The 142,485-nt window shown below is 53.3% G+C and overlaps 1 protein-coding gene and 1 pseudogene across 1 annotated transcript; both read right to left on the minus strand.

Moving 5' to 3' along the window:
- Positions 1-12,601: 12,601 nt before the first annotated feature.
- Positions 12,602-13,049, minus strand: LOC138069679 (protein mago nashi homolog 2 pseudogene; annotated as a pseudogene).
- A 14,170-nt stretch (positions 13,050-27,219) lies between these two features.
- On the minus strand, positions 27,220-85,289 carry RREB1 (ras responsive element binding protein 1). The gene is made up of 14 exons (XM_068960474.1): positions 85,173-85,289; positions 81,435-81,557; positions 80,652-80,864; positions 76,311-76,400; positions 75,003-75,166; positions 56,727-56,871; positions 56,128-56,264; positions 43,449-43,638; positions 39,765-42,624; positions 34,135-34,296; positions 29,414-29,538; positions 28,726-29,377; positions 27,443-27,731; positions 27,220-27,382 (listed from the first exon to the last, which is right to left on the minus strand). The coding sequence occupies exons 3-14, from the start codon at positions 80,820-80,822 to the stop codon at positions 27,220-27,222; spliced, it is 5,148 nt and encodes a 1,715-aa protein (XP_068816575.1). The 5' UTR covers positions 80,823-80,864; positions 81,435-81,557; positions 85,173-85,289.
- Between the last annotated feature and the right edge of the window lie 57,196 nt (positions 85,290-142,485).

Here is a 142,485-nt window from a genome sequence, read left to right on the forward strand (position 1 = left end):
AGGCAGAAGTAACAAAACTTGGGGCCTGACTTGCCAGCATCTGAATAATGTCTTCGGGATTCCTATGATTTTATTCTTTGACACAAAAGGCTGGACTTTAACAGTAGTTAATTACATAATCTGAAGTTTCAGACTTTGGAATCATGTAGGAATATGACTTCCCTGGTGGCTCAGCTGGTAAAGAATCTGCCTGCAATGTGGGAGACCTGGGTTCCATCCCGGGGTTGGGAAGATCTCCTGGAGGAGGGAAAGGCTACCCACTCCGGTATTCTGGCCGGGAGAATTCAATGGACTATGTAGTCCATGGGGTCACAAAGAGTCGGACACGACTGAGCGACTTTCACTTTCGCACAGGAATATGACTAGGGTTTGTGTTCCTTTAAGGCATCAGGGAAAGAACTTACTAAACGTCAGCCACGTGCTGTGTTCTGTTGGGCCTTTCCGTTTATCTCCTAAACCGAAAGAAGAACGGTGTTCCTAGTGAGCGGGAACGCCTTCAGGTGGACGCGGCGGGCGGCCAGCTCTGGGTGTAGTCGTGCAGGGCCAGCCCGGGAGCTCTGGTGGTTGGCCCGGGTGGGTCCACACCACGCGCCCTGCTGAGCAGGGGCGCCCTGAGTGCCGTCGCCGCCCCCAAACGCTCCTGAAGGCCCCTCAGAACGCCCTGCGGCCTCGGGCGCCCGGGACGGCTTCCCCGCCTCCGAGGGCCTCTTGGAGGCAGTGTGAGCGGCGGCAGGGCGCCCGCCTCGCGCCTCCGCACGCGCCCCCTGACCGCCCGTCAAGGCCGCCGGCTGGCGCTTCCCCCGAGCGGGTCCCGTCGGCGCTCCCGGGCCCGCGAGTCAGGTGCCCGGGGCGCCCCTCGCCGCCCGGCGGGCCGTCCTCGGAGCCCTGAGCGCCGCACCCTGCGCGGCTGGGCTCCCGCTGCTGTGATTTGAGGGCGCGCCCCTCCCCAGCGCTGGCTGCGTCCCGCGAGCGGAGGTGCGAGCTGGCGAGGCCGGGGCCTGCCGTCCCTGCGCCCCGGCCGGCGGGCTGGGGGCCTCTCCGGACGGGGCGCCAGGGCAGCCGGGTGAGCTGTGGCCGGACCGGCGGCCTGCTGGGTGGACGTGGCTGCCCCCCAGGGCGCCCCGGATGGAGACTCTCCCGGCCTCAGCTGCGCCAGCTGGTTCCGGCTCCAGGTCCCCTTCTTCACTGGGCCGTCAGCTCGGCTTCCGCCGCGGAGACCTCTCGGGGGGTCTCAGCTCCCCACTTACCCGCGTGTGTGGTCCGTCCCTGGCCTTGACCCATGAGTCTGCCCCCTGGCCCTCAGATCCCCTGCCGTTCTAACCGCCTGTGGCTCACCTTCGTGGCAACGTTTTAAGTATTCAACACGTTCTTACTAATCCTACCTCTGCTGTGAATTAACTTGGGCTTGCCTGGTGACACCGTGGTAACGAATCCACCTGCCAGTGCAGGAGACACAAGAGACGCAGTTCCATCCCTCGGTCGGGAAGATCCCCTGGAGGAAGGCATGGTAACCCGCTTCATCTGGAGAATCCCAGGGACAGAGGAGCCTGGTGGGCTACAGTCCATGGGGTCGCAGAGAGGCGGACACAACTCAGCACATAGCACACATGAGTTAAATTAGATCTCAGTTTTCTCCATTTCAAAATTATAGAGATTTAAGGGCTTGTAAAGAACTCTGAATCCACTCAGCACAGGCGGAATGCCTCTGGTTCAGAATGCCGCTTTCTCCGCTTCCTGCTTCTGCGCAGGAGGACTCGGGTGCTCCCTGTCCAATTCCTGCAGCCCTGGCTGTTAGGCTGTTCAGGACAGTGTTCTGCAGGGTGCATTTCATCGGGGACTGTGTCTGAGAATGGTACCCGGCCACCTTTCAGAACTGACTGGTTCATGAGATGTTTGAGCTAGTCCCTGCTCCTTGAGCATCTGGAAGTCGAAGTTTCCCCAGCTTGGTAAACCCAAGAACACCATTTTTTCCTTGGTTATTTCCCTTTGTCCATTCTGCCCCCTGCACTAGTCTTATAGGCTGTCAAAACACATCCTTTTATTATTTGCATAGCCCTAATTCAAGCTGATTGTGAAAGGATTTTCACGCAATACAAAATGTTTCGTAAAGTGCCAGTGAGTTCTACTGCTGGGCTTCAGGAGCTTTGAGAAGCACAAAGTGCATCTAAAATATTGAGCAAAGGGAGAACTAGGATCATGAGCTTCACTTCCCTCTGGAATTCGTAAAGAGCTTCACATATTTTCAGCTTATAAAACTTAGACCTTTCAAGTTACAAAGTCTCACTTGAGATTGAAGATGGTTGAAGATGAGCTTCACATGTGCTGCGTGACTTTTCAAGTAAGGCCATGAGACACCTTCCCCCACACACATACACACACCTGCACGTATTTGTGTATTAAGTTTTGGTTCCCGGATTAGAGACTGTGTACCCTGACTGTTTAAATGTTTTTAAGCAAGCTGAGGTATATCTCTGGTTTCACTAAGTCACCAGAGTCAGTACTGACTCACTATCACTGAGTCAGTACCTAAAATTTCTTTCAGGATTTGTTGAATTAATGGTATTCTTCATAGAAAAAATAACCTTGGATAAGAAGCTGTGCATATTTAGGGGATTTAGTCTTTGTAACTATGTAATATTTTCAGTCTTGTCTGCTAAAAGGAAATGAATTAAAAAGTACTAGGGCAGTAAGAACCAGCATTTTAATTTTTCCTCTACGGCACCTGAAATACTCAGTATTAAAGAAACGTCAGGTTACTCCAAAGTCTGAAAATAAATATGCAGAACTGTGAAAGCAGTTTCTGTGGCAGGGTGGTGGTGATTTTTTCCTTTTCAAAGTGTTTGTAATGTGCTTAATATTTTATAATAGAAAAAATAAATATATGTGTTAAATTTATGTGAGCCTCCTATGATGAGTGTAAAAGTCCCAGTAGCTGCGGGCAGCTTTACTGTAGCCCGTAAAGAAAGTTAGCTCATTTGAAACTTAGATGTTTCTGTCGTTTTTACACATTCAGAGAAAATTAAGGTAGATGGGCAGAAAATCCATAAAAGCATCTTTCCTCGGAAGGAACCCAGGCCTGCTTCTCAGTTGTTAATAGACCACCTGCATGGCCTTCTGGGCACGAGCCAGGCTCTATGCCGGACCCTCCAGTGCCCACAGGCAGACTGGTGAGGGGACAGGGAGGTGGCTGGCACCCACAGATGATGTGGGCCTCACCTGCTCCCCCCACGCCCTGCTCCCCTGCAGCCCCGGCAGTGACCACCTTTGCCCAGGGCTCGCCCCGCGCCAGGGTGCCCTGTCCAGGCCATCCCTTCCCTGACAGCTCGCTGCGTCCAAGGCGCGCCCCCCTCCCGACCCCTGCACCACCTCACAGTCCCCCTCTGGGTCACCCTCGTCCCCACTTGGGTTTGAAGCTGCAGGTCTTTCCACCGCCCGCCACCCCTTTTTGAATTGTAAGCTTCATGAATGACAGCAGGAATTCCCACTTAACCACGTCACTGAGTCTTGAAAATGGTACCTGGGCTGTGGTTCAGTTCAGTTCAGTTGCTCAGTTGTGTCCAACTCTTTGCAACCCCATGAATCGCAGCACGCCAGGCATCCCTGTTCATCACCAACTCCCAGAGTTCGCTCAAACTCCCGTCCATCGAGTTGGTGATGCCATCCAGCCATCTCATCCTCTGTCGTCCCCTTCTCCTCCTGCCCCCAATCCCTCCCAGCATCAGTCTTTTCCAATGAGTCAACTCTTCGCATGAGGTGGCCAAAGTACTGAGGTTTCAGCTTCAGCATCATTCCTTCCAAAGAACACCCAGGACCAATCTCCTTTAGAATGGACTGGTTGGATCTCCTTGCAGTCCCAGGGACTCTCAAGAGAGTCTTCTCCAATACCACAGTTCAAAAGTATCAATTCTTTGGTGCTCAGCCTTCTTCACAGTCCAACTCACATCCATACATGACCACAGGAAAAACCATAGCCTTGACTAGACAGACCTTTGTTGGCAAAGTAATGTCTCTGCTTTTGAGTGGGTGTTTATAAATAGGAGTTAACATCCCAGCCCTACAGGGAACACTCTCATCTTGCAGACAAGGAAAGGGAGTGTACCAGCTAAATAACGTACTAAACATTGGCCAGCTACAAAGTGGCAGAGTTGAGACTGGGGGACTTCCCTGGTGGCCCCGTGGGTAAGAATCCACCTGTCAATGCAGGGGACATGAGTTCAATCTCTGGTCCGGGAAGATCCCACGCACCGCGGAGAATTCAAGCCCGTGAGCCACACCTGCTGAGCTTGTGCTCCGGAGCCCTGCTCTCTGCAACTAGAGAAAGCCTGCGTGCGGCAGCAGAAACCCAGCACGGCCAAAGATAGATATGTTTTTTTAAAAAGCTGAGACGGACACAAGCACGTCTGTCCAGAGCCTTCACAGAAGTGCTTGTCTCCCAGCCCCCAGTCCCTGAAAACCCAGGAGAAAACAGGTTGCCCTGCTGGCCCTGGGTTCACACTGGCCCTCTTCCCGGCGCATCTGCGTGTCCACCTGGGCCCTCCAGCCTCATGGGGATGGATGGATGGACGGACAGCTGTGGGATGAGGGTGCTAGGGGAGACAGGGCTACAGCTCCACCACCAACACAGAGCCCCTGAAACGGCGAGAGTGCTGGGGAGCGGCTCACGGGAAATTCCGTAGGTCAGCTCCGGATCGGAAAGGAACCAGTGAGGGAGTCAAAACCGGGTCCCGTCCCAAAGCGTGAGTGGATTGTAAACCTTAAACATTTTTTATTTTTTGTTAAATGTATAATCTAAGCTTAGCAAAGTATGCCAGGTTGAGACCTTGAAGCCATCAGCGGTGACAAGCTGTCCCCCCTCCCCCGTTGCAAGACCCCACGAGGACAGAGAGCAAAGAAAACTCCGCAGCAGCACCAGCCCCCTTCAAGCAGTGTTTGAGGTCAGGAGACCGGCTGTGTCATGAAGTCTTTTAAAGGAGGAATTCCTTGCCTGCATCGGTCTTCTTGGTTTCATCAGCAGCAGTATTCCTCCTCTGCCGGAATCCTCCAAGTGAAAGGGAAGCACTTTGAAGCCAGAGTTGTCCCCAGGCCCCTGGGAACGCGGCTGCTCAGGGAGGTTCTGCTGCCCCCTGCTGCTCACGGGTGGTACAGCCTCCAGGTTCATTCCCACGGCTGCCCCGGGCATTCGCGGCAAGACTCAGGGATCATCCGCGCCTAAAGCCTTCCTGGTGACTCAGCGGTAATCTGCCTGCCAGTGCGGGAGGCGTGGGTCTGATCCCTGGGTCGGGAAGATTCCCCAGAGGAGGGCATGGCAACCCGCTCTAGTATTCCTGCCTGGGAAATCCCATGGACAGAGGAGTCTGGTGGGTTGCAGTCCATGAGGTTTCAAAAGAGTCAGACACGACTTGGACTGAACAGCAGCAAAAGGAAACCACCTCCTCCCACCAGTGCAGCCCCACGCCTGGGCGTCCTGCGCGCCACGCCCACCCCAGACATCAGACTGCTGTGCTAAGACATCAGTGGGGTTATCTGGATTGAGTTGAGTGATCAGTGCAGCCCCCCGCCTGGGCGTCCTGTGCGCCACGCCCACCCCCAGACATCAGACGCTGTGCTAAGACATCAGTGGGGTTATCTGCAGCCCACCGCCTGGGCGTCCTGTGCGCCACGCCCACCTCCAGTCATCAGACGCTGTGCTAAGACATCAGTGGGGTTATCTGGATTGAGTTGAGTGATCAGTGCAGCCCCCTGCCTGGGCGTCCTGTGCGCCACGCCCACCCCCAGACATCAGACGCTGTGCTAAGACATCAGTGGGGTTATCTGCAGCCCACCGCCTGGGCGTCCTGTGCTCCACGCCCACCCCCAGACATCAGACTGCTGTGCTAAGACATCAGTGAGGCTATTTGGATTGAGTTGAGTGATCACATCAGCGGAAGGACATGGTCACCTGGGGAGCTGACCAGACGTGGTACGTGGTCTCTGGGAGGCGTCTGGTCTCCCAGGACAAAGCCACTGCCCACTGCTGTTCCTCCATCACGTCCTCACACACGTGTTAACTTCTGATGAACTCACCGAAGGCTGTGCCATGAGTATGATGCTCAACAGCCCTTGTTTGACTCAAGACTCACCCGCTTAGTGGCTGAATAATCTCATACAACTCACTTAACGGGTCTCAACCTCTTTCTTCCCTAAAATGGGGATTATCTTAACTACAGTTATTAGTTATTAATGTTCAGTGAGAATTTATAAAGCCCTCGCTATATGCCATGTTGAATTTTTTTTTAAAGATTTTGCACATATAAAGAAGCCGATTCCAGTGCTGGCCAAGGGTATAACCTCATTTTCACTACTAGGGAGGTGTCTTTTCCTCATTGCATAAGCAACATTTACCTGTCAGCCAACTGAAAACTATCATCAGCAACTTATTTCCCCTTAGAATTGTGAGATTCTGTTTAAAAGGTGTGATTTCTTTTTTCCTCCTGTGCTTAAAAGAAGAGCCTTGTACACTATTAGAGCTGGGGAGAACCTGGAGAGTTATCAGGCCAGCTTCCTCCCGCCTGGCCAGGCAGCCCAGCCCATCTTTGGACAGTTCAGCTAGCAGACACTCCTTTCTTGAACCCAAACCCACCTCCTTGTGGCCTGCATCCCGGTCCTGCTCTGCAGACCGTCCTGGGAAAGAGCCTGCCTTCTCTCCCTTAGAGGTCCTTCTTGTGTCTGTGAAGATCTCTCCCCTGCCTTTGTCAGAAATCATCTTTTACCAGGCTCAAATACAAAGTAATTATAACCACCTCCATCTAATTTTTTCCCAAAGCAAATGGCGCCTTTATCATTGCTTGCTTGTGTGCCTGCTCAGTCCTGTCTGACTGCAACCCCATGGATGGTAGCCTGCCAGGCTCCTCCGTCCACGGGATCCTCCAGGCAAGAATACTGGGGTGGGCTGCCATTTCCTCCTCCAGGGGATCTTCCTGACCCAGGGATGGAACCTGCATCTCTTGCTTCTCCTGCATTGGCAGATGGATTCTTTACCACTGAGCCACCTGGGAAGCCTTTACTAAGATAATGGGAATTTGTCTGCTCACTTAAGTCTTACTTATTTTACTGGCTAATATTAAAGGGTCCAAAGTGATGGAAATTAAGGATGAAAACAGCTGTCATTAGTTCTCCCTCTAAAAATGCATCACTTCAACAACGAGTTCTTGTCTTAGGCAGCGTTGGCCAACTTCACGGCCCCTAAGATGGGGGTGGTGGTGGCTGCAGGGGGGTTTTCTCAGGGTGCCGTCCCCAGAGCCGCTGAGTTGCACTGCAGGCTGGGGCTCAGGAATCCGCATTCTAACGAGCAGCACCAGTGCTCGCACTGCCGAACCTTCCCCAGGAGAATCTGGGTCTCGCCCGACGGTCCCGCTGGTCCCGCCCACCCCCAGCCGTGAGCGGTAGGCCAGCTGGGACACCGCGGCGGTGGGCTCGGCCTGGACGGGGGCCGCCTTGCTCCCTGAGCAGCCCCTTCCATGTGCTGGAGGCCCCAGAGGCTGGAGGAGGAGGTGGCGGGGCCGTAACTGACCCCGGGCGGACTTCCTCTGCCCCCGGGGCTCCTCAGCATTTCCAGGTTGACTCGGGCTGCTCAGGGCCCCAGCCCTGTCCGAGGAGGCTCCAACGTCAGCGGTTAGAGCTGAGGGGTGCGGATCCACGGAGCGGGTTTTCCGGGGTCACCCAGCTAATGAGAAATGGGGCGGGGCGTGGACACAGGCAGCCTGACTCTAGGAGCCCCCACTGCTCAGCCTCAGCTCTCTCTCCCTGAGCTGGGGGCGTGAGACCAGCCTGCTAGAGCCCCGACGTCCCGCAGGCCACCCTGCTGCTCCCCGAGATACCCCCTCCCTCAGGATGTCCTGTCTCACCCCCTCCCTCCACAGGAAACTCCTTCGGATGGTCCCCGTCCGTGTCACCTCCTAAGGGTCCCGAAACCCAGCCGTCCTCTGACCCCTGGACCCTCGTCCCGGGTGGCTCCCTGAGGTCAGTGAGCAGGGGATAAACACGGTGCCCACATGGTGGTCATGCCTGCGATGCCACCAGTGGTCCACCCTCCGCCCCCGCCACGAGCTGCTGCCAGGACCCCCAGGAGGAGGCGGCCTGACCCCCCACAGCCTGCAGGACCCAGACCCAAAGCTCTCCTGTCGACTGCCGCGACCCTCGAACCTGGAGCCCGCACTGGCCCTGCTCCCACCTGGCTCCCCCTGCCCCCCAGCAGGCCTTGCCCACCCGCCTGCTGGTTCAGCACCCAGCCTGTGAGCAGCCTTCAATTTTGACATCATTCGGAGCTCAGAGCTAAGAGTTGAGAAATTCTGCAAAGAAATTCCCTAAACCTCCCATCTTCACCCAGACCACTAATTGCGAACGTCCTGCCAGATGGACACGCGTGACTCACACACAGCCCCCCCGACTGCTCAGACCTCCCGCCCTGCGAGCGCCAGTGTGCATCTGTGGGAGCACGCATCCTAGGTGACCGAGGCGCGGTCGCCACTTGGCCAAGCAGCTCCCGTGCCGGCTTGTCTGCCTGCTTGTGGGACAAGTCCAGGTTCTTGCGGTCCATTCACTCATCATGGGTCCATAGTCCCCTTGGGTCTGGACGCTTCCTGGGCCTTTGGGAGAGACACTGGATCTGGACGCTTCCTCGGCCTTTGGGGGACACTGGCGCTTTGAGGGAGTGCAGGCTGGAGGCTCCGCGTGTCGCAGTCGGGGCTTGTCCTGTGACTGGACTCGGGTCTGGAGCCACACAGGCCCTGGCCCCTCGCCTGGCCCAGAGGCTCCGCTGCGTCCTGATGTGGACATGGCCCACGTGGCAGCGGTGGGGTGGTAGGGCGTGTTGGTCTCCTCCTCCAAGGAGGTTTTCTCAGGACCCCCGCCCCCGGACACCCAGGGTCAGGTCAGGGGCCAGCCCTCATCAAGGCCTGACACAGACCCGATGGGACCCAGGCCGCCGGCCCACCGCAGGCTCCGGGGGCCGGGCCTCCAGCAGAGCAGGGGCTTGATCAATATTTGCTTCGTAAGTGAAAGGATGAGTGAGACTGTCGGAGCTGATTCCGTCCCAAAGCAAACCCTCCGCATGGCCCAGACGCGCCTGGGCGGCTTTCGCTTTATGCACGGCGCATGGCTACGCTTGCGGGGTTCTTCTTACGCCCGATTCTCACTGAGAGCACGGAAGCCTCAGTGCCAGTAAAGGTTCCTTCCAGGATCCACAGAGTAGAAATTCTAGAAGCTGAACCCGGGTCCGGGATTTCTCCGTTAGATTCCTTGTGGGAGGCGGGGTGGGAGGGAAGGGGTTTCTCCGCGTCTTCGGTCCTGAGACTGGAGCCCAAAGAGGAACCCTCGGGGCAGTCCTCGGGCCGGGCGGCCGCGGGGCTGACCGTCTCCCTCTGTCGTTCCAGACGCAGGCGGAGGGAGACGCACTGAGGCCCCGAGGCCAGGCCGCTGCACGGCGCCGCAGGAAGACCCGCGCCCGGAGGCCCGGCCCGGCCGCGAGCCCCGCGGGACCCTCGGCGGGCTCGCGGAGCAGCCCCGCGGCGCTGGCCGGCGGCCGGGCTGGGAGGTGCCTGGACCGCCGCTGGGAGGGGCTGGCTGGCCGGCTCCCCTCCGCCCCCGGAGGACGGGCCTCGGGCCCGACGGTGAGGACTCGGGAGCCCGGGGCCGCCGCCTGCGCGTCCCGGTCACCAGCGCTGAGCCCGGGAGTGACGGGGGCCGCAGACCCCCTGGCGGCCCTTCAGGGCTCAGCGCAGGGAGGGTGCGGGGCCGCCCCGTGGTGCCCGTGGGAGCGAGCACTTCCCCCGGCGAGGCTGGACGGGCGGCCTCACCACGCGCTCTGATTATGCTGATGTGACTGACCTGAACCGCACTGAATCGAATTGGATGGAAATAAATGGAATTGAAAGGCTACCAACACGCCTACCTCTTTCACTGAGGCCAGGCCCGGGGGTGAGGACCGTCCTTGTCTCCGCACCAGCTGGGCCCAAACCGCGCTGCTGCAGCAGGAGAGGGATGGGGGACACCACGGACGGGAGGGGACGGAGGGACAGGGGACACCACGGACGGGAGGGGACGGAGGGACAGGGGACACCACGGACGGGAGGGGACGGAGCAGGAGCAGCAGAGATGGCAGTGGAGCAGGGCCGGCCGGCGGAGGACGCGGTCGCAGGCAGACGCGTTTGTGCTGACAGGAGCATCTCTGGAGTGGCCCGTGAACCCCACACGTTGAATCACCTGGAAGGTCCTCTAGGCCGACAGCAGAATCTCAGGGAGCTGGCCTAGGAATCTGCATTTTCAAACAACTTCTACAGGTGGATTCCAAGTTTGGGACTCACTGAGGGGAGGTGGGGTGGGGCCCTGGAGTGTCAGTCATTCCCTGGCCGATGGGGGCTTCCCCCAGGGGCTGCTGCCCGCGCCCGGACTCTGGTCGTTTGATCTGCTGGCACGCTTCCAGCGCCTAATGGCAGTGGGAGGGTCGCCACACTTGGGGCACTCAGGTCTGACCAAGCACGCCTTCCTTCTCTCTACACCCATCCTGGATTCCAGGGCCAGAAGTGGGATGCCTCACACAATCAAGAAATGCCCAGCACGCTGAGATCTGGAGGCGGGCGCCTGAGCCACACTGCCCACGGGTCCCAGCTGAGCGGCTGGAGGCCTGAGGTCAAGGCATCGGCCGGCCGGTTCCTCCTGAGGCTAACCCCCTCCCGGGGGGCGTCTTTTCCCGGCATCCTTATGCGGTCTGTGCATACACACTCCTGGTGTCTGGGGCCAGATTTCCTCTTCTTGTAAAAGACAAGTCAGATTGGATCAGGGCTGCCCTGTGCTGTGCTGAATTGCTCAGTCGCGTCCGACTCTTTGTGACCCCATGGACTGTAGCCCGCCAGGCTCCGCTGTCCTTGGAATTCTCCAGGCCAGAATACTGGAGTGGGTTGCCATGCCCTCCTCCAGGGGATCTTCTCTACCCAGGGATCGAACCCAGGTCTCCCTCATTGCAGGCGGTTTCTTTATCATCTGAGCCACTAGAATACTGAATGGCTGAATTCCCCACCCAGGAATCGAACCAGGGTCTTCTGGATTGCAGGCAGATTCTTTACCAGCTGAGCTATCAGGAAAGTCCCAGGCTCCTTTTAACTCAATCACCCTTTTAAAGACCCTGCCTCCATATATAGCCACACCTGAGGTGCTGGGGGTACAGCTGAGGGTGTAACTGAACATATAAATGGGGGGCTCCCACAGTTCAGCCCACAACAGGTGGTGTTTCCTTTGCTATAATCTTGAACATGCACTTTGATCATCTAAGTGCTGTCTCTCAAGTTTAAGCTGCCCTTCTGTCCTTCTTGTCCAGTTCATTTAATCTTTAGATAAACATGCAACACGTGCAGCCTCCAAACTGTGGACATTTTTAGGGTTCCCTGCGGCTTCCTGCTGAGCCTCTGTCCCTCATATCAACACAAAATTGAACTGTGGCCCAGAACTTCCCAGTGACAGTGTGTGACCCAGCAACCCTGGGACATGTTAGCGGCCCAGGCCCGACATCAGCCAACATTCCTCACACACGTGCCAAGCATCCAAATTTCCCACCTCCCACGGTTGGTACCTTGTGGACCATCGAGGAACCCAGGTCCCTCCCGGCTCCAGTGGGGACCACTGCCGGGGTCACTGCATGTGGGACGGACACGGCAGCAACATCTCCAACTGCGCCGATGCCCGCCTGACTCAGGGTCCCCACTGCCCACCAGAAAACAACAGATTCCGGGGAGTACCCTGGTGGTCCAGTGGCTGAGACGCCGCACTCCCAACACGGGGGACCCGGGTTCAATCCCTGGTCAGGGCGATGGGTCCCACATGTTGTGTCCAAAACCCAGTGCAGCCAAATGAGTACATTTTTATTTTTTATCTCTTTTTCCAAATTTTAAGTAATTTGTAGAGCTGAGAACTCATTTATTTCCCACAGATACACAAAATATGTGTATTGTGAAATATGGGAATAGGCACATAATAAAAGATGTGTCTAACTTTGGATACTGACCCTACCTTTGTAACCTTGAGGAAATCACTGCTCACACAAAAACATTTAAATGTGAAAAACCCCTAAGGAGTTTGTGACAAACACAAAAAATCCAAAAGCTTCTATAAACAACTTTTATGAGCACCAAAAAATTAAATTCGGTCAGGTGTGGCAGAACCAAGGGGAAATCTGCAATTGCTTTTAAACAGTTGGGAATCTGGCTTTATGTTTCTACATAAAAGACCCTCTGTCATAGGATACATCTTCTAGAACAATTCTCATCTTTAAAATGAATCAGAGATTTGGCCTCCTGAAGGACCAAAAGCACTCTCCATCCAGGCTGTGATGCTTTATTGGAGCAAAATTTCAACAAAAGGTGGCTTTTATTTACAGAGTTTAATGTGTGCGGTGACTGCTCAACCCACTTGGACTCAAGTGAAGATAACAGTTCTAGATATTGTCTTGTTTTCAATTTGCATACAAAAAAGTTTGCTTCACATTCATAAAACCCCCAATATTATAAATGAACAAATCCTCCCTCACCCACCCCTTCATTAAATATAAACCCAGTTTCAAAACACATATAGTTTAGATTGGTTTAATCTTGGTATGTAATCCAATGAGATTAAACCCTAAACACTTCAGGTCCTGTACCAAATAGCAAAATGCTCGAAGGCCTTCAGGATCCTTTGACTGACTGACATCAATAAGAGAACCTATTTTTGATGTGGTGAAAGAAATGTGTTCATGTCCAATTACAGTTTCAAGCTCCTGCTGGCCAACCTTGTCAGGGGGAGGCCACAAAGCATCGTCTTCTTTTGTAATTTCACTGGCATCAATAATTCTCTTCAGTTCTTCCATTACACTCTTGGTGTACATAAGCCTCCTTTCTGATCATGACATCATTTTCATAATTGCTGCTGTTGGCATATCTAAGTTTTCCGTCCGGCTGAAACTCAGACTCCAGAAACTCGTGTCTAAATTTGCCCTTGTGCCCTACATAGTAGTGTAGGTAGAAATCACTGGCCATAGCCATCTTTGTCCCCGACAAGCCCGCTGAAGGCTTCTTTTTTATTTTTAAAGAAGCTTCCCTGGTGGCACAGTAGTTAAGAATCTGCCTGCCAACGCAGCGGGCCTGAGTTCAGTCCCTGGTCCGGGAAGATCCCACATGTCTCAGGGCAACTAAGTCCGTGGGCCACAACTACCGAAGCCCCCGGGCTCTAGAGCCCCAGCTCCACCGCAACGCGAAGCCCGCGCGTCGCCATCTAGAGGGTGTTCCTCGCCACCGCATCTAGAGAAAGTCCACGCGCAGCAGCGAAGACTCAGCACAGCCAAAGTAAATACAGAAACCGCACTACTACGGAGCTCTAAACCTGCTTTAAGAAGCATTCTGAAATGAGCAGATGTTGACTTTGCATCACATGTAAAGGCACTTAGCTCGGTCACGTCAGGGAGCCTATAATCGGAACTAAACCAGGGTTTTTCACCTCAGCTCTCATGTGACGATGGCTAACACTGTCCCAGGCGCCTCTGAAAGGGCCTCCCTCTCCCCACACATCCCTGGAACAGAAGTTGACGGTCTACCTCGATCAAGGCCTCAGTTCCCCGGGAGACCCGGGGACTGTTGTTTGAAGCGGCTTCTGTGTTTTTGAAACTCCACACCCACCTGCTGCTCTGGGAGACAGGTGTCTTATATGCACTTTGGAGATTAAAGACGCCAAGTCCAGAGGCGCAGAATCTCAGGCAATGGTAAGGGTGGGAGGTGAACTCCAGGCTGCCCGGCTCCGCGTTACCCGCAGGGTACCTGCAGCTGGGCAGTCCCAGCCTTCTGCACGGTGGGGAGCTCCAGGGAGCGCTCACACCTTCAGCACCTGCACAGACCCACCCCAGAGACCGAGTAGCTGCCTGGGGCCCTCACCAGGCTTCCCTGGTGGCTCAGCTGCAAAAGAATCCACCTGCAATGTGGGAGGCCTGAGTTCAATCCCTGGGTTGGGAAAATCCCTTGGAGAAGGGAAAGGCTACCCACTCCAGTATTCTGGCCTGGCGAATTCCATGAACTGTATAGTCCATGGGGTCGCAAAGAGTTGGACTTAGAATAAATCTGGAAGCACTCTCTCTCTTCCCTTCCCCGGACCTGAGCAGTTCTCAGGTGACTGTAATGAAGCCCTGTCTGCAGCCAAGGGCAGCATCTGGGAAGGGCACGGCCAAAAACCCGTGCCCTTCACCCCGAGCGTGGGTGGAGCCATTCAGCGACAATGCATACGTCCACCTGGCCTGGGCAGAAACCTTCGCACCGGCGCTGGCCAGCTGGAGGGACGAGGCCCAGCACTGTATCCCAGCCACCGCCTGGACCACACAGCCCGCAGGGTCACCCCCAGGGCTCTGCCTCCACCTGTGAAAACACATGCTCAGCGGCTGCAACCTGCACTGGGCTAGGTTCTGGAGGGATCATAGCACCGAGTAGCTGCCCGCCGTGTTCTCCGGGCCAGGAGACACAGCTCAGCTAAAAAAAAAATGTGGGGCAGGGGAGGCCAAATATATTCCACTAAATGACCGGAAGGTGGTTCAGCTGATGCTGGGAAAGACCGAGGGCAGGAGGAGAAGGGGGCGACTGAGGATGAGATGGTTGGCGGCACCACTGATTCAATGGACAGGCGTCTGAGCAAACTCCGGGAGACACTGAAGGACAGGGAAGCCCGGGGCGCTGCTGTCCATTGGGTCGCTGAGAGCAGACTCGGCTTAGGGACTGAGCGACAGTGGTAGAGGACCTGCCTGCAGTGCAGGACACTCGGGTTCCACCCCCGGGGTGGGAAGACCCCCCTGGAGGAGGAAACGGCAATCCCTCCAGTACGCTTGCCTGGAGAATCCCAGGGACAGGGGAGCCTGGCGGGCTACAGTCCATGGGGTCACAAATAGTCAGATACGACTGAGTGAATGACACACACACAAGATAAGAACCAAGCAATCGCCCAGCTCTGGGTGTTGGGCAGGGAGAACCTGGGGAAGCCCCCAGGTGACCGTGGGCACGGTGGGGAGGAGACAGGTGTTTGCCGTTGAGAGCTGGCTGACCGTGAGCCATGGCTGAAACACATACACAGGGGTAGCCAGGGCTTCCTACTGCTACCAGCCTCTGTGCACACAGAGGGCGTGTGGATTCTCTGCCCGAGGGGAGCCCTGAGAAGCTGCTTGGAACCCCCCTCTCTTTTCTACCTTGGTCCCCATCCCTGGCCTCAGTGATCTCATTCACCCCCAGAGCTTCCCTCCGCCAGGACTCAAATGCAGCCGCAGCACTCACTGTCCTGAGCCGCAGGCATCCCATGGGGACGCCCCCAAACGCCCCTCCTCCTGGGGACAGCCACCCCACCCATCCTCCTCTGAGCGACCTTCCGGTCACTTCTGGGTCCCCGGAGAAGGAGCAGCTGGAGGTGAGCCGGGGAGCAGAGCCGAACAAGGTGACCCTGACACCATGCTGGGGCCGGGACGCTCAGAGCCGCCTGCTGCAGGAGCTGGCCCGCGCCGGGTTCTGTCCCTTGCCGTCACGGGCTCCTCGAGCAAGAGGACCCACGGCCTCTGGGCCCAGCGGCCAGCTCCTGGCTGCCCCCCGGGGGCCCTGGTGAGAGCCCCCCCACCCCCACCTTGTGCCTCTCTGCACCTGGGACCCCTCCCCATCTCCTCACCTGGGCCGGGATGACTTCACGACTTCAGCCCTTTCCTCCACAGGCCTCCGGCTCTGCTCTGCCCTGCACTCCACCTCGGGATGTTTCCAGAACCAGCTGTGCTCCAACGACCGCCTTCCTTGACCCCACCTGCCACCAGGGCCGGGCTCTGGACCCTCAGCGCTAATCCTGGCCAACGTGCTCCTCTCGCGGTCCCGGCCCCTCCGGAGGCCACTGCCCGTGGCCTTCCCCCTTCACCTCCCGGGCCCACCCACTGTGACCCCTAAATGCTGACCCGCCCCCCTCCAGGTGATGCTCATCCCGGCTCCCAGCCCCTTTGAGATCATTGTGGAATCCTTGTGAAACTTGCCTCCAAGAAGCCAGTCTCCATGCTTTTCTTGCTCTCCCAGTTAAACAAAAACTTACACACTCACTCACACATGGACACGGACACACTGCGGTTGCGGCGGCGACTCGGCGGCCCCGGGCACCGGGGGGAGGTGGGCTGCTGGACGCGTGGACAGCTGTCCAGCCCTTGGCCGGCAGAAGGGAGCCCTCGTGTGAACTGCGGTCTGGGAGACAGGCACGCGCAGTCAGCAGTTGCAACAGAGGCCCCTCCTGCGATGGGGGCGTGAGGATAGGGGTGGGCGGAGGATAAAATTGCAGCCCCTTCCTCTCACTTTTGCTGTGAACCTAAAGCTATTCTTTATTTTTCAAGAAAGAAAAATGAGTCTTAAAAATTCAGCCCCAGGGCTTCAGCTTCCCCCGGACTCAAACTCATCCGCAGCGCTCACTGTCCCCTGAGTTGGAGACATCCCCACCGGGACGCCTGCAAACTCCCCTCCTCCGGGTGACAGCCACCCCCGCCCCAAGTCCTCCTCTGAGCGACTTTTGAGTCACTTCTGGGTCCCCCAGAGAAGGAGGAGCGTGAGGGTTGGGGCCTGAGCCCTGAACAGGAAAAAAGAAAAAAACAAGAGAGAAAACTGGCCTGGTGCATTTCAGTGTCAATAAAAACGAGAAGGTGTTTCCCTCTTTCGTGTTCACCCCTCGTGCCCGCCCACCTGGCCCCCACCCCACTGCCCACCTCTACTCTGAGGCTGGCGGGTCCCCTGACCCTTTGTTCAGGGTCACAATGTGGCACCCTTCAGCCCCACCTTCCTCAGCAGGATCCAAACCCTGGAGAGTCAGAGCTTAACTTGGGTGGGGGGTTGGGGGAAGCTGGAGTGGGGGCACTGGGCCCTGGTGCTGATAAGCAGGGAGGGAAAACAGCTGGGAATTATCTGGAAGCTTCTAGAAGGATGCAGGCCAGGCAGGCCAGTGTTCTGCTGGCTGGTATAGCCCCAAGGCCCACAGAACCCAGGGGACGGTGCACAGGCCTTGGGGCACAGGCCGTCCAGGGCAGAGCCCAGATGTCACCGTGGCCTGGGCTGGCCAGGGCTGTGGAGGCCACGGCAGACCTGGCATCTGGTCCTGACCGTGAAGCCAGCCCCCAGCCGCTGTGACTGTGCAGACCCCGAGAGGAATAAACTGGGGCTTGAGGTTGAAAGAAAAGCTATGACCAACCTAGACAGCTTATTAAAAAGCAGAGACATTACTTTGCCAACAAAGGTCTGTCTAGTCAAAGCTGTGGTTTTTCCAGGGGTCATGTACGGATGTGAGAGTTGGACTATCAAGAAAGCTGCTGCTGCTGCTGCTGCTAAGTCGCTGCAGTCGTGTCCGACTCTGTGCAACCTCAGAGACGGCAGCCCACCAGGCTCCCCCATCCCTGGGATTCACCAGGCAAGAACACTGGAGTGGGCTGCCATTTCCTCCTCCAATGCATGAAAGTGAAAAGTGAAAGTGAAGTCGCTCAGTTGTGTCCGACTCTTAGTGACCCCATGGACTGCAGCCCACCAGGCTCCTCTGTCCATGGGATTTTCCAGGCAAGAGTACTGGAGTGGGGTGCCATTGCCTTCTCTGAAAGAAAGCTGAGTGCCAAAGAACTGATGCTTTCAAACTGTGGTGTTGGAGAAGACTCTTGAGAGTCCCTTGGACTGCAAGGAGATTCAACCAGTCCATCCTAAAGGAAATGAGTCCTGAATATTCATTGGAAGGACTGATGCTGAAGCTGAAGCTCCAATACTTTGGCCACCTGATACGAAGAACTGACTCATTGGAAAAGACCCTGATGCTGGGAAAGATTGAAGGTGGAAGGAGAAGGGGACGACAGGGGATGAGATGGTTGGATGGCATCACTGACTCATGGACATGAGTTTGGATGAACTCCGGGAGTTGGTGATGGACAGGGAGGCCTGGTGTGCTGCAGTCTATGGGGTTGCAAAGAGTCGGACACGACTGAGTGACTGAACTGAACTGAACTGAACAGAGGTTTGGGGGCAGCTGCCCAAGACATTCAGTCAGTCCGGTGAGGCACAGCATTTAATGGCATCTAGAATGATGAACTCTTTCCAGAAGATTTTCAGTTTACTTTGCCCAGATCCATCAGAAAAACTACCATCTATGGCAGCTTTAGCCTTAAGAAACGCATTTCTTAAACAGTGAGACTTGGAAGTTGAAACAACTTCTTGGTCCATGGGCTCCTTAATGGTTGTTTAGAGGCATGAAAACAACACAAATCTCAGGACGGCAGGTCGGGTGGAGGCACCTGCTCCCTGAACTTGGGGCCCAGGTTGGGTCGCAGCTTCTTGGAGCTTTTCTTCCTGAGTGTGGCCTGGCCCCAGGGTCCCATGGGGCCCCTGTGCTGATACAGGTGGGTGAGTAGCCCCACTGGCTGGAGAACAGGTCAGGCAGGGTGCTTGAAGGAAGGTCCTGGGGCGTTTCCTAGATCTGAGATTTACTGCAGTCTGAACAATGGCCTAGAGGTTCCTGGAGGGCAGCTGGTGGGCAGGAGCCTGGGATAGTCTAATCTCTGCGACCCATTGGGCTATACAGTCCACGGAATTCTCCAGGCCAGAATACTGGAGTGGGTAGCCTTTCCCTTCTCCAGAGGATCTTCCCAACCCAGGTATCGTACCCAGGTCTCCCACATTGCAGGTGGATTCTTTACCAGCTGAGCCACAAGGGAAGCCCAAGAATACTGGAGTGGGTAGCCTATCCCTTCTCTAGGCGGTCTTCCCGACCCAGGAATTGAACCAGGGTCTTCTCATTGCAGGCGGATTCTTTACCAACCAAGCTACCAGGGAAGCCCAATCTCTGGGACAGTGGTTTTCAAACTCTCCTGGGCTTCCGAATCCTCTGGGAATTTTCCCTCCTGAGATCCTTTGTTGCTTTTTGGTGGGCGATTTCATCCTAACAAGGCTGCCCACTAGCTGGCTGGCCTGGGTAATTCATTTCATCCTCATCTCTGCTCCAGGGGACAAGGAGTTTTTTTCCTTCCCAGTCCACTGGATGAGGGTGACGACGAGAGGCAAAACTCACGGGAAAACAAGCTGCAACGCGCAAAGCGCTGTATAAACACGTCCGAGAGTGAGAGAGGAAGGGACGCTGGGCCCGACTGAAACAGCAATATTCAATCAATAAAAACAACGCTGAGAAGCGAGATGACTGTGTTAATCCCCACCCCCCTACCCGCTTCATATTTACGGCCTTCCCTGGGGGCTCAGACGGTAAAGCGTCTGCCTGCAGTGCGGGAGACCCGGGTTGATCCCTGGGTCAGGAAGATTCCCTGGAGAAGGAAATGGCAACCCACTCCAGTACTCTTGTCTGGAAAATTCCATGGATGGAGGATCCTGGTGGGCTATATAGTCCAAGGGGTCACAAGAGTCTGACGCAGCTGAGCGACTTCACTTCACCCCTCGTATTTTTCTGCAGCTTCCAGAATCTGCAAACTGAGCAGGAGTCACTTTTGCTTCACAGAGCTGCGGTCCTGGCACGGAGGCCTGCTGAGCCGCTGCAGCCTGGCGGGCCCCGCTCCCCGCGCTGACAGCCGGGCGGTGGGCACGGTGGAGGCCAATGCCGGGCAGGCAGGCGGCCCTCCTCCCGTCCTGGGTCTGTGGCTTCCTGCCAAGCGAACTGGGCAAGGAGCGCCCGCTGGTTTCTTATTTAGGACACCGCCTTGGCAGCCAAGAATCGGAGAGGCCAGTTTTATTGTTGTTAGACAGTAACCTTCAATTTCAAGTTTAAAATTAACCTGGTCCTCCGGCCGCTCCAGGAGCTGGGGGTGGGAAGGGCCCTGGGCAGCCTGGCACCCAGGGCGGGGCAGCAGTGGGGGGGCACGCCGCAGGGTCCTGCTCACTCCTCGTGGCCCCTTCAGGGGGCCTTCGGGGTCTGTGCCTCGGGCAGCGGGAATCTTGTGTGCAGGCTTGTGTGCAGGCTGCAGTAGGCTTGGGGTGGGGGGTGGGTAGGAGCCCCCAGAGGGGCCTGGGTTCGCCCAGTCCTCCATCCCTCGGAGGTGGGGCTGGGCCCTCACATGTCCCAGCTGCTCAGCTGGTCCCTGAGCTCCTGGGGGCCCACAGTGCCCAGCCCCTCTGGGCGCCCACCTGCACCCCAAGTAGAGAGAACTGCCTCAGAGGAGGTTGTGACAGGAAGCTGGGCCGGGGGACCCCTGGGCTGTGTGTGCGTGGGGGGGTCTGGGGGAAGTCGGGGAGCTCACGGGGCCCCGTCCCACCTCACCAAAGCTCCAAGGCCACCTCGGGCCGGCAGCTCTGGACCACGGAGCAGGGGGGGCCCATGCTCCGGGACCCTCGTCTGCAGGGAGCGGCTGGCTGGGGTCGAGTGCCTGTACTTCCCAGTCCCCCGGGCGGTAGCACACAGGGGCCTGGGTTTGGGGGTACAAGGGGAGAGGGCAGAGACCTGTGGTTCACGCTGCAGGGAGGCGTCCTCAGAGGTAACAAGACCTGACTTCTCCCGCCTGCGTGTCCGCCAGCAGGGCCTGGGCTGAGAGCCCTGTGTATTCCCCCATGGGGTCTGCACGGCTACCCCTGGCGGTGGGCACCATGGTCACCCCCTCCTCAGGGGTGAGGGAGCAGGCAGGAGGCAGCCTCGCAGCCCTTCCCGCGCTCCCCCTGCACCCCAGCACAGGGGCGGGCAGCTGCTGCATCCTCAGGCAGGGGGACCCCCAGCCCAGGCGTGCTGCCTTCCATCCGCCCCCCGAGTGAGTTCCAGGCGAGCACCCCCGCGTCTGAGCTCCTTGCCTATTAGGCGCTCAGTCACTCAGTCGTGTCTGGCTCCTTGCGACCCCATGGCCTGTAGCCCGCCAGGTTCCTCTGTCCAAGGGATTCTCCAGGAAGAATACTGGAGTGGGCTGCCATTCCATCTCCAGGGGATCTTCCCCGCCCGGGGATCAAACCCAGATCTCCTGTGTCTCTTGCGTCGGCAGGAAGACTCTTCACCACTAGCCCCACCTGGGCTTCCCTGGGGGCCCAGTGGTACAGAATCTGCCAGCAGTGCAGGAGACCCGAGTTTGATCCCAGGGTCGGGAATATCCCCTGGAGGAGGAAATGGCAACTCACTCTAGTGTTCTTGCCTAGAAAACCCCATGGAAGAGAGAAGCCTGGGTGGCTTACAGTCAATGGGGTCACAAAGAGTTGGACACAACGTCGTGACTCAACCACCCACCATCAGACCCTCACTAATAATAGGGTGTTGAGTAAGTTGTCTTTCAAACACGTGATGTTCCTTCCGCTTCCACAAGAACCCAGAGCAGCCAAAGTCCCAGAGACAGAAGGTAGGTGGTGGGGGCTGGGGGTGGGTACAGGGATGAGTGTCTCATGGGGACCGAGGTTCAGTCTGGGAAGAGGAAGACTTCCACGGAGGATGGGGGTGATGGCTGCACCACGTGAATGCATCTAATGCCAGACTTAAGCTCTCGGGAAAGGGTCAAGTTGGCAAACTTTTTGTAGTCATTCTACCCCACGCGAGAACGCACGCTGTGTGAGAAGCAACAGCAAGAGGGAAGCAGCCCTTACTCCTGCTTCTGGGGTTGGGAAGACAGTGACAGCAGGCATCGGACCTGCCCTGCTCGGACCTAAATTTAAGGGCATGGAGGGGCTGATGGGTCTCCCAGTAGGTCAGGAACACGGACCTTGGAGTCAGGCGAGTTAGCGCACCATTTACAGACCTTGGCTCCAGCGAGGGCTGAATCCGATAAGGTTGGGGGTGGGAGAGTGGGGCGGTGATTGGCACAGACGGTGAGGGATGTGTTTGAGTCCCTGACCCCCTGTCTGGGGACGCAATCAGAAATCGAGGCCAGGGCCACCTGGGTTAATGTCCACTCGGCCCATCAAAGCCAGTCCTGTCCAGGAAGAGTGGCCGGGCTGCGTCGGGAGCTGGACATCCCCGGGCCCCCCTGCACCGGGACAGTTGCGTGCGGACGCGGCGCCCGGGGCTCCGGCTCCCTGTGCTGCCCCTGGCCCTCACCCGCGTCTCAGGGCACCCGGACGAGGATGAGGGCTGGAGGTCGGGGGAGGGTGCGGGAGCCACAGTGGGGAGCACGCTGCTGGCCCTGGGGACCGACCCCAGACTCACATGGCCCTGGCACCAGCCACTTCCTGGAAACGGGGCAGGAACAACCAGGGACTTATTTCCTTTCTCTTCTCTTGGCAAGGTACCCTCTACTGAGTTTAAGGGAAAAAAAGAAGAAACAGAAAAGTTTACTTTAAAAACACAAGTGAAGCCTCCTCTTGAGTGAGTTCATTCTGAGGACCGGGGGCGGGGCTGACCTCTGAGCTCTGACCTCTTGCCGGTCAGGGGTCTGACATGCCCTCTCCTCCTGTTGGCTCCGCTTGAGAACACAGCCTAGATGGGCCCCTTGTCAACAGCTGCCCCCGTTGGCTCCAGGCCACCTCCTGGGGGTCTCCGTGCAGCCCCCCGCCCGCCCGTGTCCTGGGCCCCGCCAGTGCACTCACGACCCCTGTCTGCTAGGACCCGGCCTCTCCCAGTCCATCCTGCTGCAGCGGCTTCCGCGGGGCCAGGCTGTTCCCAGAACCTTTCCTGTGGGGGCCTCCCCAGGCGCGGCCCTGGTGGGTGACTTCCTCGGGGCTGGCGGCCCACCCCCTTGAGGCTGCTCCGCCCTTGGACTTGGCTTGACTATCCGTTTCCCGCGTCTCACTGTGAAAACCCGCCTTCCCACAGGGAAAGGCCTCTCCCGTCTTGTTCCTCGTTTTGGCCCCCAGGGCCAAGGTCAGCACCGGGCCGACGGCGGGGGCCCGGGCTGCAGCTGGTTAACTGGACCCTGGAGAAAAACGAGCAGAAACCGCCCCCGAAGCTCCATTCAGTTCAAGGCCTTGTCCTTGTCTTGGTGGGTGCAAAAGTAAAACTGATCTTTACACGTGAACGTCTCTGTTTCCCCATCTCTCAGAGGACCCGAGGGAGGGGAGGAGGCTGAAGGGGAAGCAGGGCTTGCTGAAGGCGGCCTTCGCTTCTCTGGGGCCACCTGTGCCTGACCAGGCTTCTCTGCAGGGACAGTGGGAAACCTGAGCCCACGTGTTTACCTAATAAGCATGTCACCCTGAAAGCTGAGGCTCACGACAGAAATCGCCCTGAGAGGCCAAGTACACACTCTGCCGGGAACGCCCGCTCTGCAAGGCCTGTGGGCTCCAGCCTGCAGGATGGGCCCTCCCCTCCTGCCCAGGGTTGGCGGGAGGTGGGGGCCTGCAGGAGGGGCCCACAGCTTGCTCCCCAGAGGGAGGGGGTCAGCTCACAACCCCAAGCAGGGGAGGTGACGGGGCAGATGAACGTCGTCTCCTCTTTCTAAGGAACGGGCTTGCTCTTTTGAGAGGTCCTATCTTGTAAGCTGCTTTCAGCACTGCCCGCCCAGGGTTAGACCCGACACACACACACACACACACGGACACGTGCACATTTCCTGGAGTCTGCACCCCATCTTGGGCATCCTATTCCAAAGGGGCTGACCCTTAGCCCTTCACATTGACCACGTATGGTCCTGGTTCCCAGCCAGGAACGACCCCACCCACAAAGAAGCAGGGTGGCTGTCAGCTCGGCTCAGTGGCCCCCATGACTGGACAGGTCGGAGGGCTTGCTCCCTGTGAGCTGCTTGTCTATGCAAGTCACTCCCGAGTTATTTGGTTGTATTAATACGACTCAGGACTCCTCACTTCATCTCCCCACCATCAGTCTCCTGAGGCTGGTGTGTGTAATATGGGGGTACAGCAGCGGGGGTGGGGGTCCCCGACATCGGGACCTGGAGGCCTGAAGGACCCGAGCACTCAGCGCTCAGAACTGTGACACGGTCACCTTGCTGGAAACATCTACAACCAGCTTCCCCGAACCCTGCTTCCTTCCGAGCTGCTTTAAGACCCACTCTGGGCTTACAGGGTCTGGGCCTTGGCCCTTCAGTGGCTTTGTGACAGCAGATCCCAGCAGAAGCAAACGTGGCTTCTAACCGGCTCCGTCCCCCGAGCCCTGGGGTCACCGTGCTGTCCCCGCCCCTGCCCACACCAGCAGGCCTGAGTCACGGGAGCTCTCCACCCAGGGGACAACTCAACCCCACACAGCCTGACTGGAGGGGGAGCTGCCGCCACCGACCACTCGGGGCCCTGAAAAGATCCCCCCAGGTGGGCGAGGACACGGCCCGAGGCTGAGAGATGCTGCCTGGGTGAGGGCTCTCGTCGGAACCCCAGGTGCCCAGCGGGCAGCAAGCAGGCCTGAGGTTCCCCCACCCCCACGCCATGGATGCCCTGGGCAGCGGCCCGGGTCGGGGACGAGCTCACAGGACCACAGCAAATCAAAGGACGGCTGCGGGACCGGCAACCTGCCGTTTTTAAAATATAACATTTATTGCTTTTAGATGGTTTGATACAGAACAGCGTTTCTTCTCATTTTGAATTTGGAAGTACTATACAACTGGATACAAAGAGCAACGAGGAGTACCAAGACCGAACTTGTGATTCTCTGTTCATGTGGCATCCACCAGTTTTGTACACAACATGTAGCAGCAGTTTTTTAAGTTCCCTTTAGAAAAATATGAATTCGACACATTTATTATTGTTTCCTGTTTAATGCATGGGCTGAAATCACTAGGATCAACTTCCTTCTGGAGGAAAGAGAGGACCAGAGCGTGGAGAGAACGGTGAAACTTTCTGAAACAAACGGGCATCCGACTGCCACACAGCTTCCCCTGGGGGCTGGTGGGAAAAACAGCCCAGGGTTTTTGTTTTGTTTTCACAGCCGGGAGTTTCATGTAGTGATTGAATCTCAGCATCGTGTTCATAAATCAAAGAGAAAAAACAAAAGAGAGAAACTTGCACCTCAAAAAACTCTTCAGAAGATCCATATATATATATTTCTCTTTTTTTTTTTGTAAAAGCCCTGAGAGAAGGAGAAAAAGAATCAAACAAAATGTATAGGAACAAATTAGCTGGACATGCAAACTAAGCTATGATTCACCCAGAGTTTAAACAAATCACAAATTTCACAGTTTAATATTGGGGGAGGGGACAGAACAACAAACAAATGATACATCTCTCAACCTCGCTAATAAAATGTGGCAAGACCTTATCGACTACGAGGGCACAGATGAAGGCTAAATAAAGCTTTAAATCAATAGTGATTATTGCGAGCGGCTGCCTTGGCCGCGGTGCCGGGCTGGTTCCGGCTACATCTCACCCCAGCGCAGAGTTAACTCGTGGCTTCTCCCCACAACGTTCCGAGTTTTAGTGTGGAGAGCTGCAAAGGGAAACAAAACACCCAAATAATAACAATGAAAATAACAACAATCGTCATAAAAAATTAAGGGATGAATGAACTGGTTTTAGGTAAGCACACCACACTTGGTATGAAGTGATACGGGGCAGGGGCGGGGCGGGGGGGGTGGTCATTGGTTCTGATTCGTCTTCATCTAAAGTAAATAAAACCTCATTTTGAAACTGGTTCACACATCCCTAATACAGTTAAAAATCTTAATATACCTCAACCTTTCTCCTTTCACATGCAAAGATACCGCTTTTTCATCACGTCAAGAATACACAGCTTCCTTTGAAGTCTGGGCGGTTGGATTTTGGCCACCAGGAGTGGGTGAGGAAGTGGAAGGTGGGGGTCCCTGTGGTGGGCACAGGTCTGAGGACAGAGGAGCCCTGGGTCCCGGGGCGGGGGGGAAGGGCTGAGGCACTGAGGCTCGGGGGGGTCCCGGGGGGTCCTGGCTAGAGGAGAGGCCGCTGAGCACAGCCCAGCTACAGTAGGGTCAGTTTCCAGTCACTGCTGGCAGCTACAGTGAAGGGGTCTATTGCCTGCATACGATGCTCATGAAAAGAAAATCCACCTCTGTGCGCCCAGGGGCTCGAGCGACTCAGAAACTAGAGACACGTGTTTATCTTCAAGCACCAACCCCAGATTACAGGAAGGTAAACAGACCCCTATTCTTCCTCTTCCATCTCGCCTGTGCAGTTTTGTTACCAGTAGTAGAATTCCCTCGCTCTGCAAAGGACAGGGGCGCCAGCGGGCGAGGCCTGGGCTGGGTCTGGCAGGAAGACCTGGCGAGCAGTGGGTCCTGCCCCCGGCTTCCCTGGAGGTCCCCGGCGCCCACCGTGCCTCCTCTTCCCTTCCCATTGCCCCCTGGCCCCCCAGGGGCAGGCAGAGGACCATGGGGCCCCTGCTGGGTGCTGCAGTCACAGAAGAGAGGCGTGTCTAAGCACAGTAGAAGAGCTGCCGCCCCAGGGGGCCTGGCAGAGGCTGCGGGCGGGCGGACGCTCACGCGGGGGAGCCCGGGCGGGGGCGGCCCAGGTCTCCCAGGACAAATATTGCCCATTTGTTTCTGCTGACTGCAGAGACCAGCAAACTGATGAACTACAAATAATAATAATAATAATAATATTATTAATACATATACCGAAAAGGGTGGGGGTTGGGGGCAGGAGTCAGATATATGACACCTATGCATGTTTCCCGCCGGTTCAGTTGCCAGGGGGACTCTCCTCTGTCTGGAAACTGCAGCAGTAACGGCGTGTCTAACGCTGAGAGTGGAAATGTGTCCCAGGCCGAAGCTAGACTCTTTCCTGGTTTTGGCTTGAACCAAACTGGAAACCTTCATGAGCCACACCCTGCAGTCCACCGAGGACCCAATCTCAGCTCCACCACGCAGCAAACAGAAAGAAAAAGTCTATCTGAGAAATGAGCATCTCATCCACATTTCCTCTGGGAATTTACATGGAATTCGCGTCACTTTCTTCCAGTTATTGGCCATAGGTATCCAAGGGCATGTTTTTTTTTGTCTGTTTCCAGCTCACAGAACAAACGTGACTATCACAGATTCGCAAAAACAAGCTCACACACACCAAGACAGAAGGTAATGTTAATGCTTAAATGAAAAGGTCCTCTCCAAATAATTCATTAAAATATTTGCTTTGTTTTTCAAAAAGTCGTTTTGGAAACACATAACACCCAGGACGACACCAAGGGCTGTAAGTAGTTAAGGCACTCGAATCGCTGGTGCGGCCCTTCCCCGCAGTCTGTAAGGCAATGGCACCTGGTGGGCGGCCGCCCCCTCTCTCTCCGGCCCCCCAACAGCCGAGGGGCACCGAGGGCACCTCGGGAAGCAGATTCAGGGCGCTTTGCTCTGCTGGCTCTCGTCTGCGTGCTGGGGGGCGGGCCGGGTCGTCATTCCAGGCCCAAGAGCGAGGCGCTGTCGGCAGTGGGCAGGAGGGGGTGGGCGGGCCTGCGGCCCGGCAGCTCCAGCAGGTCCTGCAGGAGGCCCGCGGGGCTCTCCCGGCCGGGGTCGCCCTGGGGCGCTGGCTCCCGGGGGCTGCCTGCAGCGGCGGCCCTGGGTGCGCTCCTGCCGGCCGCTGCCTGGCTGACCCCCGCCGTCCGCGCTGCCGCCCGCTCCTCCCGGCGGCCGGCGTCCTTGGCGGCCAGGCTCTCCCTCCGGCTCCGCGTGAGTGCCACGTGGGTGCTGGCGTGCAGACCCGCGTCCCCCTCGCCCTCTGACAGGGGGTGTGCGCCGCTGTGGGCGGACTCGCTCTCGCTGTCCTCCTCCGCGCGCTCCTCGCGGTCGCTGTCCTTGCCGTGGTGCTTGGCGTGCCGGGCCTTCTGGTGGACCCGCTGGTGGCGCACCAGGCTGTGTTTCAAGGTGAAGGTCCGCTCGCAGGTCTGGCACTTGTAGGGCCTCTCTCCTGGGGAACCAGAGGGAATCAGGGCTACGAACCCGGCCGCCCGCGACCACCGCCCAGCTCCGCCCAAGCACAGCCAAGGCCCGAGGGATAGCCTGGTGGGCCGCCGAGCCCCCGGTCCGCTCACAGGAGCCTCCTCTGTCCCAACCACAGCACAGGATGGGGAAACAGGGCTGCTGGGAGCTTCTCCTCAGCCTCAGTCCAGACTGCTTTCTCAATCCCAATCCAGGAGCCTCGGGCACACAGGCGCCGGACATGGCCCCCAGGCCTGGCCCCCACTGCAGACTCAGAGCTGCAGACTCGCTGTGCCCGGACGCAGAGCAGCTGAGGGAACCACCTGCCCGGAGCCCACCGACACCGCTACTGGGAGCCCAGTGCAGGGCCTCGGCAGGGGATGAAACCTTCTTAGCCACCCGGAGTGGAGGGAAACGGAGACCAAGACACTGGGGAGTCTTCCTGCTCAGCGGGGCAAGGCATGGTGAGTGCGTCCAGGCCTCCTTTCTGCCCAAGCAGTGGCCCCTGCAGGGGATTTGCGGCATCAAGCCTAGAGGTGGTGGCTTCAGGAGCGGGGCTGTGCCCGGGGAGCAAGCAGGTGCCCTCTTGGTTCAGCCCCATCAGCCCGGCAGCCGCACGGCCAACCCAGCACCTGCTGGCTGACGGTCACACCTGCGTGCCTCCCTGCAGAGACCTGGGCAACTAGAGCTGGCTGATGGGCACATCTGGGAGCGCCCCCTCCCCACGACAGGCCCGGGCAAGGAGCCCTGCTCAACTCCTGCCTCACCGCTGCTCCCTGGGCCACCCCGCAGCCCTTCCTGGCACCCGTATTCTTCTGGAAGCTTCCAGAAGGGCAGCCATCACCCCCCTTTCTAAAGACAGGGAGACTGAGGTGCAGAGGGCAAAGAGGCTGATCAGAAGGCTCTGGAAAACACCACTACCGCGGCGGCCAGCTCCGACCCGGCCCCCCACCCCCCCAACCCCGCCTGCCCCGCCCCCTCACCTGTGTGCGACCTCATGTGCCGAGTCAGGTCCTGCAGGGACCAGAACCTCTTGCTACACACGCTGCACACCTTCTTCCTCTTGTCCGCCTTGCTGGCTGCGCTCCTGGGCGTGTCTGTCTTTGGCTTCTTGTCGTCATCACTCTTCTCCAGCGGTCTTTTCTCGGCGGGGCCCTCCCCGTCCGCGTCCCCGTCCGCGTCCGAGGGGCCCTCGGCTGCCTCGCTCTGCTTCTCCGCTGGGGCCTCGGGCGTGGCCTCCGCCTCGGCTGGGGGCTCGGGGGCTGGGGGCTCGGGGGCAGCCGGGTGCGGCCCCTCGTGCTCCCGGGGGGGCGCGCTCTCGTCACTGGGCTCCTCGCAGTCGTGGGCCTTGCGGTGGCGGCTGAGGGTCCCCAGGAGCTTGAAGCTCTTGCCGCACACGTGGCAGGCGTGCTTGTGGTCTTGCGCGCCCGCCTCGCCCTCAGCCAGCTTGAAGCCCATCAGCGTGCTGGCGAGGTTGAGGTCCAGGCTCTTGTTGCTGACTGTGTCCTCCTCGGGGCCGTCGGCGGCCTCGGCAGGCTCTTCCTCCGCGCACTCCTCCTCCCCCTCCTCCTCCTCTGTGGGCTGTGCGTCCTCTTCTTCGGGCTGCGCGTCCCCCTCCGCCGCCACCTGCTCCGCCTCCTCCTGCGCGCCCCTCGGGGGGTCCTCCGGGGCCGGGGCCGGGGCCGCGGCCGGGCTGGGCTCCGAGGCACCTTCTGGGGTTGGCTTGGGCGACTCCCGGGCAGTGAGGTCCAGCACTTCGCTGCCGGCCGCCGAGGCCTCTGCGTCCGACTGGCTGTCTGCGGGTCAAGCATGGGGCAGGCTGAGACCCAGGCCCCCAAACACACCCCTTCCGAAGGCTCGCCTGTGACCCACCCCTCGGGACCTGTCTCCCAAACCCCAGCAAGGGTTTCTCTCACCCGAATCATCACCCCTTGCATCCCCCAGGCGGGCCTGAGGTTAATTTTAAAAAGGAGCCTCCACGTGGGCGCACACACAGGCATGGGGTCCCAGGCTGCCTGCGCCTGCGACCCCCGACCTCCCCTCCACCTCTGGAGCCGGGTGCCCCCCACCCCCACCCACGGGAACACACAGGGATGCTCCGGGTCCCCAGGGGCGGGCGAGCGGCTCAGGGCAGCCAGACAGAAAGGACCGGGAGAGGACAGCGGGCGCATTCCAGAGACTCGCAGCGCGAGGGAGGTTGAGGAAGCCGAGCGGGAGAAGTTATTTTCCAGAGCAGAGAGCCGTATACACATGCAGCAGACAAAGGACCAAGACCCCCCTCCATGGGATCTGGGGAGGGGCTCACAGGCCGCGGCCCAGGGCCAGAGTTCGGTGTCTGCGGCCCGCACGCTGCCGCCTGGCGGCTGGTCTCCGGGAGAGCGCGCGGGCAGCAGGAGACCATGCGCACCTGCGGGCCCCCTGGCTGCTGTCGGGACCCGGGTAGGGAGCGGAGACGCTTCCCGTCTCTCGGCTGGTTCCTACCTGTCCACTCTCCACAGCAAAACCAGATGTGGACAGTCCGCCGGTTTCTATCGGCCTTCTTAAGGGCTGGCCCCCTGGGAACACTGTCGACACCCAAGAGATGACGGTATTGATCAAAAACACCATCTCCTCGCCATTCTGGTCAAACAAGGTCTTAGCCCTTATCCATCATGAGCTGTGATGGTGAAGCTGAAGCTTGCTGAGCCCAACTTTTAACTACAGGTACAACGGCCGGGGTACCGCTGCGGCAGCAGGCTGACAGAACCCATTCTGCGGCACAGACACGGCTCGCGCCGCCCGTTCTCCGAGCCCGGGTTCAGACACCGAACCGGGCCCCTCCCCTGCCGCGCGCAGACCGGCACCACGCCGGCCAGAGGCACAGGCTCTGCGATCCGCCGTCAGGGCAGCCCTGGGCTGGCGGCGAAGCAAAGGCATCGGCCCCACCAAGGCCCGCTACACGGCTCTCCCGCTTCCTTCTCTCCGTTGGTTTCACTCGGACTACTTTTCGGCAGCCACTGTGCAAGTATCTCAGAAGGTTTCAGAAGGAAGCAAGTGATTGTGGGGTGAGTATAAAATTTCTGACAATAAATGGCTTTTGGCAATTACCCAAAAGATTAAAGACGACTCCTGAGATACATACATATATACACGCCCACACCAACATCTAGGCCATTTTCCAAGGAAAAATCAGATGCTCATTTTCTTTAATTGCTCCGAGAGCATTTTTTACATGGATTTTGGTGTAAACTTCAAAATAACAAAGTACAGAATGCTTGGTTTCCGATTTATTGGTTCGGTGGGTAGTTACATTAAAGGTGTGTCGGGGGGGAAGCCACGGGGTGTATGTGTGTGTGTAGTTACTTCCTATCTGTCCCAGAACATTCTAGGCTGTCCCACTAATCACTATTTTTCTTTTTTACCAAAAGAACATGGGTTATTTAAGATTTCGACTGCAGTAGAATATATTTAAGATGATAAACTAAGTGAATTCTGAAACCAAACCCAAGTGTTCTGACCGCGGGGCCTTCCTCAGCGGGGGTGATGTTCTCTCTGAAGGCAGCAGAGGCCAGCTCGGTTCCTCTGGGGAGCTTGGCCGCCTTCTGCCCGACGTCCACCAGGGGGCGTTTTCAGTAGCCGGGCCCTTCCAGTTGCAAGCCACTCCAGGAGCTTTTTCTTGGCAATCCTCGGGCTCAAGGACTTAACCTCTTGGGTCTCGTGGACGCACAACGTACAAGGCCAGGCCGTACGCGACCTCGCCCTCCTCACCACGCACCCTCCCCAAATGCAGGCGGCTGAGCTGGTGACTTTCGTAAGCCATGTGGCTTTAAACATTTTCTGTTCCTGTCAGCCAGGCCCTTGTTTGTGACGCGAATCTAAGAAAAACTGCTAGAGGAAGCAGACAGACTCTGAAGGCACTCGTGGATAAGAACCCCGTGTGAGAGAAGTGAAGGCCTCCGTGTCAGGTCAACAAGTAAACATCTACTGCTTCTGAGAAATCTCACGCTCTCCAACTGAGCTGACAACCTACGACCTAAACATCCATCTGCCTGGGCAGGGGCGAGGCCGGGAGGAAGGGGCCCCACCCACACGGGCACGAGGGGCTTCAGGTCAGCGAAGGGGGCCACCTTGCAGCGATAGTTTCAAAATGCCCATGCTGGGGAGTTCCCTGGTTCTGACTGCGGTGGGGCCTGGTTCACCCCTGGTCAGGGAAGTTAAGATTCCAAAGGCCACGCAACCTGGCCAAAAAACCCGAAAAAACTTCACACTCACATTGATTTGAAAAATCACCTGCAGGTGCCCACAAACAGGAAGGCTGCAACAAGGATCACCTGAGGAAGACCCAGGAGCATCCTCCACGGGGACAAAGTGTACCTCAGTCTCAGCCTGACTCTGAACAATCAACATGTCCCTTTCAGCTAACACTGCCCCATCCCAGCACTGTCCCCGTTCCTCTGGGGAAAATCTATGGCGAACTGTGGTGGGGGACCTTCTGTGATTGAGAAAGCCAGACCTATGTTGCAAAACATGTTCTGGGATTTTCAGAAAACGCAACCTAGGCATATAAACATAGAAATCCCTCAAGAACGGCCTGGGTCGTTTCCTGCCTTTGTGTTTTTACGGTTTTTCTCCAAAGCCTGACTTTAAACTTCATGGGAAGGAGGCTGAAAGAAACCTCCACCCTCCATCGCCCTCACCTGGTGTGAAAAGCTCTCGAAAGCACTCAGCTCCTGCTCCCCTACCCTCCTTCTCTCCATCTTCTCTCTCGCCGCGGACTATGACCACAATTACACCAAACCTATATTTTCTCTATGCTCATTTCCCGTTACAACTCTCACTGAATTTTCTTTTTCCAGAGGCTTTGTCCCGTAAAGGAAACCTATACACCCTCCGGGCAGGGTGGGGGTGAGGAGGGCGCTGTGAGACTTGGAAAAACCAAACTCATAACTGCAGTTTATAAAACAAGTACTCACACCGTGAAGACGTGGAGCTGCCCCAAGGCTGAGACTAGCTCCGCGTCTGCAGGATCCCTGGTTTGGGTGCTCCCTGATCACAGCTCAAGATGCTGAACCCAAAGTGCGCATCGTGGCTGTCACGCCTGAAGACTCGTCTGCCAGCGTGGGGGCCAAGGGCGCCCCGCGGCCCCCTGGGAACCTTGATGGGCTGCAAGAGTGGGGCCGGGAGGAACCTGACGTGGCAGCCGAGGCTCAGACATTGGCAGGGCCGTCCCAGCGAAGCTGCGCCCCACCAGCCCAGTGGCCAGCTTCGCGGGGTGAACGGCAGGTCACCCAGCACCATGGGCCCGAGGGCAGCAGTCACAGCAAGACTCCGTGAGCGCCCGGACCCCTCTCCACTCAAAGATCCTGGCCAGTCACGTGGGCCTGGAAGCCGCGGGTCTGACCGCGGCCGAGGGCGTGGCCAGGGCGTCTCGGGCCTGTCTCACTGAGCGGGGGGAGGCGTGGCCCCGAGAAGAGGTTCCGCGGCCCCCCAACCCCGTCTCTGACCACACGGACGAGGCGGCCGGGGGCTACAGCCGGCCCTCCAGTCCATGCTCACTCCCAGGAGAGGGGGACCACCGCCCCACTCAGTCTGAGGGCAGGAAGCATGGGACACAGTGACCAGGTAATAGCAGGAAAACACACCTGGGGGGGAATCTCCTTGGCTTCAAAAAAGGGAAAAAGTCAAGCTTTCGCGATCTGTCAGACTGAACCCACACCTGCAAGACTTACTCAGCATCAGCCCACCAGCCCCGCGTCTGAGCCACCCACAGGCAGCGATGCTTGGCTTTGTTTCGGGGGGTGAGGGACACAAACCCCCAGCGGTTGGAGATAATGGAAGGCACTCAACAGAGAACATGAGTAAATACAGAAGCTGGAAGGGGAAAAGGTGGCGGGGGGCGCACGGGCAGCCGTTAATTGCTCTGGAGGGCTGGAGGAAGGAAGCACATATCAGCACAGGAGAATAATACCCGGATTCGGAGCAAGCGGAGATGGGATTAAAGAAAGGACATGCACAGTGCTTTCTCAAACAAGACTAAGGTTTTTACTGGGAAGAGAGTTATTGAAAAGAAAACACTCCGCCTGGCCGGCCCCTCCCCATCGGGGGCGGGGCATCGCGGGTTCCTGCCGGACCTTCCCAGCCGGCCCATCCCTGCCCTGTAGGACGCGGCCCAGCTGGGGTTTCCGAAAACACCAGCCCAGAGCTTCCACATCCCTCTCAAACGTGTTCCTACAAAGAGCGGGACTGCACACCCTCCCGCACCGCCCAGCTCTAGGGGGCAAAGGGCACGAACAGGCGTGGGGGGCGGGGAGGGGAAGGTCAGGCCTTCCCCAGCAGATGGGACCCGCGGGCTCCTGCAGGGAAAGGGAGGCGGGCGGCTAAGGGCGCCCCGCTCCACCGCCTGGAGGCACTACCTGTGCTATCACGGGCTCCATCACTCTCTTTTGACTGGGGGATAAGCCCGTTTCTTCTCAGGGAACAGGCGGTAACTCCGTGTTTGCGCAACTGGTGTCGTTCACAGTTAGATTTGGTGGAAAAGAAGGCACCGCATTTTTGACAAGGGAAGGGTTTCTGACCTGAATCGGGGGAAAAAAAATACATATTTACCTGGCTTTCTACTGCAGCGAAAAAGGAAAGTCTGCTTCCGGTTCCTTCTCCGGGGATCACTGGCATTGGTTCCCACCCCCCACCCCTTTCAAGAAAATAAACAAAACACAGTAAGAAATGTACACCGAGAACTTAAATAAGGCAAACGACCACCTTCCCTCATCCCGACTGGGATAAGGTATTTGTCTTTAAAACACTGAAAGATAACGATGAAAGCAAGACACATATCTTTAAAATAAATCTCACAATTAAAAAAAAAATCTTATATAATAACAAGAACAGAGGTGAGAGGAGGGACGTGCACAGGACGCCGACCGTGGCCACCACAGTGAGGATGCCCACGTGCATCCCCAGCCTGGCAGCACTGCAGAAGCGGGACAGGATGGAGGGCCATCTTCAACCCCTGGGGGTCTCTGGGGGTCTGACCTGCCCACCTGGACAGGAAGAGCTGAGTCCTGGACTTCCCAGGGTGCCTCCCGTGGGACCTCTGCTCAAGGGCCCTGTGGCTCTAGCCAGCCAGACGGGGGTGGGTGGGGGGGGGGCTGTCGGGTCTGTCCCCTCGCTTTACACTCTTGCCGGTGGGAGATGAGGGGCCACCAGGGATGAGTCTCCCCAGAGACCACGTGCTTCACTCAGCACCCCGAGTGTGAAGAAGCTGGGTCCCCGAGCAGCCCACCAACCTGCCTGTCCTGGCCACTATCTGCTGTGACCAGCACCCCCTCCCCTTCCATTAGGACTCCTTCTGGGGGCTCCACGGCGCCTGATCTGTGCCTGCGAGGATGGACGCACGGCAGAGCCAGGGCACAGAGTGACGCCGAAGAGAAGCAAAGAAGAGGGCAGGTGGGGAAGGGAGGGGGTGGGCTTCGGGACACGGGGGTGGGCTACTGTCTGCTGCCTCACTGGAGTCCTCTGCTTTCCCCAGCTGCCACGTTCCAAGGTCTCAGCTTCTGAGGTCACTGGGAAAAGGCTTTGTAGAGCAACAAACAGGGCTCACTGCTCTCTCATGACCCCAGGGCTGCCCTGGTTGGACACACACACACACACACACACACACCCGGGTCAGACAGACAGAAAGACACCCGCCCCCCTGCCCCCAAGGCAGCCAGCCAGCACTGCTCCCTGGACCCGCCATGGGGGCTGGTCTTCCATTTAGAGTCTGAAGCACATCACCAGGCCCCAGAGCCAGTGCAGGCACACGCGCCCACACACCTGGGGAATGGACAACACGGGCCTGTTGCCCGGGATCCCCAGGACAGGAAGGACTCGCACCGCCTGAATCCACACACCCCAAGTGTGAGCATCAGCGGTAGCCAAAGAAAGGGACATCCACTCCGTTCTGAGAGATGGTTCCAGACTGCTGGTAGAAGTTTTTAAATACAGATGTCTAGAACCATCAAAGACAGTCCAATTAGAAGGACGGGTAAGTGGAATCAGAAACCAGTTGTGTGCGGGGCTTCCCTGGGGGTTTGGCGGTAAAGAATCTGCCTGCCAGTGCAGGAGACCGGGGTTCGATCTCTGGTCCGGGAAGGTCCCACACACCGCTGAGCAGCGAGGCGCGAGGGCCACAACCTCTGAGCCTGTGCTCTGGAGTCCAGGAGGCACGCCTCCCGAGCCCACACGCCTCAATCCTGCGCTCTGCAACCAGAGAAGCCAGCACAGTAAGAAGCCAGTGCATCGTGGCCGGAGAGCAGCCCCACGCGCTGGGACTAGAGAAAAGCTCGTGCACAGCAACGAAGACCCAGCACAGCCGAAAATTTTAAAAACAGTTACTCTAGGGAGCTCCACGTGGGCCTGAGAGGATGAACTGGAGAACCCGTGCTTCACAAACCTTGCAGGTGTTTTGTGCTAAATTTATAAAAATTCCCATGTTAAAAAAAAGAGAAAGTCATGCTTTTTGTGTGAAGACGAGTTGTCAAGTATTTTAGTTTTCTTTGTGTGTGTGTGTGCCCTTCAAATTACTTTTCACTAAATGTCAAACCTAATGTTTAATAATTATTCAGGCTCTGTTGTAAGGAAGAAGAAAATATTTTCCCTTTAACATTTCTTTCTCCAAGGGCAACACAATCACAGTCTCCCTGAGTCAGGCCCAGTGTGAAAACAAGAGAACCAGGCCCGAGAAGAAAACAAGTCAGAAGCTGTGACTGTGAGCTGTGATCTGGTTCTTGATTTCAGACAGAGCGGCTGGCTTCCTGCTTCTCCCTACTATATGCGGTACTCTACGGTCTCCACGCTGGTAAACGCTTCACCTTTACAGCCGGTTTCAAGAGCCAGGCGGATGTCTCATGATGAGGAAGATGCATGCTAAGGTTAAGTTTAGAAACCAACTCAATGACCTGGAAGTATTGTATCCAATTAGGAAGATTCCCAAAGTGACAACCAACAGGAGCCTTTAAAAGTCCCCCTTTCACTGTGTAAGTCACACATTTCAAACAGCAGCGTGCCCTGCAGACTGCATGGACAGAGGAAACAAGAGCCCTTCTAGTATGTTGCTGTCACAGTCTTCAGAAAAGCCTTGCTGACTGGTGATCCGTATGGAAGGTACCTGACGATTTCATCCATTTGGTAACAGGCACAGAAGACTGCGTCAGCAGGGCTGTTTCTAAATGCACCTGTGACCACAGGCAGCTGCCTTTGCACCAAAGACCTATGACATCCTTTGACCCACACTCGCGGTGTCGGAACAGTCAAGAAATGAAGACAGAAATTTTACAAGAGGCACATGGCGCTGTCTGGCAGCCAGGGCAGGAGGGAATACAGGGTGAACGCCCAGAGTAAGTGTGATGACTTGGCTTCGCCCCCTCAGCCAGCCCTCCATCACCCTCCTGCCCCCGGGTCTCTTTCTTTCAGGATAGGGCAGAGATGATGCAGGGCTGGCCAGGAAGACGCTCCCAGAGCTGCCGCCTAAGAAAGTGAAAAGCAGTCAAACCCCAGCGAGGTTGGGAGAGCTCGCCACACTGAGGTGTGCATCCCACTGGGAGCGCTCTCCACACTGAGGCGTGCATCCCACTGGGAGCGCTCGCCACACTGAGGCGTGCATCCCACTGGGAGCGCTCGCCACACTGAGGCGTGCATCCCACTGGGAGCGCTCGCCACACTGAGGCGTGCATCCCACTGGGAGCGCTCGCCACACTGAGGCGTGCATCCCACTGGGAGCGCTCGCCACACTGAGGTGTGCATCCCACTGGGAGCGCTCGCCACACTGAGGCACGCATCCCACTGGGAGCACTCTCCACATTGAAGCGTGTCATCCCACTGGGAGCGCTCTCCACACTGAGGCGTGCATCCCACAGACTCCAGCCCAACGTGGTGTCTGTGAACAGAGGGTGGGAGAGGTAGGTGGGATCCAGGCTGGCAAGAAAGATCAGTGAGACCAACCACGAGGAAGTGGCGCGAGGCCAGGGACTAGGACTGGCAGAGCTGGAGGCACCTCAGCCCTCACAGGGTCCCGACGCTCCATTTCACCAGGAGGTAGTCGGGTGGGGCTGAAATGAACCATTTTCTGGCACTGTCTCTTCTATCTGTAGCCTGAAAACACACGGGACGCTCACAAGGGGAAAAGGCGGAAACCAGGGAGCCATCTTCTGAAGAGGCGGACTGGTTAGGCTGAGAGGAAGGAACCAGGGTGGACCCCCTTAACTAGATGCCTCGGGCCAGCAGGGGAGTGGAAGGAGGAAGGAGCTGTGAGTGCAGACCGAGCCAGGACACGAAATGTGCCAGCCACGCCAGCTTCCTCCTGAGACACGGCTCCTAGAACCTGAGTCACGCAGAGAAAGGGCTGAGACCACACGCCCCTTGCCTGAGCAGCAGCGAACCCCCGGCTGGACACTCAACCCTGGGCTGCTTAATGCTGCCTGTTTAGGTGGCGGGATGGCCTGCAAACATGTCTGGGAGACCCTGCAGAGATGTTGGAATTCCCTGTCCCTGCTGTTGAACGCTCCCTAAAATCACTAAGCAGCTTGATGCAGAGATTGCCTCTGGAAGCTGAGGCTGTGAAAGAGCAGAGGAGGGCAACTGAGCCCATGGGGCGCTAACACCATCCTGTCAGCAGCTCGGGGTCCACAGCCATGCTACACCTTGTCTCAAACCACCTCCCCATCCTGTGCCTTGGGGATAGGTCAGGACACGCACGACCGCCACATCCTCAGACAGGGCAGGGGCGGTGGCAGGGGACCCGGCCAGGCTCCCAACCCAGGACCACCAGAACGCCTGCAGGCCAATCACTCAACCCTCCCTGAGCCTCGGTCTCCTCTGGGCAAGATGGGGACAGCATGGCCCTCATGGCCCATCACCAAGACGAGCTCTGGACGGCTGCTCTGCCCGCCAGAGACGAGGCCTGCGATGCCCACGGCAGGAACACAGGGCAGACAGGGACAGTGCCCCCAGGGGCGCGGTGACTGAGCGGAGAAAACAAGGTCACACCTGCCCCCACCCACCCTGTCTCCCACTCCCTTCTCCCCCGCCTCCAAATCTTAAACCAAGAGGACGCCTGGGCACTTTACGGGAACTCCTACCAGACGCCTGCAGAGACTTGGCACAAGTCCGGAGAGGAAGTACCCGCCGTACGGTCCTCTCAGGGAGACCGTGGGCTTGCCGGGAAGAGAACAGAACATCCCAGAGTCCGGGGGACGTGCTGGGCCCGGGGGAGGAGTGAGTGGGCAGGCAGCGCCGGCTCCTCAGACCCCGTCTGCTGAGAAGTCGGAAGAGGAGTGTTCACTTCTGAGAGACCCTGCAGGTGACAGGCGGGCAACCACCCCAACAGGGCGGCAAGAAAGACTGCCGTGGGGGTGCCTTCTGAGAAACGCTTTCCTCCTGAAGCCCCCCGGGGCCCTCATCACCCACAACGGCTCTGCCATCCCCTCCATGTGCCCCTTCAGCCTACCCCAAACGGTGCATGGGAGATGCATACACTAAAAATCATCTGTTGCTTATTTGAAACCCAAGACTTAACAGAGGAATAGATTCGCATGTTTCTCTGGAACAATCCACCTTAGTACAAGTAAAAGAATTTTTAAATTCTACAACTAGTCTGACACTGATGACGATAACCAGAAGAAGGCGTGGTCGCCTCAGTGAACTGAAAAGTGGCTGCACAATCTGCAGTGTTCCCCTTTAGAATACACAGCAGTCAAAGGAACATCACAGAATGTTTGCAGTTTTAAAAGCTGCCTTGAGGATGGGATGCAAATTCTTCTGTTGAAGTCCCCGTTCCCCTAGCTGCCTCCTCCCAACCAAGGGACGAGATGGCCCAGGACCACCGCACCTGAAAACACCCCAACACCTCCCTTTGCCAGACGCCCTTGGGGGCCCATTCTGGGTACTGACTCTTGGGCCATCAGGCAAGCCCCCCCACTCCTGGGCCTGAAGAGGAGGACAAGCTGGGAAGCGGGGTGCGGAGGAGGGCCGCCGTGGCGCCGCTCCGCGCTGCCCGCCCTCTTACCGGTGTGCGTGAGCATGTGCCTCTGCAGGGAGCTGGCCCAGGGGAAGAGCCGCGAGCAGTGCGGGCAGCTGATCTTCTGCAGGCAGTTGGCGTATGAGCTGCGCTTCGCCCTCAGCAGCCTGTCCTCGGGCGGGCTGCCCTGCTCCTCGTCGCTGGGCCCGTTGTGGTCTGCGGGGGCTGCGGCCACCTCGTCCTGGGCGTCGTCCTCCGCGCTCTGCAGAAATGGGCTGAACTTGTTGGTGTCCGTGGTGGCCAGCATCTTCTCGATGCTGGCGAACTCCCCGCTGGAGTCCAGGTCCACCCCGCCGCTGCTGCGCGCCCGGCTCCGTGTCCCCCTCTTCCGGCCCCTCTTCTTCGACAGGCCGGCTGGTCCCTGCTCGGTGGGCGAGGCTGCCTCTGGGCTGTTGGAGGAGGGGGGTGAGTCACTGGATTCTTTCGGGCTGGTGACGTCGGTGGTGGCTTTGGGGAGGGCACCCCCGATGCCGTCTGAGGCCGCGGCAGTACTGCCGGTTCCTGCCGGCCCCGGGTCGGCCACCTTGGTCTTCAGCAAGGTGGGGGCCGAGGACACGGATGAGATGATCTGGGCGATGGAGGCCAGTGGGGGCAGCTCGTCCGTCACGGGGGGCTTTGGCAAGAGCAGGGGGGGCTTGGGACGCAGCGGCCGCAGCAAGGCCGGGCTGCCGAGGGTGGAGCTGCCCAAGAGCGGAGAGCTGTTGACCAGGGCTGAGGAGTAGAGGGGCACGGCGAGTTGAACGGGGCCCTGCAGGGGCAGCGCCGCAGCTTCCAGAGGGCTGGCTGCTGAGGATGCCGCGGCGGGGACCCCTGGCTTCTCCAGGGCCCCGCTGGCGCCCACGGTCGCCGGCAGCGTGGGGCAGGCCGGTGGGCCCGGGGAGGTCTGCTCGGGGCTCCCGGGTTCCTGCTCAGGCTTCTTGGCCTCCCCGGGAGCAGCCACGTCCTTGTCTCCTCTCCGGAAGTTCTTGGGGATGGACAGGTCGATGGGCTCCATGGAGCAGTCGTAGGGGGCAGAGGGGCTCAGGAAGGCAGCCGCGTTCTCCTGCTTCACTTGGATCAGGGCCAGGCCCTTCTGGGAGAAGTCCAGGGGCTCATTGAAGTCGGCGGCGAAGTTACCGGCAGGCTCCACTTTGACGGCAACGTGCGGGGGCAGGGGCTGGGCGGGGCCCGCGGGAAGAAAGCCGTTCTGGGGCTCCAGGAAGGCGGCCAGGGGCTTGCGCTCGCCCTCGTCGGCGCGGCCTGGAGCCTCGGCGGGCGTGTCGACGGGGCCCAGGCCGTCGGCCGCCAGGACGTAGCTCTCGATGTCGCGCTCGGGCACGTGCAGGTGTTGCTTGAGCACGTGGTGGATGCAGTTGCGCTTGGCCGAGAAGGCGGCGCTGCACTCCTTGCACTCGAAGGGCTTGCGGGGCTTGGGGCAGCCGCCCAGGCCGCGGCCGCAGTGCGCGCGCATGTGGACGCGGAGCGCGCGGTAGTGCTTCAGGTCCTCGCCGCACAGCCGGCACACTGTGTCGGGGGAGCAGAAGGCGTCCACCAGCTCGGCCGCGCTGCTCGTCACGTACTCGATGTTCTTCTCGATGTCCTTGCGTGTGGCCTTGAGGTGCTTCTTGCGCAGGTGCCGCTCGCAGTTGGCCTTGACCGTGAAGGGGTAGTGGCAGATTTTGCAGATGTAGGGCCGCTCGCCGCTGTGCGTGCGCAGGTGCCGGATGAGCGCGGCCTTGTCGGCGGCGATATAGTCGCAGATGTTGCACTGGTAGGGCGAGATGCCCAGGTGGGAGCGCACGTGCGCGCGCAGCACGCCCGAGAAGGCGAACACTTGGCTGCAGAAGCGGCAGGGATAGAGCACCTTGCGCACGGCCGGCGCCTTCTTGCCGCCGGGGCCCGCCACGATGGCCTTGAGGTCCCCCTCCGCGATCTCCTGCTTGATCTTGGCCTCCACGCTTAGCGGCAGCAGCGCCTCCAGGAGGCTGTCCTGTTCCAGCTGCGTCTTCACCTCGGCCTGGCCAGGCAGCTCGAGGCGCGGCGGCTGCAGGAAGAGCTGCGCCCCTGACTTGTGTGGCAGCAGGTGGGCGCCGGGGGCCGCCTCTGCCGCGCCCTTGAGGAGCTTCAGTGGCGGCGGGGGCAGGCTGGGGCTGACGCAGCCAGGGGAGGCCTGCTGGGTGTTGACCAGGGGCGGGGGTGTGGACGTGGCCACCACCGTGCGCGGCGCGGCCAGAGGCTTTGGCTTCAGAGGGGGCATGTGCTTGAAGACGGCCTGCAGCGGCGCGGCGGGTGCCTTGGCCAGCGGCGGGAGGCCGACCTGTGGCGGCGCAGCCGCAGCCATCTTCAGGATCTGCTGGATGTCCGCCAGCTCGATGGCCGGCTCCCCGGAGACGGGCTTCACCACGATGCTGCTGTCGGGCTGGATGATGAAGCCCTTCTGGAAGGGCTGCAGGGCCAGGTGCTTCACGCTGTCTGCGGTGGCCGGAAGGACGGCGAGCGCCCCGCCCAGGGCAGCGGCGTCAAAGGGGGCCAGGCTGAGCAGGCCGGCACAGCCGGGCTCCTGAGGTAGCTGGCACCGCAGTGCCTGGAGCTGGATCGCCTGGTTGTCGTCTGGCGGCGGCTCCTCGGCCGGCGCGGGCTGCACGTCCTCCGCGTGCTGCAGGCCCAGCACTGCCAGGAAGACCTTCTGGTCTGGGTCGCCACCCGGCAGGGCCCTAGCCTGCAGCCGGTCCGGGCTCTGGCTGGCAGCCCCGTGTGTCTGCCTGTGCAGGGTGAGCGAGGAAAGCATGGGGAAGGCCTTGTCGCACGCGTCGCAGATGAAGCGGTGCTGCTCGCTGGCGCACCTGCGCAGGTTCGTTTCACACCAGGCCTGCGGGGAAGCCGGCAGAGAGGAGTCAGCAACCACTCCTGGCTGCACAGCAGGCTTGGCCGGGCCCTTCCCCCAGCCTGAGGGGAGCCCACCCTCCCCTGTCGCTAACACCCCTTGGCCTGAGAAAGGAGCACCAGCTACTAAGCACCTTAGGAACCCCAGCTGCCTGATGAGGGAGGCAGTCTCTAGGGCCTCTGGGCAGAGCGGCAGGAAAGTGCCGTGAAGTACCACCACCACAGAGGTTGGGTTCTCTTTTAAAATGTGGTCTCTACAAACCTAACTGATGGTAACTCCCTGTCATCAGTGGAGACTGGGATTCCTCTGACTGTGGGTGGTGGGCACCGCCTGGGAAGGGCCTCAAGGGAGAATGGGGGCGGTGGCGGCTGGGGCTACAGGAGCGCACAGACGTGGGTACACACGCGGATGTATGAATGTGTGTACATGTGGGTGTGTGCACACAGACATGCACATGAGTGCATACATACAGAATAAGACCCTGAGCCTGGGGCTTCTGAAGAATTTCACTGTTGGTATCTTCTACCTCGATTTTTAAAAATTTGAAAGAATGACCGCCAAAGTAGCTTTGGCAGGTGTTTTACAAGCAGAGAACGCATGCAGCTCAGGCTAACGATGACCCAGAACGTTTGAATAGAAACTACAATGCCAGAGATAGTTAGCTGTGATCTGCATGTTAAAGAACCCGTTAACAATACAGATTGAATTCAGCCAGGGTTGTGAGGGGCAGACCGAGACCAAAGGGCAGCGTTTTAAGGAGAGCCCGCCTCGGGTGGGGAACCTGGGTCCCGCCTTGGCCGATGGCGTACCTGAGAGATGCGGGGAAACTTCCGACAGGAGAAGTCGGTGAAGCCCAAATCGTGGAAGCCGGCGGGGATGGCGGGGTTGTTCTGGATGAAAGGCCGCCCCACCGCGTCCCTGGGGAGCTGCTTGTGGACCAGCGCATTGTGGCGCAGCAGGCCGCGGTGTGTGCGAAAGGTGACGCAGCAGACGTCGCACCTGCCAGGAGAGAGCACAGGCCGTGAGGTGGCAGCTGTGGCCGAGGTTCCACCCGTCCGCCAGCCGCGTGGGGTTTCCTCCTGCTTCATTTCAATTGAGCAAAATAAAGAGGCTATGACGTCAAGAAGCCAACCAGCTCCTGGTGAGCAACACTAAACTCCTTTAAAAAAAAAAAAAAGAGGTCCTACTCACCCCCAGAACTCAGTCTGTGCAGATGGCACAGGTGTGACCTGCTCTAACCTGCATTTACATCACGTGGAGGGAACACGTCCCGCCCCCAGCTCCGTGGGTTCTGATGATCGGAAATGTTCCGAGGCCAGAAAACACAGATGTCCACAGTAGCTGGAGCAGTCACAGCAGCATCCCTGATGTCTGACTGGGGGAGACGGTGATCGAGCCCTGAGGACTGGAGCGGGTGACGGAGGCCGAGCAGCCCCGCCGTGATGCCCCTGCCCTCTAAGCAGTAACTACAGTTCCCGAGGGCACCCCGCAGAGGCAGCACACCACCTGACCTTCATCCTCCAGAGGGAAACACGGAGGCTCGACAACGGCCGGCAATGCGGTGGAGGCCACACCAGCCAGGAAGCAGCAAAGCCGGGACGCCAGCCCTGTTCACATGCCCACCCTCTCCTGCCACCAAACTGGCTCCCTGCCCTAGAAGGGCTCTTACAGTGCGGTCCACCAACAGAGGAAAGACTGTCAAGCTCAAACTCAGAGACGACTGCATACACCTGACCTGGCCTGGGCCACACGGATGCATAATATAATGCCACTTCATAATATCATGGTGTCTCCGTTTCCTCCACGTTTCACATCAGTCTCCTAGGTCTTCACCGAGCCCAACCACGAGGACAGCACTCACACCCTCCGGACCAGCACAGCATACAGACGCCATGAGAGCCTTATTACATCCCCAGTCACAGGGGGTCCGTCTCACAGGCTCAGCCGCGTCAGGCAGTGTAGACCTGGGGTGCTCCCAGGATCGCAGGCGGTCCCCCTGGACAGCACCTCTTTCCAACCACATACACATTGGCACATGCTCCCACAGAAACCCCAGGCAGGTCTTTTTCCTGCCTTTCGAGAAGGAACCTGGGGCACAGAGGGGTAGAGCGACCTGCCCAAGCTGACAAGGCACACACCTGAGGGGAAACTCTTTGGGCTTTGAAATTCTCTGTAAACCGAAGACGACACATCACGCGTGAGGTGGCTGAGCTTCACAGGTGGCACCGAGGCCAGCGCCACGTCTGTGCAGCTCCATTCCTGTGTCGGGCCGTGATGGCCCAGCCATCGTGATCCCGTGTCTCTACCCCCCCACCTTGACACGCCTACCCTCTCTGTTGAGATTCAGTGTTATCATTCCATTAAATTTAGCACAGCGGGTTCCCACGAGCCACTCCGAACACAACCCCCTCTTGAGGGGCCGCTGCTGAAGCTCACCAACGGTGATAAAGGCTTGGGGGCAGTGGCGGCCGCAGGGAGCCCAGTGCCTTTAGGTGTGGAAAGATCTCCCAGCTGCGGCCGGTACAGCGCAGCCTCCGTGTCCCTGGGCCCTGCTTCCTGTCGCTGTTCAGAGCCTCCTGCCCCACCGCCTCCTCTCCCCACCCCACAGCGTCAGCTTTCCTCTCTGTCCTGTCTGGGCCCGGAGCAGGTGAAGGAACAGCCTGGAAGCTGGTCTGTGCCTTCTCTGGTAGGTGAGGTGAGAGGCGAGGAAGACAGGGAGCTGTCCGTGGCGGGCCCTTGGGCGTCTCACCCGAGGTCTATGATGGCTCCCTCCTCCTGGTTAACCATTAGCACTGACGACATATATTTTGTGTAGAATATTTGCAGAGTATTTACAATTAATCTTTACCAGCACCAGGACCTTGCAACAAACATCTAAGCTCACGGCCCCCTAGCAACCCAGAGAGTGTGTGATGGCCCCATCACACTGGAAGTCGAGGCCCCGTCCCCGCTCAGGAACGGAAGACAGCAGGGCGCGCTCCATCTGCTGGAGGCAGGCTCCTTGAGCAAAGTCAGGTAAAGGGGTAGGGCGGGAACTTCACTTAAAAAAAATTACGCACATTAAATATTTTACTCAATCTAAACCATTCAGTTGACCCTTATTATTTGCAGATTCAGTGTTTGTGAACTTGCCACCTTGCTAAAATCTGCAAACCCACATCAGCATTTGTGGCATGTTCTGGGACAGGGCGGGAGGAGTCAGCCGCTAGACACACATGTTCCCCGCTGGGCTTGGTCAAGGAGATGCTCTGCTCGTTCGTTTCAGCTCTGACTGTAAGTGAGTGTCCTCGTTGTCTCTTCGCTGCCACTTCTCTAGCGTTCCGGGGCCTCTTCCTGATGATTCTGTTTAAAATGGTCACCAAGAGCAGTGCTGAGAGCCGCTCAGTGTCCCCAACAGCTGGAAGCCCGTGACAGGCTTTGCAGAGAAAAATGCGCGTGTGAGATGAGCTACAGTGCCGTCAGCTGTTTCAGTTCAATGGTGATGCGTCAATGGTATATATTAAACAGAAATACACTTAATAAAACAAGTTTATGTACTGGTTACTACATGAAATGTGAGCAGAGGCTTGCAGGAAACAAACCCTGTGTTTCCTCCAGGAGCAACGGTCCAGTGCCAGCTAACTTTGCGTTCTGGAACCTTTACAGAACATACCTACTGTGGAACGAGAGCCCACGATTTGCTCCCTCACCCGTCTTTTCTGGGGGCCAAGCGGTGTGAGGCACTGTGATACGACATCTTTGCTTTCTGGCTTTAGACGATCTAAGGTAGAGCAAGAACTGAGATTTCTGCACACCGAACTCAACCGGCACCTAGGTTCTCATGATCATTCCTCTCGCCTGTTCACACGGGCCTTATCCACCCTACATTTGACAAAAAAACAAATAACAAAACCTACCCAATCTGAATTATGTGCAAGTCTGCCCAACTTCGTTTTCATAGAGACTATTCTTTATAAAAAAAAAAAATTGACTGGCTTATACAGCAAATAATTACAAGCATTACTGACATAAACAGGTTGGGGAGAGAGAATCCTGACTCTCAGCAGCCGGCAGGTCAACTGCAGGTGAGCAGGTGGGCGTGGGCAGAGGGCTGCACTCTTGTTGGACTTTCAACCTTAGAGTTGAAAGATTTTTTTTCTAAGCATATGTCTCAAATCAGCTTGCTGTCTTGAGAAGTGTGTGTGTGTGATCCATCTTTTTGGATTTATATACACACATGTATTTGCATGCATGTGTATCAGTTCAGTTGCTCAGTCGTGTCCGACTCTTTGACCAACCCCATGGACTGCAGCACGCCAGCCTTCCCTGTCCATCACCAATTCCCGGAGTTTACTCAGAGTCATGTCCATTGAGTTGGTGATGCCATCCCACCATCTCATCCTCTGTCGTCCCCTTCTCCTCCTGCCTTCAATCTTTCCCAGCATCAGGGTCTTTTCCAATGAGTCAGTTCTTTGCATCAAATGGCCAAAGTATTGGAGTTTCAGCTTCAGCATCACTCCTTCCAATGAACATTCAGGGCTGATTTCTTTTAGGATGGACTGGTTGGATCTCCTTGCAGTCCAACAGACTCTCAAGAGTCTTCTCCAGCACCACAGTTCAAAAGCATCAGTTCATCAGCACTCAACTTTCATTATAGTCCAACTCTCACATCCATACCTGACTACTAGAAAAACCATAGCTTTGGCTAGACAGACCTTTGTTGGCAAAGTAATGTCTCTGCTTTTTAATATGCTGTCTAGATTGGTCATAGCTTTTCTTCCAAGGAATATTATAAAACATAAAAAAAAAAAATCCTATTACTTTGCTCTTGTGCCCCAGAGATCTTTTTGAGCGCCCTCCTCTTTTGAGACCATGGCCTCAGTGTGGGCTGTACTGGCATTCCACACGAGGACACCCACACGTGGGTCACACAGGGAATGAGGGTGCCTTGGAAGGTGGTGAAGCGGGTTTACTGCCTGCTCTCACAGCTGTGAATTTATCTAGGAATATCTATTTCCTCCTCCATTCTCCTGTTGGCCTTCAATCCCCTCCCGTTTCTGGCACGTGGGACCAAGTCTCACGCATGGTGGGTGCTCAGCACAAGTGCCAGAAGCGCTCGCTGCCAGCCACAGGCCGCATCCTCGAGGAAGGCGGGTGTGGAGCGGTGGGGCCTGGGCATGGGACCCAGACACTGGGAGTGGGCAGTCGGAGTGGGTGGCCTTGGACAGCTTGTTTCATCTGTATTCCAGCTGCCTGCTGTGTAAAACTTCCCAGACGTGGCTGAGATAAGACTCCCTCAGGACCTTGTGCAAACCAGGTTCCCAGGGCCACGGCGGATGGGCTGGCATCAGAGGAACTAGGGAGGGACCCAGGAATCTGCAGGTGAGCAAGCATACCAGGCGCCTCTTATGTCAGACAAGCTGGGAAAATCAATGACAGTGAGAAGCAAGCAAGAGGTCTGGAATCTCTGAGCAACTGTGGCTGCAGCCTGGGAGAGCTCTCTCTTGCTGCGGGGCCCTGTTCTCTCCCATCTGTATGTGGGCACCTTCAGTTACTGTAACTGTTAACAAAGGTAACACTATGCTTGGAGAACTGCAAGGCACTAGACCAAACCTCACCATTACTTTACCATGCTAGGAACAAAAAAGCCATAACCCGCTTCCTGGGAACTACCAGCAAACACGAAAATGCAGAAAACGTGGAATTTTAGTTTCAAAGGGACACCCGGTCCTGTACACTCGAGAACCTCACAGAACAACAGAGGGTCTCCCCTGATGCTGGTCCACCTGGGGGCGCCCTGGGAGGAGCGGGTGTCCTTCCCAGTCCCCGCCCCGTGCCCCCCCCCCCCCTTCCTCAGCAGCTCTCGGCCACAGCCCCAACTGAGAGCCTTCTCATGACGCGAGATGAGCCCTCCGTCCACCATGTCACACCTCTGTTTCCATAGGATTTCAACCAAGGTGCTCCTGTTTCACTTCTGATAGGATACAGCCTGTCATCTCACAAACAAACTTCTCAAAAAGTGACAGAGGAAAAAAAGCAAAATACCCTGCTTTGAAATCTGGAGCACCTCGAGAGGCTGGGTGAACAGAAGGAAAGAACCCTCCTGGGGGAAAAATGCTGCCTCCTCTGCCACACTTGGACCTCTGTCTGTGGACAGACTTTAAGTGAAACCACAGCCGGAGAGCGTCACCCAGAGATGGCTAGGCTGCCTTTGTCAGCCAGACACTCGGTTCCTCTGGAGGTCCAGTGGGGGTCACTGCGAATCTGCAGGCGGCGCTGCTGGCTGCAGACGCGGGCCTGGGGTTGGCTGCTAACCTCACTCGGGCCTGGCGCCGTCGCGAGGGCCACAGCTTCTGGTCGGGTGGTCCCCAGCACTCTCCCCTCACCCCCCGGTTTGAAGGGGCGGGGATCTTTCAACCCTGCCAGGAACTCGTGAACAGCACGCTGTAAACTATTTAGGTGGAGTGGAACTGTGCTGGAGGACAGTTTCATTTTGCAAGTGATCTGACGACGCGCCAGAGGGAGACGGCACAGATCCGAGGTGGCCGGAAGCTGAGGGCGACTTTCCCAAGTGGAAACTAACTTCGCTGTCAGTGAGATAAATGCATTTAATGGGGGAAGTGTATCTAGCTGTAGGGCTTAAAGAAGGTAAGAAAATTCCATCCACTCTTCAGAGAACAAACCTTTCTTTTCTTCTTTTTAAGCTACACACTGTAATAGACTGCCATAAAGAAAACAAATTTAAGTAAACGTGCGATTACTTAACGAAACTCAGGGATGAAAAGTAATGTGGACATCCTGCCTGCCCTCGCCTTACGGAAGGACCATCACCTACATGTGAATGCCAAATCCTTCTGCTCACAGGAGCGCTGTTTCTGTGCCCCAGGTAGCTCACCAGGGCCCGCTGTACCCAGAACACTTGAATTCCAGCACATGCTGGTCAGTGCTTCGAGGAGAAAGGAAGCCCGTTTAGTCCAGAACGCTGGGAGGGCACCCCACTCCTCCAACTGTGGGCTCTTTCCTCCCATGGGGATGCTCTTTTCTGGGGCAGGGGCAGCAGTTTACTGGGGTGGGGGGCTGAGGTTTGGGGGCCTGCAGAGCTGGAGCTTCTGGAAGTGGAGGGGGGAGGCCGCTGTCTGAGGCTTGTCTGTTCCGCCTGCCACAGCAGCACCTGCAGGGTCACTGAGGGGTGTGGGGAGGGGTGAGGTGGAGACGGGAAGGGCTGGGCTGGGGGTCCCAGGGGAGAGAAATGCCTCGGGGGCAGCATGCAGTGGAGTGAGCCAAGTTTCCATCGTGGCCCCCGGCATTCAAAGGAACAGATGGCAGGACCGGGGGCTGCCGGCGCTGGGCTGGAGGGAGGCAGCGGATCCCAGGCGCCTGCACCACGGGCCCGCCCCGTCCCTTCTCCTTCAGAGACCACACACACTCACGGTCCCTCTGCACTGGGGCTCTGCCCCAACAGTGCCTGCACTGCAGAGAGAGCGCCGTGGACGTGGTCAGAGAAGGCTGACCCCCACGGGAGCGGCGAGCCACTCTGATCCTGAGTCCCCCTGCCGGTCCCAGCTCAGCTTTGGCCCCCTCGGCAGGCGGACAGGACAGTGAGGCTGGGGCGGGGCCGCGGCTCCAGGAGGTTGGGGAGTGCTTGCCTCTGGTGGCTGGGATCGTCCGTTTCAGTTTTCACAGGACTCTAATGCAAATGAGTGACATTCAGGCCCAGATGCACGACTAGTCGCAACAAAGCAAGAGTCAGGATCTTAAATACCGGGGTGGAAGACTGACATGCACCACAGTGCAGCCAACGGGGCAGACGATAGCGGAGGCCGTTCTTTACTACACATGCCCTTCCTTCCTCCTTGGTTATTTTTCAGACGAAAACTGCAGAATCCTGGGCTGGGGTGGGCACGCACTGGGCTGGCATGGGCTCTGTGCAGGGCGAGGGGGACAGGAAGGAGCTGGCCTCACAGTAGGGCTGACAGGGAATCAGCAGGACTGATTCACAATAAAGGCTTCAGCCATGAAGCAGGGAACCGGCAGCTACTCTTGGTGCGGGTTTCCCAAGCAACCTTCCTGAAGGATCCACAGTGGGCGGGGAGCTCACACATCCATGGAGGACAGAGTCAAGTCAAGATAATGCAGGGGCAAGATCGCCAGCAGAGGGATCTAAAGTGGAAGACGAGGCCATGAGAAAGCTTTAAAAAAAACGTGTTTTAAGGCTGTGGCTGAACAGTTCTGGGCCTAACCCATCGTGGGGTTTGCTTGGTAACTCCTTGTTCATCTGGTGACCCTTACTCCCACGCTGTTCCATCATGTTTCCTAGTTAAGGGACAGACAGCTGACCCCCACCCCAAGAAAGGGTTAAAAAACTTTTTTCTCCTCACTCCGCTCAGCATATTTTCGAAGGACTGCTTTGGCAAATTTTAAACATCAGGAAACACATTTCTTTAGAATCTCAGGTTTCCCCAATCATCGAAGGGAGGCCATGCGCGGTAGTTTGAAGGCACGAGGTCCATTCAAGCTTGTGACCACCGGGGGTTCTGCACAGGTGGATCACATCATTTGGGAGGCAGGATGTAAAACGAAATTTAGATTGCCATTCAGTTACCCAGTCTTTACAAAGGCGAAAGGAGATAAAGGTGGCTCTATTACGATAACGACTAAAGGCCAAATTGCTCGCCTTTTCTCGGTCAAGTAACCATCAGCAGTACCTGGAGAAGCCCTGGAATTTGCTGTCTTCTGTCACCGGAATGGGATTCCCAAGGAGCAACGGGAACCCAAAACTGCTGTAAGTGTTGTGAGGTTTAAAACATTAAAAACAACACTAAACATTAGTATCAGAAGTAAATGTTCACTGAGTATTACAATCTGAGCACTGCAGCTGCCTCCTCATCCTCACAATGGTCCCCAAGTCCATCTTCCAGACAGGGAGGCTGAGCCCAAGGTCACTGAGATGCCGGCCACAGGTCAGACTGCAGGGGGCTGCCGTTCGAAGCACGGAGATGGCAGGTGCCCCTGGGCTCTGTACGCCCCGGGTCATATCCTCACCACCCGGGACCCTGCACAGCGGCTTCTCCGGGAGTCCTCCCTGCACCTTGTCATCAGAATCTGTGAAACGCCTCGCTGAGAAAGGGGCAGGCACCCTGCTCACTTCCTTGAGATACTGAATGTCTTGCTCATTATAGTGTTTTAATTGAGGGACTGACATTCCTTTTTTAAAAGGATTTCATGCTTCGTTTTTCCTGTTCGGTCTTCAGAGGCGAGAAGGGGTGAGTGCAAACAACCTCTCGTCCGGGCTCCACCCGCCTCAGACATTCCTCTCCCCTCCTGCCCACCCTCGCTGCCCTCCCTTGCGTCCCGGCCAGAGAACTGACATCCAACAGCTGCACTAATCTCTCCCAGTTGCTGGGAGCAACGGTGAGGGCCCTGTGACAGGGCCCTGGCCCGCGGGAGCCTGCCCTCCCCACGCCCAGGAATCCGCGGGGCTGCACAAGCCGTCCCGATGCCCTGCAGGCCTGCTCAACCCAAGTAACGCAGGGTGAAGCTGGGCAGGTCCAGGGACCGGCTCAGCAGGGGCTGGGGTCAGCCCAGGATCAGCGGCCACACCGCCCCACGGGGCCGAGTCACAGAGAGGCCCCTGGGCGTGGTGGGGGTCAGCCCTAACAAAGACGCTCCAGCTTCCGTCCAGTCAGGGGAGGGGTCTTCCGCCATTCGGCCAGCAGCGTGTTTCAAACCTGCCTCTGGCTGGCTGGACCTGGGCCCCGGGGATCTTGAATACGAGATGCTGAAGCGTATTCTGCGATACCCCTTTCCTATATTTAGGATGACATTTAGCAACTGTGGGGCCAGCGCCATGTGAATCGGTCTCAGGGGCCCCATGCAGGTGACGAGTGTGCGGGGGAAGAAGCGCAGTGAGGGAGGCGGCCAGTCCTGGGAGCCCAGCGGCAGGTTCTGGGGCCGCCCGCCTTCCCCTGGTGCAGCTGCACCTGCAGAGCCCCCTCGTGGCCCCACCTCCTAACCCGTAATCCCAGGGCATGTCTTCTTCACAACCAGCATCCACACTGACACGCCTCAGCCCCGCCGTGACCACGCGGCCGCCTCTGCTCGGCCCTGGGAGGCAGTCCCGGCCGGCCCACACACGACCCCCTCTCACTTGTCTCTGCCGTCGCTGCTCTCAAGTCTGGTCATGGGCCCGGCACACAACAAGCACCCGTTCATTTGCTGGATACGTTTTAATGGAATTAAAAAATTACTTATTACCTGGTCTCCTTTAATTAAGAAGCCATATAAGATTACATGAGAACTTCTGCAAAACTTCCCCTTCAGCTGCAGCTAACACCCCTGTGGCCACCCAGCTGTCCCCTCTCCCAGCCAGGCCCCCGTCAGCCGGAGACCAGTCCCTCATTCACTGAAAGGTGTCTTCTGCAACAAAGCCCTCCCAGCCGCATGTGGGCCTGCCCGAGGCCCGTGCACGCGTGTGGACTGCTGGGGGCTTGGAAAGTGCATGTTCCAAAGAGATGGGCTGCTCCCGATACTGGCTGGCAAAGACTGTATGAGAGCGAGACTGTAAACCACGTCACTGACAACTTTTGTACTGACGTTGTATTTTGGCCATATCGATACATCAGCAAAGCGTGACCCTCCTTCACAACGTCCTGTTCCTTTTTAGGGCGTGGCTCCTAGAAAACTGAACGTGGCCCCCGCGGCTCCCCTCGCGCTCGCGGCTTCCCTCGTGGCCGCTGCTGACCCGGACTTCCCTCCCGCTGACTCTCCTCGGGTGGCGGACTGCCTGCTACTGTTCTATTCTTATAACCAGGCCTGATATTCAGCACCAGCACAGCCTCGCACAGGGATGTCCCCGCTGCATCCACCTGCTCCTTCAACACTCTGTCTTATCACCTCTGGTCCCCGGGGCCAGCTTTCAGGAGCCTCTGGTCCTCATCTGGGGGGCTGGACACAGCCGAGTCACTGCTGGTCACACCAGGGCAAAAGCAAACCCAGCACGTGGAGACACACTCGCCACGGCGGCTTCGTGTCCTCCTCCTGCTCCAGCGCCCACTTCGTTAATGTGAAACACAGGGGCCTGCAGGAGAACAGCCTCGGCGTTTACACGAATTTGGATTTCCAGTGATTTTTATGAAGGAACAGCGGGCACCTTGCCAGCTTTGGGGGTGGGGGTAAGGGCAGGAGAGCGCGAGAGAGAAGCCAACAGCTGTTTCGAGTTATAAACTTCTGTCTAAACTGGTAGCATCCCACTGTGGTTCTGCTGCCTTTGGGGTTTGCAAATGGACTGGGCGCCTATTTTAGCTCTGGGTTAACAAGCAGTCTCTCCCACCAGCTACTGTCACAGTTCACTGCCCGGCTGGGCCCTGCTGGCTCAGGCCTGCCTCCAGGCATCCTGAGAGCAGGGGACTGCGTAGACGGCAGAGCGGAGAGGGGAGAAGGGAGGTTAACTCTGTTCTGTAATTGACTCCTCTGGTTTCCAGACACAAGCCCCACCCACTAGACCGGGCCAGCTGGTGGGCCTGCGGTGGATGCGGGGCAGGCTCTTCTCACAGCTCTGCCGGAGGGGCCCGCCGGCCACAGGCCTCCTGTGGTCCTCCCCCCAATCAAACGGGGCCAGCACCAAGCGGGCGAGGGAGACGGGCGGGACTGGAGGTTTACCGTCACAGCTGTGGCGTCCCGGTGGGTGAACTATGTCCCAGATCACATGGAGCACTGAGCCAGGGTTGGGGGCAGTCCCCGTCCCCATCCTCTCCGAGCGGCAGGCCCCGCTCCAGAAGTGCCCACGCCCGATAGGAGGCACCTCACCTCCCCCTGTCACCGCCACCCACTGCGGTTCAGGCTCCAGCTGCCCAGACTGCTCTCCTGAGAGCCAGGCTGCTTCCCGTCGGAGAGAATCTCCTAGAAGACAGTCACGGGGTACTTCCAGAGACGTGTCTGATCACAGACCAAAGTCCGGAGTGAGAGCAAAGCTGGGGAGGGCAGACACAAGCGGCGAGTGGACCAGGCGCCCCGTGGTGCCGGGTCAGGGGCACCCCCCAGCGGGGGCCGGGGTCGCCGAGGTGATGCCTGCCTCTGCCCACGATGCAGCGCCTGAGGCTGGTCTGGTAACCTGGGCTCCGCGCATGCATCCTGGCTCCAGAGGATGCTCTCAGCAGTCACCACCCCTGCCAGCCCACACCCGGGGTGGTACGGATGCTTAGGAAACCAGGAAGTCAAGCTCCTGACTCTCCTGGGACAACAGGGCCTATGAAAGGAAGAGCTCAGGGCTTTTCTTGGTAGACAGAATGTCAACTGTGAAGAGGTGGGTTTCAGAGTCAGAGGATTTCCGGCCTGAAAGGGAACCCGGGGCGAGCTGGCCCAGCTCCCCTTCGTGGCGCCGACGCCGCTGGTCCAGGCCCACGAGAGCAGCGGCGGGATGGGCCCCGGGCCTTACTGCCCGGCTGTGCCCGCCCGTCACACTCCTCGATTCCCTCGGACAGGGCAGTCACTTGGAGACATTTTCTAGCACTTCAACTGCTCAGACTTTAATCTGCCCATAATTTTTTTTTCTCTCTAATGGAAAAATGTCAAGCTAATGTGATGAAGGATAATGCAATCTGACACGGCTTTAACTTGCTGGCTTCTCCCTCGAACACAAACGTCTTTACTGCCTCGGACCTTTTCACTCCTCAGACACAACCAAACACGTGCCCCCAGGAAGGAAATCTGGTGCATGGGCCGGTGAGTCAGACAAACAGATGTCCACATTTCTGAACCGCCAAGCTGCATTCTGAGACCCAAAGCTGCAGCCACGTGCGCCCTGGCCTCTGCGCTGGGGACCCTCGGCCGGGCCCCTCAGGACGCGCCACTTTCCAGTCTCGTGAGGCCTGGGGCTCCCTAGGGTAGCCCTTCTGGAGGCAGAGGGGCCTGCCCAGCAGGATCACTGGGCTCCCTGCCTGATGACGACACAGCGGTAAAGGTGGGGAAGGAGAGCTGAGGTCCCCAGCCCAGCCCCAAATTCTGCCAGAGGCTTCACCACCACCGGCTTGCCCTGCCTGGGACCACCGAGGATCAGAAAACCCACCCCTCCGTCACTGCGGCCGCACCAGGCTTCATTCAGGTGCCTTGTCCTGCTGGACAGAGCTCGGCCTTGCCCCCAGCACTTTCCTGGCTTCCTGTGCTACCGGCCCAGTCCCGTGGGCACCTGCCCTGCACCCCCATCCTTACCACCCACGTGGGTGCACCTCATGAGCACTGGGGCTGCAACGCCTTCTGTGCAGAAAACGCATCTGCTCCCCAGAGCCCTGTGCTGGGAGGCTCCCCGTGTGCAGGGACTCAGAGGGGTGGCCCAGGGGCCCTGCTCAGAGTGCAGGAAGCACTGGGACCCTGGGGAAGCCTCCTGCGGCCGCAGCCACCTGTGTGGCCTTGCCAGTGCCCCCAGCACTGTGACGGGCTCAGTCACAGGCTGGAGGGATGGGAGGGGGGGGCGTTGCACCCTGCACCAGCACGGCCTGCCTGGCCTGCTCCTACCTCAGCGGGTTATCCGAATGTGTCTCCATGTGGGTCTCCAGCCCGTACTTGCACACAAACTCCTTGAAACAGAGTGGGCAGTGAGACACCTCCTCAGTTTTCCTCTCCGCGTCACCCAGCGGCCCGTCCTCCACCATCTGAGGGGAAAGGAGAAGCACAGGGTCACGAGGGGCCCCTGCACGCTCTGACCAGGCGGCCGAACACGCCCCCGGCCCGCTCCCTCCTGTTCAGCCCCCTCAATTCAACTGATGTCCACGGAGCGCCCAATATCGGCCAGGCGCTGGGAGTAAATGGGGGACGACAGGAGAGGCCCCAGGGCTGGGGAAGCCCCTGTTCTAGCTGGAGAAACAAAAACAGCCTGGAACAACAGAACAAGCTCTTTACATCATCAGTGGGCTCAGCTGGGGGCTCCACAAAGCAAGGATGGACACACGCGCTTTTCTCCAGGTACCTTATGAAACAGCACAAGGAAACACAGCTGAAAAGCCTGGGAGTGGGGGTCTGCCAAGTCCCCAGGCTGAGAAACTGAAGGCTGGGGGATTTCAGCCAGGAGCCCCTGGGCTGCACGCGCATTCATGCGGGGGCAGGGTGGGGAGGACCTTCTTGGCTGGCGCCGGGTCTTCCTTCTCCGACTCCGCTTCGTGACTCAGTTTCCTCTTGGAGGACAGCCGCCTGCGCTTCAGCGGGGATGGGGGGGCTGCGGCTGGGGAGCTGTTGGGGTCCTTCTCGTGGATCTTCATGTGTCTGCAAAGAACACACACACACACACACAATGTGACCTAGGAAAGAACACTGGGTTGGTTTATTTTAAATGTCTTCCATTTGGGCACTGGTACTTAAAAGTTTTCCTTAGTTAAGAGATACGGGGGTGTAATTTATTTAGTGACTTCGTTTTAAAAGCCTTATAATCTCCTTGAACTCCTCTTAAAGCTCTCACAACGAAGTACTGGCCAAAAACGTGGCTCAGCGCCTTGCTCTCTTGTTGGGAGATGTTTGTGAACTTCGCTGGCACCAAAGAGAGGAAAGCAAGCCATCTGACGACCTGCTCCACTTACGCAGACAAGCTGCACTATTTGGGGACACATAATTCTATAGGCAAAAGGAGTCCCAGGTACTACCACCAGTTCACTCGGTGGCTCTGGAACCCAGCCCCTGCCTACCAGGAGAACGTGTCCTCTCCTGCCTTTGGAAGCATGCTGGGGTCAGATGTGAGAAGTGCTGACCCAGCACATGTCTGAAGTGCCTCCGACCTGAAAGCCTGCCCTTGCTCTCCGAGGTCTCTCCCAGATCATGAGAGTGGCTGGGACAATGGTTAAGTTACCTGTTCCAACCCTGACATCTACAGGACCAGGAATATACGTACAAGGAAGGATTCCATTAGTATGCACACGCCTGCTCCAAAAGGAGAGTCTCAGGGGCGACCTGACTTAAGTGACCTTACGTTATCAAGTTCTAAAGCAAACATCCTAGGAACCAGGTCCCAAGAGCTATAGGAAGGAAAGAATAGCCTTACAAAAAGATAGTCAGTCTCAATTTCCTCGCTTTGTGGCATGAGAGGTTGACTTTTCCTAATGACAGTCATCACTGGCATCACCATCTCCGAACAGGGTTAAACTGTGCCAGATGTGGGAATGTGGCCACGGCGCTTTATAAATAACTCTCTGATGGGATTATTGTACTGGAGACATTCTCAGGAATGGGAAAAAACAGCAACATTTTCATAAATGATCCTGTCACACTTCTAAAAAGAAGTTCTGTTCAGCTCACGCTCACTCTCTGCTGTACTTTATTTACCGGAGACAGGCTTGGGAGGAAAGGGCTGAGAAGCTCATGAACCATGAGGAGCAACAGTTCAGGCTCTCAGGCCAAAGATCCGACCGGAAGGCTGGGTTCTTCACCTCTGCCTCCAGGGACCACTGTGAGTCTCCCTCCTGTGAGTGTGTGGAGGTGAGAGCCAGAGCTTCCCTGGTTCTGATCCTGCAGACGTGTTCTTGGGGGTGGAGGGGTCCCTGGGGCAGCCCCTGACCACACTAACCCCTGTCCAAAGCGCACCAGCCCAGTCGTCCACCAGCAGGTGAGATGTGGCCTCACCTTTGAGGAGTGGGTTCAGGGAAGGCGGCTCAGCCCAACCCTCTGCTTTCTTAGGGGGACTCAGTGTGGTGGGTCAGAAAGATCTAGTGGGAGAAAATGGTAAAGAATCACAGACAACCGTCATGCCCACGTCCACACAATTCCTTGCTCAGGTTATCGGGAAATGAAGCTTTATTATTCTTTTTGGCCCCTTAAGGCCTTCAGAGAGTTAATGGGAGACAAACAGCTTTGTTCTAAGCACCCCCTCTATTTCAAGGCGGCTGAGAGTTAGGGAGATCATCACTTAATATCAGTGTATGGAGAAAAAAAATGGCTGGCAAGTTTCTTTCAACATTTATCATATGGCGTATTCCAATTTAAGAAGTGTAAAAACTTTTTTTTTAAGGCATCTAAGAATTGAGGACGCTTACTTCTTGGAAGGAAGGTTATGACCAACCTAGAGAGCATATTAAAAAGCAGAGACATTACTTTGCCAACAAAGGTCTGTCTAGTCAAGGCTATGGTTTTTCCAGTGGTCACGTATGGATGTGAAAGTTGGACTATAAAGAAAGCTGAGCACCAAAGAATTGATGCTTTTGAACTGTGGTGTTGGAGAAGACTCTTGAGAGTCTGTTGGACTGCAAGGAGATCCAACCAGTCCATCTTAAAGGAGATCAGTCCTGGATGTTCACTGGAAGGACTGATGCTGAAGCTGAAACTCCAATACTTTGGCCACCTCATGCGAAGTTGACTCAATGGAAAAGACTCTGATGCTGGGAGGGATTGGGGGCAGGAGGAGAAGGGGACGACAGAGGATGAGACGGCTGGATGGCATCACTGACTCGATGGACATGAGTGTGAGTAAACTCTGGGAGTTGGTGATGGACAGGGAGGCCTGGCGAGCTGTGATTCATGCGGTTGCAAAGAGTCGGACACAACTGAGCGACTGAACTGAACTGAACTGACTGAAGAATTGAGGAAATGTGATAATACTAAGGGATGTAAATTAGTACCAAACCCATCGTTTCAACAGATCACTCAAAATTAACTTCAAAAACGAATACCCTTTCTACAGCCGATAGGTTACTGGTGCGATTGACACGAGGCCACGATCACCGTGCGAACACTGGGAACCAGAGCTGACGACTGCAAGCAGTTCACAAGCTCATCTCAAGCTACACCTTTTTTATCATGTGACACCAATGGTCATGAGATTGGTGCTTTATTACCCAGCTCCTGGGATGCAGGAGGGAGGTGGTTTTCAGGGAGCAGAGGGAGAAGGGGAAACTGGAGCCAGGAACCTCTCCTAGACTAGGATCGATTTTGCAGACGAGGCCGCTGAGGTGCAGAGGCTGACACACCAGGGCCAACGCCAAGGTCTGTGCTGTCTCCCAGACTGCCTCAAAGGCCGGGCCTCTGCCTCTCTGCTCCAGAGCGCAGGCCAGAACCTTGGGGCTCTTCTCTGAGCCCCAGACACTTCCTCCCCGAGTGGCTGTGGCCCACTGTGTCACGACTGTCACCCAGCTCTAACCTGCAGGAGAACGGACGGCTCCAGGTCGGGCCTCGACGCTCCCACCTCCAGCCCTGACTTGTTGCTGATGGCACGGGGACAGGACAAGGGCAAGGTTGTCTCCGGGGCTTGGCGGCAAGGACGAGGCTCCTGAGCTCGGCAGCCGCTCCAGCTCCCTCGCTGAACCCAGCTGGAGCGTCACTTCAGAGCCATGCTCCTCCAGTCAAACCCTGCTCACCGGCCAAGACACAGGGTTCCCAGCCTGTCCTCGTAGTGACGGGCGGTGCGAGCTCTGGAGGCGCACTTAAGAGCTTGATTTGGGGCATTTCTGGACTTGGATGTGATCTGCACTTACAGACTCTTCCTACCCTGACCCCTTTTCTTCTCTCCAATAGCAGGAGCGGTCACAGGAGCGTCCACTTCCTCCCAGACGCTCACAGGAAGTGGGGGGAGTCGCCATGGGGAACCACCGATGGCCTCTTCCCTGCAGAGCAGGGCCAGAACGTGGGGACGGTGGGCAAGGAGGAGATGCCCATTTCTCTTCTTTAGAAGACCTGGCTCTGTTGTTCTTCCAGGTTTCATTTCAAGGGCTAATTCATCTAATTTCTAAGTTCCATCCTAAGAACCAACAAATTACATGAGCCTCAGGCCTGGAAGTGGGGTGAGATGCGGTCCAACCACCCACGTGGCACAGAACGTCCCTCAGCCCTGCGCCACCATTCAGTTCTGACTGAATGCTTCCAGAAACAAGGACTCTCCATTTCAACAAGGCCAAGTGTTAAAACCATCTTCCTTGTGTTGAGTCAGAACTTTCTTCCTTCCTTTAAACACCTGTCCATCCTCGGGGGCAAAAGTCAGGCTGCCTTCTCTGCTGCAGGGCTGCTCCTCAGACAGTTCACGGTGAGGTCTGCGTCTCTCCAAAGTTCCTCTCCTTGGAACCAAACAGTTCTGACTCCTTCAGTCAGCGCCTCCCAGTTCTGCCCTCCGGAGTTCTCTGCTGGTAGAACCGGTTGCTACTCATCGTGGAATACTCTCCCATTTGTGAATACCCTTCATGAAGTGATGGGTCAGAAGTAAACACCCATTTGGATGTGGTCTGAGTCGGGGGCACACACAGGGCTGGGACGACATGTCCTGAGGTCGTGGAGATTGAGCTGGGGTTCCGGGCGGGGTGTAACAGCGACGTCACCCTCTCAGCTCCCGCTCAGACCTCCGCAAGTCCTCCCATCAAACTGCCGTCGAGCCCCGTGTGCTCCATCCCATAGCTGAGCAGTGAACAGCTCTTCTCTCTCCAGGGAGGCAAGAATGAGAAAGGTTGATGGTTTCTGTGGTACAGAAGCCGACACAGCGCGAAGGCTGCTGTGGTACAGAAAGCTGGCTCTCACGCGCTGTGGATGGGGCTGAACACCGGTAGCAACTTTTCCCCAAAGCAGCTGAGTGACAGGGATCTGAGTTTTAATCCATATGCCCTTTATTCCAATAATTCCACTCCCAGAAACTTGTCTTGAAGGCTAATACCTGGAAATAGGTTGAAAGATCTATGCACAAGGATGGACTCAGATGGAAATGCGACAAAGACTGTGAGCCACAGGATTCCTGACTGGCCCTGACACTGGACGCTGACCGCCCCGCTGTCCCCCTTGTTCCTCCTCCGTACTGGGCCGGCTGAGCTTCTAAAGCAGGGATCCAGGCCCACACTCTTTGTCAACGCTTCTGGTGGTCCACTCTCGGACCTGCCTGCTTCTGGGGCCTCCCGTACGGGCCCCTGCCCTGGCCTTGGGCACTTTCACTCCGGCGCTCCCCATGCCTGCTCCAGCACGACAGCCACTGGACCCCAGTCACGCTCTTCACCCCTTCCCGCTGCTCACAGGGCCGTTCACTATCAGAGCGGGAAGCTGACGCTTTCTGGACATTAAGCGCTACACCTCTCCTAGGCCCATTCTTCAGTGTACCAGCAACCCTGCATAAGTCCACCAGGGAGAAAAACACCCCACAGAACTGGGAAATGAAACCTTCTTATCTCGGGGGTAAGAGTCCTTGAAAAACCTGCAGTAAGTTTAAAGGAGCACCTCTTAGAAGGTGTCCCCACGGCAGGTCTCAAGCCTCCTCCAAGCTTGCTGGTGTCTGATTTACGAGTGAAGGTCAAAGCTCAGGCAGGATCTAGATACCGCCAGGGTCTGCTCGCTTCTCAGTCTGAATTTCTGCACAGGTATCACTGATCTGGGCTCTGAGTGAACGGCATCGTGAGGAAGGCACCCTTTTCAGCCAACAGGACGCGAACCGTACTCTAAAGCAGCACCCAGCGCCACTCGGGGCCCCGCCAGACCGCAGTCAACAGGCTCACACAGGTTTTTACAGCCTCATTACAGACAACTCCCCATCCCTACCCGGGCTGGCTGTGCTTTTACAACAAAGCCTCATGATAACCAGCGAGGGAGCAGACGAGAGTAAGAGGCACTGCGGCCCTACGGCCTACTTTCTGGGCTGAAGAAAAGTTAAATCTCCAGAAGGATTTGTGTGTTTTCCCATCAGAAGCTGGGGGAGGCGTTCCAGGGTGTGGAGAATGACCGTGTAAGTCAATCAGGCCCTGGGCTGGCAACGCTCAGGCGGGGAGTGAAGACAGGTGGACGCGGGCCCACAGGCACCTTCAGGTGAGCAGGTGTTGTCAGGCTCGGTCACGCTCACCCAGAGGCAGGCCCGCCAGCCACGGCGGGGTGGGGGGAAGGAGGCGTGATCCGCCTAATAGGCTAAAGAGACGGAGCCTGGGGAAGGGTCTAGAAGGCAGCCGGGCATGAGGCACAGGCCTTGGAGAGGCATACCCCGCAGTCTGCATCCTCTGCGGGGAGCTGGCGGCAGGGCGCGCCGGGTGGAACAGTTGGACGCTGCACACCGCCAGCGGGCCAGGCTCCTGCTGGGCGCCATGCGGCCGGTGGAGGCTGTGACCACAGAGGCTTCCTCCTCGTTGCTGATACTCAAGGGAAACGCGTCCTGAGACCAGGGGCCGCCCGCTCTTCTTGTGCCTACCACGGCCTGGTCCTCTGGCGCTACCGCGCCAGGACGACTCGGCTGTGTGGGAAGTTAGGGGATCTAGGCTCAGGGCAGGCGCAGCCGGGGTCCAGGGCCACAGACTCGTGAACATGCACCCGCCTCTGCCCTCCCCGCAGCCCCGCTCCGGGTTCCTGCTCCGTCTCAAGTCTCACGGGAGGCCTCGGGACAGACCCTTCTGCACCGATGGGTCAGGCCGGGGTCACGACGCCTGAGGAGCATCTCCCCTCCCGCCCCCTCTCCGCAGGCCCTGTTGCTCTCCGACGTCCCGCTGACACTGGAAGCCGCCGTCTTTAGCACAGGATCTCAGGACAAGCCTCCGGCCGACTATTCAGAAGACAGAGCCTATAATGCTCCTTTTCAAGCCCTCCCCTCCTGACCTTCAAATCCAGCGCAGGGAGCTTGGGGGTCAGCCCCCGTCAGTAAATACCAGCTCGTAAAAACCCCTATTCTAGACCTGCTCCTCATAGCCCGGCCTTTCAATCTGAATTCCCTGAACCCTCCTGTACTTTCCCCTTTTGCCTGCCCTTGCTTTGCTGAAGTAATCTTTCACTTAGAACACTCACAAAGACACTCAGTATCCATTTCCACGTAAAACTATGGATTCTGAGAACAAAGGGAAGACCCCAGAGGCCGCGTGAGCTGACTGCTGTCCTGGCCCATCCGGTGCTAATGCAGAGAATCAGAGTGGCTGCTCTCCTCTCTGACAGCCCCTGGCGATTTCAGGGCAGCTGCCTGGTGCGTAGACTCTTTTCACCCCTGGGCTGGACGCCTCCGTGTCTTCAGCCTCCCTGTACGCCCAGGGCCAGCTGTGGCCCAGCAGGGCCTAGATCTGGGGTCTTGGGCGAGGGAGGCCTTCAGCTGGGAGCCATCCCCTCTGAGGGCAGCATCTGCCACTCGTGTCCCCAGAGAAGGCCCTTCCGTGGCAGAGAGCTAAGAACCAATGCTTCACGGCGGGATGGGAGAACACGAGGCACCCAGATCTTTCCTCACTTCGGCCCCGAGGGGAGCCTGCCTTCCCCTTCTACCCGGACGGCAGAACCCAGCTGTTCATGTCCTTTTTCAGAGAGGAGGAGGAAAAGATGGACTCTCTGGGGAGTAAGAGGGTGCCCAGGCACTCTGGGCTGCTCCCCAGCCTTTTAAAAAGAGGAACGAGAAGTGCCTGGGCTGGGCCATTCAAGACGGCCTGCCGTGCCGCAGGGGGAAGGCTACCATGGGTGCGGGTGCAGGAGCTCAACACCGCAGCGGGGACACCATCCGGCGCGACCTGGGGGCCGTCGAGACAGAGACATCGCACGGGGCTCCGCAGGTGAGCCCCACCTGGAAACACCGACTGGACCACACAGCCCTGCCTCTGCGCGCAGCTAACGGCCTGTATTTAAGCAAACGGAGGCTCGCCGGGGGCGACGCGCTGGCCCACGTGCTGTGCTGTGGGGGAGGAGGGCCCAGGGGTGCTGGTGCCTTCAGCTGAACCCCGAGCTGTCGCAGACCTCGGTCTTCCCACCTGCAAAATGGGCAGGCCTCCCAAGGGCGCTGGGTTATAGAAGCCGAGAGTGAGGCTGGAGAGCAGCTGCTGCGTCCAAGTGACCCCTTACGCAACCGCATCTCTGGTTTAAGGAAACACCCTCTCCTCGCTGAAGGCCAACGAGCTCGCCATCAACCCAGAACCCTGCAGGAAGCAGAGGAGAAAGGCCACCGAGGAGCAGGAAGGTACGCACACACCCCACGAGTGGGCTCTTGTGTGGTAAACACACGTGCTAGGATTTTTGTGTTGTTCATTCACTCCTTTATCTTTTTTTTTGGAGGGGGGTGGTGTAAACTCTGCTGCTAATCACCTTCCTTAACAAATCAGAAAAGACGTTGACAGTTTCGATGTCTGCTAGCACCGGCTTGTTCAGCCCAAACAGGTTGGACAAGTTGAATATTTAAACAAAGGTGGAAAAATGCGAGGTATAAAGCAGGACGTGCCGAGTGGCCTACAGCCAGCGTCCTGCAGGTCCCAGTTTGCGATCTAACGCTGGCTCCCTCTCTTCCTCCGTCCTCCTCGCTCTGCTGCTTTCACGGTTATCCAACTGAACGGGACACAGCCTCGAGATCGGCTCAACGTTCCTGGCGAGGGGGGCGTGTGCGAGAGAAGGGAGCTGAGGCTGGCTCCCCACGCCGCATCCCGTTCCAGGGCCTTGCCACCCAAGTCCCGACTTCCACCCGGCACAACTGCCAGGCCACTCAAGTGTGGGCAAGCAAAGATGCTCCAGAGTTTGATGCCATTCACCACTTTTACCTGGTGCAACCGAGCTTTCGAAATATTTAGACAAGATACGTCAAAAATACTGTGCCACCTGCACCCAACATTTCTTTTGCGTCTGCTTAATCTCCAGCACAAACTAAGAGACAAACACCACCTCTGCCAAAACAGAAGACAAGCTAAGCGGTAAACCTCGGCATCCAGTCGGCCACGTGGTAAGAGACAATTTAATTAGGAGGGAGATCATAAATGTGAGAAACAGTGATGCAAAGAACAAAATGCTTGGCTGGTGTTTACCACCTGCCCATGCTGGGATGGTCCTATGAACAAACTCTCTCCAGCTTAAGTGGACTTAAACTGGTCCTTCAGAAGAAAACGCAGAATCAAACTGACAGACATTTTTCAAATATCCTTTCAAAAAATAAAATAAGCTCTGCTGGAGGGGCTGAAGGGGTAGCTCTGCCATTTCCTTATCCTAGTGTCTTACGGGAGGAATAAAATCCTATGACCAACGCCTGCCACCTGTTCCTTTTCTCAGGGAAGAGTGGTAGCGTTCTACCACGTGCAGACTTCTCAGATGTAAAGTAAGAGTTCTGAAAAGGACTACAGACTATCGTCCAACAGCAAGTCCACATGAAAAATGTAAAAACACCACAAAACAAGCAATTCAAACAAAGGAAAACAACAAACTGGAAGTCTTCAAATAACGACGAGGGTGTGCACAATTCAGAGAAGATACAGGAACACAGACCCTGCTGTCACGTCCTTGGGACGCAGCCTGAAATCCTCAAGGTCAAAGGGCACAGGGTCAGTTCTCTCGGTTTTGTAAATACTCATGCTCACCGTCACAGAGGAGGGACTAGTGGGTTAAACTTTCCTCAGGGAGAAGAGCGAGGAATATCTGATGTGAGCCAGCATTTAATCCTCGTAACAACAACTTCTCTGAGCAGAGTGCCACCCCCGTTATAGACGAAGGGATGGAGGCCCTCGTCCCCGTTCTGAGGAGCATCCTTACCAGCCTCAGCCAGAGAGGAAGGAAGAACTCTCAGGGGACCCACAGAGAGGCCGCCTTTATTTCAGCAATCACCGAAGTTGAAATAATAGCGTACAAATTTCAATTCCAGCCAACGAGATGCAAAAAAGGCTAAAAACGTTTAACTATAATTAAACAATAAACCATTTGGTGAAAGATTAATAAAGCTATTGGGGAAAAGTGGTAACTTAAGACATTCTGCTGTGATAAACGGACTTATAAATGTTCACTCTTAAGGGGAAAGTTCTGGGCCTCTCAATAATGCAGACTTCCACGAGAGGGAAAAGCATGTTAAGTGGAATCATCAAGGAATGGGGTAATACACTTCAATGACTTTTTTTTCCTGGTTAAAGAGAAAAAAAAGTTTACACTTTCGTAATAGAAAAGGCTTTTTAAACTGTACCCGAAGTATGCCCACTCCAGTAGAGAGTACTAAATATACTGAAACGTCCTTGTAACCACGTACTATCATGAACAAGACAGCCGCCAGAACTGAGGGCCACACGTCCAACACAGTTCACAGCTGTGCTGACTGCACAGACGACGTTAAAATCTCTTTCACACAAACCCCTCAGTCTTCAGCGGGCTGCCAAGTACATCATCTTCTAAGGGCACCCAAAAGTGGAAAGGCTTCTGAGCGCCCCCGAAAGGCGTTTTCTCCTCGTCTGTCTTTCCCTCTAGCGAAGGGGACACTCAGCTACAGGTAAGAATTGTGTTAGCACCCCCCTGCTTTTTAGTAGGACTATTCTCAAGGAAACGCAATGCTCACATAGTCCTGGGTAGGTGACCCCTAGACTCTCACCCTACAGGGGCCTCCTTCTGCTGCCTCCCTCCTCCTCACAGGGGCCCTGGGACTGAGATGCGTTTCCGGGGGGGGCGGGCCGAGCCCCGCGTGCGCACCCCCACTCCTGAGAAGGGGCAGGCATGAGGCCAGAGAGCGCGCCCCGGGCACCTGACCGTCGCCGTGGCTACTTTTCACAGGGGGCTTCCTCTTGCTGGACCTGGAGGCTACAGAAGCGACCCTCCCGTCTCGCGGCCCGGTCTCCGCTCCTCCTGCCTTCTGTCCCGACCCACAGCGCAGCAGCAGAGGCCAAGGCCGAGGCCTGGCTGCGCCCGAGCGGCTGAGAGTGCCGTGCTAAATTCAGAGCCTCCGTGCTCTCATCTGTCACGGAGCAGGTCACATTTCTGTGCGGCCAATGTTGGAACACAGAAGCCTCTGTTCCTGAAGACGGCTCATGATGCGCGGGCATCCCCGGGCCCGTCTCCTGTGGGGAGGGATGGACGCAGGCGTGTCCACGGCAGCAGGAGAGCAGGGCGATGGGATGACTCTCCAGGGGCGCCCCCGCCTCACCTCTACCTTCTGCACACACAGCTGAGCTGAGGACACAGCCTGCTCTTTCTGCACTCCCCTCTAAACAACGGAGAGGTTGGGAAAGTGTGCTCCCGCCAGCGTCTCTCTCCTGTGTGTTCCTAACATGACAAGGACTCTGAGACTCTCTTTACAGCTTAAAGGTCTACAGTTTGTAAGATGAGGAGCAAAGGAGAAATTAATTTCCTATTTTCCGAGGCCATTATAGTCTGCAAAAGGAAAATCCCCATTTCAGAGGTCTGATTCTTTCCAGAGGAGATTTGTGCCATTCTCTCTTTCAAGCATCATCGCTTCTTCACAGCTCTGCTGTCCAGCACTTTCTGGAAAGTTTTTGCAGATTGCAAAGCTCAGTGCCCTTTTTCCTACACTGAGCTCTCCCAGAGGGTGTGCTCTGGCTCAGTTTCCCAAGTTTGTTTTGGAAGACAAGCACCGCTCAATCCAAAATTTCAACATGGGAGCAACTGATAAAGAATTCTGGGAAGTTCAAAGCTGGAGCTGCAGCAGTGTTTCCGTGATACCTGTTTTGCACTGCGATGGCAACCTATTAGTCTGCTCAGGAACTAAGCTGCGGTTCGAAAGGTTTGGGAAAGGATTTTTAAACCTCAAAAACATGAGAATCCGCAGACAGGGAAGTGGTAACTTGAAAAACCGTCCCAGATATGGTAATAAATTGAGATGGTCTCCTCTGAAATTTCTTTAAAATAAGCTGGAATCTGTATCACTGCAGTCTCCCTGTTTACCAGATATACAACTACTTTTAAAAGTAATTTAAATGAATTTCCTGGAATGAAATTATAGTAAGTTATGGGCTGTACCTGAGCTACAGTGCAACTATCAACATGACGACACATAATTTAATCTGCTTTCTGATTCAGTGAAGTTTATTTTTCTTTTTATTAATATGATAATTCTACTGGGTTGACTACAAGGTGATGGTCCTCTCATAAAACTAAGGTAAAAGAAACTACAAAAAGGTCGATTAGCCTAATAAATGAAGATAACAAACACATTCTCATACAATGACTAGTGGCTGAAAAAGACAGAGTGACTTGCTTTTAGACAGAGGGTGGCTGCAAAGGTACCTCATTAAAATTAGCTAGGCGTGACCTGAACTGAACAGGACGGAGCTCCTGGCGTCCGTGCTGTGAGATGTGTGAGCCCCTCTGGGTGCTGAAGCAGCCAGAGTCCGGGGTGGAGCCCAGATCTGCCTCCTCCACGGCTGCTCAGCCCTAAATCCGGGGAAGGTGGGGCTTATCCAGGGGAGAGGGCACACGGAGGCTGGTGCAGCACGCATGTGCGTGTGGACAACCTCAGGAAAGGGGTGAGCAGGAGGCCGAGGGCAGGGGTACTACAAGTTCCCAGACCAGCCCTGGCGAGTCGGGGCTTGGCAAATTGGATCTAGAGATCCACACCACGGGGGGTTGGTGTTTCGGCAGGGGTCTTACTGAGTCTGCACCCCCGAGGGGAGGGACTGAAGATCAGAGCACAGAGCTGTGTCACAGGAGGCTGGCGCAGGAAAGGGGGCCCGGGACGGGTTAGAAACGAGGCAGAGCAGGGATGGGGGTGGGCGTCCAGGCTGCACAGGCCCGGCCTCCGCCTGGGCTCCAGAGCCCCCACCGGGGGCTCCCTGGCTCTCCCAGCCCAGATGCTGCGGCAGACCTCGGGGAGTGGCAGGGCGGCCGCCGAAGGCAAATGAGAAACACAGCTTTGGTCCTGAGAAGCAAACACACAGCCCACTGACTTCCTTCCAGGCTCTGAAAGTCAAGCGAGGATGCGGCCCATCAGAACTGGGGGGCGCACAGTCTTTTCAACCCCAGAGCAGCTCTGGCCCCTGACGAGTGTAACACAGGTACGTGCCCAGGAGAGACCACAGCTCACCATCCTGGCATCAGATCCTGGAACAGATCCACCGGACCAGTGAATCTTACTCTGCTCTTTCTGGCACATTTTTGTAAGTGTTTTCACATTTTTATAATTTTTCTTTACCCCCAAAAGTACAGTTGCACCAACAAACGAAGGTGGTGATGACTGTGACTGATTACCAAACACCAAATGTTTCTTTTAACCCATGGTTTGCAATTTTCTACAGGAGTGTAATAAGCTCAAATATCCCAAGTAAATTCTTTTAAATTTAAGTTACAGGTTTAGGATAGCAAAAACAAAAGAAAAAACTTCTTCATTATTTTCTGGCATCTTACGAATAGTCAGTCAGCCGCTGCGTTTCCCTTCAGTGGCACATGCGGCACTAGTGACGCACTAATGAACTGACATTATCCTCTGCGCGCTGCACGCGCTCATTCCCACAGTCGGTTCCCACTGAATCCCCACAATGCTCCCACTGGCACAGACATCATTGCTTTTTGCAGATGAAGTAACCAAGACTCAGAGAGGTCAGTTAACCTGCCAGGGTCACACAGCGAGGAGTGCGTGCCTCTCAGAGATTATCACAGGATGCCGTCAGCTCCGAAAACACAAACTCAGAAACACCTCTCAGCCAGGACATTCCCCAGGTCGCTGCAAGCCTTCACAATGCTTTCACAAACACTGCACTTGAGTGCAAGTTCTAAGTGAGGTTTTACCATGCCACTTTGGTGAGGTACAGAAAAATCAGAGATTTCTGAAAAGTTCTGCAGAATTAAAAATAGAATTCAGTCCCCAACAATTAGTCCTCTCCTGTAAATCAAGATGACTCACACAATAAAATCAGCGCAAAATAAAAAATTAGCACAAACATCCCTAATAAACGGTAATTTACATAAATGAAAATCTCAGGGTAATAGCAACGGTTGGCCTAGAAAAAAGTCAAAATAATTTTTAACAACACATGCATGCTAAGTTGCTTCAGTCGTGTCAGACTCTTTGCAACCCCATGGACTGTAGCCCGCCAGGCTCCTCTGTCCATGGGATTCTCCAGGCAAGAATACTGGAGTGGGTTGCCATGCCCTCCTCCAGGGGATCTTCCTGACCCTGGAATCAAACCCGCGTCTTTTATGTCTCCTGTATTGGCAGGTGGGTTCTGATGGTGATTCCAGGCTCACCAAATAGAGTGGACTATGCTAGCTGGATGGCTCAAATAGTTTAACATTGAAAATGATGTTTTACTACAGGAAATTATTTTGAAAGAGAGTAAAGCTTGAAAGAGTGCTTTCTTCTAGTATACAAAGCGACATACATTCTTTCTAATACACAGGCTGCATCAGTTATTTCTCATGGCCTCTAAGCCTGACAGCCTATGTTCCAACCCTGGCACTGACTGTGGTCCTAAGCAAGCTTCCTCATCTGCAAAATGGGATGATAACGGTACAAACCTTACAGGTAAGAGCACATGAAGATAAGCAAATATCTACGAGGAGACAGAAGGACGATGTATAAACCAGCTGGAACTGACAGCACCTCTGAAAAACACTCCACCCAACAGCAGCAGGAATACACGCTCGTAACAACATGAGACGTTCTCTGGGATAGACCATATGCTCAGTTATAAACCCAGCCTCAATAAATTAAAGGGAAAAAAAAAATTGAAATCATGGAACGCTTTCTTCAATTAACAATTCAATGAAGTTCAAAATTAGTAATAGAAAGAAATTTGAGAAGTTGTAAATATGTGAAATCAAACATACTCTTAAATAACCAATGGAAAAAAATCACAGAAAAACTAGAAAATACTTTGAGATGAATGAAAAGGAAAATACAACATACAAAAATTTATGGAATGTTATGAAAGCTTTAAACAAGAAACATTTACAGCTGTAAATGCCTGTCATAAAAACATTCTCGAATGAATAGTCTTTACCTGAAACTCTAGAAAGAGATGAGCAAGCTAAACTTAGAGCAGACGGGAGGGAAACAGCCATGCTTGGAGCAGAAAATTTAAAAAACAGAGAACAGAAAAGCAACGGGGGAAACAAGTCAACAAACTGAAAAGTTACTTCTTTTAACGCTAAGTTGCTTCACTACTGTCTGACTCATTGCAACCCAGACTGCAGCCCGCCAGGCTCCTCCGTCCACGGGACTTTCTAGGCAAGAACACTGGAGTGGGTTGCCATGCCCTTCTCCAGTGGATCTTCCCGACCCAGAGATCGAATGTCTTCTGCGTTGGCAGTCGGGTTCTTTACCGCCAGCGCCACCTGGGAAACCCCTGTTTCTTTGAAGAGACGACCAACAAAATTATTAAATGTTCAGCTAGATCGACTAAGGAAAAAAACTGAGAAGGCTCAGATTGGTAACATCAGGAAGGAAAGAGGAGACATTACTGACCTTATAGAATAAAGAGGATCGCAAGGCGACACTAAGAGCAACTGTGCACCAGCCAACCAGATAACTCTGATGAGATGGCTAAATTCCTACAAAAGACGTGACTACTGAAACCGTCTCCAAGGAGAAACAGAAGAGGTGAACAGAACTATCACAAGCAAAGAAACTGAATTAGTCCCTCAAAAACCTCTCGGGAAGAAAAGCCCAGACGGCTTTGCCGATGAATTCTACCACATATTTAAATGAAAGGAATTAATATCAACTCTTCACGAACTCTTCCAAAACGGAGAGGAGGATGGAATATTTCAAAACTCACTCTACATGGCTCGTAATTACCTCAAAGAAATGCAAGCAACCCGGAATATCCAAAACAATCTAGGGAGAGAACTAAGTTCAGAGACTCACAACTCCCAATTTCCAAACTCACCCAAAGCCACCGTAATCAGTGCCATGTTAGGCCTTGGGATAGACACACAGACCAATGGAAGAGATCTGGCAGCACAGACAGAAATCCTTACGTTTATGGGTAACTGAATATTGGTAAAGGTGCTAAGACAATTCAATGGAGAAAGAAAAGGTTTTAAGCAAACAGTACCAAAGACCGAACCTGGATTCCCTCCTTACACCATACACAAATGTCAACTTAAAATGAAGTGCAGACGTAAATGTGAAAACATTAAAATTATGGACTCATGGGACTACACTTCATAGCTGGTGGGGTCATGAAGAAGACCGACAGTTACAAGTGTGGGCAAGGGTGTGTAAGACTGCAGCCCTCTCACACTGCTGGTGGGAGTGCAAAATGATGCAGCTCCTCTGGGAAACAGCGTGGCTATTTCCCAAAATGTGAAACATGACCCCGCAATTCCCCTCCTCGGTGGCTACCCAAGGGAAACGGAACCACGTGTCCACACAAAACCTGTACAAGAATGTTCACAGCAGCATCACTTGTAAGGGCCAAAAAACAAAACCACACAAATGTCTGCTGACTGATGAAGAGGTGAATAAAATGTGCTGCTGCTGCTGCTGCTGCTAAGTCGCTTCAGTCATGTCCGACCCTGTGCGACCCCATAGACGGCAGCCAGCCAGACTCCTCTGTCCCTGGGATTCTCCAGGCAAGAATACTAGAGTGGGTTGCTGTTTCCTTCTCCAATGCATGCATGCATGCTAAGTCGCTTCAGTCGTGTCCGACTCTGTGCGACCCCATGGACAGCAGCCCACCAGGCTCCTCTGTCCACAGGATTCTCTAGGCAAGAGTACTATGTCCCTACAATGGATTGTTACATGACAAGAAAAAAAGATGCTACAACGTTGATAAATGTTGAAAGCATTAAAGCTAAGTGAAAGAAGTTGGTTAGGAAAGCCCGCACATTCCGTGAGAAGTCCACAGAAGGCGAATGCACAGGGGAAGAGAGATGAGAGTCTTCCCAGGGCTCGGGGGTGGGAAGTAAGGAGAAGCCACTGCGAGTGGGCTTCCTTCTGGTACAATGAAAACGCCCTCAAATGGGGCAGGAGAAAGCGAGGAAGCCACCCAAGAAGGTAATACTTCCAGGATTAGGTTTTGAGAGCTCAAATACAGAAGAACAAAAAAATTTTTTTTAAGCAGGAGGAATAAAAGAGAGCGAGCAAAACAAAACAAACGGCACACAGAAGGCAAAAGGATACTAACAGACTAGTGTGGAAGCAAAAAGCCGAAGCTAAAAATTATTGTTGTCTAGTCTCTCAGTCATGACTGACTTCTTTGAGACCCCATGGACTGTAGCCCGGCCAGCTCCTCTGTCCATGGGATTTCCCAGGCAAGAATACTGGGGTGGGTTGCTATTTCCTTCTCCAGGGGACCTTCCCAACCCAGGGATCGACCCTGTGTCTCCTGTGGCGGGCAGATTCTTTACTACTGAGCCCCTTGGGAAGCCCAGAAGCTAAAACATTAAAACAAACATTCCTAGGAGGAGATGACGGGCAAAAAGAATAGGAAACTGTGCATATATATATATAAAAAGGTAACACCCTTCATCAAAATCCTTTAATATCCTGATACATTTCACAGCATCATACTCTACCCTGCTTCGAGGAGTTCAGACTGAGACATCCATAGGATTCAAATGACTGCAGCATTACCCAGAAATGCAAATAACAATAGTAAGTAACAATGGCTGCCTGCCAACCACGTGCTGAACTCATTGTCTCTAGTCCCCATCCGAGTCCAGTGAAGTGGCTACTATCAAAAATCCCAATTTAGAGAGGAGCAAAGTCAGGTACAAGGTTATGCAACTTGCTCAAGGATGGAAAACTTGTAAGTAGCAGAGGTGAGATTTGAAATCAGGACCTAATTCCAAAACCCCATAAATTCACCACTATACCAGTGTGTCTCAAGTACACCATCAGGGGATCATAATTTTACATAGAATAAATGGGACCATCTCGCTTGAGTATTTCTATATGACAAAATACCAATTTCACAACTCTGTAAACTTTTCTTTTAAAATACATATGTAAAAAAAAGTTAGCCAACTTTTTAAAAGAAATCAATATAATGCTTAAAATGGAATATCGAAAAATAAAAACAGCCTGATTTTCTGAGAAGGTGAAATTTGGGTCCCAATGTTCCTAAAATATTTGTGTAGAAAAAGAAGATAAGTTTGTTCTGACCCCTAAATCCTAAGTCCTCTTTCTATTAAGTATGTTTTCCATTGGTTCCTCCCACAACATTTTTAATATGCCCACCACTGAGCTTTCTCCCACTTCAGAGCGAGCCTCCTTCTCCCTCAGGAAGTAAATTCCTGACATTTATCAGATTTTTCCCTTCATTTTATCCTATCTTATCCTGAAGCTCTCCAGCCCACTATTTATTCGATGCTCCAGAAATGTTTCGCCCTGCAGGGAATCTCTCCGTATATGCAAATAGTTTTAAAAAGGCAAGGGTTACTATGCTAATCCTCTAGGGTTTCTCTGCCTCTGATAAGCTGCCCACCTCCATATCTCAGCAAAGAAACTCCGACTGGCCAAGGGTCACCCTGAGGAGTCCCCCATCAGCCACAGACCAAGCCCAGGTATTGCTGGCCATCGTGAGCAGACACCCCTGACACACTGGAGACTGTACAGGCAGGCAGACAAAACCAGCTCCGGCTTTTCTGCACAGGAACAGACCTCCTCCTGCCTTTGGGCAAGACGGCCAGAGGGCTGCCCTGCTTTCGGTCAACCCCGCTCCGGGCTCGAGGTGGCGGATGCAGGCTGCCTGCACCCACCTGTGCATGTTCCCGATGGTGGTGAAGGCCTGCCCGCGCGCGGCGCACCCACGCGTGCATGTTCCCGATGGTGGCGAAGGCCTGCCCGCGCGCGGCGCACCCACCTGTGCATGTTCCCGTTGGTGGTGAAGGACTGCCCGCAGACGGTGCACTTGTAGGGCCTCTCCCCGGAGTGCACCAGCATGTGCCGGTCCAGGGAGCTGGCTGAGCTCAGCGACTTCCCACAGATGCTGCACGAGTGGTCGGCCCCACCCGTGTCCGTGTTGTGCTGCGGAAAGCAAGGATCACAGCATCACCGAGGGGGACGGGTCAAAACTCGGCGATCCGGAGGTGTAAATTCAGAGCTTCACATATACACATACGTATAAACACACACACACACACAAATGTGTATTAAAACGCCAGCAACGCTTCTCAGCTATTTTTTTGTTTCATTTTAAATGTCTTCCCGAATGTCAAAATCTACTGGGACCGGAGACAAATCTTTGGTCTTCCGTTTCTGTGTTCCAGTACTGACAGCACTCCTTCCACAGGCTCGAAATGAAGGTGGGGTCTCTGCAGGTCTTTCTCAGAGACACATACAGATGAACTGGCCACAAAAACTAACATGAGCAGAAAGATGCAACTACGAGGCAAACGTGAAGGACAGCCTTCACGTGAGTTCTGCGATGACTCAGTCCAGCTGTCAGAGAGAGAGAACTGAAACCTGCCCGGCTCAGAGTTCCGCCTCTGAAATATGTTGCTGCTGCTAAGTCGCTTCAGTCGTGTCCGACTCTGTGTGGCCCCATAGACGGCAGCCCACTAGGCTCCCCCGTCCCTGGGATTCTCCGGGCATGAACACTGTAGTGGGTTGCCATTTCCTTCTCAATGCGTGAAATATGTTACGAAGGAACGTTTCTGTCCAAACCCAAGTTACTAAACGATGCTATTATTCAGCACCACGTCATGACTTGACTACTGTCAATCCTTCAGAGTTTCAGATTCACTACTATCTCACGGACCATCCACAGCAGGCAAGGGAGAAGGATAAATCTCCTAATAAAGAAGAAAAGCCAAAGAGACCCCAAACCAAGGTAATTCCCTGCTGCACGATGTAAGTTTACAGCAGCGCGTAGAATCGGGGTCTACACCTACAATCTCACCGTGCTGTGAGCAGATCCGGTTCATGTTTATGATGAAAAGTCTGTTATTTGTGATTGGCTAACTAGATGTTTGCTAAATTCTGAAAAGGTGTTCTGTGTGACCTGGGACTCTGTCACAGTGACATGGATACACGAAAACTGTTTCATAACCCTCCTCAAAATGCTTAGACTATTACATCTATATTAAACAGCCACAATTCATCCATTAAGATAAAGTCACCTCCCCTCTTAACGAAGAGCTATGTGGAACAAACAGAGGCGGCAGCTGACCTGGCGAATGTGCATGGTTAACTGGTGCTGGGTGGTGCAGACCTTCTCGCACAGGGGGCAGCTGTAGGAAGACTTCTCCTCTTTCGTCTCCTGAAAAGAGAGGAGAAAAGCATCCGCTTCAATCCACAGTGAACTGGTGCCTGTTACACACACCTGTGTCTCATGAGCTGCAGCAACAGAGCGGCTGAGCGCATGGGCTCTGGAGCCTGGCTGGGTGTGAGCTTGTCTGCCCTCCGCTTCCTTGTTTATAAAATGGGGGAAAGCAGAGCATCCACGGCAGCACGATACAATGAGGAGTAAATCACAGAGCACCCAGAAGGCATGAGCACAGTGCTCGGTTCAGGGGTGAGTGCTCGATAAACGTCAGTGTTCTCGTTAGACACCACTTAGAATCATCTGGGACAGTAAAAAATTAAGCGTCAAGCCACAGCCGCACTAGAAACGGGCTGTACTCCTCCCCAGGTCTGACCCAGGCTCCAGTCGCTTGTTTCTGCCTGGTCTTGAGCCCCCAAGATACATGAAAGGGAATGGAGTTCTCATGACAAAAACCCACCCTCCTGAGGGTGGAAGGCCCCAGTGCCCACCTGGGTGCCCAGCGGGCATCAGTGGGACCCTTTACGGCTGGAGCACCTGCCCTAAGTGTGAGAAAGGGAAGGAGCCAGCTTTGGGGCTGGACCCTCAGGCATTCTCAACAGCCCTCTTTTTACTTGTACTCATGCAACTGAATTTCTGTTCCCTGTGAATAATACCAATTATTAAACAGTTACTATGCACACGTGAAATGGTTTTTTTCACACAAACATTAGAGATGGCTACTGTTACGGATCCCATTTTGGGGATGAGGAAACGGGTACAGAGAGGCAAGTAACCCGCCCCAAACCAGAGTCAGGATTAACACTCAGGCCAGCTGCTCACAGCCCATGCCCTAACCACTAGGCTACACAAGTCTGACCCAGAAAGGACTGACCCCAAGGCACAGAAAGCAAACACCCTTGTGGCTGGCTCATGAGCGATGATGACAATAAAATAAAAGCCACCCTGAAAACCACAGAGACAAATGGCGCCGGGCACCATGCGGGGTGGAGTGAAGGCAAGAGGGGGCCCGTCCTCGGCTCCTCCGGGAGGCCCCTCCCATTCCTCAGAGGTGAACAAGCCACACGGTAAGTAACACACACCTTCTCTCCTTGGGTCTAAGAAATAAGTATGCTACACATTTTTTCACTCTCATATTTTTAAAAAAAATCACAGATATGTATTTTAAGGAAGTATATTAACCCAGAGACAATTAAAAAACAAACAAACAAAACCCCTCCGCTGCAGCCTCACTCAGTCATCATCCGCCTCTACCCCTTCCAGAGGCGGAAGGTGTGCGTGCGCTGGGAGCGGGGTGTTCTCCGGTCAGGATGCAGCTGGCCGAGAACCACCAGACAGAGAGCACGAACAACAGGCTGAGGGCCCTCGCCTGGCACTGCGGGATGCCTCACGGCTGGCCCAGACCCGGTCTCTGGGGTGTTTATGTTAAATTATTAGATTAGCAACAATGTGTATTGAAAAGCAGTTCTGGGGGCTTCTTCCCTGGGGGTCTGACTCCACACTCCCAAGCACAGGGGCCTGGGTGTGATCCGTGGTCCGGGAGCTAGATCCCAAGTGCTACAATGAAGATAAAAGGTCTCTCTCATGCCACAGCTAAGATCCAGCACACCCAATCAGATAAATGTATTTGTAAGTGGTTTGTTTCTGGGTTCCACTGTGTGGCACGCAGAACTTCCCTCAACAGGGTCGAACCCGTGCTCCCTGCAGGGGAAGCGTGGAGTTTGAATCCCTGGACTACGAGGGAAGTCCAAAAAGAAATTTTTTTTTAAGAGATTCACTGAAGGACGTAAATAAATGTAAAAAGCCAGGCCCTCCAAGCAGCCAGCCTCTTGAGGACGAAAATTCCTTTAAAAAAAAAAATAAATAAAATCACTCTGTGAGCCCCTTGAGGCAGACACCGGAGGCGCTGAGTGGCCCCTGGGACTGAAGGGATTGACTCTGGGGTCTGCCGTGAACTGGAGCCCGACCCCTTTGGGAGGCGGGCAGCGGGGCGCTGCAGCCCTCAGCAGAGTCATGACGTCCATGATGGCCTGGGAGAAGGAGTCTCCAGACTCAGATGCAATTTTAAAAGCAAAGCAGATGGGAGGGGAAGCACCACGATGCCGGCAGAGCCCTGCTAGAGAGGCCCGAGTCCAGAGACTGCGGCTGTGCTGGTAGCGGGAGCTTGCTTCCCGAGCTGACAGATAACATTAGCAGCTAATGTGATAACTAACCATTCCATAATGAAACAATCTGGCACCCTTGCTGGCTTCTGGTGGTGGCTAATCTGCCCTGGAACGCTGCTCCTCAGGGCGCCCTCCAGCCCTCCCGTTCGTCCCGGTAGGGACCACGCTGGGTTTTTCTAACGCGCTATCCTCCCCATCCTGCCTCTCGCCCAGATCTCCTTTCAAAAGCCTAAGCCGGTGCCCTGAGGAGCCCCAGAGGACACAGGAGGCGGGGGACGAACGGCCAGGCGCCCCTGTGGAGTCCCCTGCACGCCCCACATGCGGATGGAGGCCGCAGGCCCCTCCACGGCTCTACCTACTCTCTGAGTCCCTGGGACGGGACCGAGCCTGGACTCGGGCCGGCTCGGCCTCTGCTGGGCCGTGCTGGGCTCTCTCAGAAAGAGCTGGCACCTGGCACACAGTGCCTGGCTGGAAGGAAGAGGGGGGCAGACACTGTGAAATGGGGGGATGGATGGATGGGGGGATGGATGGATGGATGGATGGACGGACAGTCACGTGAGACTGGAAATAAACCTTTTCTTCCCAGAGCTCCTTCTTGGCTCAGGCCACAGTCAAACAGGCTGAGAATTTTCTCAGGTACCCACAGGAAGAGAGGCACGAGGAGAAAAGGAAAAAAAGAGAGAAAAAGTATCAATGCCCCCACCCAACAGCATCATTTAACTCCGAATCTTCAGCCTTGAGGACAAGCTGGAGAAACGGACCCGCCTCGGTCGCTGGAGGGATGTGAGGCTGGGACTCTTTCTGGAGGGCAGCCTGTACCGGGCCGTGACTCACGCTGGACTTCTATAGCGTATAGGGGACCATCGTGCTGGGCTGGAAGGACTGTGCTCAGACAATTCTGCATGAAGACAGTCACTTTGGGATTATTAATAAAAAAGAAAACTAACTCACAAAAGCCCAACAGGTTTACCTTCCTGCCCATCCCTGGTCTCCAGACAAAGTCAGAAGGCTGCCTTCTCCCAAGGGTGTGGTGGGACTCCACCGAGTCAGTGAAGCAAAGGACATCCACACCATGTGGGCACAGAGCAGAGAGGGGAATAGCCACCTCGCTCCTCGGGCACTGTCGAGCACGCAGCTGCAGGACAGCAATACTTTCTCAAGTGCGCCATGTGGACACTAAGACGCATCTTATTTCCCAAGGGAGGAGACACGGCCTTCCATGACATCCCTGTTGTCCTATGCCCCTGCCCACCGCAGTGATCTCTGAAAACTCAAGAGGAATACGTGGCATCCCGAGGGGGATCCTTGGACACCCAGTTGCGTGCCTTGTCAAGGCTGGAAAGCTAGAGAGCAGTCCAACAGAGCGAGGACTCATTGGGTACCTGTGCTGCAGACACTTAAAAAATCAAGGAGGTGGCATCTTAAACCAATTAAGCAGCTGTGTGAGTGAAGAAAGGAACCACACCACAGGAGAGGAGCAAGTGGAGCTCTCTGCGTCTCCTGCACAGGGAAGACAGCGAGCGCGTGCGCGCGCTTGTGTGTACAGTGAAGAAAGCATGTGTGTGTGTGTGTGTGTACAGTGAAGAAAGCGTGTGTGTGTGTGTGTGTGTGTGTGTGTGTGTGTGAGTCGCTCAGTCGTGTCCAACCCTTGTGACTCTATGGACTGTAGCTCACTAAGTTCCTCTGTTTGTGGGATTTCCCAGGGAAGAATACTGGAGTGGGTTGCCATTCCCTTCTCCAGGAGATCTTCCTGACTCAGGGATCAAACCCGGGTGTCCTCCATCGCAGGCAGACTCTTTACCATCTGAATCAAGAAAGCTTGGGTTCAAATCAAGTCACAAGGTCACAGGGCAGGGCGGTGCTCTCACCAACACTGACACCTCAGCACAGAAAACCTTCTCTGCCAATGGAAACCTAATTGCTAAGCTGTAAGCAATTAGCACCTGAAAAGGGATCATGGCCTCTGGGTGCGGCTGTGCCGTTCAAACCTCATCCAAGGTTCTGGCTCAGGGAGCTGGGGCGCAAGGGGACATTCCTCCCCCAGTGCTCTCACGGAAGCCACCATAGGCGCACAGATGCTTACCTGGTTCCTTCGGCCGATCCGATTTGGTCCCGGAGGCTTCGTGGGGGACTTGACGCTCTGGGGGCTCCCGCCATTCTCGGCGACCTTCCCCACACTCATGACTGCTGACATCATGGTGTTGATGGAAGACAAGTCTGAACCCTCCAGGCCAATGGGTGAGCTTGACGTCATTGGGACAAGGGTTTAAACTTCTAGGAAGCCTCGGCCACAGAACTGAAAGTGAGAAACTGCTGATGTGATCGCTGGGAAGTTGAGGCGTCTGTCAGGCAGGTGGCAGGGGCCACGGCTACCTCCCCTTCAGTTCAAGCTGACTCGCGGGCCCATATGACTGAAGCTTTCATCTCAACCAAGCGCTGTCACACTAAACTGACTGCCTTGCTCCTTTCTGAGTATGGGCCACCGACGAGGTGACCCAAGGCAGGTCCTCTTTCTTTGCTAATCTTTCACGAGGCAAAGTGGGAAAGGCTCCAACAGTCAGTAAGGCCGGGAGGGCCCATCTGGCCAGTGGCCTCCTAACAGCCTACTCACTACTGTGCGCGTGTTCTAGACCCAGAGACGGAAGGTGAGAAACCTTGGCTCTCACCTAACTCCAGGCCGCAATACCTGATTTTAATGGGGGAGTCCAAAGTGTGTAAGACAACTGAGAAGCCACACTACCACCCAACGTTACAACCAAATTTCAAATCAGCATAAAACACGCTGTTTCTTAAAACGTATGAAGACGTAATACACCTTCCCCCAGAAAATGGAAGGAAGGAAAACCCCGCCCGCACTGGCAGTCACCTCCATCCTCCGCCCCGGCTGGTGCGCTAGGAGCGCCTCATCTGCTGCAGGGGTTGCGTGTGCGGCAGAGGCAGCGAGGCTGGGGGGCTCCTTTCTCTCTTCTCTTCGTATCTCTTGTTGACACTGGAAGGGAAGCAAGGGCAGAAAGGTTCAGAAGGAAAAACAGAAACCACGTTTGCTGTAATCTCAGACTGCTGCACTCACCGGACTGCAGGGAACCGTACGGGAGGAGATGTCTGAGTCCTCTTTTTCTTCCAAAACCACATTCTGCGGTTGTTTCTCGCTCTTAACTGATGCTCCCTACAGCGCCGTCACCCTCACTCCCAACAGCCAAAACGATTCTGTGGTATTTTATTTTCTGAAGCTCACATTTGTCCACGTACAGCGAACTTTCTTTCACACTCTACCCTTGTTCCCCACAAGGAGTCTCAGACTCCCTCTTGACCTGTGTCCCGCCTCCTCCTAAAACTGGCCAAAGATAAGGCAGGGAAGGAGTCCGCTAAAGACTCAGCGTCTAGGAGGGAGCAGGTCAGATCTTAAGAAAACCTGGTAATCCGGAAGGATGGCTGCAGGGAACAGAGCCCCTGGACTAGGCCAGCTTCACTCCTCCAGGCCTCCTCTAGCCACGCTTCTTCCACACAAGCACTACCGGCTATCGGAAGCTAAGTCTCCAGGTAACCCATCTCCCTTATTGTATCTGGGAAGATTTTCTCTGGCCACGTACCCTGTTCTCCTCCAGTGTGCACTAAATTCTGCAAGTCCACCACTGCCTCAGAGATCCAGCTCATTATCTCAGGAGCAGCCCTGGAGAGAACATGACTTCCTGTGGTTCCCCTTCCGCCTCTAGGAGAAGTGACCCAGGTAGGGTGGGACAAATGGAGACTCCCGGAGCAGCCGCGAAGGTGACTGGCAGCAGAGCAGGAAAGGCTGGGGACACAGCCATCTGATGGCTTCACACAACTGGTGGGCCATCAGCTGAGAAGCCCCAAGCTCTTACCCAAGAGCCAAAGAGAACCTCAGCAGTAACACTCTCCTTGTCAAGAGACAAAATCTGCCTTCCTTGTTAGTAGACGCTTTGAAGAGCATGTGTGTGTGCGCACTAAGTTGCTTCGGTCGCGTCCGACTCTTTCCGACCCCATGGACTGTGGCGCCCCAGGCTTGACCCCATGGACTGTGGCGCCCCAGGCTTGACCCCATGGACTATAGCGCCCCAGGCTCCTCTGTCCATGGGATCCTCCAGGCAAGAATACTGGAGTGGGTTGTCGTGCCCTCCTCCAGGGGATCTTCCTGACCCAGGGATGGAAGCCGCGTCTCTTGTGTCTCCTGCACTGGGAGGCGGGTTCTTTACCACCAGTCCCACCTGGGAAGCCCAGACATTTTGAAGATATGAACCAATGGTTTGCCAAATGGTAAGTAAAAGCACTAACTGCCAAACAGACAACTGTTTAGACCCCTGACCCAGCCTCACCCTTGTGTCTTCCACATTAAAAGAGCGAAAGGAAACCTCGGTCCACACTTGAAACAGACAAAAAAACAAGACAAGCCCCTCAACCCCCATGCTGCTTTCTTTCCATGAGGCTTCTCCCATCTGGGAGACCATTTAAACTTTTTAAAAACTGCACTTCAAAATTCCCATTCTGACTGTCTTTGAAAGTTCATTTGGGAAATCCCTTTGAATGTTGAAAAAATATTCAACACATGTACACACACGGAAGTATACATGCACATACCTCATTTTCTTTCTTTAAAGGATTTCTAACGAAAGTATCATCAGTTCCCTAGAACTGTAATCCAGTCAGTGAACAATTATTTCCTAGATTCATGTAAGGGGCAGCTTCTATACTAAAGCCCTCTCATTCTTTTAAATATATATTGCCTAGAGGTTTATTTTTTAAAATACTTATTTATTTGGCTGTGCTGGGTCTGAGTTGCAGCACGTGGGATCTAATTCCCCGACCAGGGATCGAACTCAGGTCCCTCGCTTTGTAAGTGTGAAGTCTCAGCCACTGGACCACCAGGGAAGGCCCCCTGCCCCCACAATGGTTTTAATATCCATCAAATGATAAAATGACTAGGAGTCTTCTTTACTGTAATTATATTACGTCAGTAAAAATTATCTCAACCTTCCTACCGTTTAGAGTGGGATAGTTTCGATGACCTTGCTTTTGTCCTATTATGGCACTTAGAGAAGAAACATGTGGTCGAGTTTTTCAGACCAGGAATAGATTGAAGCAAGCACCTTGCAGATTAACATGAAATCAGAAGGTACAAACAGCATGGTCTGCACCTCCCACTGAGAAGGGAAAGAAAACGGGACAGAAGGGAAACAGTCAACGAGGAAATCAGCGCAAATATATTCACCAGGAAGAGGTACAGTCCTGCTAAGAATTTCTGTCACAATCACCAAGATGGCAAAGAAACCCTCCCTGAAAACTGTGTAAATGCCCTAAGTATAGAAAACCCAGCAACAGTCACAACCGCTCACCAACCTACGGGCTGAAAGCTGCAAGTGCTTATATCCCAACTGGAAAATGAGAAAAGTCAGGCAAATGTGCTGTTTCCCACTTTGTCTGGACAGGAAGACATTTGCTAAATTTACTTCCTCCTTTGGGATAAAGTGTGAAGTGTGACCCTGCCCAGTGATGACGCCGAGATCGCCAACATTTACTTCCTTTTCCTAGTTCAAATGTACGTAAACAGTAGTACAGACTCTTCTCATCTCTGATCGGAAAGTGCAATTAACAAAATGAAACTCCTAGTTACACTGTTTGAGAAGAAAACGGCCAGTGGACTCATCCTTGGCAGCCCTTTCAGAAGCACCCGAGCCAGCCTGCATAGAAAATCTTTTCTAAGATTTTCCTCCGGGTGTGCGCTTGTGTCTTATGGGTGACTTCTCTTTCGGGGAGGATGGAACAGGAAGAATGGAAGGGACCTGGTGTAAAACAATGTAGCTCATTGTTCCCAGTTAGAAAAAACAAATCTACCTTAATATTAAGGTGCATTTATCCACTCATTTAACCAGAAGCCAGCGGCTAGAATTAGTCAGTCCTCCCTGCCCACGCCTGACCCTGGACCACACTACAGCAACGACCCAACTGACCAACCTACACCTTCTGATTCTCATTCTCAAGGGATGAAAGGAAGGATGAGCAGTTTAAGGTCCATTTACAAAGCACATTTTTCTTTATAAATATTTACAGTCCTAATATTTTCACTCTCTGCTCCCTGACACTGATCTATAAATCTGCTCTATTACTGTAAATAAAAATAATAATATTAGTCATCACGAACAAAATAAAAATCACTGACCCCATTCTAGCATCATCTGCTTTATCTGAGACCAGAGAGGACTGGGAACCCAGGTGACATCCCCAAGTCACAGACACGAAAGGAAATCCCTGTGACACGGCCAAGTGGACTGGACTGGTCTTCCAGTTTTGAACACAGAGTCCAAATCTGGGGCTGGCAAAGGAGAAGCAGGGGACAGGGGTGCCTGCAGCACGGCTTCCTGTGAGCCAGGACCCCGGCACCCTTTCCGAGACTTCTCATCCCACGCCCCAGGCCACTAGCCCAGGGAAAACCCGCAGTCCACAGCGAGAGCTTGTCTGTGGTACTGCGTCAAAGCCTCAGGAGGACCCCAAGCAGAGGGTGGGGCACTCCAAGGGGATGTGGGGACATGAAGGAAGACAGCACTCAAAGTTACTGTGACTCAAGGAAAGTCAATCAAGGTAGACTGACCTGTCTTATTCGTCTTCTCAAGCGGGCCCTCCTTGCTGAGGAGCTGGTGCTGGCGGGGCGGAGCGTGGGCAGGGTCACGCCTCAAAGCCACCGCCTCTGGAGCAGAGCGCAGCAACCTACAGGGACAAGAAGCAGGGGCATGAGGAGGGGGTCCACGGCAGAGGGGGTCCTGGCCCTGCATCACGTTCTGCACTTGCCCCACTGGGAGCCACCAGCTAAGGGCCATGGCATTCCCCTCCCCTCCCCGTGTTTCTAAGCAAGCTCCCAGCAATGAGGTCAACTCCATGTGAGCAAGAGCGACTGGAATCAAGTGTGACCTGGAGAGACGGAACCCCTAAAGCACATCCCGACAACATCACAGGCGACACCACGTGCGGATGGCGCCAAGGGGAGCTCTGGGCACCTTACTGGCGTGCTGGCAGAAGACGAGGATGGATGGCCAGTTTCAAGGTGGAGAAGAAAAGACAGCAAGCGCTCAGTGCTGTCAGAAACAGGAGAAAAGGAGAGAACTGAAAGGAAAACACAGAACTAAACAGCCGCTTAACGTGAAGGAGTGACGGTTACACCTTTCCCTGCGTGATGGAGAAAGTGTCCTAAAGCGCATCTTTCCTTCTCTGTAAGGGAGACACAGAAAACACAAACTACACACACCCTTTGAGGGTCTGAGAAAGTCGGCTCGCGGGGGTGCCACCCGCAGGGGTGTCACCAGGGGTCTGATCCGAGAGAAAGCTGTGTCTGGCCCTCTAGAAAGTTAGAGAAACCTGGAACGTAACCTTTCCCAGAGCTACCCAGCCAGCACGTTCTGTCTCTGAAACAGCCTCTGAAGAGGGCAAAACCAGGCAAAGGAGGGAAGTGGCAGCCACACAAACAAGCGCTGGAGAAACATTCGCTCGATATGCTTCTATTAAACCCTGCAGAGCGCCTGCAGAAAAGCTGCCAGGCACGTCACACGCCCAGTTATCACCCTAAATCTCACTCGCATTGTCCGCACGGTTACTAAGCACCTAAGGCGGGCAGGCTCCCGCTGGACCGGTCCGCAGCAGGTCAGAAGCAGATGCTCAATGATTTCTGACACCACATCAGCTTCTCTACTTCTACACTCCACTGCTTCAGGGCCCCATCGTTTTTCGTTGCGCCTTTCTCTTTTGAAAAGGTCTTCAGAATTTGAATAAAGTGTCAAAGAAGCAAGGAGTAACTCACAGGGATAGCCCCTGAAAGACCAGAGACCTCCCCCCGGCCCTGGTAAACTCGGAGGAACCCTTATTACTACCCCAGTAATTGTCTCCGTGTTTCTTGTGAGCAAGACCCTCCTTAAGGAGCTGATGAAAATTATGGGCCCTTCTACACATAAAAGGACATACCCCCACACCCAACATTTTCCTTCAGTATCAAAAGGATCAGGGACCCCAGAAACTCATCCTGAATAAGCAGGATAAGAATCTTGGTTTCACTTGATATATATGAATTAAGACCCATGAGGTTTCAGAAACGAACAAACCAGATTATCCCCACCCATCTACATTTAAAGTTGCCTAAAGGTGAAATTACAAACTGTTAAAAAAAAAAAAAAGCAAGCAAAGTTTCCCTATATTGTTACTCATTTTTATTAATGGCAAATATTATCAGAAAGAAAATCTGGAGAAGAATAGCTCCGTGGTTTTTTTCCCCTAGAAACTGCCAAGATTTCCAATTGTAGTTTGAACTATAGTTTTTCACATAATGAATAAAAACGTACGTCAGAGAGACAAGTCTCTGGAGTTGAAACTGTCCAGAATATAACTAAGATTCCCATTAAAATATGGACCCTCTCCTTCCCCTCACTTAAAAATGATGCTTTAAAAGCCCAAGTACCCTCTTCCATCCACTCAGGGGAACCAAGGAGAGGAGAGGCCAGCCTCACAGACGTGACCCTGAAGTCCCTGCCTCTGGTCTTGGATGTAAATGATCTGAATATCAAGAGCGTGATTAAGCTGACTAACAGGAGTCACTGCCCTGTTTATTTTGAGTTCCACCAGGCCTAAGGGACTCACACAGTTCAGAGAGTGGAAAAGTACAGGACAGTCCTTGGAAGGAAATTCAAGATACGTCTTACTATCACCACCACCTCAAAAAAAAAAGTGGGTGAGGGGGAGTGGGGGGGAAAGACCCACCAGGAGAGACCGTACCTAGAGACAGGAATCCAGGAAGCTGGAGGTGGGTCCCCGGCTCTGGGGAAGGAGCCTGCATTTCCGGATCGCATCCCCACACAGGCTCTGCCCAGATCAGACCCCAGGGAGGCAGGGTGGCGTGGAGCGGGTAGAGGTCCACGCTGGGACTGCGGGGAGGGACGGGCTGGCCCCAGCCCCCGAGGAGATAAGGGACCCTGCTATGCTCAGCCAGAAAGAGGAGATTAAGGACCCTGTCTCCAGGTCCAAAGAGATAGCACAGGAAAGATGAGAGATGAAAGGGAAGATGGTCCAGAAGCAAGGCTCCCAGCCTGCACAAGCCCGCAGGGCTCTCGACGTGAGATCTACAATCTGTCCTGAGGCCCCCAGGAGAGATGGGGGAGGCTTGCATGCCAAGGATGACAGCGGGAGCCGAGACCAGGCGCCGGGGAGCTTGACCGCAGCGGCCAGGTCGCCGCTCATCCAGATACCGGGGATGGCCGATCCCCTGGTGGGAATAGCCGGTTTGGGCAGACCCGGAATGGAACCTGGATGGGCTTAATGAGTGTGACTTTAGAGGAGTTCAGATACTAAAGTGCTCTGGGCTACAATGGGGCTTAACCAGCAGCAAGGACATCTCTTTCAGGATGGGCTGACACAGGAAGTCTTGGCTATGCTGGTATGAAACCCAACCAGGCGAGCTGTGCACCAAGGCCGTGCCTGTAGAAGAGCTCGGGGCAAAACCGTCTCCTCTAACCGGGACAGCTTTGCGTGTGCTCTGAAGGCTGACAGCTGTGATGACTGCTCCGAGTTCCAGGAAGTTGATGTGTTTCTTGGCTAAGGGTTCGGTGTGTGCCTTGGGTAGGGCGGCAACCCGTGCACGGCCCCTCCCCCTCGCCGGCCTGGGCTTGGGTCAAACGAAGCAAACGGAGCCGCGGAGTGTCACGTAGAGCCTCGCAGTGGACCGGCGCACGCCTGGTGCGGAAGGGCACTGCGAGCCGCCCCAGCCAGCCGTGCATCCTCCCGGGGTGGGGGTGGGGGGCGCATGGGGAGGCGAGCAGAAGCACCCTGTGGCACAGGCCGCGATCCAGAGAGCAGAGCTGGACGTGAGGGGACGCGGCCTGCCCCCTCTCCACCCCCCGCCCCAGCTGTCTCCTGAGCTCTGCCCCCACGACGCGTCTCCTCCTAATGGAGGGCTGGGACCCGCCCTCACAGCGCCCCGTGCTCTGCCAGCGTCCCTCTGGGTCTTCCTGCCCACTGGGCCCCACTCGGCTCAGTTTCCTCCCTCAACCCCATCCTTCAGGGGCCGCTGCAACCGCAAGCCTCCCTGATCCCCAGCGATGGAAGACTCTAGGCTCCAAACTCGACCCCCGCAACACTAAGAGACTAGAACGGGGACTTATGCGGCGAACAGTCTCTGAACACTGCTCGCCACACGCTGAGCGCATCATCTCATTTAACCATCTTAACAGCAGCCCCGTGAGGCTGAGTCCACTGGGCAGCCCCCCAAGACGATGGTGGGAGAGCGAAGCGAACCCAGACTCTCCACCCTGCTCAGCGTCTCTTGGCCACACTCCCGACGCCTGGCGCAGGCCTGAGAGCCCAGATGCGCTCCTGCAGTCACATTCTCCGGCTTCTAACAACTGTCTCTGAGTCATCCCTGCCCCTCCAAGCGGCTCAACGCCCGACCTCCCACTTCCGCCCGTTTCTAGGCAAGGAGGAGGCACCCTGGGCTCCCACCTTCATCCTTGGCAGGAGCAGGACTGGACCCACACCCCACCCTGCTGCGCAGAGACGGGGGTCCACAGTCTGCACCCTGCTTCTCCAAGCAGGAGACTGGAAGGATGCCACCAGGCTCCTGAAACCCCAACAGCCCAACCCTGTCCGGGAGGCTGGGTCCCACTGATCCAACCACCGAGAGCTCACGCGTGGAGGAAGTGCTGGGGGGGCAGGAGGCGGTGAGCGCAGACGGCAGAGTGAGAGCCGCACAGACCAAACCAGCAGCAGCGCCCCGGGGAGGAAACCGCACAGTCTCCTCCAGCCGCTGAGCTCCTGACCCTCCCTCCAGCACAGCCACCAGGGAGGCCTCCCGTCCAGCAGCCTCACAGACCTTGCTTGGAAAGGCAGATGCCCAATTCATGTGAGTCGATCACGACCCCGTCCACCTTAAATCCACACAACACTGTGTGTCAACTGCATCTCAGTTAAACTGAAAGAAGGAAGGCAGGTTTCCAGGCCTGGGCACTGCCCTGGACCCTGTGTACTGGCTCCCAGGGGGTTCAGTCCAGCTTTGAGAACCAGTGCTTCACACAGATTCTAGAAGGCGAAGGATCTCCCTGAAAAACGTTCTTTCTATGATGACCTGGAGGAAGGCCCTCGTTTATCATACTCCCGGGAGCAAAACTCAAGGCTCTGGAGCAGACTCAGACCCCAGTTCTAATTTTAGCTTTATTTACCACAACGAATTTGGGGGGCTTCCCTGGTGGCTCAGACGGTAAAGAATCTGCCTGGAGTGCAGGAGCCCTAGGTTTGATCTCTGGGTCGAGAAGATTCACCCTAGAGAAGGGAATGTCAACCCTCTCCAGTATTCTTTCCTGAAGAATCCCATGGACAGAGAAGCCTGGCAGGCAACAGTCCATGGGGTCGCAGAGTCAGATATGACTCTGTTTAAAAAAATTAATAAAAATAAGGGCGAGAGGACAGGGATCAGGGGTCGGTGTATGCAGGGCCTCTTTTAGCTTCCGCAGGAGCAGGGGACGAGTGGGATGTGAGCGTCGGGCAGGGCAGGGCAGCCTGCAGTGCACAGAAGGCAGAACCACTCACAGACCCTCAAAGGCTACAGCCTCCGCCAACCTGTGTGCCCCTGGAAAGCCTCCTTCCAAGGAGCTGGGAGCCATCTCCATTTCCAGCTTGGACACCTCCGAGGTCCCCCCAGGTCCCTCCCTTCTCTGACGCTCCTGGCAAGGGTCGGGGTTGGGGGGGGGCAACCTCACAGCTCCCCCAGCCTCAGAACAAGCTCACATCTCCAGCAGGTTCTCTCTTAATGGGACCCCACAGTGGAGGGAGGCAAATGGAATGGACATTGTCCCCAGAGCCTGGAGTGCCTGCCCCTTCCTGCCCAGGTATCGGGGCCCCCGTGGAGCCCAGGGCTAACACAGACTGTGACGCTACCTTTCAGGAAGAAGGTCTACTGTCTTCATGTCAAGAGACACTTTAGTTCTCAGGATAATATGGCAGGAAGGAGAGCCTTAAGGGACAGGGACAGTCTTTCTTTAAAAAAGAAAAACCACCTGGATGTTTTAATTGCGACATTACACACACTGTCAGCAAGGAGGCGTGTTGGCTGGGGAGACTGGGTTCTGCTCACCAAACCTATCTACGTGAGCCTGAGTGAATTCACTACTTAACATATGAACCGCGGGGAAGGCGGGGAGATGTCCTGGTCCCCGCTGGAAGGAGCCGTCCTGTGGGACCCACGTGCCTCCCGCATCCCTCCTTGGGGCCTTTCCTGTGAGGAGTGGGCTCCTCTCCTGTGCACCCCCACCGCCCACGTGCAGGATGCTCTCACTGCTTCCAGAGCCGACGTGGCCCCGCCACCGCGTGGCCAGCGCCCCCTCCAGGCCAGCGCCCCCTCCCAGGGGCCTCTCTGTGGGGAGGGGCCTGGCGACCCGCGGGCACAGCTGTCCCTCTCCCCAGGTGAGCCAGTCGTTTCCTGGCTTCCAGGATCTAGTATTTCATCACCTTCTTGCCCAACCTGGCAGAAACCTGTATGGCTCTCTGCTCCACAAGGAAGCTGCTGAGAAGGGAGGTGGGGGAGCCCTCGGGCTGAGCAGGGGACATGCTCACCTACCCCTGGGGCAGGGCATGGCAGGGTCTTCCCTAAGGCAGGAGACTGCTGACAAGAGTGCCTGCAGGGGATAAGGTTTAGGAGCCTCTACCCCACCCACCACTCTTAGATCTGCTTATCAGGAAGGGTGGGGAGAGGTCTCCACAAGTTACCTTGGCTGAGGAATTTATAAAACAGAAAAGAAAGCTATTGCTAAAAGAGAAAATAGGATTTTAGTCAGAGTATGTCACAAGCCTAGTGCTTATCTAATGACCTGTGTTTCACAGGATCTCTTCTCTAATAACTATGGGGTATTATCTATTGTCTGTTTTCAAACCCCATGGAATGTACCATGGCTCTTCTGTACACAGGAGTCTCTAGGCAAGAATACTGGAGTGGGTTACCATTTCCTTCTCCAAGGGATCTTTCCAACCCAGGGACTGAACCTAGGTCTCCCGCATTGCAGGCAGATTCTTCACCATCTGAGGCAACAGGGATGCTTTTTGGTAAGGACTTAATAGAACAAGCAGCAAGAAAATACAGAAGAGCCATAAAAAAAGGTCTTAATGACCCAGACAACCATGATGGTGCGGTCCTTCACCCAGAACCAGACATCCTGGAGCGTGAAATCAAGACGGCCTTAGGAAGCATTGGAGAAGGAAATGGCAACCCACTCCAGTATTCTTGCCTAGAGACTCCCGTGTACAGAAGAGCCATGGTACATTCCATGGGGTTTGAAAACAGACAATAGATAATACCCCATAGTTATTAGAGAAGGGATCCTGTGAAACACAGGTCATTAGATAAGCACTAGGCTTGTGACATACTCTGACTAAAATCCTATTTTCTCTTTTAGCAATAGCTTTCTTTTCTGTTTTATAAATTCCATAGATGGAGGAGCCTAGCAGGTACAGTCCATGGGGTTGCAAAGAGTCGGACAGGACTGAGCGACTTCAGTTTCACTTTAGGAAGCATTACTACAAAGCTAGGAGAGGCGATGGAATTCCAGCTGAGCTGTTTCAAATCCTAAAAGATGACGCTGTTAAAGTGCCGCACTCAGTATGTCAGCAAATCTGGAAAACTGAGCAGTGGCCAAAGGACTGGAAAGGATCAGTTTGCATTCCAATCCCCAAGAAAGGCAATGCCGAAGAACGTTCAAACTGCCAGACAACCATGCTCATTTCACATGCTAGGAGGGTTATGGTCAAAGGCCTTCAAGCCAGGCTTCAGTAGTGCAGGAGCTGAGAATCTCCAGATGTTCAAGCTGGATTTAGAAAAGGCAGAGGATCAGACTTGTCAACATCTGTTGGATCATAAGAGAAAACAAGGGAATTCCAGAAAAACATCTGCTTCACTGACTGTGAGAAAAACTTTGACTCCGTGGATCACAACAAACTGGAAAATTCTTAAAGAGATGGGAATACCAGACCACCTGACCTGCCTCCTGAGAAATCTGTATGCAAATCAAGAAGCAACAGTTAGAACCTTATATGGAACGACTGACTGGTTCCAAAATTAGGAAAGGACTAAGACAAGACTGTATACTGTCACCCTATTTATTTAACTTATATGCAGAGTACATCATGAGAAATGCTGGATGGATGAATCACAAGCTGGAATCTAGATTGCCAGGAGATATATCAACAACCTCAGACACAACTAAGGGAGCGCACATGCACACTGCTTGAAAGGAAAGCTACGACAAACCTGGACGGCATAGTGAGAAGCAAAGACATCATTTGCCCGACAAAGGTCCACACAGTCTAAGCTGTGGTTTTTCCAGTAGTCATGTACAGATGTGACAGTTGGATCATAAAGAAGGCTGAGCGCCAAAGACTTGATGCTTTTGAATTGTGGTGCTGGAAGAGTCCCTTGGACTTCAAGGAGATCAAACCAGTCAATCCTAAAGGAAATCAACCCTGAATATTCACTGGAAGGACTGATGCTGAATCTGAAGCTCCAATACTTTGGCCACCTGATACGAGGAGCTGACTCATTGGGAAAGACTCTGATGCTGGGAAAGATTGAAGGCAAAAGAAGAGGGCCGCAGAGGATGAGATGGTTAGATAGCATCACGGACTCAACGGACATGAATTTGAGCAAACTCTGGGAGACAGTGAAGGACAGGAAAGCCTGGCGTGGGGCAGACCATGGGGTCGCAAAGAGTCTTAGTGACTTCGCAGCTGAACAACAAGAACATTATCTACTGGGGCGTAAACTCTGGGCCAGAAACCAGGGAAGGTACTTTGTATACATTTGATCCTTCCCCAAGCTGTATTAGGTCATGAATGCTCTGCAGGGACGGGGCCAGGATTCTAGACCAGTTGTCTGACTCTGAAATTCTGGCACTTTCCGATGCCACAAAAAAGCATCATGGAAAGATCATTTGGAGAAGGTGATTAGCAAACTAGAGTACTGGGAAACCCAGTGAAGGGGGAGAATGGCTGAAGGAAGTGGGGACACCTGAAGGCAGCACGCAGGAGAGGCACACTCGACCTCTGTGTCCACCACGACAGGAACTCGGTCTCGGTGGGAGGCACTGAAGAGCTGGTTGGAACGCCATCATCCTTTATACCAGGGTTCTGAACAGCCAGAGCTGCCCACAGATGGAATGAGGCCCCGTAAAGTAATGAGCTTGCGGTCTCTGGAAGTAATCAACAGAGGGTGGCTAACCACAATGCTGTCCTGCGGGGCAGTGGGGGGGGAGACCAAGTCAGATGAGCCTTCTGACTTCCAGATTCAGTGCTTCCAAGAGGACAGCGCCCTCTGCATCCCACTGTGAGTCACAGAAGGGTGCACAACAGCCCAAATAGCGCGCGCTGGGCGGCCCCCAGCCTGCACTGGACACGGCCTGCCACAAGCGGAGCAACTTCCACTCCCTGAGCTACAGTCCTCTCAGCTGGAAAACGCAGCTGGTGATACAAGCCCTCCGTACTTTACAGAAATCGGTCAGAGGAATATTAACTGAAACACTTCACAAACAGCACAGCACCTCCTGTGAGCTGCAGACAGCACCCCCGACATTCCAGGCTAGCTCGGCCTGGGGCTGGCCCTCCCCAGCCCCTCCACCACCTATGGCGGCCATGCCCTCTTGGATTGCCAATACTTGGTGGGCAAGGCCCAGAGTGCTGATCTTTAAAAAAAAAAATTCTGTTCCAGCCTCTGAGTGTAACAATGAAATATAAATATAATTTAGCTTATCACAAATGCAACCCCATCCACAATTAGGAGTGGAACAGCTGCTGCCAGCTCACGGGGCTGTGTGGCCAGCAGGAAATAAAACGCCTCCGGCTTCAGGTCGCTGCTGAAACAAATCCTGGCCGGCCTCACAAATGCTTCATCGGGGAAGTCTGCGACCGGCTCTGCCCACCCTGTGCTGCCTCTCCCCAGGCGGCTGGAGCGCCTGGCCTCGGGGCAGCTGCAGCCCAGCCCGCTGCTCGCCCGCTGGGTGGGAGCGCCTGGGCTGCTCTGGACACTCCTCTGACAGGGGCTCGGCGCCTTCGGTCGCATTTACAGCCCGGGGAGGAAGCTGGGGTAAAGTTCAGCAGCAGTTTGCAGGGAGTTTTAGGCAATATCCTGAAACTCTTTCACAGGCCCTGAGCTTGGGCGCTCCTCTCCCACAGGCTCGGTAAAGGGTCAAGCTTCAGAAACAGGAGTCTCCGCTTCTCCCTTGAGGGGGAAGGAGCTGGAGGCGAGCTGAGCGCCAGGGCAGGTGGTTAACCCCGAGTCTGACTGCACATTCCCAGAATTCGGGGGCAGGGGGGCGGTGCTCAGCACGACGCCCCTTTGAAGACCCCAGTGACTTTGTGGAAGATGCAACTGCGGCTGGAAACGCTCAGGGGCAGTGGAGGTCACAGCTCCCTCTCCTGCCCGCCGGCGGTCCGCCAGTCAGCTGGGGTCCTCATCCCACAGTGGCTGAAGGACATTACAAGCTGTCAGCTGAGAATGACTCCAGCCACGGAGCTGGCACCCAGCGGCTCGGAGGGCTGCCCGCCGGGCATCCTCACGGGCGGCCATTCTTCCTTCTACTTTGCCTCTAAGAGAATTATTCACTACTCTGTCTAGGAAGAAAAACAAACACTCTTGAGATATATGAAGCTCATATGTGTTTATCACAGGCCAGCCAAAGACACTAGCAAGCAAATGGTGTTTCTTCACGCAAACTGAGGCAACCCCAAAGTGGCTCCTGGCAGGAGAGGGGACTGTGGGGTGCGGTCTCCATCCTCCAGCCCCCAGGTTCAAGGAGCTGCTGGGCAGAGGCGGCTGGGGAGTCAGGCGGTGGTGGGCCAGCCAGTGCTGGAGGAAGCCTGAGGCTCGCAGACCGTCTTGGTGCTTCTCCCCACAGCCAGGAGGGTGACTAGTTCACAACAACTGCACTTCCTGGGGTGTTTGACTGAAGCAACACCAAGGGCCAAACCCCTGGCCCCGTGGGTCTGAGCCACTCACCACGGGCCGAAAGCACGTCCTTCTCTGCATCTGCCTGAGCTCACGCTGCCCAGGCCCTGGCTCTTCAAGGTGGGGGCCACACTTCAGAAGCCCCACCCTGAGAAAGCCAGTACCCCCCTGCAAGCCCTTAGCTCTCCCCAAAGTGACACAGGGCAGGAAGGGACACCTCAAACGGGGGATCGACACCAGGGCCCCTCCCTTTGGCTCTGGGCCCTGGCTGAGAACCCGGCTGCCCCAGAGAACAGCAAGAAGTCAAGGGCACGCTGCGGCCTCGGGCGCTCCCTCAGGGTCCGCGGTCTGCTCAGGCCTGGTCCCTCCTGTGGGTCCCACTCCTCCGTTGGGAAGCGCCGGCTGACGCCCTCTTAACTTAAACTGACGTGATTGTTACCCACACTCTGTAGGACTGCTGTGGCTGAAAAAGCCCGGCCTCTGCCGGTGTTCCCGTGACACAGACCTGATCGCGTGTGTTTGGGAAACCCTGTCGGGGTCCTCCCGGAGAGCTAACATGCGTGCGAGTGTACAGCTAAGGGTCTCCCGCGCACCCCTGGCTCGACTTGCGTGCCTGTGATAAAGGCCCCCTCATGCTGCTCAGAAAGAGCCTCCCTGCTCCCCCCTTTTATCTCCCCTCCACAGTCTGCCAGCCAGCGATAGGAGGGGACTCGCCTCAACAGTCGCGGCCTTTTATCTCCCACTGACCTGCCCGTGCAACAGCACGAAGCCAGCGCTGAGCTTCCTGCCGCTTGCAGAGAGGGGCTGTTTAACTCGTTCAAAGTATGGCCGGCCTCTGAAACCCTGGAACCGTGCCGAGCAACACCCACCCAACATCCATTTCAGTTCCAGCTTTAAAAGCCTCCCAGCATGGGGGCCTAGCCCTCCCTGGGCCTGTTGAGTGGGAGAGGTGGCCACTTCCAAGGAGAACTTGCTTCCCAGGCTCACACACACATGTGCTTTCTGTCCACAGCTAAACTAAGGGCCTCTCTTCATCCAAGTCCAGAAAGCCCAGAAGTCAGCTACAGTAGCTCCAGTTAATGTCTGCGTTTACACTGCTATTATTAAAATAATTCAGGAGCATTTAATAACATCCCTTAATCACTGGAACGCAGGCAACACGCCACGTGCTTCCCTGCGTTAATAAGCAGGCAGCCTGGGACATCCAGACCTCTCCTCTGCAGAGTGAGGACACGCCGTGGCCTCTGACGGCCTTCCCAAGCCTCACTTGCCTGGAAGACTCAAGTCTGCCAGGACGCCTGGGTGTCCCCAGGCCTGGTCTCCAAAGACTTCCACCTGCTTCATGCCCGGAGAGTTCCCGTGAATTATCTGGGCCCAAACTCCGCCCCTTTGAGTGAAGGCGGATGTGGGGCTGTGTGCCACTTCCAGGGTTGGACGACCACAGGGTGTGCACCCTCCAGAACACACAGAGGGCCCCGGCTCCCTGAGTTCAAGGCTAGGACTTCCACTTTCTTGGCGTCACACCAGCATGTGTGAAGTGAACAGGTTCTGGGGACGATAAGATCAGATGTTTGAACCGGTCCCCCAGAATTCCTTTCTGGGATATGAGGAATCCTTCCAGAGCCAATTAAGAACAAAAGAAAAAACTTCCTGGCCTAGGAAGCAAACAACCCCCCAGCTCCTCCCAGGCTCGGAGGTGAGAGGGCGGGGTGGGAGAGGTGGTGCAGCAGTGACACAGGCCAGGCTGTGGGGAAAACGGTGGCAAATGAGCGACACAGGCGCGGTCACGCATTAAACCCCGACACCAGTCCCCTGCCCACGAGGACTAAGGGCTGAGTTGCCTCCACAAGGGAGCCGGCACTTTCAGGGTCTTTTTTGAGGCTAGATACCAAGAGTAAAACGTCTGCAGAGACCGGAGCGGCCGTGCTGCGCCCGGTGGGCCCCTCTCCTGTTGCCAGAGGACTGGGTCGGGTCACTGGCCCAACTGAGGACAGGAGCCAGCCCCACGGCCAAACGGCAAGCGCTCCACATCCTCAATTTCCTCCCAGCCGTGAAGGCAGGAACAACCTGTACAGACAAAGAAAACAGAAAACTTGCGAAACAACGGCATCTACCGAGCTCTCTGAATATGCCCGAGGAAACTTTTTCAAAGCTCCGTGGAGATGCTTCATCACAGCTCTGGAAGGAAAACGCAGTGGTCCACTGCACCCAGGCATGCCCATGTCCACACAAACCCGGTTTCATGCTCTGCCGGCCCCACTAGGAAAACGCAGAAGTCAGAATGTAACTCAAGAGAGTGGCCCCCTGGTTACTTAACAGATCGGAATTGTAACTGACACTTTTCCAAAACTATATGAGAGGCCAGGGACATCTTGGCAGGTTTCCAATCTGGAAACAGAATTTTCCTAAGGGTGGGGGGGTGGGGGGAAAGTCCTAACAGGTTATACAGTTTGGTACCTGGCTGCAGTGAAAACGCTGTTCACAGGAAAGATGGGGAGGTTGGGGGGGGGGGGTGTGGTGTGTGGGGGAGACCTCAGTGTCTCATCATACTTTGCAGTTAACTCCTAATGCTGTGCTGGAGCCAAAGTATAACCCTTTTCAAAGGCTTCACCCACAAGCACCTACTAATTGTGGCGACGACTTTCTTCACTCTTATCAGCCAAGAGCCCTGTAATGGGACCAGAGTTTGGAAGACAGATACACAAAGTAATTCTAGTCCCGCCGGCCTTACACCGAGATTTTCAAAGTACCGTGCAAATGGTGCCAGTCACACATTCCGTACAACTCAAATGTACAGTCAAATATCATTCTCACTGACAACACCAGGCAAATGTTGTTTTAATTTTTTTAGCTTGAAGAAAGAGAAAACAAAGGGACACATTAATCCATCAGAGTCGTCAGGCCTTAAAACTCTCACAATTATTACTACGCCCTCAGTCACCAAACAGGTTTTCAGTTTTCCACAGTTGGGAGTTCCAGGCCCATTCTTGCTGCCTTCAGAGCCAAGGCCTGGCCGAGCACACAGAAAATGCGTGTCCTTGTGGGGGTTAAAATGGGTTAGATGCTCCATACTATTTTTGTGCCCAAGATGTAGGGCAAGATTGGGTCTCGTTGTGAAACCCAGAGATGGAATGATGTTCAGTCTCACACGTTAGTCTACTCAGCTTCCAGGTGTCAGGACCCCCGAGAGTGGGGAGACAGGAGCAGACAAGACTCAAAGAGACCCATCTGCATCCCAGGGAAAATGGATTAGGAGCCAAAACCTTTGAAGGCTGCAGGGCTCTCCAGAGGTAAGTCATCAAGTATGAGGGCAGTGGGGCAAAAGCAACCCTGAGCATGTAGAAAGATCCAGCTTCCAGAAGACAGGGCGTTCCAGTTAGCAGGAAACGCACGAGGGAAGGGCATGGAGACCCCAGAGGAGCAGTGGAGGCACCAGCCCCTATAGGCCCACGTTTCCACGCTTCCCCAGCAAAATGCGGAAAGCCAGACCATTTACTAAGATTCTCACAATGCTTGAATGTGTGTGTGTGTGTGTGTGTGTGTGTGTGTGTTTTTAGGTTAAAATGCCCTCTTTTAAGAGGAAATGATAAAGACAGTAGATGGTTCAGACAGTTTTTTTTAATGCCCTTACTTGGCATAAGAAAAAAATGGCAATCCCCTGTGTAACTGCCAAAGCTCTGCCTTCAGTCTCTGCCCCGGCAAACAAAACCCTTGGGAGTCCTGGGGCTGCACCAGCCCACTGTGCAAAAGAGGAAGCGCGGAAGGTGAGCACAACCACGCAGGGGTCACGGCTCCGCTCACAGCGGTGAACTTTACCCTGTGGCTGTGGGAACCCACTTAAGACCCTACCCCTCTTCTTAAAAAAACAACAACAACAACAAACCAAAGAACAACCTTTGGGATGAAATAATCTTAACTATCTTTTCAAAAACTCTTGGCAGCAATATAACCCAGTCAGGAAGCTACTGCAATGCAGTCTAGGGACAGACCTGAGGAACGGGGGTGGGGGGTGCCAGGAAAACATCACCGAGGGACCAGCCTGACCATGGGGAGTGAGGGCGAAGGTCAGGGAGCAGCCCCACGGCAGTCAGCTTCACGCAGGAGCAATTCCCAGCACAGGAGATAACAAAGAGAATGCAGCAGGAAGGGACTGGTTACTGAGCAGCAGGATCAAGCAAGGGCTTCTGTTTAAAAGAAAACCAAAGACTGTCCCTAGCCAGAAAGGAGCAGATGGAAAAAAGGAGAAGGTTCTGGAGGAGGTGAGCAAGGAGGGCAGGCGGGAAGGAAGGGGGTGCTGCCAGGCACAGGAAGCTGAAACAGTTGTGGGGAATGGCATAGCTAACACATGCAGCTACGCACGCGCAGGCTTTCATTGTCAAATCGGCTGCTGGCATGGGAAGGAGCGCTTCAAAAGCCTTCCCTTACACGTTACAAGTCTACACAACACTCTAACAAATGTAAAACAAGAGACCGACAAGACCCATCCTCCCTCTTTCCAAGAGCCTAGCCTGCAAGACGCACGTGAGGTGCTGGGTAGAACACTGTACTGAATGGCTTAGGTCTAGAGCAGCGCTGTCTGAAGATGAAAAGAACCTTTTTTGCCGTCTGGTCTCTTAGCCTTGGGCCACGCGAGGCCCATGAGCACATGACATGAGGCTAATGTGACCAAGAGACTAAACTGTAAGTATTCACTTCAGTTAAATTCAAAAGGCCACGTGTGGCTGGCGGGCGGTTGCACTGGACAGTGTAGGTCTATGGTACTCTTTTTCTCCAGTAAGCCTGAGTTACTGGATTGGAGTCCTTAATTCATTTGCTTCCCAGGGTTTTCCAGCCCTAAGTGAAATCACTCAGTCATGTCTGACTCTTTGCAACCCCATGGACTGCAGCCCTCCAGGCTCCTCTGCCCATGGGATTCTCCAGGCAAGAATACTGGATGGGTTGCCATGCCCTCCTCCAGGGGATCTTCCTGGGCCTCTGACACCTGGGTCTCTTGCATTGGATCACAGCTGGATTCCTTACCATCTGAGCCACCAGAGAAGCCCTTTCAAGCCCTAAAACAAGAATAAAGATGGATCATGTATGGTTTTAACTGTCAGGCATGGGAGGGCAGTGAGCTGACCCCAAAAGTAATTTACTTTTTTACTATGATTCTTCATTCTCCCCAGGGTTTATCAGAGCTTCAATGTACAAAGGGAAATAACCCATGAAACCAACAAGAGAAGGACATCTCCTAAGCCAGGCTGACTTCTTCCAGGTGAGTCACCAGCTCCCTGCCCCATCCACCCTAAACCTGCTCAGGCCTGGCCCCACCTCACACGTGAAGGTCAACGTCTGAAAACACGGGGAAACATTGGTAAGTTAGACCGAGGTTAAAAAGCAACCTAGGACATTCAGGCATTCTATGTTACATTCACAGATAAAGTCTGGAAGAGGCAACCTGAAATGAGACATGTCATGGGACTAGAGTGAGTCTTTAAAAATAAAAGTAAAATAAACAAAAGTATAATTTAATGTCACTGTAAATTTGATTTATATATATATATATATATTTTTTTTTTTTTTGGATACAAGAAAGAAAGAAATCCAGCTGCATTCTTTTTAAGACGTGAAACTGTTCCCTCTCTTTCTCCCTTCTAACGTATCTTTAATTGAAGCCAAGGGCCCGGCACACAGTAGGCTTTTGTTTAGTTTATCCTAAAAATCCAGGCCCATTATGGGCCACCTAGTAGGGGTGATGTGCTCAGGTGGATGAGCCCCACTCTACAGGCAGGTGCAAGACTCATGCCCTTGAAACTATGTAAAACTGATGTGGTATCATTTGGGGCCAGCACAGGGAAGAGTCCATAAATTTGACCGAATTTTCAAACCTTCCTTTTTCCTCTGAAGACGAGATGAACCATGCAATTCACTTCAAATAGTGTCTGATACAGGACAACAACTCAGTGAAAGTTAGTGACGTCAATTCCCCCCACACGCTCCTAATGCTTGCTATGAACAGTTAAATTCTGGGACAGAATTCACCCTCCAGAAAGGAGGGGGGAGAGGTCTTTGTGAGCCCTCTCTGTGTCATTGTGTTTACGTGGTTTTGTTCTGTTTCTGTGATTCCAGAAATAACCTATGGAACCAAGTTAGTTTCCTGATGCCGTTAGGTTAAGACGGTGCCTATTCTCACCAACTCTAGACCATCAAAGGCACCGAGGAGGTTTGTTCTAAGATCCACGTACAGGTGTAAACATGGCCCACGTACTAGCAATTCCTGGGAATCTCAAAGGAGTCCCAGAATAGAGGGTGGTCTTCTGGAGGATGTTTGTTTTGCAATTAACAAAAGGTAATGGGGGCATTAGTGAGCCTTTTAAATAGGAACCAAGAATTAAAACCGATTCCCTCTATGTAGTACTTGCTTGAATTGCAATGCATAATAAAATAAATTGGCTATAAAAGGGAGGATTATATCAGCTGCAAAATTCGAGAGTCACAACCAGGGGAAAGTGATCATGGTGAGTGTGATTAAAAGGTGGTTGTGGTGGGGGGTGGGGGGAGTGGTGCTGGCTTGGTCCTTGTTTTCTTATGTCTCCTTTGAAGGTGAAAACTAACCAATTTTTTTCTGGCCTTCAAGCTGTCAGAGGTTAAAAAAAAAACCTGTCTGTAAAAATAAACAAATGAGACCTGCAATCTCCCTTCAAAAGGTGGCGGGAAAAACTACTCCACCTAAGGCCCATAAATATTGCCTGATGACTGTTCCCTCAATTAGTAACTATCCATCTGCTGTGAGACCGGGGAGGGCAGATGGGGCGATAGTGGGGGGAGGGGAGCAGAGGCGCTCCGGAGCTTAGCACCTGGATGAGCAGAACAAAGGAGACCCTGAGAAGGTAAGAGAACTCAGAGCTGCCTATGCAATACTCATTTTAAGTCCAGAAAAACCACTGGCTTGTCTAAGTGGAGGAGTGTCCAAGGTGGCAGAGAGGATCGAGGAGCTGATACCCAGAAAGGACCACAAGAAGGCGGGGAACTGGGTCCTGCCTGCACAGGGTACGAGGGCCAGTCACAGGGAGCTAGGGACGCCAGGCCGGGGCAGCAGGGGTGTGGGCTTGGGGCGTGCACGAGATGATGAGGTCAGAGTTTTAAGGAAACCTGTTTGAACACGGCATGGGACCGCAGGGGAGGGAGACCAGACTGGAAATGGGAACAAAGGGAACAGAGAGGGAAAGATAAACCTGAATGCCTTTCAAAGAACTGCAGAGACCTGGAGGCCGCCTGGATCACGCTGCCGAGCAGAGGGAGCTGAGCAGGAAGTCACTCTGGTCACAGGCTCAAACTTCCTGGAAGAAGTTTTCAACTGTTAAACGGGTTGGGCTCAATTATTTTTTAGACACTTGGCAAGTGAAGAAATGGAGTGGGTGAGAAGGGAGGGTCTTGGTACCAGAGTGAGAAATCAGGGCTCAGGAGCGCAGGTGTGATCCGCCCTGCACAGAGGAGGGAGGCCTGAGCCGGCTGGGCTGAGATTCAGAGATGAGAAGGTACAGGATGGGGCATGAAGAACAGCCATTCTGAGCCACGGACACGGAACAGAACCAGGGCTGGGAGGAACGAGGTCCCCAGGAGAGAGAACGAGTGTGGAAGCGTCAGCAATGACAGGGCGTGGAACCCTACGGAAGAGAGAGATCAGGGGAGCTGAAGGAGGCGCAGAGGTGGAGGGTCCTAACCTCGAGCACGAAGCGGCACTTGGACACTCTGCCGATTAGTAATCTCAAGAACACAGGCAGTGGGCCATACGCTGCAAGGAGGAGGAAGAGAAAAGGGGAACTGGGAGCTCCAGGAGCAAGGACCCCAGAGAAGCGGCGACAGGGAGCACAGTGGCTCAACAGGGCTGGGGGGGCTCTTAGCTTAGGTCTTTACAACCACGTGACCACAAGAATGGGCCCAGGAGAGGGGCCGGGGGCCCTCTGGAGCCCGCTCCTGCTACTCAGGGTGAGTCCAGCATTCTGTTCTGACTCTGGATAGCTGGCTAAGGGGAAGGGAGAAAATGTCAAGGGGCTGCATCTTTCATTCCTGCTATTTCCAGCAAGCCTGTTACGTTTCTTCCAGCAGATGCCTGATTCACACAAGCAGCTACTCCCCTCACCAGTAAACAAGTGTATGCCATCTACAAACAGCGAGGGCGCCAGGTCTGCGAGGGGAGAGAGAAACCTCCAAATGCCCAACCCACTCCAAATGGCTTTCATGGTGTTTTTTTTTCACCAGGGCTGAACTTTGCAACTCTCACCCAGATGCTCCTCGGTGTGGAACGCAGCCGGGAACTGCTGGGGACCCGAGAGTCAGCCATTCCTGAGAGGCACGCGGCCCACCCTGAGCATGGGCACCGCATCCCGAGGTCAGCTGGTCCCAGCAGACCCGCATGCAGGGCCCAGTGATTCAGTTAGTGTGACTTCAGTTGTTCTTTTTCAGGTCAGTTTTCTTTTCTTTTGTTTAGACCTGACTCAAGATTAACTTCAATTATCTACACCTCTGCTAGAGCACCTCAACAAATTAAAACTGCTGAAAGTGATGAAGGAGAGGAAGGACCTGGCTCTCTGGAGAAACACACAAATGGTCTCCTCCCTCCCCCGCCATCATCTCTGTTCTCTTAAATTACTCAACTGAACAAGCAACTGTTTCTCACAGGAAAACTCGAGACTCTGAGTCTGAATGTGAAAACCCCGTGGTTAAGCCCTGGCTTGCAGAAAACTAAAAACTTCAGTGACTCTGGAATGAGATGTTATGTTCAGAGCTATACGAAGCGCTGCAGCTGTTCTCAGCCAACATGGAAACCGAAAGGGGTGATGCTATCTTTATCCTCTACCTACGGCCAAAACTGATCCCATCCTGGGCAGGAGTCAGCTCAGTTCTAGGCTGCTGAGCCCAAGAGACAAGAAGGGAAAGGAAAGCAGGGGCTGGAAGGGCACACCTCAGCAGCAACACACAACAGACCCACTGGGAAGAACGAACATGCAGCTAATCATTAAAAACCTGACAAGGGTGCAAAGAAATGGAACCGCCCAGAAGCTCCTTCTAAACGCCATTCAGAAAATCTGTGTCAATAGGGTCAAAATTCAAAAGACTGGATCGCATCTAACTTGACCTGAATTTCCCAAGTGGAAAGAGAACCCTTTTATCCATTTTCTTGGAAGAAAAAAACATACTTCCCTATGCAAACTCAGACAGCGTCTTCAGACCCCCTCATGGAGTCAGGCCCTAGCTGGGAACAGGGGTTGATCCCAGCCCAGAGCTGACACACAGGCTGACTGAAGAGCGCACTCCCTGGTGCGATGGCACCGCCTCGCTCTGAGCAGACGTCTCCCCCGCTACTCCTGGCCGCTACTCCGTGCACCCCCAGCCCTGGCACGAATGAAGCTGTGGCGGGGGGCTCTGCGCGGTGTGCTCTGAGACCGACACACCACGCTTCCTGCTCATGCCGCCAGCCCGTCTCCATTCAAGAGACGGCGACAAAACGGCCGCAGGGTGGCCAGCAAGCAGGACGGCACAGGGGCTGGTGAAGAAGCGGACTTGGGAGCCACGCTGCCCAGGTTCAAATCCGGCCCCTTCCACTTGCCTGCTGTGGCGGAACCACCCTCAGCTGCAGGACCTCTGTTGGCCTCAGTTTTCTCGAGACGCCAGTAACACCTATTTCACTTGGCTGCTGCGAGACAGAGGAGTTACCCTGGGAAAGTGCTTAAACAGAGTCTGAAGACTTCCCTGGTGGTTCAGTGGTAGGAAGACTCTGCGCTCCCAATGCATGGGGCATGGGTTCAATCCCTGGTCAGGGAACTAAGATCCTGCATGCTGCACCGTGTGGGCCAAAAACATAGAAAAATACACACAGTCTGGGGAGGAGAGCACCAATTCCCCCGTGCGCATCAGGACTTCAGGGCTGATCTGCTAACTAGCAGCCCAGGCCCCAAAGACATCCCATTCACCCAGGGCCGTGCTTCTCAAACGTTAACATGCTTCCCGAGAGCTCACTGGAACAGATCTGGGCCCCACCTCTGGTTTCTCACTGGAGGGTCTGGGGTGGGGCCTAACCATCTGTGTTTCCAACAAGCTCCCAGGTGATGCTGCCACTCTGAGCCTCACACTTTGAGGACCACTTGACTCCTTGTGTTCTATGCTTCAGGCCTAAGCCTTAACCTGGTTTATCTATCTGCACAGTGAGCCTGGATGAGATAATCCAAGGAGAATGGCAACGTGGTTTACTGCACGGAGAAGGCCCAAGGGCTCTTCCACACTGCCCAGCACCCCTGCACCTCCACACACTGCAGGTGACAAGTTCTGGCCAATGGGCTGCGAGCAAGGATGACACATCGCTTCCAGTCTGAAGCTTTTAAAAGCACCTGCGTGGCCTGCTGGCTCTCTCCTTACAGTGGCCACCTGGGAGCACGCGCAGAGGTGGGGGTGGGGGGTGCAGGACCCTGGGTCACTGCCTGGAAAGGAGCTACTCGAGAGCTGCCAGCCTGCAACAGACTTCACATGAAAAGCAATGACATCTTACGTGCTGTGCCACTGAGATTTTAAAGTTTGTTTGATAGCTTTAGCTTAAGCCCACTGAAACAATTCCTATCACCGTTAATAAAAAGGACCTTTACACCAGCCTCAAGTCCATTTTATCAAACACAGATGTGATGTATCTTGTAACAAAACTGGTTAGCTAGGATTTCTTCTCTCATTCACTTCATCAAATTAGTTTTTTTTTTCCAAAGTCCCATTTTGGGGTCTGTTTTTCACCAGATATAAAACTTCTTCACTGCAGCATGATTATGTAACAGCTACCAACAATTTAGAACAATCTAAATATGCTAAGAAGCACTGAAGATGTGAAAGATAAATACACTGAAGGACTCAGGTCAAGAGCCCCATGAAACTGTGCACGTGTGCGCGCGCACGCGCACACACACACACACACATACACACACCCCAACCAACCAACCAACCTTTAAGGTAAAAGCATTACCACTGAACCACAAAACTGCTCCTTAAAATAATAATAATAATTTCTAGTTAACCTAGAAAAAATTGCCCATCCAAGTTGAGCTGTCTGTCCACAGTATACCACCTTCCATTTTATGTGGAACAAAACAATAAATCCCCACCTCCCAGAACCACACGGCCAAAACAAAATGTAATCTACAACAACCCATCAACTTAAACTAGAAAATTTATGAAATACACAAAATTGAAAGAATTGGGGAGAGAGAATTTTTAAATATGCGCTAGAACCACATACAGGTCCTTCTGGTCTGTGAAGCAAACAGCACTTCTCTGGAGGGCTCTCTGTGGAGGACTTAGCTGAGTGGGATCTATGACGTACCTCAGAGAGGGGGAGCTTTCTTGCCAGAATTCTCCCTAGCAGGAGGACAAGCCCCTTGAACACACAGAAACATTTTAAAACTCAGGTCCTCGGGGGCTGGGGGGTGCTCTGCTCTCCGGCGAGCACGGCAGAGCTGAGCTGAGCTGAGCTGAAGAGCCTGCTGCCCTGGCCTTCTCAAGTTCCTAGGCCCTCGAGCGCCTCATGCTCTGGGTGTGTCTCATTCCACCTCCTGAGGTCCTTCCACGTGGCCAAAAAGGAAAAAAAAAAAAGGTAAACACTCGTACAATGCATTTGCTCACCTATTATAACTCAGCTGTAAAATCAGAGCTGAAAATAAGAAGGCCCAACACTAATTTCTCTAATATGTTTTATAGCTATTCAGCAACTGCTGGATTTTACTGGTGAGAAAATTTTTTTTTTCTTTTTTCACTTCTTACAGGAGACATGAAAAAGTCACCTTAAAAAAAAAAAACACCTGAAAATTGAAACATTTCTATTTTCTTTAAAAATCTCACATCTACCTTGGAGACACTAAGCAGAACAATAAAGTCTCCATGTAAAGCAGAAAACAGGGTTTACTTCTCTGCTTTTCTTTAAGGAGCTAATAACCCTGGGGAGCCTTCTCTTAGGATACAGGAGAATAGGAATAATGTGCGATCAGATAATCAGTGGATCTGTTAGTAATCACAGAACTAAAGAAATTCAGCAGCGCATCCACCCTGCCAGGATCCTCCTGCAAGGCCCTCAAAACTCCTCTTATTCAGCAAGTGAGCCGACAGTGGGCATCATGGCTGGTTCATGATGCAACCACAGGTCAGAGTCACCGTGTGCTACGCAAGGGACACATACTAGGAAGGTCTGCGTTCGGAAAATGAGAGCCAGAGAAAAGCAGTCTCATGTGATTTTGCAGTCTAATTTCTTCAGTTTATTTCTTCCATGATCCTGTTCCTATTGAGAGAATCAATCTATAAGTCAAGGGCCAGGGGTTTATAAACACGATGCTTTACACAGCCCAAAGCCCCTCTCCACTTCTTACACCCGAAGAGGTCTGCGTGGCCGAGTCCTTCCTCCCCACGGTCTGCGTGTCCTGGTCCTTCACAGGATGGCTCTCCCCCGGCAGCTCCTGCAGCTGTCTCCTCCACCTTGCGCCCGAGTAATAAATCTCAGGCCATACAGACATCACGTCCCTGTGAGGTGCAACTTTTGCGCAGACCTGAGGCTACGACCAAAACCAGTTACGGGCTCCACAATTTCCAAGCCAGTCCATCCCACGCGCCCCACAGCTCATGGTCTCCGTGGACGCCCCGGGTGCCCGCAAGGCGACTTGGGGGCTGGTCTGCAGATCATATGACAGGCCGAATCCCTCGGACACAAGCAGCCATTGTCCACTTTTCCTTGAAATCTCAAAATCCTGGATAAGACCAGCCATCAAGTTAATGCTTCAATCCTCCAACAACCTTAACTCCACTGACCCAACTCTTTTCTTTGGGTCTCAAGTCCCCCTTTATAAATAACGCGATGTCCAGGAAAAGCCATTTCAGTTGGCTTTTAAGGCAGACCCACAGCACTTGCTTTCAATAAAACATTAGGATTACGTGAAGGAGGGGAAGCACTGCAACAGTGAATGTGATGGACTGAGCTGCTAATAACAGACCCACAATTTCTGTTCATGTCTTTAGAGTGCTCTGGGGACATCAGGGTATTAATGGATGGCTCCCTTCCACTCCACAGCAGCCTTCAGGCCCCCAGGTGAGGCCTCTGTGACACACACAGACTGAGCTCCGGGCAGCCAGTGGCTGCTTAAACCCGCACCTGGATGCTGCCTCCCTGTTCCTCCAGCCCCACCATCCCAATCTCTCAACAGGTGTCCCGGAGCGGGCCTGTCCGCGGTGGGTGCCGTGCGGACACCATCTCAACCGAGCCAGCTCAAGGAGCTGCAGGCCTGCACAGGCCATAGCAGAGAAGGAGACCAAGCCCTTCCACCCCCGCCACGCCCCTCCCTCCTGCAGCCCTCTCTGCGCTGTCCACACCCCAAAGGCCAGCCTGAGACCCGCTCCTTGCTTCCGGGAAAGGACTGGGTTTTACTGCTTTTCCATCTGCTGTGAGTGTCTAACATCCAGAGACCTAATTCTTATTTCTTACATGCAATTCATATACATTTTCCTTCCCTGACAGAGTCACAAACATCCAACTCTAAGAGAATGCGTTCCACCTTCAGCATGGCAACCAGGAGGTGCAGTGCCCATGGATACCCAGAAGACCAAATTTCAAAACTAATCACATTTCTAAAAGGAACAATTTCTCTTGGTTAAAAAAAAAAAAAGCAAAACCAAGTGCACAAAAGATATAAATTTAATACTGTTAGAAGCTAATATGTATTTAAAATACATCTATGAGTATGATTATTAAAGTTCAGGCCCAGCAATGCTCTATACTTAAGCAGATAAAATCAAAATGCTTGGGAACTACTAGTAGGTATGAGTTACCCTGGGGAGTTTTCTACTCTGGGATTTCCATGAAAATATCTGCAAATACTTAATGATGCCAAGAGATGTTTGGTGCATCACCACAAGAGTGCCACAGGGGTCTCCATCTGTAAAATGGAGCTGCTGAGAATAAAATTAACAAAAAACTAAAAAATATACAGTCATTTCTGCCAAGTAAGCACATCTAATTTTTCAAGTTAGTATTAGTCCTCCCGCCAAAGGAACCATGCAGCACCATGGGCACAGACTTGAACTGTGGAAGAACACTGAGTGAAATAAAGGCAAATTTCTAAAATCAGGCCAAGTGACCTCTAAGTGACCTTCCAACTCCTAAGTCCTATGGTTCTTGGAAAGAGCCTCGAGCTGGGATGGGGGGGGGGCGGAGGAACATTCCTTCCTTCTGTTCGTCCTTTGATGACTTACACTTAATTTTTTTTTACTATTTAAGTTTTCTGAGGCTTCCTCTGCGCTTGGACCTCCTTCTCCACAGAGGCTCCACCTCGAAGGGTAACCATGACATCTATGGTAGCCACCAGACGGAGGGACTTCTCTAGTCCCTGCTTTAAAAACTCTATGACATTCTGTGTATTAATATTTCAATTAAAAATCTGAAAGAACAATTCACATTAGGAATACAGAAAAGCAACCCTCATAAAACCATCTGAACATCGTTTGAATCTGTTACTGTCACTTTTTTTTTCCCCGCAAATTTGGTCACAACAAGTAATATTTTAGTATATATCTGAACCCACTGGGTTCGAACACTGCACGTTAGCTCATAAAGCAGCTGCGTATCAATGAGGAGAATTGTGGAGGTAAGGGGGGAAAGCATCAAGAAGTTCATTTTCTACATAAAACTCCCGGGTGTAAATCTCTCTGAAGCCTCTTTCAAACTTCCTCATCCCCTTAAGCACAGCGCGGTGAATCGACGTATGGCTGACCAAGCCTTTTCGGGAGGTGGCTCAGGACCGCTACAGTGGGCCACCGCCACACAAGGCGCCTCTGGGAGCCGCGCGGCGGCCGTCCTCCTCCAGGGCTGCTCCTGAACCTCCCGGGGCCTCGGGCGGCCGCGCGCTCTGTCTTTTCACTGAAACTGTGCCTGAGAGCGAGTGGGTACAGAGGCAGCTGTGAGAAACAGCACAGACGGTGCCTCTGTCCACTTGGGACCAGCTGTGCTGTGTGAGTGCGCCCGTCTCACCTCCTGAGAGCTTTTCTCGTGTGGCTCTCAGAACCTCTCCTTCTGATGGTGTTTTTCACCCCCAACCACCCATCTGACCTCTGATTTCTTGTTGACTGGAAAAACGGGAGACAAGGTGGTGAGGACTGTATCTACAGTGAGAATAAACAGTGCTAAATAAAGTGTGGGCCTAAAAGGACCATCAGGAATCAAGGGGAGGAGTCTTAGTACTAAAACTTCCTAAACCTGCCTGGCTTCTCGCAAGCTCTATTTTGCATATTCCCCCCTCCACCCCCACCCCGGCACAGGCTAAAGATTCTGGACCTCAGAATGCCAAATAAGTGACCTGCACATAAGTGATATATTACTATTGAGTCAACTGAATACTAGCTAAGCAACTGCTGCTTCCATAACTGGTAACTGGTACTCCAGCAGTACCCAGTGTCTTACTCTGAACATTATCTACCAGGCACTGTTAAGAGCTTGACATGAAAAGACACAGCCTAAAAAAAATTTTTTTTTTCTATCCTGGACACACTGATATTTTTTAGGGAAGTTTTAACTTAGTACTACTTGGAACACTTCAATTATATAAGCTAAAGGAATGAGGTTATATTAAAAAAAGATAACAATAAAGAGCATAATAAATGTGTCTTAGAGACTTCAGTAAATAAGAAAACTGTCGCTTTGTTCTTCTACTGTGTTAGGAAGTTCTCAAACAAAGAGGCTTGATGTAGGCAGACAGAAAGGGGCTTATCAGCTTAAGAAACGGGAAGGATGGTACAATTAACTGTCACACAGTCAGTTATAGTTCACGCTGATGAGGCCCATGACAGAACACAAGGAACAGAGGCGCCCGACTCTCAACACAACAGCCAAACTCCCCAGCGCGGCAGACCGCCGCTCCCCCAGGGCCATCCATACCCGAGGCCTGAGAAGGTGCCCCGCGGCCTTTGGAGGGAGGCGGGGAGAAGGAAGGAAAAGAAGAGAAGCAAGAGGAAGAAGTCTCTCTCTGAACCACAAATGCCTCCCTCCCTCCCACAGGCTGAAGTGCTGTGGCCTAGGTATTCCAGGGGGATTAAACACACACACACACACACAGACACACACAGACACACACACACACATAGACACACAGACACACACACACAGACACTCACTGCATTTCTTTCTTATTACGGTCTCCTCTGCTCCACAGACCCAGCCCTGCCAGGCGGAGAACCGCTGCCCTGGGCTCGGCAGAGAGCTGGTGCCCGGGCCTCGCGAGTGAAGGTGAGGTGTTGTAAACGCGTGGGCACAGCCCAGCGAGGATGCTGAGGAAACACAAGAGCAACTTCTCCTCCGGCCAAGACAGTAACATGCTCCGGGGGGAGCTCACCCTCACAGCGTTACAGGATGCTCCAGAAACAAGCAGTGGAGGACCAGGGGCCATGAAACATGAACCGTGTGTTGTGTGAGAGGTACCAAGAAAAACGAGGGTTCTGTTCTAAAACAGATGTACAAAGAGAATCCGGTCTCTCCTCATGTGCCGATAGTTTCTTGAGTTTTCACGGTGCCAGACACACTAGCATCAGAAACATGCTTCAAACAGGGTGAGGATCAGAAAGAAAAGAGACGCCTCCTGCCTCCTCCCTCCAAAGGAGAAAAAGGAAAGCGGCGACAAGCCAGAAATAGCCGAGCCTGCTTCTGGGCGCCGGGCGGCGGTCGGGAGAGGCTCCCCTGCAGCGTGTGTTACAGTGGCTCCGCGTGACTATATATGGTATGTTTACGGAGGGGTTCGACACAAACACCACACAGAACTCATGTCAGATCAGAGCTGCCCTCTCAAGAGCTCGGCTCCCCCGAGCTGACGGCCACAGGACATCCCTGAGGCTAACGAGCTGTGGATGCTTCAGGAGGCAACACCTCCGGACCCCACGGGCACTGACTGGGGGCGCGGGGACGCCCCTCGCCGCCGCCTCTCCCTGCTGCCCACCCCCATCGCAGGCTGTGCACCCCGCAGAGGCATAAATGCACACTCAAGAATGTCTCTGGTGAATGGGGCCTATGTTACATGACGACAGGCACAGACGGCGATTTCTCCAGAAACAGCTGGCAAGGCCGAGGCCTCTCACACAGGCTCCTCATTGCCACAGAGAATTTTCATCACATCAAATGTCCTGCCCGGGAGAGGGAAAGCCAGACACTGGAGTGGGGAGGGGGCCGGGGGGGGGGCAGGGGACGGGGTGAAGACGCCTCCAAGTCCTGGGAGGAGCAGGGGGCAGAGGAGGAAGGAGAGGGAGAGCGGGGAGGCTCCATCACCGGTTAACAGTCTCGCCCAACCTGTTCTGCGGTGTGCTCTGTTAACTCCTTTCTGGCAGAGGGACGGACAGAGCAGCCCGTTCTCCTTTTCCCCCCTCAGCCAGGCTGCAGTGGAAGGCAGACTCGCAGAGAAAAGTCCCAGAGAGAAAGGCTAAACCCATTCCTGACTGGACTCAAGCCCGTAATTTGCATCCTGCAGCGGGAGACCTTTGCTGCCAGCTCCCCCGGCGTCTTCTCCACCAGCTTCCCAGCCCTCTCCATCGCCTGACTCCTCTCCTCCCCTTGGAAACGAAGAATTCGAGGCTGGGTCCTAGGACAGAGCTAAGTACAGGTGAGGCTGAGCGAGGCCCGGCTTTCACCAGCTGCAACACTGCACTGTGTCAGAAGGAAGCAAAAGTTGGTTTTTCTTCTTGTTGTTCTCTGCTTGACATTAGGCACTTACAGGGTTAACAGACAGCCTGCAGACCAGAAATTTACCTGCTTAGCAACAGCAGCATCAACTAAGCCACACTGGTTGTTTTGACACAGGAAAAGCAGTTTCTACCTGGTGAAAATGCCTGGTGATGTTTCAGTTGCCATTTTGAGCCACACACATATTAATCACATGAGAAGGGCAGTCAAGAAAGCACGGACGGTGTAGGGAGAAAAGTCCACAGAGAGGTTACTCAGCTTAAGTGAGCAGATCAAAACCAAGGGTGAAAACGCTGGGCTAGGCAAGGAAAGGTGTTCTGGAAGCTGAGAGCAGACTCCCAGGTGAGAACTGCCCCTGGAAGCCCTGGAACCTGGGCTCACTGTTCTCCTGACTCATTGCTTCGTCTTTTGGCAGCCTTAAGGATTCTTCAGGCGGTGGGACAGTCTTCATAAAAAAGACAGATATCCCCCCAGCTGAATGGTGAGATGAAAGCATGAATCTAACAAGTGATCACACGTTCTTCCTTACACAAACCTTTATGTCTAAATTTTAACAAAAAGGTTAAGTGCAACCCGGGGCATCCATATCCCCTTTGAAAGACAACAAGTGAACACAGTCCTTGAAACCTAAATATCTACTGTAAAATTCAACCAGAGAAAGCTGCTTTGTTTTTGGCAAATGGCTGTTTCATTTTTGGAAGCTCCAGGATGCCAAGGTTTGTAGACTTGGTTGCTGAAGGATGTTTACTGCTATTTTAACAGAAATGTGTCTCCTTAGCCAGAGCAAGGCCTAAAAACAATGAGAACTAAGAATCTGGTTCAGTTGTTGAATACATAAAGCACAGCAGAAAAATACACTAACATGTTCTTTCACACAAAATACAATTAAATAAAATTTAAAGGAGGAATAATGCCAATGTATGCATATATAACACATACATAATTACAAAGTCAAATAATGTATGCAAAGAGAAAGAAACAAAACCGAAGTGAAAATTTTAACATTACTGGTATCATTTGGGGATGGAACCTGGTTTTAACAAGAGAAAGCAATGATAAACAGTCATTTGTAATGATATATTCAAATACTCTGGAAAACCACATTGCTCTTTTACCAGCTTTCCTTAAAGTCTAAACTGAAGACAGTACTTGATGACAAAGAGATTTTGTGTAAAGCGTAGGAGAGACTATGATCTAGGAAAAAAACCAAACTTTCTGACTTCAACGCAGTTTAAAATAAAATTTCAAAGTCACATGCTTCTTTGATACTACCAAAAAAAAAAGAGAGAGAGAAAAAGCACATATGCAAAAACCAAGCCACCAAAGTAATCTCCTCCTTTAATAAAGTAAAATACTTGCACTGATTCAGAACCCCTATACTAACAGTTAGAGCAAATTAAGGCTATTTCTGAAATTTACATTTAAAAAATGTAAGCGGGGTCAAAGAAACTAGTGTGGACAAAATGGTGGTATTTAAAGCAAAAATTTGGCCTATGCAGAGGCAAAAAAAAAAAAGGAAAGAAAAGGAAAAAAAAGACCACAGTGATGTACTCTGGTCGCAGGCAGAGTGGGCTGCAAGGCCAGTTGTATCTAACAGTTGTGCGCCAAACAACAAATGGTGCATTCATAAGCCGAGAGAGCAGAGGCTGTGAATCTGCACACAACTGATGAGCGGCTGACTTTCCTGTTGTTTCACAGTCAAGGGGTGAAAAAAAGACTGGACTCAGTTAGAGGCACAGGCTGTCTCTTCAGCTGTGGCAAAATGGTGAGCAAGAGGGTCCAGATAAAGGGGCCCAAGTACCATTTATCCCCTTCTAACAAGAGCTGGGCCTGATGATAATTGAGTAAACACCTCACCAGAAGATAATACCGCAAGAGCTGTGGGGGATGGCGGGGAAGGCCCAGTGGAAACCAGGACAGCCTCCCCTACCCATTTTTTTTAAGAAAATATTCAGCACCCCTAAATCCACAACCTCAGACCAAAGGATTAAACGTCCGCAGGTTTATGACCTGTGTGTGACATTACCTCTCCACGGCCTTAACAAAAGAAACATCCAGTACCAGATACTCAGCATCCCTGATAATTCTGTCACACTGCCAACTTCTTAAAAAATTAATTAGTGGCATTTACACCTGCCAGTGCAGACGGCCTATCAGGGGTCTAGCCCAGGCACCACAATACCTCGCTTAACAGGAAACTCAGGGTTGCAACAAGCAAGCATCAGATAGGAGAATTACAAGGTCTATGTATCATGTCCTAACTCTAAAAAAAAAAAAAGACCCAGTGCCTGAAATGTATTCATTGGTCTCTCAGACATAAATGTACAAGTAGTAGCCTGTTTATAAACACATTCTTTGAAAGCTAATTATTAGGGGTGTTCACTAATCACCCCCAGAAGCTTTTTCAAGTGGACAAGCCCCAGCCTCACAAACACATCTACTGAATCTGAATCCCCTGCTCTTAAGAATCACTGGATGCTGCAGCCCAGTGAAGAGTGACCACCCAAGAAGGCAGAAGTCAGATCTGAGGGGGGCTCACCGGAAGTGCTCTGGGTACCAAGCTGCTCATGGAAGTGGGGCCGGGGCTCCTGGGTGCAGGAGGCAGCAGTGCCCTCGGTGGCTGAACCCGCCTCATGCTCCCACAGATGTGCACGCCCACCGTGCCCGCTGGGGGCAGGGCCTGCGGGGTCACAGGGCACATTGGCAGGACGCCTGGGGGCAGGCAGCCTGGAGCCCCTGGGGAGCGAGCCCCAGCGCTCCCACAGGCCGTGCTTTCCCCTCGGATGGTGGGGCCTGAAGCACAGAACAAGGGGCTGGCGCCCGGCTCAATGGGCTGGTCGCTCCATGTGGACCCCGGAGGGGCCCTGGGGAACAGGTGCCTGGGGGGTTCCGCTCGGCTGTGAGAGGGGATTTAAAACCTGAGGCCACGGGGGCTTGTTCGGTTCTGTGCTGAAGAAGGGTCACATCGGAAACGAGACAAACAGCCGCCCAACGCCGCCGGCTTCCCGTCGGCCAGCAGCGACGCTGCCCCTGTCCGTCCTCGTCCCCTTCCTTCCCTGTCCTCAGGCTCCTGGTCCTCAGCCTCCGAAGGGCTCGGCAACATCTTGTTTTCAGCCCCGCGCTGTTCTCACTAGAACAGCCATCAGGTAAACCCAAGCCCTTTAAGGCGTACTCATTCTGGGCCGTAACTCAAAGTGCAAGTGGGCGCGCTCACGCCTATGCAAAACTTCTGGAAATTTACCTGGTCACAGGCTAAAAATGGCCTCAAACTAACACCAGGGGGTGGTGGGGGAAAAAGTGGGAACACTTCTTTCAGGGCGCACAATTTTCTAAACTCTCCCTGTGAGGAACCCCTTTCTAAACAACCAACTCAATTACTAGACGGGCTCTTCGAAGGCCTCCGGCTGTCCACGGGATTGCCGCCCCGGCCACCGCGGGCGGAGGAGAAAGCGGCTCAAGGTCTTCGTGGAGGCGACGCCGCCGCGGCCCACGGGAAGGCGGCCAAGCCCCGCCCCCGACCGCCCGCTCGGCCAATCGGCGCCCGCCGCCCTGACTGACGGCCCCGCCGCCCGCTCACCGGGACGCCCCGCACGGGGCGCCGAAGTGGGCGGGCGGCGCCGAGGCCCGGGCTGGACCAGCGGCGCCCCGCGACCCCGCCGTCCGGGCCGTCGTTCACCCCGCTTCCCGCCGGCCGCCGCGCGCTCGCTCCTGTGCAAACGCGCTTCTCTCAGACAGTCCCCCGTGTGCTCGAAGGCTCCGCGGCCCCAGGAGGGCCGGCTGCCTTCCGACGCGTCCTCCCAGGCCCGGCCGCCGGAGCCCCAGGACCGAAATCCATCCCGACGGCCTAGATGCGGGGCCACCGGGGAGGGGACAAGACCCTCGGGGCGCAGCTCGCAGCCCCACCCTCCGTGTCGGCCACCGGTGCGCAGGGGCAGCCTGCAGTGAAGGACGGGAAGAGGGCAGTTCCTACTGTCTCTGCAGTTTTTAAAATGTGCAGATACTCTTCACTAAAAAAGAAGCACAAATCACATTCCTATTTTCGGAAAAGAGGCACTGGCGAAAGTTTTAAATATTACACGGTTTCCGAGGCCAGCACATTGACTCTGTATCTGGCCATATTTCATCTAACAGGCTTGAGTGTACCAACTCCGGAAATGAAATTATAGCGCTCAGAGGGCCATCCCAATTAATCTTTGCGAAAGGAAAAAAAAGGAAATCCCTGTAAAACCAGATGTCGTCAGAACTGTCACAATATATGTTATAGTACTTTGCTGGGACCTTAAGAACTTTTCATCCTAGAAGGTGGGTCTTCAGATTTTTTTCTTAATGAAAGGAAAGAAAAAATAATGTTTTTAAAATTACTTTTCTTGCCTTTCAGGAGAAGCATCTGAAGAAATTGTTTTAACCCCAGGACATAGGGCAGATCAAGGAGCCCTGTTACAGGCCCACATAACTGAAGAGAGGATATTGAAAGTGTGAAACCTGATGTCTTTCCCCCTAAATTCTCCATAATTTTTTAAAATTCAACATCCATGTGACCTTGGACTCTCTCATTTTCATCTGTCTCTTGCAGTACACTCTCTTTGCTAGCCATTCAGCACACTGCAAGCCCTGATAAAACTAGTTAATGTTTACTGAAACCTGGGCATGAACTGTACTAAACCCGATAGGAGTGAAAAGGCAAAGTTCTGTTAACAGCATCCATGTACAATAAAAATTTAAAAAAAGAGGGGGTGCAATTCCAGGAAGGGAAACATTTTTCTCTTTCTAATTTGAACTTAGAATCTGTCACTGATGAATATGTCATTCATCACCAAAAGATGCTTTTCATCTTTTTCATTATCTCTCTGGAATATTTTCAACACAAGTACACTTAAACCGTTTCATATTTTTCCAAATTTTTCTTTATAGATTTTATGACTGAAACCAATCTCTTTGTATCTCTTGTTCTGACTTTTGGAAGGTCCGGTGACCTGATGGATAACCAAGTTTAACGATACTACTCTCAAAGATTTTCATTTGAATAGCTGCTTACAAGTCATAGATAAACAACTATATTTCATGCAAAAATAAATGTAACATTTCAGTGGATATCATCTAAAATATTTTTCTTCTCTTGTTTTTTAGTTTATCAAATGTGTAAACAGTTAACTGCAGGATAATCAGATCTTTAATTCTAACATTTCTCACACCATTACCTTCTAAGTATACTGTCTATCAGAACTTAGTGATATTTTAAACCTACTGATATCTGTTTCTTCCTCCCATTTCCACACTATTCCTCTTCCTCCCATTACCTCAGTTAAAATAATTCAACTTACACACATACACACACAGAGACTGTATCCTCAACAGGATGCTCTCAGGTGTTTAAAGCCAACTTTCTCTCTCCCCATCCCCCCCTTGCTTAAATGGCAGCAATAGAACCAGTCACCTTGGAAACAAACATCACCCAGTGTTTGCAGAACAAACAATGGTACCTTTTCAGCCAGTACCAAGCAGGCAGGCCAAGGGACAGCCAAGCAATTCTGGGCCGTACAGGAGTTTTAACATATTGCATTCATTCAATGCACCAAAAAGTAGTTCAGTGCTGAAAATGAAGCGCTCGAAAACGTGTGAAGCTTTGGCTAGAAACCACAGACAAAGCCAGGAAGGCTGGAAGGCCGACAAGGCTACCCTTAGTTAGAAGAAAATCCTTTCATTATTTTTGGAATTGTTTTCACACACCTCATGAATGAGGTAAACAACACTCTTGTCACTGAGAATTACCTTCTCTGGCAACTGGTAAGAAATTGCTTAAATTTTTTTTTTAAAGCATGTTTTATCTAATTACGTCCATAAAACTATCATGGTATTTAAAAAATATATGCCACTAAATACTGGTTTCTAAAACTTGTCTATTGCTTGGCACCGAAACCCTATTAGACAGTGCCAAACATATATGAATCTGTAAGGACTCTAGATAATAACATACCACTTTCTGACCCTGGATAACAACAAGTATTAAACTTTCATTTCTTGAAGACTTACAAGGGCTAATCATTTGGGGTAGCTCAAGTGTGAGAGGAGATTCTGTTGTTACTCTTTTAAAAAAGCTCAACTGGATAGTTAATTAAAAAACACACACACGAGTGTACTTCACATCCTTCAGAATGAAATTTTTAAATGTTAAATGCAACAGTTTCCTCCTTATTCTGGGTGTGTGCCTAGCTTTCCTTCCCACCAATTAAAAAAGAAGGCTGGGCCCAACTGAATTATTTGGACAGGAGTTTGATGTCAGCTAAATACCACAGTAACTGGCGTTTTCTATCACCTCCAGACTTGAGGGACAAACGCCTAATTAACATGGACCAACATGCAGCTTAAACTGGAAAAGTGCCTGTCCTTTTTCTTTCTTTTCTTTTTTTCTCAACGATTCAGGTCTTTAACATCCTTGAGTTAAAGTGCACAAAGAGGGTCTAATGCCATCTGACTGAGGTGTAAAAGCCTAATTAACTAATGCTTTTTTTGCAGCAACAGTAAATCAGTTAACATTATTAATCTTGCTGCCTGGGCCCGAGGAAGGGAGGGAGGGAGGCTTTTGAAAGGGAGCTAAACGGTTAGACTGGATGCCCTTGAAAATGAAAAGGAACCCTGCAAGCGATGACCGATAATCCTAAAAAAACGACTGAGAAATACTTTAAAATACCACCGCTGGGCGTAGCAGCAGGCTGATCCTCTAGAAACTGAAGCTGTGCTCCAGGGCCGCGAGAGGAAGAGGAGGCATCTCCCCTATCCTTCCTTCCAGCATCACAGAAGGCAGAACTGCTCTCCCTTCTCCGACCCTGCACTTTAACCAGGAATGGTTTTCTAACCTTTTTTTTTTTTTTTCAGTAGACCGAACAAAAATGACGACCAAGAGCAGCTGGGGCAAATGAGTCCTACAGTTTAGGCCAGCTTCAATTTCTCGGGAAAACAAGCATCTGAGTATTTAGATGGTTCGTTTCATCTGCCTGTTCAAACTCTAGCAATGCACACGCGTGTCACACTCAGGTTAGGGAACCATAAAGGGTCGCCTGAACGCCAATTTCCAAGACAACCAACTCCCCAAACACAGCCTGGTCTGTACCCAACCCATGGCAGTGACTGCCCTCTGCCTATCCACCCTCTGCTCAGGCCTCCCCCTCCCTGTACCCCATTCCAGAAGGTGGTTCCTTTCCCCAGGGGCCTAGGGGACGGGGAGGTACCACACCTCAGCTCCCCCCCGCCCTGCTGCCTCCCAGGCCTTCTCTGGAAAGCTGGGGACAGGAAGAACCAGCGCTGGGCTTTGGGGAAGGACTCCCAGTGCCGAGCCAGAGACACGGGGACACCCAGGGTCATGACCCCAGCTTGCTCATCTCAAAGAACATCTCAAAGAGGCAGAGCTGGGAAAGAAAGAGAAAGGAGGTGGCCCAGGTACCAGGGCAGCTTTATCCTCTCCTGTCCCCTCAGTATTTCGTTATAGTATAAGTTTCTGTTTCACTGTCCCCTCTCCTAACCTCTTAGTGAAATTCTGTGGGAATACAACAGATCTGATTAACAACGTGCTCTTACAAGCCACCCTATCATAAAGCAGTCTTGAAAGCATCAGCATTCAGAGCTCAATCTATTTTTGAATAAAGATATATATGCTTTAACAGATTTAAATGTCTTCAGAGAGTGCTACCCATTACTTCATGCACCCTTATACCTAAAATTCATCTTTTCTCCTGTTCAGAAAGGAAGGTGGGTTCAGAGAAAACCTTACTTATGTATCCCTACGTTTATTATGTTTTAACCACCCCCCCCCTTCAAATAACATCACTTACAAAAAGCTTGGTTATTTACTATCACTCCATATTGCCTAGGCAGTGGGACCCGAAACCAGCTACTAGAGCAGGGGAAAAACTCCAGCTGATTAAAAAAAAAAAATTCTTCAAAATAAACTAGGCTAAATTCTTCAGATTGGAGAAGGAAATGGCAACCCACTCCAGTATTCCCTGGAGAATCCTGTGGACAGAGGAGCCTGGCGGGCTACAGTCCGTGGGGTGGCAAACCGTCGGACACGACAATTACTAACATCTATAACACAAAGGCATGAGAGGGCACTGATGGAGTCCTGTCAGAAATCAAACCTTTCTTAGAATCAGAATTGTGAAACTGCTTTGGAATTCTGGAAGTGATGTCTGGAGGAGGTTTTGCCCTTGGAAACCTTTGTGAGGTCATCATCCATCCAAAAGTGACCACTGCCCCATCGTGCTGAGTGCTGGTCCCACTGTACAGATGGCCACAGCTCTGTAACTGAGGTCAGCTGACTTGAATTGTGATCCCATTGTACAGATGGCCTCAGCTCTGTAACTGAGGTCAGCTCCCCAGGCCCACTTCATGAAAGTAACTCTACATTGGGCCTAGCTGATATGGTCTTATTGTGTACCTTGTTTTGCTCAGAAACTCTTGGAAGATTTTCCAGAGCAACTTGGAAAGGCTATAGAAGCTTCAAACAAAGATGATGGTCAACATTTTTTGAAAATACACAAATATCACGTAAAACTTAAGCATAATACATGCTCCCAGCCCTGACTCCTAAAAAAGGGAATACTGGGATGATTCTCCTTCATCTGATGATAGAGAGACACCACAGATGCGGCAGCTTCATGGCATTCGGTCCCATCACTCCATGGGAAATAGATGGGGAAACAGTGGAAACAGTGGCTGACTTTTATTTTTTGGGGCTCCAAAATCACTGCAGATGGTGACTATAGCCATGAAATTAAAAGACGCTTACTCCTTGGAAGGAAAGTTATGACCAACCTAGATAGTATATTCAAAAGCAGAGACATTACTTTGCCAACAAAGGTCCATCTGGTCAAGGCTATGGTTTTTCCAGTGGTCACGTATGGATGTGATAGTTGGACTGTGAAGAAAGCTGAGCACCGAAGAATTGATGCTTTTAAACTGTGGTGTTGGAAAAGACTCTTTAGAGTCCCTTGGACTGCAAGGAGATCCAACCAGTCCATCCTAAAGGAGATCAATCCTGGGTGTTCACTGGAAGGACTGATGCTAAAGCTGAAACTCCAATACTTTGGCCACCTGATGTGAAGAGTTGACTCATTGGAAAAGACTCTGATGCTGAGAGGGACTGGGGGCAGGAGGAGAAGGGGACGACAGAGGATGAGATGGCTGGATGGCATCATTGACTTAATGGACATGAGTTTGAGAAAACTCCGGGAGTTGGTGATGGACATGGAGGCCTGGCATGCTGCAGTCCATGGGGTCGAAAAGAGTCGGACATGACTGAGCAACTGAACTGAACTGAACTTCCACCCGAATCCTGTTGGGGCTAAATAGGGAGAACTTTGTTCTCAGAGCTCAAGACTAGTGCTATACGAGGCATCACTGTAACAATCACTAAGAAAAAAACAGAACTCTAGGAGAATGGAGATAAGATTTTTGAGGAGGGTCTCACTCTGCTGGCAGGCCCTGCTCTGTTGCCCTGCCCTAAATAAGCTTTAGAGATGCTTAGAATTTCTCTAATGTTATGGTACTTTTCCTGGGACAATAGCATCTAGCCTCACAAAAGTTTTTGTTTGTTTTCACTGATTAAAAAGAGACAAAAATGCTGCTTGGGGGCATCAGTGTGTCACCTAAGAACAAAAGAAAGATTCTGTGCATTTTACAGATGGAAAAACTGAGGCCCAAGCTGTAACTGACTCATTGGAAAAGACCGTGATGCTGGGAAAGACTGACAGCAGGAGAAGGGGACAGAGGATCAGATGGCTGGATGGCATCTTTGACTCAATGGACATGAGTTTGAGAAAACTCCGGGAGTTGGTGATGGACAGGGAGGCCTGGCGTGCTGCAGTCCATGGGGTCGTAAAGAGTCAGACACGACTCAGCGACTGAACTGGACTGAAGGTGTAACATCTTTGCATTAACTGTAATTAGGGTTGGGCTTGGGTTTAGGACCTTAGTCTCTGAGCTGACAAATGAAGTCCTCTCTCTAGATCATGCAAAGAGTGTGCAAAGGGCCAAGGGAGATGGTTCATCAGGTTTGTTCAAGTGTTCCTGATGCCATTCCCTTCTCCAACATCATTCCTTCCTCTGAAATGAAGAGGAGAGCAAGGTGGGGTGGGACCCTCTGGAAACTTCAGGAGTGAGCAGGTGGGAACAAAATGCATCTCCCTGGCTTGTCATTTAATGGCCCCCAGGTCGTTCTTGGAGTTAGAGGATTCCAATCGCCCTTCAGAACGGATCTGATGATTCTCTACCTAACATTAGGCCTCAGAGTGATTCACATTCAGGCTCTATCTTCCTCGAGGGCAAGGGCCTCGTAGGAGCTATTTCAGAGGGTAAACGTCCTCATAGGCCCATCAAGCATCTACAAACCTCATAAACTGTACACATGTATGAAGATGTTGTTGTAATTTAATAAAGAGAAGCTCCAGTGAAAGTATTATTTTTCAAAAATATTTTGTCAGAGCTTCTCAACAGAGTCTAAAAATACAACTAAAATTATACTTACCCCGGAAACATTTTTTATTAATACATTGAGAGGTCCTTATGTTAGAAAAGACCCCTTGGGGATAGCTGCACTCAAGTGTCAGATGACGTCGATTAAAGCAAACATCTGATTAAAACCACAACCAAAGGAACCTAACCTACCATCAGCCCTAACACTCACCCCTGTGACCTAAGAAAAAGGAAAACACCTCCTTATCAAGAGAACTGGACACTTTGGAGGGACTTTTTGAACTGCTCGATTTGCTTTTCACCGGTGTTTGTTTGGAGCAATAGGATGACACATCACAGGCTAATCAAAAAATAAATAAATACATTTTGTCAGTTCAGCATTTTCCTCTTTAGAATAAATCAATTTCCGCTTACCTATTCATAATTTACGTAAAAATTTTAACCCTAAATTGGCTTTATTTAACCTAGGACCAGTGGTTAAGACTCTGCATTTTCAATGCAGGGGACACAAATTCAATCCCGGTTCAGGGAACTAAGATCCCACATGCCACACAACGCAAGAAAAACAAACACAAACAAACAAAAAAATCAACCGAATAAAGAAAACCCCAAAACTAACCTAAGACCAGTGAGCGCCAGGGAAAAACAATCAAAATATTAACCTGCGACTCTCCTCTCCTCAAATTATGCCACATCAAAATAAAGTGATTTTCTTGGCAAAGAACATTTGGATACATCAGAAAATACTTATCACATTAAATTTTCAATAGATAAGGTATAATTTAAAGGCATATACAAAAAGGGGCTTTTTATTGTTCACAAATGTAATAAATCCCATTTCCGTAGTAAGTGTATGTATTAAGAGGAAGGAGACTTGTGACTCTTGAAAGTAATTTTACTTTCTTACATGCTTTATTCAATTTTTCTTTTTGTTTATTTAGAACTTTTCTACAGTGAATAGGAGTTAAATGTGCAAAAAAAAAAAAAAAAACTCTAACGGGAAAAACCCTTCTTAATACTTAGGGTTATGGATATAATCTGCTCACTAACATCCCTGATGAGAATGATGGTAATTCCACCACAGAAATGTTCAGACAACCCCCTGCCACGAATACAAGACTCTGGGCATCCAGACTTGGCAGTATTGCTGCCACTGAAGAGAATCTTCCACGGTGCCCCAGCCCTGCCCCTGCCCCTCTCCTGGCTTCATGTTCCTCTCCTGGAAACTAGGGGGGCTGGAAGGAGACAATCTGGACGAGGGTCCCGGAGGCCCCTCCCAGAACAATATTCTGACTGGAAACAGAAGAGATGAAAACCAGCTTAATCAACACCTTGCGAGTGGTGACCACTGGCCCGGGGTAGCTTTAAACGGATTCCATCAATGTTACCACTTCCATCACTTGCTAGATAGTACAGCTAACACAGCAACCTTAGATGAATAAAAAGCACTTTTCCAGATGAATGAAAAGCACCTTTTAGAAGTTCGGTGGCCGGCACATTTGAGCCTGGCTAATCGGTACGGCAACCCTGCCCCAAAGGAAGACAAACACAGAGAAGGGAGTGGAGACAACCCTCCCAAGGCCACTCGTCGATGGCTGGCGAGGTGCCAGGCACTGCTAAGTATTTATAGTGTTTTATATCATGCCCTCCAATCCCATGACATAGATCCGATTACTCCCGAAATTTTACACATGTAAAAAAGGTCTGCTGAGAAAACAAGAGATCTGAGGTGTGACCAGCAAGAGTTATTTGTGCCTGGGGGCAAGGCACCAAACTGCTCTGTCTGAGTGCCTCCACCTCGGACAGGGGTATAAGACGACCCGCTCATTCATTCATTCAGTGCTGCCTGAGTACCCAGGCTGTGCCAGGCACTAGGGTGGGTGCCTCCGGGCATGGGTGAACAAACAAGGAAAATGCTGCAAGAAGCTCTCGGGGAGCTTACACTCTGGTACAAGGAAAACAGAAAACCAAGCCTAGAACGGGAGTGGGGCGAGCTCTGGGAGTGGGTGATGGCCAGGGAGGCCTGGCGTGCTGCAGTCCATGGGGTCGCCAAGAGTCAGACACGACTGAGCGACTGAACTGAACTGAACTGAGCACGGGCGTGGGAGTGGGCGCTTGACAAACAGCTCCTCCCTCCTCCTTTAGGAATGGGAAAAGCCCTGGAAAACAAATCCAAGAGAAGCCATCAGCTCTAAGCCAGCCCCAAGCTAGCAAGTTTTACTTCATAAACAAATACAGAAGAGCAAAGACTAAGGAGTACACCAGCTCAGGCTCAATGTCATTTACCCTGGAGCGGCCTCAGGCAAGTTCTTTAAACTCCCTAAGCCTCAGCTTCCTCACCTGTAAGATGGAGATAACAGTGACCTCAGAAGTCCAAGCAGAGGTTAAATGAGACAAAACACAGAAAGGGCGGGGGTGGGGTTCAGTGACCCCGGACCTTCAGGGCACGATTCGGTGCCTCTGCACCAGCAGAATGTGGCTAACGACACCAGCCTGGTGGGCTTGTTGTGAGCAGTATGGAAATAAAGCGTGAAAAGCATTTACAGGACTGTGTGCGATGTACATGTCTTTAAAATGCCCGTGACACCGATGAATGGGGCGGTGACCACGATGGCACCCCCAGCCCAGAGCTCAAAACAGAAAGCTAGGGAGGCCACACCAGGGGCTTTAAGAGCCTCATAAGAGCACTTTGCTTCAGGCACAGGTTGGGAGGGCACCTTTGGGGCGGTGGCAGATACCAGAGGAGACAGAGGCAACAGAGGACGAGATGGTCGGATGGCATCACAGACTCAATGGACAGGAGTCTGAGCAAACGGAGACACTGGGGGACAGAGGAGCCTGGTGTGCCGCAGTCCATGGGGCCGCAAGCAGCCGGGCACCGCTAGGACACAACTTAGCGACTGAACAACAGATAACACAGGAAGTGTGAGTCACTCAGCCGTGTCTGACTCTTTGTGACCCCATGGACTGTAGCCCGCCAGGCTGCTCTGTTCATGGGATTCTCCAGGCAAGAGTACTGGAGTGGGCTGTCATGCCCTTCTCCAGACCCCGGGATCAAACCCGGCTCTCCTGCACTGCAGGCAGATTCTTTACCATCTGAGCCACCAGGAAGCCAAAGACTCGGAAACTGGATGCGGGGGAAGGATCAGGAGCCGGGGCTCAGGCCCCACCCCACAGCTGGGGCCGAGGCAGGTCCTCGTAGAAGTCTCAGGATCCATCAGGAAAGGCTCTCCTGGTTTCAGTAAACCAGGGTTAACCTCTACACCAATATGCCAACATTATAAATGAGATCCAGCATTTCAGCGGACAAGCCCCGCAAAGAGGCAAGCCAGAACGCAGAGCTCTGAGCCTGAACCGTCTCCATCGGGGCCTAAACTGGAAGCAGGCCTCCTGCTCCCTGGGGTCCTTCACCCTCTCTGCGTGGCTCCTCTGGAGCTGGTTAACTAAGAAGTGAAATATTAAGCCAGAGTGTGTGAGTCAGCTTTGAAACAAGTCTGCGGCTGTAAAGAAAGCAAGCCCCCCGTTTGTGGACGTCAGTCTGGCGGAGCAATGCAGGGATCTGCCTGCTGCTGGGGTTGTTCCGGACCAGCTGACCGGGCTGGGCTCTCTGCCTCGGGCCAGCAATCAGCAGTGACGGGGCCCCCAGCAGCCGCCCCGGGGACAGCCGTGGCCACACTCCCTCTTGAGGATGTCTCCCAAGCCTTATCAGGTGGCCAGTCGCTCCTCTGCTCCAAACCTTGGGACTGTGTCCCATGGGCAGAAGGAAAGCTCCAATTCTGCCCCACCCCCCACCCCAAGAAGCCCTCCTACTCCACCACCTTGCAGGTCGTGGTCCTCCACCCCAAGTGACCCCCAGCCTGCCCCTGCCCATGGGAGCAAGGCTCGGGGGTGACCCTGCCCTGCACCTTTTCAAGATGGGGACTCCCCCAAGGCAAGAACCACGGGGCTTCATCACGCCTCGACCCGGTGTCCTACACGTAGAGGCACTCAAATGTGTTGAGCTCCAATCCCAGCGAACTATTAAAGAGTCCAGATCAAAGGTCGCAGTTGCTGGGCTGGGAACTCTCTCCAGGTACCCAGCTGTCCCGAGGTTCCATGGGACCGGAGAACATCTTTCAGTCTGAGGCTGTGGCCTAATGCTTCCCGGCAGCCTGACACCGCCTGTGTGATCTCAGGAAAAGGTAACTCCCCTAAGCCTCAGATTCCCGTCTTTAAGAAGAGGAAGACGATACCTCCGCCCTACCCATGGGGTCACACCGGCAAGCACCCCTGGGTCCTGGCCCCAAGTGGGGCTCTCCTCCCTTACTGATCTGCCCTGGCTGGTCACGGGCAAGGGGAATCCACTCAGCACTCTGAGAGCCCCCCATCTCTGATGCAGCTCCCCGCCTGGCCCCCCAAAGCCCACCCCAGCTCACAGCATCCCACCTCCTCCCACACAATCCCAGCGCCAGCGAGAGAGCATGGTTAAGAAACAGAACGGACGAGAGAGGCTGCCAGCAGTTCATAAAACCTTACCATATAAAAATCAGTTTTAGGTGATGAAATTATTAACCTTAAGATATGCATTCCGTCCAACCTGCAGGGGCCTCCCCACATTTTCCACAGCCCTCTCAGCCAGGTCCCTCGGTCCCTAAGTTCAGGCCTTGAAACATATGAAGTCACGCATATTAAAAAAGGGACCTGTTCTCCCCAGGGGGAAAGGCAGAGAGTGCCTCCACCGTAATTAATCAACCACGAGCGTCTCTGGGGCCCACTACCTGCCCTCACGCCCCACATCCCTGTGGGTCTTTCCTGGCCGACCTCACCGGTGGGAGGAAGTGAAATCTCTGCAGAGGACCGGGAACAACAGGGTAGGGGGGCGCACAGGGCCAGGGCAGAGGCTACCCAGGTGAGACACCCCTGCTCAAGGCAGCTTCGTCTTTGTGAGCAGATCCTGCATCCACGGCAACTTCCAGAAATCTTCATCCACAGGCTCACTCATCAGCTCACCCTCCAAGCCCGCCTTCACTCCCAGCTGACCAACCAGTGATCCTAACGAGTAAGTAGCTCCCCTGGACTCCCAGCATCCAGCCTCAGTATTCTCGAGGGAATAGAAATGTGTCTAATTCCCTGGATGAGTCTATTGCTCTCCCTGATGAGCTTAAGCACCAAGCAGTAAAACACAACCTGGGAAGTTTAAACCTTGGTGAACTGAATTCTATTCGCTGAAAATCAAGCTGCCACCTTTGAATGATCATTTAACACCACCCCAGACAGCAGCCCCCATGTCCTGGACTGAAAAAAATCTCTTTGAAAAAAAAGGAGAAGAAATAATTCTGTTCAGTACAGCACCAAGGTCAAGTTCGTTCTGCCAGATATGTCTCCTCTGCAACCTGATTTTTCTAAAGGGTTAGCAGAGTTCTCTCCAGGACAGAACTTCTCACATCGCAACCCGGCTTCAAAGCACTCCCTGGCGCACGACTGCTTCCACAACCGGCCGTCTATTCTGCCAGAGACACCTCTCAACACCCCTTCCACCCCGACCCTGCTCTCTGGCCTCATCCCACCGCCCGTCCATCCCATCCCCCAGGAAGCCCCGTGCTGTCGTCCCCCAGGGCCTCTACTCACACTCCTCTCAGCCTAGACGTTCGTTTCCCCTTCCCTACGTGCTTCTCCACGTGGCTGGCCGTTCACATCCGAGGACCCCATCACTTCCTCTTTTCCCGACTGCTTCCCACTGCCTGACCTGGTGTCTCTGCCGGTTGTGACGCACTGGTGCGTCTCAGGGCTGGACCACGTCTTACGCATCCTCGCCTCCCCGGAGCCTAGTGCCTGGGGGAGGTGTCGAGCAGCATTCCGATGCAGGAAGCTGATTCCAACCCTGAGAAAGAGACAGCATGGGATGCTGGTCTTCAACCGAGACTTCTTGCCCTGCTCTTTCGCTGGAACTGTCAAACTGCCACCAGCAAAATAGCAACGGTAAGAATCATGGTGGTAGTAAGGGGAAGCTAGGTCGGTTACAGTCAAGCTGGTAGCACAGGACGCTGAAATTCTCTATTTGTTACTAAATTTCAAAACAACCCTTCTCCAACAGACCCACCGGAAACAGGAAACAGGCCATGAAGCCCTCATCACAATTTAAGACTTGCTGGTTCCACAACTTGCTTGAGTGGGCCCCCATAAAAGGGTAGGACACCCCCCGCCCCAGTAACGTCCCAAGGGAGACAGGGCGTCCTCCACTGCTGTCCCGCAGTTCCTGTAGCCCCCACTGCTTAAGAAGCAGGGGGGAAGAAACAAAACAAAACACCTCTCAACATCAGGTTAGCAACTGTTCAGTCGCTCAGTCTTGTCTGGCTCTTTGCGTCCCCATGGACCGCAGCACGCCAGGCTCCTCAGTCCATGGGATTCTCCACGCAAGAATACTGGAATGGGTTGCCACTTCCTTCTCCAGAGGATCTTCCCGACCCAGGGATGGAACCCTTGTCTCCTGCATTGCAGGCGGCTTCTGTACCGCTGAGCTACCAGGGAAGCCCCAGGTCAGTAATCAGATCAACTGCGCCAACCTCCCGGGAACCAGAGACCAGTGACTCTGAGGCAAAATGTTGACTTTATAAATTAAATGAAATGGGAATGCCCTGTTATGACAACGAAGAACAGGGACCTGTTTGGAGGAACCAGGCTCTCTAGGAACCCTCGTTCCCAGACACTTACAGAGTCGACACTGTCCCGGCCCTTCCAAAGTGGCCGACACACCATGCTTACTTGGAATCGGTGATCAAGCACTTTCAGTGAGGTTAAACGTGGGTGTCCACAAGAAAGAAGCTGAGGGGCAGGTGTGTACCCCACTCCCCACCTCACACAGGACCAGCAGAAGCCCCGAGTGCAGGCCCACCCTCCCCACCCCCTGGGGCATCTGATGGGAACTTGGGGACAGTGAGGCCCCCAGCAGGATAATCAGGGCCTCTCCCCACTCTCAGCAGGGTCTCCTGGGCCCCAGGTGCTCTGGGACAGCCACTCCCTGCCGGCTGATTTGTCAACCAGCAGCATCTCTGCAACCCATGCCCTGGTGCTCAGTGGCAAAGAAACCACCTATTGCAATGCAGGAAGATCCAGGTTCGATCCCTGGATTGGGAAGATCCCCTGGAGAAGGAAATGGCAACCCACTCCAGGGTTCTTGCCTAGAGAATTCTGTGGACAGAGGAGCCTGGTGGGCTACAGTCCATGGGTCACAAAAGAGCTGGACTTAGCAATTCAACAATGAAGCACCTTTGTAGGCCTCTCTCTCTAGTGATGGTCTAAAAACCACATAGACTCATTTCACAGGTTGGGTTTTAATCTGCTATTTCCAAGAGCCAGCAGCTTTGTCCTATGCGTGTCCCTGACTCTCCTCTTGCCGTGTACCGCACGGCTCTACACAGCAGGCTTTCGGGGCATATTCACTTGGGGAAAATGTCACGGCATCGTGGGAGAAGTGGAGCACTGGCCGCCAGCATGGGCTCTGGGCTCAGGCTGTTCGACGACGATGAGCTGGCTGTCTCACTGGGTCTGTTTCCTCCTCTAAATAAAGAGAATAATGATCCTACCTACATCATGGGGGCCACGAGGGGGTGTGAAGGCGGAATGGGATGACCCATGTCAAGAGTTCAGGACAACGACATAACTGGTGTGTGCCTGAAACCTTAGTTCACAGGACTGCTTCCCCCAGCACGCGAGTGTTTTTCCAGATGAAAAACCTAACAACCACAGAATGGTGAAAAAGTGCGGGAACCTGAGATTTTTTACTTAAGATTGGAGTCATATATGGATTAAGTCTAGCGCGGGCAGGAGACGGCCTAAAATACAACATCTGGTTTATCTGACTTAAAGCAAATACAGGTGGGCTTTGACTACTGAAGCTTTTCACCAAGGGCCGACTGCTGACTGTATTTAAATGCACTCTCGGTGATTTGTTTATAATATGAATAACCAGGTCACAGTTTCTACTGGATTTCTCTGTCCTCTGCCGTCTGTAGATGCAGGACACAGCAGGAGCCGACACTAGACTTCCCAGCCAGCCGAAGGAACCTCCCCAGATTCCATCCGCTGTAAAGGCAGCAAAGCCCGCCAAGCCATTTTGGTTATGATCTCTAAGTGCAATAATCTGCCACCCCAAGCCCTTCAAGAACCAACACCAGGGATTAAACACACAGCCATGTAAAGAGAGAAACCACCCAACAGAGAGCAAGAACTGTCACCATTATCCAGCAGTTATGGGCGGGTTATCTGCAAGCAAGCTTATACCTTCGTCATCATGAACTGGCTACTGCACGTACCACCCACCCCAATTCTGGACACATTACAAGGCCATCCCTGTAAGCTATTTTTGTGACAGATGTATTAGATCTCCAAATCCACACTTTGGCTTGGGTCATGATGAGGTGAGGGGCTGAGCTGCGTGCAACTGAACCTTAAGATTTGAATTTTCTAAAAGATGCCATAAACTCCGTTTCTCAAGTCCCCTTCCCAGCACACCCTCACCAAGGTGTTTCAGCTGGAAAGAGTGGGAGGGGCAAGGTCTCTGTGGAGCTCTTCCCTTCATCAGCTCATCTTATCAAATGTACGGCTGGGATAAAGTGTGCCATCCGTACAAATAAGAGTGAGGTTGCTGATGCGGGAACATCCGTGCTTTTTAAGCAAAACATGAAAAATCATGCTCTCCCTGACTGGGGCAGCGCTCTCTGGGGACCAGCGGTGGGGTGACCTGGGTCAGGATGGATCCCATAGAAAAGAGAAGTGGGGAGCGGGGGGTGGCAGACTGGGGCTCACTGGTGGTTTGGATGAGTCATTTCTATGACTTCGGAGAGCTTTGCTCAAATCCAGCAGCACTGTTCATGCTTTCTTGGGGGCTGTTGGAAGAAAGGAGTCCTAGCTCACACCCAAGAGGATGGCCGAGCAGGCCAAGTGAGGCAGGACCCCCTCCCACCCCCCATGAAGCAGGAATTCGAGTGCAGGAGGAAGTCAGGAGGGTGGCAGTCAGTCCCCAGGGACTCTCTGGGGGTCAGATTGCACAAGGCATCGGCCTGTCCTCCAGCTCCTAGCTTTCACCAACTCAGCAGAAAACACACCACTTTCTAGCTCCATTCCAAAAAGATTCTGTTTGCCTTGAGAAGAATTAAAAAAAAAAAAGGTAACTAATGCAGTAAAACTCCACGGACTGCCTCGGAACAGACAGCAAGTCTGCCATCACCGGAGGTGGCCCGACACAGGCTGGGCCGCGGCTCAGTGGCGACCAGCCCTGGGCAAGGATGGACTCTCTTCCTTTGGCACCCTTGGGAGACACGCGGCAAGTTTGGTTCACTGAAGGGACTTTGTTTCCACACACATTACTGGTCAAGCGAAATACTGATGTCGTTCTAACACACTCAGAGCATCAGCGGGGACTGTAAAACTAAGGAAAGTCGGGACAGTCAGGTCAGCAGAAGAGTTCTGACCCTCTTCAGGGGAAAACTGGGGCAAGTTTGAGTCCTGCCTCAGTTCTTACCTGCAGCCTCTGCCCCCGAGCCCCAGGCTCAAGTCAAAGAGATAAAGCATCTCTAAAGCAAACAGAAACTTAAATGCGCTCAAGACTTTAGTCCTATGTCTCATCTGAAAACCATTCGGAACCGGCAAGAACTCTTCCAACTTCCTTTCGGCCTCAGGAAATTAAAAAGGAGAAAAAGGAAAGAAGAGGAGGGAGGGGAGGGGAGGAGGAAGCCACAGGTAAGAACCTCACTTCTTGTCTCTCATTTCTATAGAAGTCCTTTCCGAGAGTCACCCACGCCAGGTACATTAACGTTTTAACCCATGAAAACAGTCCAAGTAGAGAAAACGGCGATAAAGTTCAAACACATCACTTCTTTAAAGGGCAGGGAACTGTACCTGGTTCATGAACCTGGCTTTATCCCGCAACCTGATCCCGGAGAGGGGCAGCACCAGCCGGCCGGCAGGGAAGCCAGAGGCCTGAAAATCATGTCGCCCAGCCTCCGGCCCTTCCTCCGGCCTCCAGCTCCACCGAAGCCACCCAGGCTCCCACCTCCACTGCCAGCCCGTCCGCACCGCCGCTGCTTCTCAAAGCCGCGAACCACTAACCTCGACGGTCTTGCAAACCGAAGGCGGAAGAGCTGCTGCCTTCTGCTCCAGATTATCTTCCACTCTGGCCAGGAGTGGTCTTTAAAAATGCAGATCTCATCGTGCCAGTCCCTGGCCTGACACCCTGCAAGGATTCCCAGAGGTCTTCAGGGAAAACTCCAAATACCTGCAAGGGAGGCGCCGCGGCTCCGGCCCCGCCCACCGCACCGCACACACGGTCCTCAGGCCTGGTGGGCTCCTCTCCGCGCTCCGGCCTCCTCACCAACCTCAAGCGTCAGCATCACCGTCCGTGCCGCTGCACACCCCTCTGCACGCCCCTTCCTCTCGGCATCCTCCACCCTGTCAGCACATCCCACGCCCCTGCCGCACCAAACACGCCGCCCGGACGCAGGCCACTCAGTGGTCCAGTGTCTTTCCATGTCTGCGAAGCTAGCCACTGCCTCTTTCTCACACTAGTAATATCCTTGGTGCTTATCACAGCTGTCGCATTGCTGAAGTTCAAATTTGTTGAATAAAGAAAGATCTATGAGTTTAAAAAACAAAAAAAAGCACTACGAGGTTTGCAAATTCAGGGGTGGAAAGGGCCTGTTTTCCAAAAGGAGGCTGAATGGGATACTGAATCCAGCTCAGTGCAGTATTTTAGGAAAACAGGATTGTAGAGCTTCACCAGGGGCTTCCCTGGCGGCTCCCATGGTGAAAGAGTTTGCCTGGCTGATAGCTCAGTTGGTAAAGAATCCGCCTGCAGTGCAGCAGACCCCAGTTCAATTCCTGGGACGGGAAGATGTGCTGGAGAAGGGACAGGCTACCCACTCCAGTATTCTGACCTGGAGAACTCCATGGACTGTATAGCCCATGGGGTCATAAACAGTCAGACATGACTGAGTGACTTTCACTAAGCAATGCAGGAGACCCTGGGTCGGGAAGATCCCCTAAAGAAGGGAATGGCTACTCACTCCAATATTCTTGCCTGGGGAATTCCATGGACGGAGGTAAGCTTTCAAACAACAAACAGTTTTCAGAAACTTTATTTTCATGACTTTAAAAACAAGTGTAACTTAGACTAAGGTGTGCGAACTGAGCCTCCTTTAAATTATACTTGCTTCAAAATTTTAAGTGGAACAGTTTGATCCAACGTAGTTTTAACTGACCAAGTTGTGAAAACCTGTTTGAGATGCTCACTAGGCAGTTTTATGTAATTACCCTTGCAAACAATCAAAAGCCCTAAAGCCAAAGAGAAAATGGCTTAAAAAAAAAACAAACACCTTTTTTCACAGGAGAGGAAAATATACACACCTCCTTAGAAATAAGATGAAGTTGGACTAATATATTTGAATGTATCTGCCAGATCTGAGCCTAAACTCGTTATCAGGTGAGGACATTAAGGAATATTTAAGGGTAGCAATAATGTACTTTCAATCGACTAGGATTTTATCTTGTATAAAGGATAGTAAGATCTGCTAATGTAAAAAAAAAAACAACTTAATTGCTTATTTGAAAAGGAAACCTATCCACGTAGTTACAAATATAAAGGTATAAAAGGATCCATAAAATGCCTCTCACCCCATCTTTGCGTTGTCTTCCATATTCCCCTATTTCTGAAGACATATGTACCTCTTTTAGAAGAAAGCTAAGAAAAGATTTTGAGATGATTTTGTGTATTCGCAGTATTTGTGGTTTTTTTTAACAATAAAGTTTCAGCATTAAGGAATTTCCCATAGAATAGTGGAAATGATTCTTTCTATAAATATGATCTATAATCAACTTCTATCACGTAAGTATGAATGTATATTGTGTGCACACAGACTCAAATAAAGCAAGATCTGTACCCTGTAGGTTTCTGGTTTGGCATTTTGTGTTAAATCCAAGCAGTAATGGCAAAAAAGAAAAGTTAAATTATATACAGACCAACACTCCTATTAACTCATACCACTAATGAAACAAAAATCTAACTAAGCAGAGAAAATGGGCCCACACATTGGAGCTCTGAAATGATTCTGGTCTTTGATCTGTGTGCCCATCTCTCCTATTTAATATAAACTTCAAACCAAGAGCCATGAAAAGTGGTTATAATTAGTAAGGGCCCCAGTGTGACAGCTTTTAGAGCAATCAGGCATTAACAACGTTTTCTTTCTCTTTAATTCTGAGTAAATTAAGCTGAGCAAACTTTTATTTTAAAATTTCTGTAATTCAAAACACTTTCCCACCAGTGTGCACTTAGCACCCAATTTCTGGGAGACGGGTTTGCTGGAAAACTTTAGTTTCCTTCTCTTAATCTGTACCGATATTTAGGACTTAGCTTCTCAAATTATAGTGCTCTTTTCCAAAAATAACCTTCACCTCTTCAGAAAAACTCTGTTTTTTGTATTTGAAAATGGATTAAACAATAATTACTGAATAAGCATCAACTACACAACCCCTGAGGCTTCCCAGATGGCTCAGTGGTAAAGAATCGCCTGCCAATGCAAGAGATGCGGGTTCAATCCCTGGGTCGACAAGATCCCCTGGAAAAGGAAACGGCAACCCGCTCCAGTCTTCTTGCCTGGGAAATCCCAGGGACGGAGGAGCCCTGGCGGGCTACAGTCCATGGGGTCGAAAAAGAGTCGGACACGACTGAGTGACTAACAAACAATAACAAATGCAACCCTTGAGCCAGGTACAGAAGATGGAAAAATATGATTTGAAGTCACTGCCTGTTCTCCAGATGGGGAAAACATGCCAACAGGTAAATTACAACAGACACACCGGCCAGATGGGGTAAGGGTTATTCTGATGGAGGACCTGATTCTCCATGCAAAAGGTGGTATTTAAGATGGGTCTTAAAAGAGTGAAGAAATGTTCGCAAGGAGATGGGGGGGTGGGGACAGAGCCAAGTGAGTGATCCACGGAGAAGCAGAAGCTCCTGCACTGTGGCCGCCGCGTGGAGTGGGAGTGGGAAGGGCTGGAACTAGGAAGGCCGTCTGGGAACCGCCGACGAGGTCCTCGTGTGCCAAGTCGACGAGTTTGGATTTCTTCCTGCAGACAGCAGGGAGCCAAGAGATGTTTTTCGGCCGGCAAACCCCACGCATGGCTAGTGTCCATCAACCGGAGGGTGCACAAAGGTGCCAGGAAATTGACTTGGGAGGTGTCTGTGACCCGAGGAGAGCCTCGGTCAGGACAGCGGGGCAGCTGACCCTGGAGTTGGACAGCACAGGGGTGTCCGGGGGGTCTGGCTGGGGTGGGAGAGACCCGAGTCAGGGACTGGCCTGGAAGGCTGGGCAGATGGTGAGTTTCAGTTCACCTTCCAGAAGTGGGGGGAGGGACTCTTCTCTCTGCAAGTTCCCTCTGATGCACCTGCAGGCGACCCTCAGCCTGGCAAAAGCTGTCAGTGGAGACAGGCAGCGGCAGTGGCTGGTTTACAGGGTGCGGGAGGGGGCGGCGGGGCACCAGACGCAAGGCTCTTACCACCCCAGGAGCTTCGTGGTAAAGGTGGCTTCCAGGCAGGTCACTGCCACCATTAGCCCAGGGGGACGGGAACGGAGGGACCCTGACAGCCTGTCGGCAGGACGAGGACGTAAAGAAAGCTGCCTGCAGAATGTGCAACGCTTCTCTTAAGTAAGTGCCACCCAGATGGTTTTGGGGGCAACTGTCACTTCCCACCACAGGCCACCCCGCCCTTTCAGGAATCGTCCCCCCTCTCTTCCTGCCTTCTTCTTGCTCCAAAGCTTCCCCCCTACCCCTGCCTCTGAGCTGAGAGGTGGGGTAGACCAGGACACGGGTCAGGCAAGTGGCACCTGTGGCTAAAGATGGCTCCCACCACTCTCCTCGGACATGTCTGGTCTGGGAAAACGCAATTTAGTGTTTGTATACCACATTTCTTCTTCCTTCAAACCAACCTCCTTTTAGGGTCTTTGAGGCCCGGAAGCCCCCAAAACGTAAAACTCACTACCGTCTCTGCCCCCCCTCGATCCATCCCCAGCCCTCCCTGGGGTCAGCCAGGTGCCCGCTCGAGGGGAAACGTGTGGACAGAAGCCCCGCCCCCTCAACACTGCACTTTAACAAGGGTGGAAAGTTATGTAAGAATTTTGCAAAAACTTAAGAAAACTTAAATAAGCAAGACTACAAGGGTGAAAACATGAACTGTCAAGCAAGTAGGGGCTTGTTCAAACACTGAGGGAAAAGCAGTCAGGGGGGTGGGGGTGGTACCCTCCACACAACTGAGAACATGAGGGAGAGGGCGGATGACAGCACCAGAGTCAGTTTCCCAAATGAGCGAAGAAGCACCACCTATCAGAGCACCTTCCCAGCACCTATGAATCTGGCTTGTTTTAGAAGCAGAAACGTTCTGGAACTTTTATTGACTAAAGGGGCTTTTAATATACAGAACAGCACTGAAATGTCCTGCCCAACGCCCAATCTCCTGTGAAATCCTGGACTTGCCAACACGGCACCTTATAGTCCTGGAGGGAGACCTTACCCGCTTCATGAAATTCCAGATCCCCAAATACACCACGTGCAGCACAGCGAGAACACCAGGCTGCTTGCACACGTCACATGGGCCTGGATCTTTAAAGCAGGCTTTCTCACCCTCCACCTACTGACATTTGGGGCTGGATGAGCCTTTGTTGCAGGGCTTCCCAGTGCATTGTGGGAAGAGCAGCAGTATCCTTGGCCTGGACCCACTGAAGGCCGGTGCATCCCCTCCCCTAGCAAGGCAATCAGGGTCTCCAGACAGTTGCCAGGCACCCCCTGCGCCAGGGCAGTGGGGAGAACCACCAAGCTGAGAGCCACTGCTCTAAAGAGTGCACCCAAAGCTTACCACCTGCCTGTCCCTTAAAATTCATCCCTGAGTGATGGCTCAGCAGGTAAAGAATCCATCTGCACTGCAGGAGACACGGGTTCCATCCCCGGGTCAGGAAGATCCCCGAGAGAAGCAAAAGGCAACCACTCCAGTATTCTTGCCTGGAAGATCCCATGGACAGAGGAACCTGGCGGGCTACAGTCCATGGGGTCACAAAGGTCAGACACAACTGAGCGACTAAGCACACAAGTAAACTTCATGAAGAATAATGTGCTGGCCTGTTTGTCTCTGGGCACTCGAAGCAAACATAAACTCTGCCTGAGTACTGGAGCTGTGCACAATTCTGGAAAGGAAATCCAGAGTGGATACCCACAAAGCTTCCTGAGCTCAAAATACACCACTTTCTTCCATATATAGATTCTGACTTTCTGAAACATTTATTTTATCCTTACAATGATCTCACGAGGTAGAAAACCTACGGAAAAAAAAATGTCTATAACCATGTTCATCAAGAAAAATGCTGCCAAAGGCTAGAAAAGTTTCTTTTTTAATTGCCTTACATCTTCGCATTCAATTATTGTCAAAGGATCTGGTCTCATTTAAAAAGCACACACACACAGATAAACAGGCCCTGTATATTTGATGCTCTGTCTTCTGAGGCCAAGCTGACTTGAAAAAGCAGGTGTTGTTTGGAGTGAGGCTGGAGCTGGGAGTTCTGGGTCCTGGGCTTGATTTATTACCAGCCACAGGGTGGAGGCTGGCACAGCTGGAAAATGGGTTAATACACCCACCCAGCCCTCTCACTGTGCCGCTCCCGCTCTGAGGATAAAATTCAAATCTTTGTTCAAGGCCTCCACAAAAGCAGGGTGAAGTTCACTTTGTCCAGGGTCCGCCCTAACGAAAAATGAAATGTCCCAAGTAGCTTCTGAAAGAGGCGGGAGAAGAGATGAGATACCAAACCAGCCAGGGGAAAAAACAAATAGAGCCATTTAAAAGCTTTATCTAATTACCCCCACTGAGACCTTTTCTCCGCCCGTCTGGCCGGCTGACAAAGAATGTGGGGCTTTTGCCTGGGCTTTCTCACCCCCATCAGGACCACCCGCCCTCAGCGAGTCTGAAAGGCCTCAGGTGAATCCCGCCGGACCGCCCGTACCCAGACTCAGGGACTTCACAGAGGCTTTCAAATTCTATTAGCACTGCTTGCTTGAATCACACTGAACAAACAGTCTCCACCCTCTCCCACTTCTTTTGTCTAAGCACCTATTCACTGGCAGCCACCTTTATTGATGGGCAGACTGGCTCACCTGTACCCAGAGTACCATCTGAAACAAGATGCACCAGTTGCTGCAAGGGACAGCTCCCTGCGCCCTCCTCCGGGGTGTCCCTCCCGTCCCCACCCCCGCCCCCAGTCTCCACCAACCACTGCCAGCTACTCTCAGCTGCCCTTCCTACAACACCCAGGGAAGGTGAGGAGGGAAACAGAGACCAGCACAGCAGGTGACTCCGTCCCAGAGGACAGCTAACAGAAAGGGAAAAAGCCCATCACCCTCCCGCCCCATCTTCCTCACTCTTCCACTTCGGTCATCAAGACAACCCCGCAGATGGCTTTCCTCTCTGTATTCTGCCTTCCTTGGGTGCAGGGGAAATTAAAAATAAGTGATGCATTTCAGAAGGCACAGTGTATGCCTCCGTCTTGTTTCAGAGGGTACACCTTTTCCCTCTGGTTTACAGGTAGGCCGCCCAGGGTGCGGAGATCACAGGCTGACCCTTGCTTTTTGAAGATAGCCATGGGTATTTCTACTCAGAATCCACTTTCTAAGTCTAAAAGACATAAAGAAAACTCACTAACCTTGCCCCTCCCAAGAAAACCCATCTAATTTCTTCATTGTATTTGGATATAAAAAACATTACTCAACTTTGCCTGTTTGGCAGCTCAGATGCACACAAGTAACCTTGAGACAGGGAAATTTCTGAGCTGCAGTAAGCTTGCTTTTCAGCCAAGAGATGGTTACCAACCATGGCTTTGGTTAGACTACAACCCTTTTTCTTCTCACTGAAAAACTCCAAAATCCTTCAAGTGTTGCTTTTGAACACTTGGTCCCAAAGATACTCTACATCTAATGGAATTATTTTCAAAAAGGGGTTGAAATGAACTGAGATGGGGAGGTGGAGTGAAAAGGAGGCGCTCTATCAAAACTCAACCTGACAGCAGAAAAGGGGAAGAAGACCACCGTCCTGGGTTAGGAGAGGCTCTACTGCCTGCGCCCTGCTGACTGTCTACTGCATTCCGAGCTTCTAAACACAAACCTGTTTAGTAAAGAGCAAAATAAGACCTCACTTCACAGGTTAGGCATGTTTCCCAAACTAAGCCATCTGTTATTAATAAATGAAATAAGGTGATGTTACACACACCTTTCCTAGGGAAGCGAGGATTTAATCTGAACACACAGGTTAACAGACAAGACGTTCACCCAGACAAGCTGCCATCTGACACCAGGTCTGGTCAGAGCACGAACTTCAATAAAAAGACACTTACGAGAGAGATTATTTAAATATGATAACAAAAACAAAACAAACTTAACATCCTACTTTCCTAGGCCAAAGGACATGAAGGATTCAGAAATTAATTAAATCTAGTTAAATAATGTAAAACAGGGGAGGACTCCCTTTCAAAAATGCTTCGGTTAATTTTAGCATCCTTCTGTTTAGCTGCTTAGCAACCCTTATCCTATGACCTTTTAAGCACCACCTACTTTTCAGAAGGATAATGAATAGAAACATCAAAAGGATTCACTTCTGACTACTTCGAGTGAGCACTTTTAATCAATTTTCGGCAGGAGTTAAGTTTATATTAATTATGCCATACAAAACCCCACAAACGGTAGACTTTTTTCTTAATTTCATTAACCAGGAAATATCCTTCACTGAAGGTAATAAATGATGGTAACAACTGAGCATAACACAACCAGCAAAGATTTCCAAACTGATTTTAGGAAGTAGACTAGCACAGCAGTTCAAAATTGGGTAAAAATGCAAACCACATAATGGCAACTGGATAGGGCCCTGCACACAGCAAGGAATCCATCCACAACTGCTGACGGGACGATGCAGACTGGCTCAGTAGCCTTATTTTCCTCCTTCAATATTCTGCCCTTATGTTGGATACAGCATGTGTCCTACAAATGAGACCTCAGGAGCCTGCCTGAAGAAGTCTAAAATAAAAGACCCTTCCATCAAAGGGTCACTTGTGAGATGATGCAAACAGTTAGGAATGGATGCCCCACCTGTGCCAGCTGAGTCAGACCCATCTTCCCATCACACAACAAACGCTTGTCTGCCATAAGGGCCCAGGCTCTGAATTGCTGATGAGAAACAAAGTGATATTCAGAAAAACCCAGAGAATGATATGCCACGTAACAGAAAAGGCCAGCAGCATTTTCTTATCACGTAACCAGCAAATCCTCTTTAAAAACAAAACATCCTAAAATACAACCTGTTTGGCAGTATTTTTTAGAATAATAAAACAGTGCAAGTTCATTAACAACCTAAAATGAAGCACAAGGTAAACAAATAACAAATCAAAGGGCTCTCCTTTTCTTTTGTAAAGGGGGGTGGGGTGGGAAGGAAGGTGTTTTTTCACACATTTAAAACTTGATAAAAGCCATTCAAATGTTTAATTCATCAGTGTAACCAAAGCCCAAAACACATCAAAGCAAGATCCATGAGAGGATACCCAGAAGTTTCCTCCAAAGGGCAAAGGTAAAAGATGGGGGGGGGGGGAATAACTAAAATTAGTGACTCACCTTTGCATAAATTACTTGAAGAATAATTTGTGTGACTGTGTGACTCTCGAAGGAAGAAAAGAACTACACGTTTAAAAAAAGAAAGCGAGAGGGAAAAAA

This window comes from Capricornis sumatraensis, chromosome 22 (assembly GCF_032405125.1).
Source record: "Capricornis sumatraensis isolate serow.1 chromosome 22, serow.2, whole genome shotgun sequence".
In the NCBI taxonomy this organism is placed as follows: Eukaryota; Metazoa; Chordata; class Mammalia; order Artiodactyla; family Bovidae; genus Capricornis; species Capricornis sumatraensis.

What these genes read in the sequence shown, in the direction of transcription:
- RREB1 (XM_068960474.1), bottom strand. Translation starts at nt 80,822, where the DNA reads ATGACGTCAAGCTCACCCATTGGCCTGGAGGGTTCAGACTTGTCTTCC. An exon ending in TGGAGCCCGTGATAGCACAG is followed by an intron (nt 29,539 to 34,134) that starts GTAGTGCCTCCA and finishes CTTGACCCGCAG; the next exon opens with ACAGCCAGTCGGACGCAGAG. An exon ending in GCACATGAGGTCGCACACAG is followed by an intron (nt 27,732 to 28,725) that starts GTGAGGGGGCGG and finishes CTGGTTCCCCAG; the next exon opens with GAGAGAGGCCCTACAAGTGC.